At 39.8% G+C, this 144,179-nt stretch overlaps 1 protein-coding gene across 1 annotated transcript; it reads right to left on the bottom strand.

The window, feature by feature from the left end:
• Positions 1 to 54,698: 54,698 nt before the first annotated feature.
• On the bottom strand, positions 54,699 to 135,804 carry LOC124593995. The gene is made up of 6 exons (XM_047132346.1): positions 135,747 to 135,804; positions 121,269 to 121,496; positions 99,154 to 99,321; positions 93,295 to 93,424; positions 70,057 to 70,147; positions 54,699 to 55,046 (listed from the first exon to the last, which is right to left on the bottom strand). Exons 1-4 carry the CDS (start codon positions 135,802 to 135,804, stop codon positions 93,297 to 93,299), a joined length of 582 nt encoding a protein of 193 aa, XP_046988302.1. The 3' UTR covers positions 54,699 to 55,046; positions 70,057 to 70,147; positions 93,295 to 93,296.
• Between the last annotated feature and the right edge of the window lie 8,375 nt (positions 135,805 to 144,179).

Here is a 144,179-nt window from a genome sequence, read left to right as displayed (position 1 = left end):
AATTTTAGATGAGATAATAAATCTTCAAGACCGTTTATAAACAGGTCAAAATTTGCTGAAGGTGCTCTGTATATGGCTACTATTATAAAGGACCTGTTATGAAATTCTATCTCTGTTGCACATGCTTCTAAGTGGTGCTCTAAGAAAAATTTATTAATGTCAGTATTCTTAAATTTAAAACTGTTTTTAATAAATGTGGCAACTCCTCCTTTCTCCATCTTTTGTCTACAGAAGTAGGAGGCTAACTTAAATTCTGTAACGTTAACATATCTTTACCAGTGGTCACATGATGTTCAGAGAGGCAGATTATATCAACTGGGTTCGATGACTCTAATTCATCAATGCACAAAAGTAGTTCATTAATTTTAATTCTAAGCCCTCGAATATTTTGATGCACTAAAGATAGTTGACATTTCACATTTACTGAGATGGAATCGGGTGGAAATAAAAATTTCTGCTGATTGCTGTAAATTTTTAACCAACAGCTGTGTTCGCTGATCCAATGTGCCAGGATTATGCTGTTTGATTTCTTTATCAAACTGAAGGTTTGTTTCGATCTACTCTCAGAACTTGACTTCATTCTGTTGTACCTATCCTAAAAAAAGGTGCTGCTCCAACACCTATGACCACTGGTACATTACCACTCATGGCAGTGCCTCCCCCCTTACATTTCCTGCTATTAGCCCAGCCAGTTTACCCTTCCCTTTCCTGTTGAGGTGTAGGCCATGTCTAGTATAATCCCACCTAATGAGAGAATCAACAGGAACCGAACTTATATGTGACCCCACACCCAACCCAAGCAGCCATTCCAACTCCAAATTAACTCTCCCGATAGAAGAATTGAGGTCGGTCATGGCGTCTCAGAACAGACACATACTCAACACTGCTATGTCTCATTGCTGATGCAATCTTTGCCAGGTCACACTCTATATTGTACCCAGGATCTCTGTCAATACTATTGCCCAATATATTATCCAATAGCTAGAGAAATGCAGGGTGGTCCAAGTGAAATTAATTATCTGGCTCAGAGACCTCTCTTCTTTGGCTTCTCTGCGCACTTGGTTTTCAATTCAGAAAGGGTGATGGTCCATACAATTTTTTAATGGGATGTAGACACATTGCAGCTGCAAGAACTAAGTTTTGTTTTCAGTGCACTATTGCATGATGAGGACAATAGACTTATTGTATACTTCGAGAAAACTTTTCAGTGACAAAACCATACGTGCAATTGTATTTTGCTCGACTTCAATGGAAGTAGCGGCCTGAAAGTACCTACAGCTGCTGTTACATTTTTGTTATATATAATGGTGATTTGCATGATGGGTTCAGTGGCGAAGGATCAGTAATAAAAAGTTTTCAGGAGGTAGGAAATATTCTCGGTCATACTAACGCAATGTGTCAGAACAAAAATCCTGGTCGTGGCATGCAAGTAGTTGCGCACAGCTGCTCATGGAGTCTCTCTCGCAACTAAAATGCGTTCATAGGTGGCATGATACAATATAATGTCCAAGATCATACCAAAATTAATTTTATAGTTTTTGTAAGAACTTTCTTGCTGGATGTTTCTAGTTCTACCAAGTCCAACGGGACACATTTATCAGCGACGACATTTTTCATAACACAGGTGGAGCAGTTTCACACCTATTACAGTGTTTTATTTTTTATCTCGGAATACTTTAATGTTTTTATGATAAAATATGTTTCGCATACATCTATTAACTTTCAGAACGTTCATATATTTTTCTCAGTCCAAATGTCAGTGGTTCTGTTTTATCGACAGTTTTTATTTTTTTCATAGCAGCTACCAAAAATTTTCTTTTGGAAAGTACTGCATCATATCCTAGACTACAAATCAAAATATCAGTTTTTTTTCCTTTTTTAACTAACATTTGAAATAACCAATAGCTGGAAAGGCTGTAAGACTGAGAGGTGACGTCGAGGTGCCTATTTTCATGATGGCCACTGTAGCCATTGTTTGGAGTGTTCGAAAATTCCAATGCTGATTTTGGAATCAAACATAATTATTTACACCAATAATCACACATTTGTGTTCTTAATGGCCAGTTAATTACTACACAAGCATTCAATTAGGTGGGTGGGGACTTTACAAGAACTCAAAGTAGAAATTAATTGCATAAAAGTTTCTCAGAACCAAGTTCCCAATGTTCTGTCAAGATTACTTTTAGGTATGAGTGACTGGTACCTAGTGTCATTTTTGCAGTCAATTTCCTGACCATAAATTATTGCACTAATGACATTAGGAGCCTAGCCTTAAGAACAAAGCAGAAAATAAAAATAGATATATATTTTAGCATTAAATTTCAGTAATGTGAATAGGCGTTGTTACCAGCTGAGGCAGCATTATGGACATAATTGATACTCACATGTTCCGGTGATTAAATACTACAGCATATAGTTGGAAATTATGCAAGCCCAGAATGCTGAAGACCTAATATGGTTAATCCACAACGTGTATGGACATTTTGGTATACGAAAATGCATACAGCACATAAATTAATTTTATTAAGAGGAGCATTCAATCAGCAATGCAATACTTGTTAACCAGGTTGGTTTTATTTAGCATTCCGATAGACCATATTTTTCCCAGCTCTTTTGACTACGAAACCCTATTCTTCAATGTAATGTTCATCCAATACGTAAGCCTTAAGGCACCTTACTGAGAGAGCTTGTATACCTGAATCGTATCATTCTACTGGTCAATGTCAGAGGAAATCAGTAACCTCCCCATCATCTATGTACTGCTTCCACGGAGTGCATCCTTCATTGAGCTAAACAGATGTAAGCCAGAAGGTGCGAGAGCCAGGCTGTAAGGTGAGTGAAGAGGAACAGTCCAATGAAGTTTTGTGAATGTCTCTCGAGTGCACAGACTTGGGTGATGTCTTGCATTACCATGGAGAAGAAGGAATTTATTTGCATTTTTGTGGTGATGAACATGCTAAAGTCATTTCATTAATTTCCTGAGGGTAGCAAAATACATTTCTGAGTTGACCGTAGCAGTGTGGTGGAGGACATCAAATAGAATAACCCTTCCAGAGTCACAGAAGACGTTGTCATGGCTTTACTGGTTGAGGGTGAGGTTTTGAACTTTTTCTTCAGAGGAGGAGTGGTGTGGCACCAACTCCATGGATTCCATGGACTGCACTTTGATTTCCAGTTCAAAGTGATGAACCCATGATTCGTTGCCTGTACCAAAGTTCGACAATGAATTGGCATGATCCGCCTTGTATGTGCAAGCAGTTCCATACAGATGGCCCTTTTTCTGTTCTTTATGATCTTCTGTTAGGTGGCTAGGAACCCACCAGGCACACACCTTTGAGCACCCCCAACTGGTGGACGAGTGTGTCAGCACTACTAACAGAGATGTCCAGTTGAACAGAAGGTGTTTAATTGTGATCTATCAGTCACCTCAGATGAGTGTGTCCACAAATTCCAGCATTGTAGGAATCACAGGTGAGTGTGTGGGCAGCTGGCATGTTGGAGATCAGAAAGGTTTGGACAACTTTGTTGCAATGATTACAGATGCCTTGTCCAATGACTCACTGTGCTTTTGTTCACTGCCAGGTCTCTGTACATTTTTGGCAAGCACCTATGAATAACTGTGATGCTCTGGCATACTTCCAAAAGAAACTCAACAACAGCTCTCTGTTTAGAACGCACCTCCATTACAGATGCCATTTTGAAGGCTATGTAGAGTGCTGCCACCTATCAGAACTTCATGAAGCTATAGGACTGAAGTGGGAATATTCCATGATGCCCTACAATAAATTCCAAATTTTTTCAATAAAGACTGACCGAGGAAAAATTGTGTTACATATTGAGCGTCCCTCATACTTTAATAACTTAAGTCAGAAAATAGTAAAACTACTACGATCTTGTGAAGTATGTCAGCAGGTTAAAGACATTAACAGCCATCTACAGTATGCTATATCCAATAATACCAAAAGGATAGCACAATTTAACTACTGCTGATTTTTTTACAGTTACCAATAGGATGAGGAGAGGTTCAAATGATTCTAAGCACTATGGGACTGAACATCTGAGGTCATCAGTCCCCTAGACTTAGAACTACTTAAACCCAACTAACCTAAGGATATCACACACATCCATGCCTGAGGCAGGTTCGAACCTGCAACTGTAGCAGCAGCGCTATTCCGGATTGGTGCACCTAGAACCGCTCGGGCACAGTGGCCGGCTGAGGAGAGGTCAATTGCCTTTTTGTACAGATAGAATGTTAGTTGAAGTATATAAAACTTTATCCTATCAAACAAGTCAACTAATATATAGTAATAAAATACTTAAAAGAGTGTTTTAAGGATTTAGGAAGCCTGGCCGAGTCTCACATATAATGGATGGCAATTTAGAAGCAATAACTTCAAAGAATTTCTAGCATGGGAAGGAATAAAACATGTAGCTATTTCAAAATATCACTCACAGTTGAACCCTTGTGAACATGTACTGGGGAAGATTGGACAGCTGAGTAGAACGTATTGTTTTAACTAGCATAACACATTGGCTCAGCCAATCCCTGAGTTCCAGACTGTTTTGAATCAACTACCCCATATGTCTACAGGACTGTCAGTGGTGTAAACAATGACTAAAACTTCCATTGGTGAACCGCTATTAAAGTTGTTTAAATGACCATTTAATAGCAATGAAAGCAGAATAACTCCAGAATGCAGCAAAGGAAAATTAGCAAAAAAAGTGGAAAGTAGATTAAAAAATACAATAAAAAAGCAATTACAGCTCTATACCAGGTTCCAGGTTAATGACTATTAATTAATGTTTGCCATCCTAATTTGAAGAAGGAAACAAGCAAACTTTTTCCATGCTGCAGAGGACCCTTCAAAGTGTGAAGCATACCTCATCCAAATGCAGTATTCTTGGTAGACCTGGTGATATGTCAAGAAAGGGAATAAACAATATTGATACGTTAAAGAAATTCAGATCCACAGGTGAATCTGTGACCTTTGCAGATTCAGCAGGTTGACATCCACTAGGTGTCAGAATTAACTGTTTCATTATTCAACATTTTGTTTTTTCTGTAGCAGTTTCATCCACTCTTTCTATCCTGTTGTCTTTAACCTAACCCCATCTCCTGCTGTTATATCCAAGAAATAAATGTAGACCTAGAAGGTCTAAGGTAACAGGAAGTATGTTACTTAAGATCTAAGCATGAGGCAAGTGACAGCCAGAAGTTGCTAGGCTGTGTGGAAGGTCTGCCTGGTGTGGAATGAATATCAGCTGTCACAGTGGTGGTATTGTTCTTGTCGAAGTGGAAGTATTGCTAGTGGTTTGTTGGTCTGATGAGGGTGAAGGTACTCATGTAGCCAACCTTGAGGTGAAGGTCAACATCAAGGAAAGAGATTTGTCAGGTTTATGGGGACCAGGTAGGGTGAATGGGGGAGAAGGTGCTGAGTTTCTGGATTAATGTGGATGGGGCATCCTCATGCTTGGTTCATACCATGAAGATGTGATGGACGAATCTGATCTAGGCAAGGGATTTTGGATACCAGGTGGTTAACAACGATTCCTCTAGATGCCTCATGACAAGATTGGTATAAGATGAGACCACACAGGTGCCCATTGCAATACCATGGATCTGTGTCTAGGTGATGCCTTCAAAAGAGAAGTAATTGTAGGTGAGGGTATAGTTCGTCATGGTGACCAGGGAGGAAGTAGTAGGTTAGGAGTCAGTAATGCATTGAGAAAGATAGTGCTCATCAGAGGCAAGTCCATGGGCAATGGGTATGTCAGTGTAATGGATAGTGGCATCGTTATTGATGAGCAGGGTGCTAGATGGTGAAGGAAGTCTGGAGAATTGGTGGAGGAAATAGCTGGTGTTCTTTTATATAGGAGGGTGGGGTTGGTCCAGGACTGTAGAGATTCCCTCTGTGGGGGCATAATAACCAGTCACAATGGGGTGTCATGGGTGGATTGGATTTATTGACTGTAAGGAAGCATGTAGAATGTAGGAGTGTGGGGAGCTGTGGGGGTGAGGAGAGAAATAGACTCAGGGGAGAGGTTCTGTGATGAACCTAAGGATTCAAGGTTGGTCTGGAGATCATACTAAATTTCTGGAATGGGGTCACTCTAACGTGGTTTGTAGATGGACATATATGACAGCTGATGGAGTCCCTTCAACAGGTAATCCTGCAGTTTGTAACCACAATGGTGCAGATTTTGTTGGCAGGTAGGATTATGAGGACACGATCGTTTTTAGATGGTGAATTGTGGTTCATTCTGTGAATGTTAGGTTGGTTTCCATGTTGATGAATTTGAGAAATGTTTGTAAGGCAAGGTTCGAGGATAGGCAGTTCTGAAACTTTAACAGGGCAGGGGGTGATTTTGGGGCACTGGGGGTGAGTCACAGTTGGGTGGAGGAGTAAACAGTCAGGCATTGTTCAATATTGATTTTGGATTGAGTCTGATTGGCAGGATCAGTGGCAAAAAAGTGTTTCCTCTATAGGGACCAGGAGAAAGAAGGAAAATCTTTAACAAGCCCAACACAAGAGAATTTGGGAATGGGGCAAAAGGTAGGGCTTTTGGAGGAGAGTGATACTTCTATGGGACTGAGGCTTTTGTAGAACAGGTTCATGACTGTGCTGTGGGTCTGATTAGGTGCAGGTTGCAGTAAATATGGTAGGTTAGCAAGGCAGGGTTTGGCAGCTATGAGGGGAGGTTTGATGGAGACTGTTTTAGAGATTGTGGTAGTCGAAGGCGAGAGTATGAGTTGAATAGGTTGCAGAGTTTTTTGAGGTGGCATTGTTCATGCTTCTCTAGTTCCTGGAGGGCAAGGGTTTGAATATGGGAGACAGGGTGCAGGATTTAGGTGTCCATAGCAAGAGAAATTTATAGATGGAGAGGAGGTATTACAAGGTGGTATGCAACTGATTTAAATGGATTTGCAGCACTAGGTTAGCAAGGGCTGTCAACTGATAGAATTTGAATAGGTGGAAGGAGGGATTGCAGCCAGAGAGGTTTAATTTGATGATAAGGCCATTTGGGGGGGGGGGGGGGGCAATGGGTCCATGACCTAGGCAACGATGCAAGAAAAATATGTGGTGCTGAGTTCTGGCTAGGGATACGGAAACTTTTCTAAATTGGCACAGATGGAAGAAAAAAAGGGTCGTGGTGGTGAATAGAAAAAACGTATAAAAAGACAGGAACAACATAAAAGGGATGAAACAGATGAATATTTTTCCATTGTTAGCTGCAACAGGCAGAAGACATGCTTTGTTTGTGCTGCACATTTCAATGATTTTGATTGGGATAAACTTATACTGCAGTGTTCTTCTTAACATGCCAGAATAGAAGTATGCACAGAATCAGCTAAGTGAAAAATTGGTGCAATACACACGTTTATTTATATATAAAAGTTGACAGGAATTTTCTGTTGTGTGAGACCACTTGTACAAGATTGTGTGATTATTTAAAGTTCTGTATTTGCATATTTTACTGTTCACGTCATTTCTTGTGCATAATCTTTCATTGATTGTGTCAATACCAGTTTGTATTGTGATACATTGTGAAATTTTGAACTTTCGTGAGTTCCGCGATAAACTAGTATTCTTGTCGTCAACTGCAAGCTTAAACTAAATTGTCCTTTTTCAAAATTTTCAAGGACAGTATGCCTGTCTCAGTATTCAAAACAATCTTTCTCTAATTTCTTTGTACTGTTGAGTGGTACTTAAGTAAATAAATTAGTGAAATCAAAGTGAAGTAGAAATTAGAATATAAATGAAAAACTTAGTTTAGTTTAGAAGAATTACACACTGGCAAACAGCGGGCAGAACAGCAGAGCAGAAGAGACAATGACCATGAAGTCAGTAAGTTCCACATCAGAGGCTGAGACGGTTCTGCGACCGTGTGGGCTGCAGATTCCTCGACTTGCGCCATAGGGTGGTGGGGTTTCAGGTTCCGCTGGATAGGTCAGGAGTCCACTACACGCAACAAGCGGCTACACGGGTAGCAGGGGTTGTGTGGCGTGGGCTGGGCGGTTTTTTAGGTTAGATGGCCTTGGGCAAGTACAGAAAGGGCAACAGCCTCAACGGGTGCAGGGCAAAGTCAGGACATGCGGGGACCAAGCAGCAATCGGTATTGTAATTGTCAACTGTCGAAGCTGCGTTGGTAAAGTACCAGAACTTCAAGCGCTGATAGAAAGCACCGAAGCTGAAATCGTTATAGGCACAGAAAGCTGGCTTAAGCCAGAGATAAATTCTGCCGAAATTTTTACAAAGGTACAGACGGTGTTTAGAAAGGATAGATTGCATGCAACCGGTGGTGGAGTGTTCGTCGCTGTTAGTAGTAGTTTATCCTGTAGTGAAGTAGAAGTGGATAGTTCCTGTGAATTATTATGGGTGGAGGTTACACTCAACAACCGAACTAGGTTAATAATTGGCTCCTTTTACCGACCTCCCGACTCAGCAGCATTAGTGGCAGAACAACTGAGAGAAAATTTGGAATACATTTCACAAAAATTTTCTCAGCATGTTATAGTCTTAGGTGGAGATTTCAATTTACCAGATATAAACTGGGACACTCAGATGTTTAGGATGGGTGGTAGGGACAGAGCATTGAGTGACATTATACTGGGTGCACTATCCGAAAATTACCTCGAGCAATTAAACAGAGAACCGACTCGTGGAGATAACATCTTGGACCTACTGATAACAAACAGACCCGAACTTTTCGACTCTGTATGTACAGAACAGGGAATCAGTGATCATAAGGCCGTTGCAGCATCCCTGAATATGGAAGTTAATTGGAATATAAAAAAAGAGAGGAAGGTTTATCTGTTTAGCAAGAGTAATAGAAGGCAGATTTCAGACTACCTAACAGATCAAAACGAAAATTTCTGTTCCGACACTGACAATGTTGAGTGTTTATGGAAAAAGTTCAAGACAATCGTAAAATGCGTTTTAGACAGGTACGTGCCGAGTAAAACTGTGAGGGACGGGAAAAACCCACCGTGGTACAACAACAAAGCTAGGAAACTACTGCAAAAGCAAAGAGAGCTCCACTCCAAGTTTAAACGCAGCCAAAACCTCTCAGACAAACAGAAGCTAAACGATGTCAAAGTTAGCGTAAGGAGGGCTATGCGTGAAGCATTCATTGAATTCGAAAGTAAAATTCTATGTACCGACTTGACAGAAAATCCTAGGAAGTTCTGGTCTTACGTTAAATCAGTAAGTGGCTCGAAACAGCATATCCAGACACTACGGGATGATGATGGCATTGAAACAGAGGATGACACGCGTAAAGCTGAAATACTAAACACCTTTTTCCAAAGCTGTTTCACAGAGGAAGACCGCACTGCAGTTCCTTCTCTAAATCCTCGCACAAACGAAAAAATGGCTGACATCGAAATAAGTGTCCAAGGAATAGAAAAGCAACTGGAATCACTCAATAGAGGAAAGTCCACTGGACCTGACGGGATACCAATTCGATTCTACACAGAGTACGCGAAAGAACTTGCCCCCCTTCTAACAGCCGTGTACCGCAAGTCTCTAGAGGAACGGAGGGTTCCAAATGATTGGAAAAGAGCACAGATAGTCCCAGTCTTCAAGAAGGGTCGTCGAGCAGATGCGCAAAACTATAGACCTATATCTCTGACGTTGATCTGTTGTAGAATTTTAGAACATGTTTTTTGCTCGAGTATCATGTCGTTTTTGGAAACCCAGAATCTACTATGTAGGAATCAACATGGATTCCGGAAACAGCGATCGTGTGAGACCCAACTCGCTTTATTTGTTCATGAGACCCAGAAAATATTAGATACATGCTCCCAGGTAGATGCTATTTTTCTTGACTTCCGGAAGGCGTTCGATACAGTTCCGCACTGTCGCCTGATAAACAAAGTAAGAGCCTACGGAATATCAGACCAGCTGTGTGGCTGGATTGAAGAGTTTTTAGCAAACAGAACACAGCATGTTGTTATCAATGGAGAGACGTCTACAGACGTTAAAGTAACCTCTGGCGTGCCACAGGGAAGTGTTATGGGACCATTGCTTTTCACAATATATATAAATGACCTAGTAGATAGTGTCGGAAGTTCCATGCGGCTTTTCGCGGATGATGCTGTAGTATACAGAGAAGTTGCAGCATTAGAAAATTGTAGCGAAATGCAGGAAGATCTGCAGCGGATAGGCACTTGGTGCAGGGAGTGGCAACTGACCCTTAACATAGACAAATGTAATGTATTGCGAATACATACGAAGAAGGATCCTTGATTGTATGATTATATGATAGCGGAACAAACACTGGTAGCAGTTACTTCTGTAAAATATCTGGGAGTATGCTTGCGGAATGATTTGAAGTGGAATGATCATATAAAATTAATTGTTGGTAAGGCGGGTACCAGGTTGAGATTCATTGGGAGGGTGCTTAGAAAATGTAGTCCATCAACAAAGGAGGTGGCTTACAAAACACTCATTCGACCTATAATTGAGTATAGCTCATCAGTGTAGGATCCGTACCAGATCGGTCTGACGGAGGAGATAGAGAAGATCCAAAGAAGAGCGGCGCGTTTCGTCACAGGGTTATTTGGTAACCGTGATAGTGTTACGGAGATGTTTAATAAACTCAAGTGGCAGACTCTGCAAGAGAGGCGCTCTGCATCGCGGTGTAGCTTGCTCGCCAGGTTTCAAGAGGGTGCGTTTCTGGATGAGGTATCGAATATATTGCTTCCCCCTACTTATACCTCCCGAGGAGACCACGAATGTAAAATTAGAGAGATTAGAGCGCGCACGGAGGCTTTCAGACAGTCGTTCTTCCCGCGAACCATACGCGACTGGAACAGGAAAGGGAGGTAATGACAGTGGCACGTAAAGTGCCCTCCGCCACACACCGTTGGGTGGCTTGCGGAGTATAAATGTAGATGTAGATGTAGATGTAGAAGCGGACGCTGTCGATTCAGCCGTCAGGGCATCGCCCGACCGGCTCACGTGTTTCTCAGTTGTCACATGTGAGCAAAGGCCCTTGCCTACATTCCAAGAGCCAATGACTGACGTTAAGAAGACTCTTCGAGAAGCTTTTCAAAGTGACAGAAGAGGCAATGACCGGCTCATGTGTTTCTCAGTCATCACATGTGATCAAAGGCCCTCGCCTACATTCCAAGAGCCAGTGACCGACGTTAAGAAGATTGTTCGAGAAGCTTTCCAATGTGACAGAAGAGGCAATGACTGTGAAGTCGTTCACCTCCAGTGAATTGAAGTGAATAAATATGCAAGACGCAGTGGGCCCGACAGACGAAGGAAGAAGAGAAGAGTAGCAGTTGTTTTCAGCCAGTTTCGGTGCTAAAGACCGTCATGCAAGAAGAGACTACATCATACACAGACGCACCAAGTCTGCCGCTATAATGGAGTAGCAAGCAGCAGCCTCAGCGCCAGAAAACAGAAGTTAAAAGGTATTTGAAGACGGATTTTTACATACCCGAGAGACTCATGAGGACGGGAAGGAAAGGGCCTCACATCAGCAGTCACCTGTGAGCTGGGATGAAGATCTGACAGCCAAAGACCGGCAAGCGGGAGTCCATTGTTCAAGTCCGGGACACTGGCCTTCCCCCACCGCGCCACTCCGCTGGCCGATGCACAACACACGCGGCCGCTTAGAGAAGAGAAACACTGGGACACCACATCCAAGGTATCACCATCCGATGCACGACTTCGCTCGCAATAATTAAATGGGCCACCTCGTGCTGTGCGTCTCCAGTCAACTGGGCGAGACGGCGACATGAGATACACACTGCCACGCGTAATGAGACGCCGACGCTGCCACAGCAGAAGGCTTCGCAAGCGACACAGCTGCCGCTCTTCAAGCCAGGACATCGAGTAAGGAAACAGTTGTACAAATCTTCAATAAAAGTTATCTTATGTAAAATACTGTTTCATTCTGCCTCATACCCAAGTCAAGGAAGAACCCACCCTGCCCACATGTTGTTAAGAGAGAAAAATTAATTTATTTAGTATTTTCACCCTGACATAATGCTTTAGAATGCTCATCCTGACAATTCACTAGCATCAAAAGAGAAAACCCAGTTACATTTAGTGACAGAACTGTTACATTTGGTGTCAGAGAAAAAACTCTTGGCTCAATATGAGGTGTGAATGACATTCAGTAAAGGTCCACAGTTGTTGTTGTTGTTGTGGTCTTCAGTCCTGAGACTGGTTTGACGCAGCTCTCCATGCTACTCTATCCTGTGCAAGCTTCTTCATCTCCCAGTACCTACTGCAACCTACATCCTTCTGAATCTGCTTGGTGTATTCATCTCTTGGTCTCCCTCTACGATTTTTACCCTCCACGCTGCCCTCCAGTACTAAATTGGTGATCCCTTGATGCCTCAGAACATGTCCTACCAACAAATCCCTTCTTCTAGTCAAGTTGTGCCACAAGCTCCTCTTCTCCCCAATCCTATTCAACACCTCCTCATTAGTTATGTGATCTACCCATCTAATCTTCAGCACTCTTCTGTAGCACCACATTTCGAAAGCTTCTACTCTCTTCTTGGCTAAACTATTTATCGTCCATGTTTCACTTCCATACATGGCTACACTCCATACAAATGCTTTCGGAAATGACTTCCTGACACTTAAATCTATACTCGATGTTAACAAATTTCTCTTATTCAGGAACGCTTTCCTTCCCATTGCCAGTCTACATTTTAAATCCTCTCTACTTCGACCATCATCAGTTATTTTGCTCCCCGAATAGCAAAACTCCTTTACTACTTTAAGCGTCTCATTTCCTAATCTAATTCCCTCAGCATCACCCGACTTAATTCGACTACATTCCATTATCCTCGTTTTGTTTTTGTTGATGTTCATCTTATACCCTCCTTTCAAGACACTGTCCATTCTGTTCAACTGCTCTTCCACGTCCTTTGCTGTCTCTGACAGAATTACAATGTCATCGGCGAACCTCAAAGTTTTTATTTCTTCTCCATGGATTTTAATACCTACTCCGAATTTTTCTTTTGTTTCCTTCACTGCTTGCTCAATATACAGATTGAATAACATCGAGGAGAGGCTACAACCCTGCCTCACCCCCTCCCCAACCACTGCTTCCCTTTCATGCCCCTCAACTCTTATAACTGCCATTTGGTTTCTATACAAATTGTAAATAGCCTTTGGCTCCCTGTATTTTACCCCTGCCACCTTCAGAATTTGAAAGAGAGTATTCCAGTCAACATTGTCAAAAGCTTTCGCTAAGTCTACAAATGCTAGAAACGTAGGTTTGTTTTTCCTTAATCTAGCTTCTAAGATAAGCCGTAGGGTCATTATTGCCTCACGTGTTCCAATATTTCTACGGAATCCAAACTGATCTTCCCCGAGGTCGGCTTCTACTTGTTTTTCCATTCGTCTGTAAAGAATTTGCATTAATATTGTGCAGCCGTGAGTTATTAAACTGATGGTTCGGTAATTTTCACATCTGTCAACACCTGCTTTCTTTTGGATTGGGATTATTATATTCTTCTTGAAGTCTGAGGGTATTTCACCTGTCTCATACATCTTGCTCAGCAGATGGTAGAGATTTGTCAGGACTGGCTCTCCCAAGGCCGTCAGTAGTTCTAATGGAATGTCGTCTAGTCCTGGGGCCTTGTTTCAACTCAGGTCTTTCAGAGCTCTGTCGAACTCTTCACGCAGTATCGTATCTCCCATTTCATCTTCATCTACATCCTCTTCCATTTCCATAATATTGTCCTCAAGAACACCGCCCTTGTATGGACCCTCTATATACTCCTTTCACCTTTCTGCTTTCCCTTCTTTGCTTAGAACTGGGTTTCCATCTGAGCTCTTGATATTCATACAAGTGGTTCTCTGTTCTCCAAAGGTCTCTTTAATTTTCCTGTAGGCAGTATCTATCTTACCCTTAGTGAAATAAGTCTCTACATCCTTACATTTATCCTCTAGCCATCCCTGCTTAGCCATTTCGCACTTCCTGTTGATCTCATTTTTGAGACGTTTGTATTCCTTTTTGCCTGCTTCATTTACTTCATTTTTATATTTTCGCTTTTCATCAATTAAATTCAATATTTCTTCTGGTACCCAAGGATTTCTACTAACCCTCGTCTTTTTACCTACTTGATCGTCTGCTGCCTTCACTACTTCATCCCTCATAGCTACCCATTCTTCTTCTACTGTATTTCTTTCCCCCATTCCTGCCATTTGTTTTCTTATACTCTCCCTGAAACTCTGTACAACCTCTGGTTTAGTCAGTTTATCCAGGTCCCATCTCCTTAAATTCCCACCTTTTTGCAGTTTCTTCAGTTTTAATCTACAGATTGTGGTCAGAGTCCACATCTGCCCCTGGAAATGTCTTACAATTTAAAACCTGGTTCCTAAATCTCTTTCTTACCATTATATGATCTATCTGATACCTTCTAGTATCTCCAGGGTTCTTCCATGTATACAACCTTCTTTCATGATTCTTGAACCAAGTGTTAGCTACGATTAAGTTATGCTCTGCACAAAATTCTACCAGGCGGCTTCGTCTTTCATTTCTTACCCCCAATCCATATTCACCTACTACGTTTCCTTCTCTCCCTTTTCCTACTACCGAATTCCAGTCACCCATGACTATTAAATTTTTGTCTCCCTTCACTATCTGAATAATTTCTTTTATTTCATCATACATTTTTTCAATTTCTTCGTCATCTGCAGAGCTAGTTGGCACATAAACTTGTACTACTGTAGTAGGTGTGGGCTTTGAGTCTATCTTGGCCACAATAATGCGTTCACTACGCTGTTTGTAGTAGTTTACCCGCATTCCTATTTTTTTATTCATTATTAAACCTACTTCTGCATTACCCCTATTTGACTTTGTATTTATAACCCTGTATTCGCCTGACCAAAAGTCTTATTCTTCCTGCCACCGAGTTTCACTAATTCCCACTATATCTAACTTTAACCTATCCATTTCCCTTTTTAAATTTTCTAACCTACCTGCCCGATTAAGGGACCTGACATTCCATGCTCCAATCCGTAGAATGCCAGTTTTCTTTCTCCTGATAACGACGTCCTCTTGAGTAGTCCCCACCCGGAGATCCGAATGAGGGACGATTTTACCTCCGGAATATTTTACCCAAGAGGACACCATCATCATTAACCATACAGTAAAGCTGCATGCCCTCGGGAAAAATTACGGCTGTAGTTTCCCCTTGCTTTCAACTGTTCGCAGTACCAGCACAGCAAGGCCGTTTTGATTAGTGTTACAAGGCCAGATCAGTCAATCATCCAGACTGTTACCCCTGCAACTACTGAAAAGGCTGCTGCTCCTCTTGAGGAACCACACATTTTTCTGTCCTCTCAACGGATACCCCTCCATTGTGGTTGCACCTACGGTATGGTTATCTGTATCGCTGAGGCACGCAAGCCTCCCCACCAACGGCAAGGTCCATGGTTCATGGGGGGGGGGGTCCACAGTTAGTATTGTTTAATGTGTGAAAGGATAGAGGTTTGCATAGCAGTCGTACAGTCGTAATATTTTCTTTATTTAGAAGTGTATTTTCTCTCATGATTTTAAGAGTTTGTCGAAAATATTTAAACATATTTTTCATTCAGTGTAGTAAGATTGTGTAACTAATAGTTTGTAAAATGATGACACAAAATCGTACAAAGTCAGAGTCAGCACCACAAGCGGTTTCTACTGAGGAAGCTATTCAGAGCTTAGTTAATCAAATAGCACAGCTTAAAAATGATAATAATGCATTATTTAAACAGTTGAGTGAGGTTAGGCAAATCAGTTCAATCCCTACCACCCTAGATTCCTCAGCAGCAGCCTTGGTAACTCCTTTTTCAGGTAAACCTGGCGAAGACATAACAGCCTTTTTTGATGATTTTGTAGTAGCTGCAAAGTTAGGATCATGGTCAGATGAACAGCTCTTACAAATGACAAAGTTAAGATTGCTAGGAGAGGCTAAAGCACACATATTATACCATGAAGAATTACGGAATGCTCCAACATTATGCCAGAAGATGAGCATTTGAAAGGAAAGGATAGAGACATGATAGAAGCAGTTTTAGTTGAGTTCCAAGATTTATTTAATGCAGAAGAAAGGATTACTTAAACGTTTTCAAAAGCAGAACAGCTGTTGATTTTATAGGGTAAAATTAAACACTATCACTCAGAGGCAAAACGAGTCGTTAGAAAGCTTTGTAGATAGGATTAGTAAAGTTAATATTAACACCTATCAGTTGACAACTAGTGATGAAGCAAATAAAGTGATTTTACAAGAGGTAGAAGATAGAGCTCTGGATACATTTTTACGTGGGTTACCTCCTGAAACGTCCCGTCGTGCCAGGGTAGAGTTTCCTGTTCTACAAGATTATGGAATAGGAGGCAAACTTTTGCAAGCAATTAAAGGTCTTTACATGGATAGTCAGGCAGCAGTTAGAGTTGACGGTAAATTGAGTTCATGGTTCAGAGTAGTTTCAGGGGTAAGACAAGGCTGCAACCTGTCTCCACTGTTGTTCACATTATTTATGGATCATATGTTGAAAACAATAGACTGGCTGGGTGAGATTAAGATATGTGAACACAAAATAAGCAGTCTTGCATATGCGGATGACTTAGTTGTGATGGCAGATTCGATTGAAAGTTTGCAAAGTAATATTTCAGAGCTAGATCAGAAATGTAAGGACTATGGTATGAAGATTAGCATCTCCAAAACGAAAGTAATGTCAGTGGGAAAGAAATATAAACGGATTGAGTGCCAAATAGGAGGAACAAAGTTAGAACAGGTGGACAGTTTCAAGTACTTAGGATGCATATTCTCACAGGATGGCAACATAGTGAAAGAACTGGAAGCGAGGAGTAGCAAAGCTAATGCAGTGAGTGCTCAGCTACGATCTACTCTCTTCTGCAAGAAGGAAGTCAGTACCAAGACTAAGTTATCTGTGCACCGTTCAATCTTTCAACCAACTTTGTTGTATGGGAGCAAAGCTGGGTGGATTCAGGTTACCTTATCAACAAGGTTGAGATTACGGATATGAAAGTAGCTAGGATGATTGCAGGTACTAGTAGATGGGAACAATGGCAGGAGGGTGTCCACAATGAGGAAATCAAAGAAAAACTGGGAATGAACTGTATAGATGTAGCAGTCAGGGCGAACAGGCTTAGATGGTGGGGTCATGTTACACGCATGGGAGAAGCAAGGTTACCCAAGAGACTCATGGATTCAGCAGTAGAGGGTAGGAGAAGTCGGGGCAGACCGAGGAGAAGGTACCTGGATTCGGTTAAGAATGATTTTGAAGTAATAGGTTTAACATCAGAAGAGGCACCAATGTTAGCACTGAATAGGGGATCATGGAGGAACTGTATAAGGGGGGGCTATGCTCCAGACTGAACGCTGAAAGGCATAATCAGTCTTAAATGATGATGATGATGATGATGATGATAAGACGAAAAAATGAGCCAAATAATAATATACCACTTCATCAAATCCCTGTTAACTGGATACCACACTCTTAACTGGTGTACTTGAGTGGTTACTTTTGAGCATTAGTGTATTAATTTTGTTTATTGTACTTCAATCTTTATTAAACAGTCTCATGTTAAAATAAACAATACTGTTGAATAGATATTCTTGCATTAGTATAGGGTAGATTAAACAGATGTTGCTATGTAATTTTCTAAGTGAAAAATCTATTTTTTTATTCATTGTCATCAAGATTTGTTACACATATTACAATGATTTATGTGTGAACTATGTGATTTATGAGCGTACAGTGCATTAGTAAAGTGATAAAGTATTTTCAACATACTTAATGTGGAGCGTGTGTAATCTTCTAAGTCGAGAGTTTTCATTGCTTGTGTTAGTGCTTTTGCTGTCTGAAGAGTGGAGGAATGTTGAGTGGTAAATTCGAGGGCGAATTTCTCCGAAGGGTGGAGGAATATTGAGTGGTACTTAAGTAAATAAATTAGTGAAATCAAAGTGAAGTAGAAATTAGAATATAAATGAAAAACTTAGTTTAGTTTAGAAGAATTACACACTGGCAAACAGCGGGCAGAACAGCAGAGCAGAAGAGACAATGACCATGAACACAGTAAGTTCCACATAAGCGGACGCTGTCGATTCAGCCGTCAGGGCATCGCCCGACCGGCTCACGTGTTTCTCAGTTGTCACATGTGAGCAAAGGCCCTTGCCTACATTCCAAGAGCCAATGACCGACGTTAAGAAGACTCTTTGAGAAGCTTTTCAACGTGACAGAAGAGGCAATGACCGGCTCATGTGTTTCTCAGTCGTCACATGTGATCAAAGGCCCTCGCCTACATTCCAAGAGCCAATGACCGACGTTAAGAAGATTGTTCGAGAAGCTTTTCAATGTGACAGACGAGGCAATGACCATGAAGTCGTTCACCTCCAGTGAAGTGAAGTGAATAAATATGCAAGACGCAGTGGGCCCTACAGACGAAGAAAGAAGAGAAGAGTAGCAATTGTTTTCAATCAGTTTCGGTGCTGAAGACCGTCATGCAAGAAGAGACTACATCATACACAGACGCACCAAGTCCACCGCTGTAATGGAGTAGCAAGCAGCAGCCTCAGCGCCAGAAAACAGAAGTTAAAAGGTATTTGAAGACGGATTTTTACATACCCGGGTGACTCATGAGGACGAGAAGGAGATGGCCTCACATCAGCAGTCACCTGTGAGCTGGGATGAAGATCTGACAGCCGAAGACTGGCAAGCGGGAGTCCATTGTTCGAGTCCGGGACACTGGCCTTCCCCCACCATGCCACTCCGCTGGCCAATGCACAACACATGCGGCAGCTTAGAGAAGAGAAACACTGGGATGCCACATCCAAGGTATCACCATCCGATGCACGACTTCGCTCGCAATAATTAAATGGGCCACCTCGCTCTGCGCGTCTCCAGTCAACTGGGCGAGACGGCGACACGAGATACACACTGCCACGCGTAATCAGACGCCGCCGCTGCCGCAGCAGAAGGCTTCGCAAACGACACAGCTGCCGCTCTCCGAGCCAGAACATCGAGTAAGGAAACAGTTGTACAAATCTTCAATAAAAGTTATCTTACGTAAAATACTGTTTCATTCTACCTCATACCCGAGCCAAGGAAGAACCCACCCTGCCCACATGTTGTTAAGAGAGAAAAATTAATTTATTTAGTATTTTCACCCTGACATAATGCTTTAGAATGCTCATCCTGACAATTGACTAGCATCAAAAGAGAAAACCCAGTTACATTTGGTGACAGAACTGTTGCAGTACAATTACATAAGAAATAGGTTAGTTTCAGAATTTTCAGACAAGTATGAAACCAAAATTTCATAAGTTTGGGATATGAGTGTTTTGGATACGTAATTTGATTCAAAGCAAGTCAGGTTTTGTGGTCCACATTCAGCCAAAGTATTCATCACCCCTGAATTTCATTGTATATGGTATCAATGAAAATAAATGTGTGTTTTTTAGAATTTTTGGAAACTCCCAATGTCCTTTCCATAATCTATGAGCAATTTGTAACAAATCGGGGTTTGTGATTTAGTTACTGTAGCAGATTTTCTAACATATTGTGTACGTCTATTTTTCCCTTAAAGAGAAGTATCCCTGTATATTATCTGCATTTATTGTAAATTAACTTGGTTTTTGAGTTTGCTAACAACTATAATTAACATTAAAACATTTTAGGAAACTAACCATTTTTACCATAGGTCTTTGTGTTGCCTTCATAGAAATCTTGTTTTGTGTATCTGCTTCAATTCTTATAGGGAATTAGCAACATTTGAGTGCAACAGATTAAAAGTGATCAGCAGGTTTAATTTAAAGTCATTTGTTCACTTCCTTGTAATACATTGCACCAGCCAAATTGCTGCACCACTGTGAATGCTGTTCTCAAACATGGGATGAGTTCCAGAATGAGATTTTCACTCTGCAGCGGAGTGTGCGCTGATATGAAACTTCCTGGCAGATTAAAACTGTGTGGCCGACCGCGACTCGAACTCGGGACCTTTGCCTTTCGCGGGCAAGTGCTCTACCATCTGAGCTACCGAAGCACGACTCACGCCCGGTACTCACAGCTTTACTTCTGCCAGTACCTCGTCTCCTACCTTCCAAACTTTACAGAAGCTCTCCTGTGAACCAGGAAGTTTCATATCAGCGCACACTCCGCTGGAGAGTGAAAATCTCATTCTGGAAACATCCCCCAGGCTGTGGCTAAGCCATGTCTCTGCAATATCCTTTCTTTCAGGAGTGCTAGTTCTGCATGGTTCGCAGGAGAGCTTCTGTAAAGTTTGGAAGGTAGGAGACGAGGTACTGGCAGAAGTAAAGCTGTGAGTACCGGGCGTGAGTCGTGCTTCGGTAGCTCAGATGGTAGAGCACTTGCCCGCGAAAGGCAAAGGTCCCAAGTTCGAGTTGCGGTCGGGCACACAGTTTTAATCTGCCAGGAGGTTTCATGGGATGAGTTGTTTGATATTCCTGAGCAGCTGGAAATCGCCCTCACTACTGTCAAGCAATTGGCAGCTGCTGTGAATCAGTGTGTTGGGAGAGCTCCACAGATTCATGTACCTGTGATACATATACCAGAGGTATCTCAAGTACTATGTTCTCCTGTGGATCCTGTCCCCCCTACAGAAAGTACAAGATCTCTCATTACCCATCCAATTCACTGCAAGTGGTGTATCAATGGTAAATCTAGGCATCCTGTACAGTGTGGATGGGGACCAGGGAGACCTCAGGATGCTGTACCGATCCCCATAACCAACAAGTTTGAGGTGCTGTCTTTCATTGAAACTGAAACTGAGACAGTGGGACTCACTTCACCTGTTTTGGGGAAACCTGTTTTGTCTGGTGTCAGGAGAAGGCAAATGCAAAAGGGTAGGGGTCTATTAATCGTCAGCAGTTCAAACATACAGTGAATGGTGGTATCCCTTGGGGAAAATGGAAGCAAGAGACAGGAAAGGACACCAGGTGCACTCAATGTGTATGCCTGGGGGCTTCATTCAACATGTAGAAGAGGCTATTCCAGCAGCCATTGAAGGATCAGGGTACAACCAACTGCAGATGGTGGCACACATTGGAATAAATGATGCCTGTTATCTAGGCTCCGAGGTCATTCTTGTGTCATTCCAGTGATTGTTAGAGAACGTAGAGAAGACTAGTTTTGCGCGTGGAGTTTCAGTAACGCTCACAATTTTTCAACATTGTCCCCAGAATTGATTGTGGCCCTTTGGTTCTGATGGACATAAAATTATAACTGGATCCTTTTATTGCCCTCCACATTCATCTCCTGATGTAACAAAAACTTCAGAGAATATCTCAGTTCACTTACGTAAGTTCCCCAATCACACTGTAATCATGTGGAGACTTTAATCATCCAACAATTAATTGGGATAATTGTAGTTTTGTTAGTGGTGGGTGTGATAAGACATCCTGTGAAACTTACTAAATTCCTTTTCTGAAAACTACATAGAACAGAAGTTAGGAACCCCACTTGTGATAGAAATATATTGGATCTAATGACAATAAATAGCTGATCTTTTTGAGGATGTCCGCATAGAAACTGGTACCAATGATCATGACATGATTGTAGCAACAATGATTACCAAAGCACAAAGGATCAGTAAAACAAGCAGAAAGATATATATGTTCAGTAAACTAGATTAAAAAATCAGTAATGTCATATCTCAGTGAGGAACATGAAACTTTCAGCACAGGTCAGGAGCCTGTAGAGGAACTCTGGCTCAAATTTAAAAGAATAGTTGACCGCACGCTGGACAGATATGTACCCAGTGGAACAGTTCATAATGGGAGGGAACCTCCATGGTATACAGCCACTGTAAAGGAACTTCTAAAGAAACAGATTATTGCATAATAGGTGTAAAACAAAGTGTAGTGCTATAGATAGTTGCTGCATGAAATGCGTTTCGCTGTCAAGAGAGCAATGCATGATGCCTTCAATGACTACCATTGCAGAGTATTGTCAAATGACATTTCACAATGTCTGAAGAAATTCTCGTCATATGTAAATTCTTTTAGTGGCAACAAAGTTAGTGTCCAGTCTGTAGCGAATGAGACAGGAACTGAAATTGAAGGTAGTAGAGCAAAATCTGAAATGCTTAACTTCATTTTCAAATGTTCCTTTACAAAGGAAAACCCAGAAGAATTGCCCCAGTTTAATCATCATACCACTGATAAGATGAATGAAATAAGTATTTGTGTCAGTGCTGTTGAAAAACAGCTGAAATTGTTAAAATTGAAGAAAGCTCCAGGCTCTAATGGAATCTCTTTCAGATTCTATACTGAATTTACGACTGAGTTAGCCCCTCTTCTAACTATAATCTATCCCTTGAACAAAAAACATGCCCAGTTCTTGGAAAAAGGCACAGGTCACACCCGTCTACAAGAAGGGTAGCAGAAGTGATCCAGAAAACTACCACCCAGTATCCTTGAAATCAATTTGTTGTAGAATCTTAGAACATATTCTGAGCTCAAAGATAATGAGATATCTTGAACAGAGTGACCACCTCAGTGCCAAACTAGCATGGATTTCTAAAACATCGATCATGTGAAACTGAGCTCACACTTTTCTCACATGACATACTGAAAGCTTTGGATCAAGGCAACCATGTAGATGCAGTGTTTCTTTATTTCTGGAAAGCATTTGACTCATTACCGCACCTATGATTATTGTCAAAAATATTATCATCATGTGAAATTTGTGACTGGATTGATGACTTTTTGGTAGGGAATACACTCCACGTTATCTTGGATGGAGAGTCATCGTCAGATGTAGAAGTAAGTTCGGGTGTGCCCCCCGGGGAACTGTGTTGGGACCCTTGGTGTTCATGTTGTATATTAACGACATTGTGGACAATATTAATAGTAAAATCATGCTTTTTGTAGATGATGCAGTTATCTATGATGAAGTACTATCTGAGAGAAACTACGTAAATATTAAGTCAGACGCTACGGTCGCATGTTCGAATCCTGCCTCGGGCATGGATGTGTGTGATGTCCTTAGGCTAGTTAGGTTTAAGTAGTTCTAAGTTCTAGGGGACTGATGACCTCAGCAGTTAAGTCCCATAGTGCTCAGAGCCATTTGAACCATTTTATTAAGTCAGATCTTGACGAGATTTCAGCATGGTGCAGAGATTGGCATCTTGCTCTAAATGTTCAGAAATGTAAAATTTTGCACTTCACAAATAAAAAGAAAAACGACATTGTGTCCTATGACTATAATATCAGTGAGTCACAGTTGGAATCGGCCAACTCATACAAATACCTGGGTCCAACGCTTTGTAGAGATATGAAATAGTATGGTCACATAGGTTCAGTTGAGGGTAAAGCAGGTGGTAGACTTCAGTTTATTGGTAGAATGCTGGGAAAGTGCAGATGTCTACAAAAGAAACTACTCACAGATCGTTCATGCACCCCATCTGAGAATATTGCTCAAGTGTGCAGGACCCTTACTAGATAGGACTAACTGTGGATAATGAATGTATAGAGAAAAGAGCAACATGAATGGTCACAGGTTTGTTTAATCCATGGGAGACTGTCAAAGAGATACCAAAGGAACTGAACTGGCAACTGTGGAAGACAGACAGAAACATCCTGAGAAAGTCCGTTAACAAAGTTCAAGAACTGGCTTTAAATGTTTGCTTTGGGGATTACTCTAGGGATATACTCCAAGATTGGCAATCTTTTACAGAAGCTCGATATTTAGCATGGAATTCTATACAAGATGCTTATAATAGTTTCCACAACTAAATTTTCTCTCAAAACATGGCAGAAAATCCAAAGAGATTCTGATCGTACGTTAAGTATGCTAGTGGCAAGGCACAATCGACACCTTTTCTGTGCAATAGCAATGAAAATAATATTGATGCTAGTACTGCTAAAGCATAGTTTCTATACACAGCCTTCCAAAATTTTTTTAACAAAGAAGACAAAGTAAATATTCCAGAATCCAAATCAAGAACAGGTGCCACCATAAGTAACTTAAAAGTAGATGTCCTTGGAGTAGTGAAAAACTTAAATCGCTTAATGAAAGCACGTCTTCTGGTCCAGACTGTACACCAGTTAGGTTCCTTTCATAGTATGCTGATGTTATAGCTCCATACTTAACAATCATATGCAACCACTTGCTAGACAAAAGATCTGTACCCAGAGACTGCAAAGTTGCACAGATCACATCAATATTCAAGAAAGGTAGTAGCAGTAATCCACTAAATTACAGGGCCACATCAGTGTCGATATGCAGCAGGATTTTGGAACATATATTGTATTCGAACATTATGAATTACCTCAGAGGAGCGTCTATTGACATACAGTCAACATGGATTTAGAAAACATCATTCTTATGAAACACAACTAGTTCTTTATTTGCACGAAGTGTTGAGTGCTATTGACAAGGGATTTATAGTTGATTCTGTATGTCTACACACATCAAAAAAAGTTTTGCATCACCCCGGTTCCCAGAGCTTCTGAAGATAAGCATTGACTGTGGATATTGTATCACAGACACAGTCCCTTTTACTTTTTAGAGATGTCACTAAACCCGCCCAAAGATGTAAACAACCGTGTATGAGCAGTGCCTATTAGACAGAGGGGCTCCGACAGCTGGTCAGTTCCAGCCATTCCACCAGGAAGGAGGTAATTGTCTGCAGTTCAACGATGCCTAGATAGTCAATACCATGGTTCGATCATGTCTACATTGTTACTTTGTGCCAAGAAGGGCTCTCAACAAGGAAAGTGCCCAGGCATCTCGGAATGAACCAAAACAATGCTGTTCAGACATGGAGGAGATAGACAGGAACTGTCAATGAAATGCCTCACTCAGGCCATCCAAGGGCTACTACTGGAGTGGATGATCGCTAACTATGGTTTATGGCTCAGAGGAACCCTGACAGCAATGCCACCATGCTGAATAAGGCTTTTCATGCAGCCACAGGACTTCATGTGTGCAAGAGGCTACATGATGCGTACCTTCACTCCCGACGTACATGGCGAGGTCCATCTTTGCAATCATGACACCATGCAGTGCAGTACAGATGGGCCCAACAACATGCCATTTATACTGCTCAGGATTGGCATCATGTTCTCTTCACGGATGAGTGTCACATATGCCTTCAACCAGACATTTTTCGGAGACGTGTTTGGAGGCAACCCAGTCAGGCTGAGCACCTTAAACACACTGTCCAACGAGAGCAGCAAGGTGGAGGTTCCCTGCTGTTTTGAGGTGGCATTATGTGGGGCCAACATACGGCACTGGTGGTCATGGAAGACGCCGTAATGGCTGTACAATATATGAATGCCAGCCTCCAACCGATAGTGCAACCATATCGACAGCATATTGGCGAGGCATTCATCTTCATGGACGACAATTCGTGCCTACATCGTGCACATCTTGTGAATGACTTCCTTCAGGGTAACGACATCGCACAACTAGAGTGCCCAGCGTGTTCTCCAGACATGAACCCTACTGAACATGCCTGGTATAGATTGAAAAGGGCTGTTTATGGACAACGTGACCCACCAATCATTCTGAGGGATCTACACCGAATTGCCATTGAGGAGTGGGACAAACTGGACCAACAGTGCCTTGATGAACTCGTGGATAGAATGCCATGACAAATACAGGCATGTGTCAATGCAAGAGGATGTGCTACTGGGTATTAGAGGTACCGGTGTGTACAGAAATCTGTACCACCATCTCTGAAGGTCTCGCTGTATTGTGGTACAACATGCAGTGTGTGGTTTTTATGAGCAATAAAAAGGGCAGAAATGATGTTTCTGTTGATCTCTATTCCAGTTTTCTGTACAGGTTCCAGAACTCTTGGAGCCAAGGTGATGCAAAATTTTTTTGATGTGTGTAGATTTCCAGAAGGCTTTTGACACAGTACCACACAAATGGCTTATAGTGAAATTGCATTCTTATGGAATATTGTGTCAGTTATGTGACTGGATTCATGATTTCCAGTCAGACAGGTCACAGTTTGTAGTAATTGATGGAAAGTCATTAAGTATAACAGAATTGATTTCTGGCATTCCCCAAGGTAGTTTGAAATAGGCGCTCTGCTGTTCCTTATCTATATAAATGATTTAGGAGACAATCTGAACATCTGTCTTTGGTTGGTTGCAGATGATGCTGTCGTTCATCATCTAGTAAAGTCATCAGAAGATCAAAACAAACTGCAAAACAATTTATAAAAGATATCTGCATGGTGCGAAAATTGGCAATTGACCCTAAATAATGAAAAGTGTGATGTAATCCACATGAGTGCGACAAGGAATCCACCAAACTTTCGTTACACGATAAATCAGTCAAATCTAAAGGTTGCAAATTCAACTAAATACCTAGAAATTACAAACAACTTAAATCGGAAAGAACACATAAAAAAATGTTATGGGGAAGGCAAACCAAAGACTGCTTTTTATTGGCAGAACACTGAGAAAATGTAACAGATCTATTAAAGAGACTGCCTACACTATGCTTATCCGTCCTCTTTTGGAGTACTGCTATGCAGTCTGGGATGCTTACCATTTATTTATCTCTTGTTCTGGTGATCCATGTTGTGACACTATCACAGGATATGGAACGTGTGGTAGGGTTAGTGGATTGCATTGAGAAGGTACAGAGAAGAGCAGCACATTTTGTATTATAGAGAAATAGGGGTGGGAGTATCACAGAGATGATACAGTATTTGGGGTGGACATCATCAAAACAAAGGCACTTTTCATTGCGGCAGAACTTACTTACAAAATTTCAATCATTAACGCACTCACCCAAATGTGAAAATATTTTGTTGATGCTGACCTACATAGGGAGAAACGATCATCATAATGAAATACGTGATATCGGAACTGACATGGAAGGATGTAGGTGTTCTTTTTTCCGCATGCTATTTGATATTGGAATAATAGAGAATTATTGTGAAGGTGGTTCAATGAACACTCTGCCAGGCACTTAAGTGTTTTTTGCAGAGGATCCATGTAGATGAAGATGTACAACCATCTATGTATCACTCACATATGGATCATGATGATAAGATTAGAATCATTACTGCATTGACAGAGGCATTCAGGTAATCATTCTTCCCACACTCCGTATATGAATGGAACAAGAAGAAACCCTAATAACTGGTACAGTGGGACATACCCTGTCTCCTGAGTCTCACGATGGTTTGCAAAGTGTAGATGTAGACTTGTAGCTCCTATACATATTCCTTCCACCTTTCAGTTTTCCCTCTTTGCTAGAAAAGGAGTGGTGTGACAAACTAATGAGCAGTCAAATGAAAATGAGATGGCCTATGTAACTAGCAAGGTGTGAATGTCTCTAACACAGACTGGTGTGTTTGTAGATGTATCCTGTATTGGGTATCAGGAAGGAACAATCTGAGTATTCGGTGTTGTGCCATTTGTCTGTTAGACGTGCATGACAAGAGGTCAGTGAGCCGTATATCTCTCCAACTTCACTATGGAACCCAAGAAAGTGGAACAACAAGGTGTAGTGCAGGTTTTGATTGTGGATGGTGTGTCAGGAAGTGAAATTCATCCCTTAATGCCTGCTGTGTGTGATGAACACACCACGTTGCATGCACATGTGTCTATGTGAAATAAATGATTTTGAGAAGGTCAGGTGTCACTGAAAGACTGCAGTTGGTCCTGATAGACTCACAATGCCATTACCCATTCTGTCATTGCTGCAGTGGATACTGCCATCAGAAATGACTGATTGTGGACCGTGGAAGATATTCGACTTAATGTTGGGCATCAGTCATTGCAGCATCTGAAATGGTATCATGATGAACAATATTGTTTTCTGCCCTGTATTGTCACGGGAGACGAAACGTGGTATCATCATCTTGAGCCAGAGAGCAAGCATCAGTTAACAATGGAAGCAAATGGATTCACCCCTATCAAAGAAATCCAAAGCCATGCATTGCAACTCCAGGAAAGTCCATTTTCTTTGAACACAAGGAACAACTGCTCATTGGGTTTCTGGAACACAGCACCACAATTATTGCATCACAGTATGTGGACCCTTTGCAAAAATTGAAGTGCGCCATCAAGTACAAATGCTCAGAACTGTTGATGGACGGCATCATTCTTTTGCAGAATAACACCTACCTACATTTTACCAGGATTGTTCCAACTATGCTGCAGAAATATCGCTGGGAAGCCCTTACACATACTATCCCAATCTCTCCCCATACGATTGCCATGTTTTGGAGTGCTGAGGAGAGACACTGATGGCCATCAATTTCCTTCAGATGAAGAGGTACACAGCTGGGTACAATCATGGGTCCATAAGTAACTGCGAACTCTTTCCTGTGAAGGAATTGACCACCATGTCCAATAGCAGGATAAAATTATTGACAGTTATGACAAAATAATAAACCATTTACTTACTTTTTTCCCATCTGCCTCATTTTCATTTGATTGCCATAGTCAATCTCGCAAACATAATAATGGCAGATAAATGGACCTTCTGAATTAGGATCTAAATTTTAATATTACCATGAAATTGAACCCATGTATAATCAAAAATACTACTTCAGAAGTAACAGTTGCATGAGATATCTTCAAGCTCAATAAATTCAACCCGCAGTAAAGGCCAACAAACACATATCCAGAGCAAGCCATTATGAATGGAATAATGCAAAACATATAGTAGCACTTTAAAACTTAAGTTAGAAACAGAAAGGGCCCTAGTTATGAGGGCTGACAAAGGGAATGCTACTGTCACAATTTATGATTTTATCTAGATCACAAAAACTGTTTTTCTTATGTATTTTAGATGAAGATTTTATTTCAACATATTGTATGTTGATTTTTGTTTCATTGCCAGACACTCATTTTCCAAACTGAAAGAATTTTAATTAATTACTATGAATATTCCATTTTAACTATTGAATTGACTACACTAATTATACATGTACCCAGCATTAGTATCCTCTGCTCGCTACAGTTATTTGTATAAGTACAGGATGCCCTCAGGCTATCACCAGCACTTACCATGTACCTATGTGCATAGATATTGACATTGATACTTACATTATCTGATCGAAATTATCCAGACACCTGGCTGAAAATGACTTACAAGTTCGTGGCACCCCTCCATTGGTAATGCTGGAATTCAGTACAATGTTGGCCCACCGTTAGCCTCGATGACAGCTTCCACTCTCACAGGCATACGTTCAGTCAGGTACTGGAAGCTTATTTGGGGAATGTCAGCCCATTCTTCACGGAGTGCTGCACTGACGAGAGGTATCGATGTCGGTCGGTGAGGCCCGGCACGAAGTCGGCGTTCCAAAATATCCCAAAGGTGTTCTATAGGATTCAGATCAGGACTCTGTGCAGGCTAGGCCATTGCAGGGATGTCACTGTTGTGTAACCATCCCGCCACAGGCCACGCATTACAAACAGGCTCTCGATTGTGCTGAAAGATGCAGTCACCATCCCCGAATTGCTCTTCAACAGTGGGAAGCAAGAAGATGCTTAAAGCATCAGTGTAGGCCTGTGCTGTGATAGTGCCACACAAAACAACAAAGGGTCCAAGCTCCCTCCATGAAAAACACAACCACACCACAACACCACCACCTCCGAATTTTACTGTTGGCAATACATACGCTGGCAGATGATGTTCACCGGGCATTTGCCACACTCGCACCCTGCCGTCAGATTGCCACATTGTGTACCACTCCATGAAACACTTTTCCACTGTTCAATCATCCATTGTTTATGCTCCTTACATCAAACGAGGCGTCGTTTGGCATTTACTGGTGTGATTTGTGGCTTATGAGCAGCCACTCTACCATGAACTCCAAGTTTTTTCACCTCCCACCTAACTGTCATAGTACTTGCAGTGGATCCTGATGTTGTTTGGAACTCCTGTGTGATGGTCTGGATAGATGACTGCCTATTACATATTACAACCCTCTTCAACTGTTGGCGGTCTCTGTCAGTCAACAGACTAGGTCGGCCTGTACGCTTTTGTGCTGGATGTGCCCCTTCACATTTCCATTTCACTATTACATTGGAAACAGTGTACCTAGGGATGTTTAGGAGTGTGGAAGCCTCACATACAGACATATGACACGAGTGACTCCCAATCACCTGTCCACATTCGAAGTCCGTGAGTTCTGTGGAGCGCCCCATTTTACTCTCTCACAATGTCTAATGACTATCGAGGTCACTGATATGGAGTACCTGGCAGTAGGTGGCAGCACAATGCAACTGATAAGAAAAAGTATGTTTTTGGGGGCGTCTGGATACTTTTGATCAGATAATCTATATCAGAATATTTTAGGGTATATATTTCTGGTATGCATGGCTATTAGTTACGTTATTGTTTTTTAAATGTTATTTCTTACCTACTCCCAGATCTTTTAGATTTAGCCTCAGCTAACTAAACTCAGTTTGTTGCAGCACTGTATTTATATTTGTAACAGATCTGAAGATGGCAGTAGCTGAAACTTGTAATTGTGAGCTATATAACTTATGTGATGAAGTTAGACATTTATAAATAAAGTGCCATAGCATGAGCATCGATTCATCTTCAAACGAAAAGTAATGTTTGTAATAATGTGAAGGAAGGAAAATCATTATTGTGACTGCATTAAGTGATATGGCAGTAACCACATAAGGCTGGGTTCCAGTTTGTCTTTTATGACACTCTCTTTGTACCAGTTAATTGTAAAAATTATGTTTTGTGAATGCATTGGAAAGTTCAAACAGAAAATCTGATGGCTAAAGTATTTCATAAATTAGAATGTCACATTTGTGTAATATGCAAACCGAACTACAGGCAGTAATATTTGAGAATGTTGACTTCTGTGAAGCCACATTAACACCCATCATGGCAAGACCATTAGAAAAGATAAGTTGTCTAAACTTCCGGGCTGTTCAGAATATGAATGAAAACCCGAATATATACTGGAAAGGAGAGTGGAGTGATAGCAGGAAGTAGAGAGGTGTGGGGGTACAAAATGAAGGCATTTGCTGATCTCACTTCTGAGTTGTGAGGTCAACTTTTTTACTTGATACAGTTTTGGACAGCTACTACTGAAAAGGAATTGAACAATATTGAGAACTTTATGAAAGTCAGAACAAGGCCCCAGGAGGTAGATGATATTCCTTCATAACTACTGATAGCCTTGAAAAATCTCTTCCATCTGACATGCAAGATGTATGAGACAGGCGAAATACCCTCAGACTTCAAGAAGATTTTAGTAATTCCAATTCCAAAGAAAGCTATTACTGTCAGTTGTGAGAATTACCAAACTATCAGTTTAATAAGTTGTGGTTGCAAAATACTAACACGAATACTTTATGGAAGAAAAAAAAAAAAAAATCTGGTAGAAGCTGACCTCAGGGGAGATACCTTTGGATTCTGGAGAAATGTAGGAACAGGCGAAGCAATATTGACTCTATGACTTTTCCTAGAAGATAGGTTAAGGAAAGGCAAACCTCCATTTATAGCATTTGTAGACTTAGAGAAAGCTTTTGACATTGTTGACTGGAATACTCTCTTTGAAATTCTGAATGTAGCAGGGATGAAAGACTGGGAGTGAAAGGCTATTTACAACTTGTACAGAGATGGCAGTTATAAAAGTGGCGGGGATGAAAACGAGGCAGTGGTTGAAGAGTGAGTGCAACAGAGTTGTGGCCTATCCCCATTGTTATTCAGTATGTACATTGAACAAGCAGTAAAGGAAACCAATGAAAAATTTGGAATGGGAATTAAAGTTCAGGGAGAAGAAAGAAAAACTTTGAGTTTGCCAGTGACATTGTAATTCTGTCAGAGACAGAAAAGGACTTGGAAGAGCAGTTGAACGGAATGGACAGTGTCGTGAAAGGAGAATAAGATGAACATCAACAAAAGCAAGTCAGAGGCAATGGAACGTAGTAAAATTTAAACAGGTGATGCTGAATGAATTAGATTAGGAAACAAGACACTTAAAATAGTAGCTTGGTTTTGCTGTTTGGGCAGCAAAATAACTCATGAAGCCTGAAGTAGAGAGGCTGTAAAACATAGACTGGCAATGGCAGGAAAAACGTTTCTGAAGAAGAGAAATTTGAGAACATTGAATATAGACTCAAGTGTTAGGAAGTCTTTTTCTGAAGGCATTTGTCTGTAGTGTAGCCGTGTGTGGAAGTGAAAAATGGACGATAAACAGTTTAGACAAGAAGAGAACAGAAGTTTTTGAAATGTACTACAGAAAATGCTGAAGATTAGGTGAGTAGATCATGTATGTAATGAGGAGGTACTGTATAGAGCTGGGCAGACAAGAAATATGTGGCACAATTTGACTAAAAGGAGAGATTGGCTGAGAGGATACATTGTGAGACATCAAGGGATCACCAGTTTAGTATTGGAGGGAAGTGTGGAGGTAAATATTGTAGAGGAAGGCCAAGAGCAGTAAGCAGATTCAGAAAGATGTAGGTTGCAGTAGTTATTCAGAGATGAAGAGGGTCACACAGGATAGGGTAGCATAGAGAGGTTCGTAACTCTTCATTGTACTTCACAAATGATGCTACTGTGATCAATTATATTCCTAAGAGAAATAAGAATGTTTTGCTAATGAGCACAGCCCATTGTGATGACAAAATCAGTTATGGGGATGATAAGAAACCAAGGATTATAATTCAATGAAAGGGGCCGTAGGCCTTCTTCATCAGCTAACAGGTATATAGCCATGTAAACATGAAAAACAAAGGTGGCTCTAGGATAATTGTTCACAATGTTCTTGAATATTCTGCTTGTATTGCATATGTCTTGTGGACTTCAACTGACTCTAATTGGAACGCAAGGAAATTGACTTGAAGGAGAATATTCTTGGAGGAAGTTGAAAGTCACTGGTAGCAGAAAACATTGCATCAAGAATACATTTCCCAAGAACAGCAGACTCTCCAAGAATGGTCACAAATGTGCAGAATCCTAAGGATCTGACAAGTTTGTCAGAATCAGCAATAACAAGTAATTCTATCATGTGTACTGTAAGTTCTGCCAAGCAAATAGTGACAGTAAAACAAGTATATTGTGTGGGAAATGTAGAAAACATATTTGTGAAACATGTCACATGCTGTCTCCATTTTGCAGTGACTAAGAACAAAAGTTACAGAATAAATTTTAAAGCCTTAAATAATAATTGCCTGTACTGAAAACTGTTGTTTCGTATTTATGATTTTCTTTATATTTATGTAACTAATTGCATCGAAACTGCAATCAGTAAGAAAAGAAAAATAGTGTAATGCGTTGTAAGAAGAACACCATATTTAACAAATGTTGTTCAGATTTACCCATATTTAAATATTAAAAGAAAAAGTTTACTTAAGTAAAGTTCTGTGTATTATTGTTGTTGTTGATTTTGTTTATATTTTCAGTAACATATTGGAATGTAACAAATTCAACTACTGTATGAAAATGTTTGTTAATAGAAGTTTTTGCAGTATTTCAGTGTCAGATCATATTGGTCTGAACAATATATTATTTTGTACAGTAAAAGTAAGCAGAACAGCAGGGTTAATTCACTTTCTATATTCAGAAAGCCCCTATTAAGCACAATAAATATATCTCACTTATCAGTAACAAAACATTTTTACTAGTGTATGTTGACTTTATATCCTCAATCTTGTGTGGCTGGCCAGACACTACCTTTATTACTGATCTTAAAATTAGCTATTCTGTTTGTGTAGCATATGATTTTTGCCTTTCTACTGAAATTTTTAAGCATCTTACTGTATTGTTTGTAATGAGCCACTGCTTCTCGTCGTAACTGTTGAAATGTTTTGATATAATTCACACTTTGTTCTACATGATATCCTTGTCCTATTAGTCAGCCACACAGGTTGCCTATTTGAGCTAGTAGCCTGTTCTAAATGTTCAAATGGAAATCAAACTTCAGAAGGCATGAGAAATGTATTGAGGAAAGCATTATATTTATCGTCTTTGTTATCATCACTTTAAACATCCTGCCTCTCCTCCTCTTTAAAGAGGTTTAAAAATCTCTCTGTTACATCCGGATTAACATTTCTAAATAGTTTATAATTATTTTTAACATGAGGATGTGCACAAAATCCTTTTAGTGTCAGAATTTGTGCAACATGGTTGAAGGGTCATTAAGACATTTACTAACAGAATGTCCCTATAGTAATAAAGAAAGAAAAAAATGTGTTCTGTCTAGTTGCACTATTTTTCTCCTGCACTCTGGCTGCAAAGGTTACAGTCTGCATCAGATTATATGAAGTTAAGAGGTACTGCAACATTTTTTCCATGCATATTCATTTACAAAATTAATATTGAAAGCACCACAGACAACTAATTTTTACTATTTTCTGTAAGACCTCTGTCTAGCTTGAAAAGAGATTAAGTAATCAAGTAATTAGATTTTAGTGGTGCTAATAGGAAAATTTTGATACATTGCTTATTTAAGTTACCGAGTTCATTCTGTTGACACTGTACTTACATTTGGATATTTAATGATGTATGTATATAGTTTTGGTTGTGAACACATTTCCAATTACTAATATAAATATACATTTCTGATTGAATGTATTATTTTAGCTATCCACCTGATGGTTACTGTTTTTTCATGTATATTGTATTTTTCATGGATTAGGTACGATTTGATAGTAATTATCCTGTACAGTTTGTAGGGTTCTTTTATACTCATTTATTATGTTTGTTAATTGGGTTTGTATGCTGTCCATACATGCCTTCAGAACAGATGCAGGAACCTCATTTATGTTTGCTGAGTCTTTTTTTTTATTTCTGTGTTTTTGTTTCTGACCTTAAGGTGCAGTATGTCCCATTGCCACTGTCTGGTTTCTCACTTGCATTGTTTCCTTTTGTCTTTCTTTCCCACCGCCACTGTTTCCACTCTACCTTGCTCAAAAATTCTGTGGGGTCCAACTTCTTTGTCCCCTATACCAATGAATTTAAAATTTTGGTCAAAATGTGCCATTCCCTATCCTAAGTGCTAAAGTTTTCCAGTTTGCAAGGGTCCAAACAAACCCCAAGCCTATGCATGGTCTCCATTGTCTCCTTGCTTCTTTGCTCCCACTGCTTCTATTTGCATCCATTTCTCTTTCTTTTTTACTGCCACTGTTCTCACTGACCATCAACTCCCACTATCACTGACTCCTCTCTTTTTCTCTCCCCTGGCACTGTTCCTCCTCTTCCACCATTACTGTCTCTCTGCTACTCGCTTTTGGTAGAAAGAAGTGTGAATGTGTTTGCACGTCAAAATTTTTGGTGAGGAAGGTGGAATGAGGATCGAGTCATCTAATTCACCACTTTTCTTTCAGAATCTTATAAAGAGGGATATATTCACCTTTTTGTGCTCAAAGAGGAGCATTTTTCTGCTGGCTCTTTCTTTTCCCTGCTATAACAGGGTATGCTGCTTATATAGGACAAATTCTACTTCCACCCATATATGTACTTTGACACATATAAACAAAAAGTAAGTACACATAAAATGAGGTTAACACAAAGTTATTTGCCTTATATTTTTTCTGGATGCATTGCTCATCAATCACAATTCACTGATAATGCCTGGCTTTTGATTTGTTTCTTAAAAAATTAAAAACATTACTATAAATATTTTATTAAATTCTGAGCCTCTCCAGTTTTACATAACTTTTGGCCATCATTTTAAGTTCTTTTCAGGCATGTTAAGATCTTTTCTTAGACCATTTTTTGTCACTGCTGTACCACTTTGAGCATATTTGTGTAGGTATGAAGTGCTCATTATAAAGTAAAAGTTGTAAAATTTTATTTGTGAAAAAATGCTCACTAAAAATATAGTTTTATACTCTCAGAACCCTTTTTGTGACCCTTGAACCCTTTCCATGTGTTGACTACGCCAGTTAAAACTACATTTATGCCTCAGATCAGATATTACATGCATGTTTTACATGCATAAGCACAGTAAATTTAAACCTCTGGTTCTCTGTAACGAATAAATATCAAGAACAATTTCAAAGTTCCCCAAATATAGCTCTTAACAACATATGGCAGAAATTTTGATGATCTGCCATGAATAGAAATTATAGAAGTGGCCATCACCATGATTGGTACTTATGATACCCAAAAATAATGATTTTTGAGATTTTCTCAAGAACTGCCCATGAACTAATGCTCCATTTAAAGGCCATCCAAGGTACACTCTAGACCACACCTAATGCAAAAGAACCATCCAATTTGTTCAGTTTTCCTTGGCTGGAGGAAGTGTGTAATGCTCAAATTTTGATTCTGTACTGTAGGACAGCTATGCTATGCCCAGTCTTCTGACAGATTTACAAAGATCGCTAAGCTAAGGGCTATCCAAAACACTTTGACCCCTTATCTCTGTGATCAATAGAACCTGAGATATGACCTCCAGAATAATCACATTTTTATGTGCAGCTTTGAGGAACATATTGGTACCATGCACTGTCATGCACAGACCGATTTAGCAACCCTTGAGTGTTTTCTATTATGAATATTCTACACTTATCTTTAATTTTATGCTACAGTTGTGCCAAGCTTTTGTAGTTTCCCCATTTTATGACATTCCATACTACTTTGCTTTTATTTTCTGCATTGTATATTATTTTGTCATTGGAGGAGGAGGAGATTAATGTTTAACATCCTGTGGACAATGAGGTCATTAGAGATGGAACACAAGCTAGGTTTAGGGACAGAACAGGAAGGAAATCAGCCATGCCATTTCATAGAAACCATCCCTGCATTTGCCTGAAGTGATTTAGAGAAATAATGGAAAACCTGAATCAGGATGGCCGGACGTGGGTTTGAACTGTCGTCGTCCCTGATGCGAGTCCAGTGTGCTAACCACTGTGCCATCCCACTCAGTATGTCACTGAATGCCTTTTCTATAACAAGCAGTACCCACCTGTATATAGTAATCTAGGAACTGTGGATCAACATAGGGCTTTTGCAAAGAACTCAGGAATTTAAGTATCTAGGAGGAGTTTCAACTGCCACAGTTATCCACCTATTATCCTAAGCCTCTGCTGTGGAAGTATTCTCTTCTGGTAATGTTTCTTCAAAAGTTAATTTACACAATTTGCAGAATTTAGAGGCGTTGGAAATGCCTCTCCAGAAGTTAATTTACACAATGTTAATAATTTAGAGGATTTTGAAATGGAGCAATCTTCTCTTATTGTACCCCTACAAATATCTTTTTTTCATTTTGAAGTTACTTACACATATAATTTTGAAGTTAGTTACACACATAAAGTATGAGCAGTATTTTCCAAAGTGTGCCCAAATATAATTCACACTATATTCCTTGCTAATTCATTGTTCCTGTAATAACTGTTGATCCAATGACTGTGATAATACAATTAGTTTTACTGGAAACTGTATTAATTAAAAGTAATGACTAACTGAACTTATCATAACAATGTGTTAAGATAGATATTGTATCAGTCATATTAGACATGTTTACACCATTCATTGGAAAGACTAGCATCCAGACTTTATAGTAACATATTTAGGTTCTCTTGAAATTAATTAACTTATCAGATAATTAATGTTAAAGTTCAGAACATCTAGATTTTTCATTGCAAATTTGGACATTGTACTTGCTAAATTCCAGTTTTTACCATGGTCCTTTTGTTGCCCTAATTTTTAAGAACTGAATGACATCCTCTGTGAAATAAACTAACAGAATTTTTACATTTTATTAACCCACCACACATTTTGTAAATCAAATTACTGTCTAAACATACAACTGATTTATTCACATTTGAGCATTTTCCATTCAATTGGTGTGATCAGAGTTTACCTGCAAATATAATTACAAAATACTTTACATTTATACATTAGATTTTACATATTACGTTAATATATTTAGAGTAATTAGTTAGTACAGTTACAGTAATACACTATGTTTGTACACTAGGCTTAACACGTCACACACTGTTTTGCTTAACATTGTGTATTGTACAATACTACATTTTACTATTTTAAATAGTTTGTCCTCACAAAAATAGATCTTCTTTTATACTGTTACATTTAACCCATTTTCCAACCTTAATATTCAATTTATTCATACTCACTGTATGGGCAGCTTGTGGGAGTTTGTTAAAAAAACATGATGCCAAAATGTGTATAACTTTGATGGATCTTTGCTAGTCTGGTGTATGACATGTCAAATGCATGTGATTTGACTGTGTAAATCACAATATACTTTTAAGTAAATTAGAATATTGTAGTGTAACAGGAAATGCTGCAAAATGGTTCAAATCTTATATCTCTGGCAGGAAACAAAGGGTGTTATTAGGAAAGAGACATGTATCAATCTATCAGGCATCATCCAACTGGGAACTAATTACATGTGGGGTCCCACAAGGTTCCATTTTGGGGCCCTTACTTTTTCTTGTGTATATCAATGACCTTTCATCAGTAACATTACCAGATGCCAAGTTCGTTTTGTTTTCCGATGATACAAACATTACAATAAATAGCAAATCAAGTGTAGTCTTAGAAAGATCAGCTAATAAAATATTTGTGGACATTAATCACTGGTTCCTAGCCAATTATTTGTCACTAAACTTTGAAAAAACACACTACATGCAGTTCAGAACTTGTAAGGGGTGTCCTACGAGTATATGTTTAACAGATGATGATAAGAAGATAGAAGAAGTGGACAGTGTTAAATTCTTGCGATTACAGCTTGATAATAAATTCAACTGGGAGGAGCACACCACAGAACTGCTGAAGCATCTTAACAAATCTCTGTTTGCAATGCGAATTTTGTCAGACATAGGGAATATAAAAATGAAAAAGCTGGCATACTATGCTTACTTTCATTCCATAATGTCATATGGGATTATTTTTTGGGGTAATTCATCAAGCCAAGCTAAAGTTTTCCAGGCACAAAAACATGCAGTAAGAGTTATATGTGGTGTGAACTCAAGAACATCCTGCAGAAGCCTGTTTGGGGAACTAGGGATACTAACTACTGCTTCCCAATATATTTATTCCTTAATGAAATTTGTCATTAAAAATAATCACTTTTTCGAACCAACAACTCAATTCATGGAATCAGCACTAGAAATAAGAATAATCTTCAAAAGGATTTAAAGTCACTTAGTCTTGTACAAAAAGGTGTGCATTATTCAGGAACACACATTTTCAGTAACTATCTGGATACTTCCCACTAACACCAACCTGTCAGAACTCCAGAGATGGGAACTTGTCCTTCAGTATATCCCCTCTTCTTGTTATTCGCCAGGCCTCAACCTCCGCTAATTTGAAGTTGCCGCCGCTCATACCTCACCTGTCTTTCAACAACATTTTTGCCTCTGTACTTCCGTCTCGACTGACATCTCTGCCCAAACTCTTTGCCTTTACAAATGTCTGCTTGTATCTGTGTATGTGCGGATGGATACGTGTGTGTGTGCGAGTGTATACCTGTCCTTTTTTCCCCCTAAGGTAAGTCTTTCCGCTCCTGGGATTGGAATGACTCCTTACCCCCTCTCTTAAAACCCACATCGTTTCATCTTTCCCTCTCCTTCCCTCTTTCCTGATGAAGCAACCTTAGGTTACGAAAGCTCTAATTTTGTGTGTATGTTTGTGTGTCTATCGACCTGCCAGCACTTTTGTTTGGTAAGTCACATCGTTCTGCACAATTTCAGTGCAGTAATGTGTTCATTGTAAATATGTGTGTGTGTTTTCTCTATTGCCGTGAAGGCCTTGTTGGCTGAAAGCTCACTTTCTGACAGTCCTTTTGTTGTGCCTATCTGTGACCCAGCACCTCCACTATATGGTGAGTAGCAACTATACTTTTCATATTATTGTTACTTTCCATCCTGGATTTTCCATTGTTTGATTTTTCTCTTATGTGAGTTTGAACATACTTTCCAACTCTTTTCTTACATTGTTACCTAAGGAGTTGCCTGTCAGGTACATCTCTTGTCAGTTTGTGTGAAACATCTCTGTTCCAAACTATCCTTCATCTCAGCTTTCAGGTAAGTCTGTTCAATATTATAACTAATTTGGAGAAAACTTCCATATCATGACTATCAGTCATTATGCAACTTTATGGTTGTGTATTAACTGTACTTACACTCATTCTAAGGGCAGACACTGTGTCAAACCTCTATACCATCATAGATGCGGGTTTCCTCCTTGTTTCCTTCACACACAAAAAATATGGTGCACGTTATTCCCCCAATGAATTCTTCTGACCAAAATATACACCATCCCTTCCATGGGTCCGTCTGTCCGTACAACTCTCCTACCTACATAAGTAAGTACAGGTCATTCCTCCCCTGAGTTCATCTGACCAGGGGATGGTCTACAGGTCTGCCTATCCTTTTCTTCTCTGACAACTACTTTGTGATTTTGGGTACACTCCATCTTAACTTCATCAGTAGACACAACTACTTTCTCACTTTAAATGAGAAGTTTCTCCACACTCATTTTAGGCTGACTTTACCTGATTACTCTCTACCTCTGCATTTTAACTCCTCTTTTTTACGTGTTACTCTTGTTTAGAATGCATGTAACAACACCATGTACACATAGTTCCCACCCCTGTGTATTCTGCTCCTGCTTATTGATACATATTTTCTTACCTTTCACTCTTTTACATATACTAGATTTAGACAAAACGTGACTATTTGAGTATATTCAGTGTATTTCTGTTAATATACTAGAAGAACATTAGCATATCTTCTCCTGCATAACATACTTCTTGTTGAAGATAATTTAGCACACCATCTCATTAGCTTGTTGACTCTTTAGCATACTATATCTTGTCCTTTTACGCATGTTGGTATTTTAGCAATTTTCCTAGTCTTCTAGGTCCTCCATGGACTCTTTTGCCCCTGCACCATGTCATGTGTGACTAACACGTGTTATCAACACTCCATAAAATTCTGTTGTTGTCATCATATGTGAAATACTCTCCAGTGCAATCTTGCTGTTGTAGGTTGTAACTTCCATTATGTGGACTGTAAAGAGAAGGAATCCTGCAATGGAAACTTTGAATATGGTAAGAGGAAGGATATATTTGGTAATAGAGTCAGTACTACTGAGGGAGAAGTAAGAAAAGGAAACAAAGAGATAGATATGTTAGGATCGAAGAAGAAAAGAAGATAGTACCCCATAGATAGGTTAGTAGGTGCCTACATGTAGGTGCCTATATGACCATATTCACATTGAGCTCAGTTCCCTTTTCTTTTCCTATAGTTACTTTTATGGGTGAAAAGATAACAGGATAGCCAAAGAAAAAAGAAATTGTCTCTGGGAAAACTAACAAGAGAAACACAGAAACAATTTGACCTGGGCAACTGGTGGTTGTCAATCCAACGAATTCACAAAGAACGTGAACTCTCCCAGAACCTTGAATCTTTTTAAGCATATTTATATTGTACTATACTTTATTTTGCCCTGTTTCAGGTTCTACCAAGTATACTGCAGTGGATGTGGTATGTTTTGTACTTTGAATGATCCATTGTAACAACAGGAAAATTTATTTGTCTTCTTCTTTAAGTTTGAGCTATGACAAAAATTGTACACTGATACCAGATCAACTATCTGAAAGCTAAGTGTAACAGATTTATCATTAAAGGTCTTGATTCTTTTCTGTTCTTGTGTATGCAGCTTCTTCTGCACCCTCTCTTGCAATTTTTCTACATCGGTCTCTGATGATAATGCCCAGGTAAACATTTTCAACAATGGTTTACCTATAAATGTTTTATTTATAATCTCTATCAGAGCTAATCCTATTGGCATATGCAGTATTTCATTTAGGATTACCTGATATTCTGGGATGAGCTGCACCCATATGGTATGTTTCATAGAACAGTAAGTCCTACACAATTATTCTAATTCCTTTTCATGTTCTCTACCACTCATTCCTAAGAATGAGTGTTAGTGTTAGTTAATTCTACTTTCTCTTGTACTGTATGATTTACAAATTCCTGTAACCATTCCTCCAAATTAGATAAAGCCTTGATTGTTCTAATTCTTTCTCCTAATTCTTTGTATTTTTCTAATGCCATAACATGTTCTTTTATCTCTGAGACTTGATCCTTAACCTGTTTGAATTTTTTAATAGGAAACTGATCTACATTATTAATCTTGCTATCTAATTCTTGAACTGCTCTTTGACTTCCTCTCAAACTAAAGTGCATTGTTATCTACTTCGTCCTTCAAGTCCTTAGGTAACTATGTCAAAGCATTTTCTAAATTCATTAATTTAGTTTCTACTGTATTAGTTACCTCTTCCTTGGTGGACTCTAAACTTGGAACTTACATCCTTAATTTGCTGCACCAAAGCTCTTAGCAAGTTGGGAGTCTCTGCTGTCATGCTCCTTACGAGTGAGGGCATATAGCTCAAATATCCTTTTCTTTTGTTCACCTTCTACTTAGCTAGGTAAGTTATCATCTCACACAGTTTACATTAACTCATAACACAAAAACAATGTGCCAAACTATCTCCACAAAATGTTTTACAGATTTGAATGTTTAAAGCTCTGCTTTTCTGTCAAACTACACCCTCTGGTTGTGTAACTGATGCAAATCATGTACATTGTGATGCACTGTGATGTTTTAGCACCTGGTGCAGCTGATTTCTCAAAATAAGTGATTCAAAGACTGCAGTGTGGCATACAGCGACACTCCTGCAGCATTGCTCAACTACTACTTTGTCACCGCCATTGTCAGGATTTGAAATCTTCTTCTCTGATCATGCCAAATGTTTAGCTGGGTTGGTTTGGTGGGCGTAGACCAAATTGTGAAGTCATTGTTCTCATCGGATAGGGAAGGATGGGGAAGGAAGTCGGCCATGCCCTTTCAAAGGATCCATCCCAGCATTTGCCTGAGGTGATTTAGGGAAATCATGGAAAACCTAAATCAGGATGGCCGGACACAGGATTGAACTGTCTTCCTACCAAATGTGAGTCCAGTGTGCTAACTACTGCACCACCTCACTCGGTGTGCCAAATGTTATTTTCTGTTGCTCTTGGCAGAACCATAATCTGTCACTTATTAATCTTCAAAACCTTGAAAATTCACACTTCATGCCTCCTTTATCTGCTTTCGTGTCACCCATGCTCCATGTTCTGATCACTGTGAGCCAAACTGAAGAGTTTTTGATATTCTTCTTAAGTGTTTCAAGTTAAGTCAGAACACTCACATTTGATCTGTCATCCGACATACTTTGTGTTAATTTACCTTTAATGTAACTTAGTCACCATTAATTATCTTCTTTATGTGGAGGTCCTGTAAAGCAGTATCAACAAAGAAACATGCATAGCCCTGGAAAGACTAACTCTTCTCCATTGCAGTTGTTATTGGTGGAAGGAAAAACAATATCTATTCTAACTATGAAATGACATCAGCATTTCATTATTGATTGTCTTGTGTTTGTTTCAATGTGCGTACAGTCACAGTTACTTCATAACTTGGAGCGGATACGATTTAATTGAAACACAACATCTGCCTCGAAGGCTCTACAAGAACTAGTTTGTAAGTAAGTCACATTACATTTTAGACATTCATTTGTTGGTTGCTGTTTGCATTCTTGGAGATGGTATCTGCTCCATGACAGTCAAGACATTGCCAAACCACAACAATAAAACATAAGAGGCCACTTCCTCAGCAGCTGAAGATGTTTACTTGCCATCGCACCTTGTCAATTACTCGAAACACACACCTCCCCAGTCAACTCTGCACAAACGTGAAACAAAATTACTGTGCACAGAATGCATTTTGCAACGTATTCCCTTCTTAATACTAATTTACTATTTTGTCATGGTCATCTTTCCTTGTTGTTAATAGAGAGTGGGAAACATCGTCTACCTAAATGGAATGGAACACTACGTATATCAGCTCTGCTGCAATCATTGCACAGCTTTTTATATTGGTGTGACTATGAACCAACTGTCAACCATAATGAATAGCCATCACCAAACTGTGGCCAAGAGCAAAGTAGACCACCTTGTGGAACAATATACAGCTGAACATAATATGCTTAATTTCAATGGCATGGAATGTAAGAAGTATCTTTCAGGCGGGAGCCAGTAGGAAGCTCGAGGAGAAATTATTGAGGTACAGAATTGATGTTGCAGCATTGCAAGAGATAAGATGGAAACAAACAGAGGTGGTTGATCTCCAGCATTGTACCTTGATCAATAGCAGGGAAGAAGAAAATAGATTGGGGACAGGTTTTATCATAAAGAAGTATGTCAGTCATGCCATGGTGGAATATGTAACAATAAACCCCAGATTATGTCGATTGAGGCTGAAGGGAAAATTCTCCAACTTGTCGCTGATTAGTGTGCATGCTGTGATGGAAGATGCGGCTGAAGAAGAGAAAGAGGAATTTTATGAGAAATTGGAGCAAGTACATGATAAATTGCCAAAGTATGATGTCAAAATTATACTGGGGGTTGTAATGCTATAGAAAATTAAGAGAAAGAGAACCAACTGGTGGCAGCTCTTCATAGTAAATACCTGGAATCAAATAACAATGGTTGTAAACTGATTGAATTTGCTTTCAGCAAAGGACTAGTGATTAAAAGCATGTGTTTCCCACACAAAGACATTCATAACGAGACTTGGATATCACCACATGGGTTGGCAAGAAATCAAATAGGTCATGTACTGATAGAGGGACGGCATGCCTCAGATATTTTGGATGTGATTAGCCACCGAGGAGTGGATATTGACTCAGACCATATTTTGGTAAGAATCAGAACCTTAGAAAGGATTTCAGTTAAAGCCAGAAAGGCTGGGTTGGGGAAAAGTAAGGTCTACAATGTGGAGATGCTCAAAGATCAGAAGAAAAAGGAAGAGTATAGGAACAAAGTGCAAGAGAAGTTGCAAAGGATCAGTAGGATGGAGGGAAAGGACATCAGTGTGAGGGAATATGGTATAGTTGTAGGTAAACAACTAGAATTCTCTCATATACAGATTTATTCACACTTAGCATCTACACAGATACAAGTCCGGAGGCTAACTGCCGTTAGCGTCCAACATGCTCTCCCAAAGCCCTCTCCTCAAAGATAGCACACTTACGCACAGAACAAATATCGATTTTTATGGTGCTCTACGCCACAAGTGTACTATGGGAGGAAACTAAGATAGCTTTAAATATAACAGCTCAAGAGATACTTGGAGAAAGAGGAAAACAGAAAAGAAATGGATGGTTTGATGAGGAGATGTCAGAGGTGCTAGACAATAGAAATCAAGCTCGACAAAGAATGTTACAGAGATCTACACAAAATAATGTGGCTATGTTTAAAGAGAAGAGAAGGGTAACTAAGAATTTAGCATGGATTGAAAAGAGAGTAGAGGAAAGGGAAAGGATGGAGGAAATACAGAAGAACTTTGAAAATAAGCAGGGGAAGAAATTCTTTTATGGGGTGGGACAAATAAAGAGAGGATATCATCCAAGGATGGACATGCTGAAAGATGAGACAGGCAGTTTGATAGTTGGAAAGGAAAAAATAATCATCGACACTACATTTTGAAGTGTTACTGTCAAACAGACACATCGTAAGTGAAGAAAGAAACCAAGGGGTAGAGAAGAAACTGAAGAAGAACAAGAGGTGGATGGAGATGATGATGCAGTGGACACCATTGATAGAAGAGCTAAGAGTAATTATAAAGCAACTTGCGAATAACAAAGCTCCTGGACACGACCTGGTAATGGCGGAAATGATAAAACATGGAGGTGAAATATTAAAACAGCACTAGCACTCCGTCTTCAGGCCACAAGTGGCCGATTGGGACCATCCGACTGCCGTGTCATCCTCAGCTGAGGATGCGGATAGGAGGGGCGGGTGGTCATCACACCACTCTCCTGGTCATTATGATGGTTTTCTTTGACCAGAGCCGCTACTATTCAGTTGAGTAGCTCCTCAATTGGCACCATGAGGCTGAGTGCACCCCGAAAAATGGAAACAGCGCATGGCGGCCCGGATGATCACCCATCCAAGTGCCAGCCACGCCTGACAGCGCTTAACTTCAGTGATCTGACAGGAACCGGTGTATCCAAAATATTAGTACAGAGGATACATAAAATAATTACAATGGCCTGGGAAACAGAGAAAATGCCAGAGCACTGGATGTTAGAAACCATCTGCCCTATACGTAAGAAAGGATCATGCATGCAGTGCGAAGAACTACCGAGAATATCTCTGATTAGTATCATCTACAAAATCCTTTCTATGGATATAAAAAGGAGAGTAAGTAGAAGAGCAGGAAAGATTCTAGGCGAGTATCAGGCAGGTTTTAGAAATGGGAGGTCTACAGCTGACCATATCTTTACAATGCATATGATGCTGGAGAAGACTTACAAATATAATGTAAGATTAGAACATCTCTTTATAGGCTTGAAACAGACCTATGACAGAGTTACAAGATCAGCACTGTGGGAAACAATGCAGTCATTCAAGTTTCCCAAGAAGCTAATAAAGTTAACTAAGATGACCCAGGAAAACAGCAAAAGCCAGATTAAAGTTCAGGGATGTCTGTTGAGATCGTTCCCAACAGAAGAAGGACTAAGACAGGGAGATCCACTATCCCACTATCCCCAGTACTATTCAACCTGATATTAGAGAATGCAGTAAGATCAATAACCACAAACCCATGAGGCAATATTTACAATAGGCTTCTGCAAGTCTTAGCCTATGCAGATATGCACTAATAAGTGCCAGAAGTATAGAGGCACTCACATCAGCCATCAAAAATTTTGAAGCCGCTGCCAAAAACCTTGGTTTATAAATTAGTGAGACAAAAATCTTAGTGTATGGTAACTGAGAGAGATAGAAGAAACACAGATGATCTACAATTAGAAGGGTACAACTTTGAAGGAGTAGATAGCTTTATTTATTTTGGCTCAGTAACAACATCAGAAAACAAAGTGGAGGCAGATATAACAAATTGAAGTAAGGCTGCCAACAGATCATATAGAACACTATATACCATGCTCAAAAGTAAGAACCTAAGTAGAAAACTAAAGCTGACACTGTACAAAACAGTGATCAAACCAGTTCTTAGGTAAGGCAGTGAGGCATGGATACTGATGGAGGCTTTGGAGAAGAAACTAAATATATGGGAAAGGAAAGTGCTGAGGAAGATTTTTGGTCCTGTAAAAGGAGGTGAGATATGGAGAATTAGGGCTAATGAAGAAATGAGGGCTCTGTACAAAGACCCTGATTCAGTAACCTCAATCAAAATGGAAAGGCTAAGATGGTTAGGACATATCCAGCATATAGTAGAAGAAAGGCTCCTGAAGAAGATGATGATGGGACATCCTGGTTGTAGAAGAAGGAGAGGACAACCATGTGTGAGATGGCTGGAAGATGCAGAAGCCGACCTGAGAGCAGTGGGAGTGAGGAGGTGGTGCAGGCATGCTGAAGGCCGAGATGATAGGAAATCTGTGATTGAGGAGGCCAAGGTCCTCAGAGGACCGTAGTGTCATGGAGAAAAAAAAAGAAAAAATGAACCAACCGTCCACCATAATGAACAGCCATCACCAAACTGTAGTCAAGAGGAAAGTAGATCACCCTGTGGAACAACATACAGCTGAACACAATATGCTTGATTTCAATGGCTGCTTTACTACCCAAGTTATCTGGATCCTGCCTCCACTACTGGCTTTTCTGAGCTGTGCAGATGGTAGTTATCCTTACCACACATTCTCCACTCCCAAAACTATCCTAGCCTCAACCTGTGGTAACAAACTGTTCCCAAACCCTCCACTCAACAGTTTCCACCCCCTCTGTCATATCAACTCCTCCTTATTCTCATCTCCCACCTTCCTTGTTTGCCTCCCTCTGCCAACACACCTGCCTGTCTTTCCCCACTCCTTTTTCGCTCTCTTTTCTCCAACTCCCTGCACCTGTTGGCAGGTAGTCCCTGCACACTCCACCAGACAGTACTCCTTTCTCCCTCCATCTGAACACTGCAGTCCCTTTACTTTCACCATCCCCTCCAGACTGCTGATTCCATTCTGGTCCGACCTGTGAAGTTGGCAGTTATATGTGCGTGAAGCATGCTTACTTAGGTAAAATTGAGTGATGTGCGTTTCTCTTTTTTTTTCTTCTAATGAAGGCTGTGGCCAAAAGCTTATGTGATATGTAAATGTCTTTTAATTGTGCCTGCCTGCAGCTTAACTCGTCACATTTACAATAAGTGACAATCTATCTTTTTCTGCATATGTAAGTTACTTTATTTTTGTTGTTCTTAAATTTTAACACCATAATATGTCCAGTATCTTTGTAAAGAAGATCTGCAGATGAATAAAACTACTACTACTAGAACTGCTACTGCAACAACATCATCATCAACAACAACAACAACAGCAACAACAACAACTACTACTACTAAAACTACTACTATTCCATGGTGGGGTCATTTTTTTAATTAGCACCTTTTGGGGGACTATGCCAAAGGCTTTATGTGTATGAAGTTGTGTTGCAGAACTAACTGTCTTAGTCTCGTAGCAGTTATACACTTTATCCATAATGCTTTCAACCACTTTAACTATAGATAGGCTAGACCTGAAGCCATATTGTGCAAAACTGTAGGGTGGTTACCCTTAATGAGAAAGTTGTTAAATTGTCAAAGGAATTAAAAGATCATAAACTAGAGATAATTTCCATATGTCGAATAAGCTACTTGAAGGAGTAACACATTTTATTGTGCTGTAAATTTTTTATGAATTTATGGCTCATAGAAAGTGTCTTTCCTAATCTTTAAAAAGATCCAAGGTGCTTCCAGTTTTTAAGAATGGCAACAAATCTCAGCCTGATACTTATTTAACAAATCCTAGCATTGTGTATCATCAGATGATTATTATCTAGAATGGAATAAGATATTATGTACCTCACAGTTTGGTTGCTCTTGTTGAGAAACATTTTATCAACACTCAAAGAATTTGTTCTCACATAAGTCATTTTTACCACCTGAGTGAGGCCTGCAACTGTATTGACCATTCTGTATTGCTCTCTAAATTGGGGCATTATGAAATTTGTGGAAAAAATTTAAAGCTGGTCAAATCAGAACTTTATAAACGAAAGCAGGTTGACTTACAGAGATCAACTATGAAAACCATTTGAGGCCCAAGAGGGAGTCCTATAGGGATCAAAATTTCACCTCTCCTAAGAAAGTTCATAAGCTTGATTTAATGCAAATAGTTTACTATTAATTGGAACAAAATAGCGAGAAAAGAATATGTGGTCCAGTCTATCAAAAACTGTGAATGTAGAGAAATTAAATTTAACAATATTATGAAAAGGACAGTTGCAGTGACAAGCGGACCCTCTTGAAATACACCGAGGGTCTCACTTAGGCCTTCACTGACGATAATTACCCTCCCAACCTTGTACAAATGCAGATATCCCATGCCTTATCTCTCCAAAGTCCCCACATCTGGCCACAGAGGAGCACTCCCCTCGTTATTCAGTACTGCCAGGGCTGGAGCAATTGAATGATGTTGTCCATCAGGCTTCAGGCTTTTGACTACCTCTCATTGTGCTCTGAAATGAGGAATGTCCTCGTCCGGTCACAGGTATCACCTGTCCCATCAAAAGCAGTGCTACCTGTGAAACCAGTCATGTGATCTACAAGCTAAGCTGCAACCACTGTGCTGCATTCTATGTGGTCATGAAAACAACAAACTGTCTGTCCGCTTGAGTGTCCACCAATAAACTGCGGCCAAGAAACAACTGGATCATCCCATTACTGAGCACACTGCCCAACACTGCTTTACAACCTGTGCCTTCTGGATCCTTCCCACCAACACCAGCTTTTCTGAATTGCACAGGTGGGAAATCTCCCTTCAGTATATCCTACATTCCTGTAACCCTCTTGGCCTCAACCTTTGTTAGTCTCTGTCCTTACCCTCTAGCCCCTTCCCTGTTCCCATTCCAGCACTACACAGTCCTCTATTCCACCAACGCACCCAGTCATTTTAACTCTCTCCTTTTCCGCTTACTCTCCCCTGCCTTCTGTCTAACCTCCTGCCTGTACCTAGCTGCCCTACCCTCTCTCCATCTCATCCCTGTATGCTCCCACAAGCAGCACTCTGCTGTTCCCCACCTCTACTCTGCTATCCCTCCCCCTCCCAGCCCCAGCCTCCTCCTTACCCCCACCACCAAGTTGCGTCTCCCATCATGTACTGCTGCTTGCAGTGTGGCCGCAGCAGCCAGAGACTGCGGACATGTGTGTGTGTGAGTTGTGATTGCCCGAGTGTGTGTGTGTGTGTGCGTGTGTGTGTGTGTGTGTGTGTGTGTGTGTGTGTGTATGTTCTATCTCTAAAGAAGGCCTTTTTGGCCAAAAGCTCATTTACTGACAGTCTTTTTATTGTGCCAATCTGTGACTTAGCATCGCTGCTATATGGTGAGTAGCAACTATCCTTTCATAATATTGTTACATTCGATCCTGGATTTTCCATTTTAAAACTAAATGTAAAATTTTTATGACTAATACTTTACAACAAACTGCATGGATCTCTCTTTTGTTGAATGCACATGACTTAGGTTATCAACGGTGAAGTAACTGCTTGTGGGGACTTGTGGCCTGTGTAACTTCAGAATATGTGGGAAGAGAATATTTGAAATATGTGTTAAGGAATGGCTTTTGTAAAGGAGACATGCAGAGTAATGGCAATGGCAGAAAACAGGACACACTGTAAGTCTTTAGTAATCAAGTATAAGACCTTAACAGTAACTGATTTATGTATTTTTGATGGTGGTAGATACAGACTTGCTGAACTACCAAACATAACTGTAACAAATCAAAGCCTTGAGCAGATTGTTTACATCTCTTGGCTTACCACAAAATGAATGATCAAAACCATGTTTACAGTGTATAGCAACCAGACTGTATAATAAATTCTCTAAATACACCCAAAATATTCCAGTCAAATTGCTTACAAAATAGCTGCACAGTTCCTTATTATCAAATCCATTTTATTCATTAGAAAAATCCCTTCATATACCCAATATCAGTTTAACTTTGTCATAAATTATGAGACAGAATTGATGGTCAGTATTTACTTTCAGAAGGCAGAATCTTTAGTAGAATTAAAAGTGCTGATACTGTCCTAGCTTTTGGAATCATTACTTCCTTCATTGGAGAGACAAGTGGAATAGATTGTGGAAGGTTAGAAAGGAAGGGGAGGTTACTCAGACCCCAATATGAGATGGACACCTGTGCAGCAAGGACGAGGGTAGACAAAGATGAAGGGGAGGTCAGAAATGGTACTTCAGTAAGGAATGAGCTTGCTCCAGTCCAGGGATAGTAAGGACAGAGGGAGAGTTAAGCATACATAATAAAGTCAAATCACGTGATAACGACTTGATAATACATCAAAACCATTAATGATACCACTTGTGTTCCCTGAAGCTACAGTATGTAATAAACATTATTCTGACAAGGTGGTCAATGTTTATCCCTGTGGCAGTATTCCTAGTCTATGCAACAAAGATAGATTAGGGAGAAGGGAAACACATGAAATGGTCCAAAATGGACTTAAAAGTGAGTGAATGAGTTTCAAGCTATTTGAAAACACCTCAGCAATATGTTGCAAGAGCTGCTTGATACAATACTTTGATCATGCACTTTTATTTTTCAAATAAATAGGCTGTTTCATTTACTTAAGTAGATACTCTGAACCATAATAAGTCATTTTTTATATGATTTTGAAGTCAATTTGAATTGCATAATTAATTGTTATGTCATTAGGAGGACACATGTAAGTAATGTTGCCTTTTGAGCTCTGTAACATAATTTTCAACAACTTTATATCCAAGTAGTCACTAATATTACTTTCATCCATTGGTAGGAACAGGTATTGTCAATTTTTTCAATTGCAGTTAGGGTTATTGATTTATGAACAATCGAGTTACAAAAGAGATATCACATATATGGTAATTGTAATGTTTGAAATGTGTAACAACTCTATTTACCATAATGTCAGCTTGCTATGTTGTTGGCTAACATAATGTATCTAATTACCTTGTGATTACTGTAATTCACAAAACAAAATCAGGTTAATAACATAAACCAAATGTGTATTTGGGATACTGTATTATAAACTGAAATTCTCTTCACAGTAAAAAAATAATGCACTCATATTTGCAACAGGAAACATGTAGTTTCAGTGTAAGTAACAAAAAAATGTAATTAGTATTGCCGGCCGAAGTGGTCGAGCGGTTCTAGGCGCTACAGTCTGGAACTGTGCGACCGTAATTAGTATTGGTTATTGTATCATTCCACTTATTTTACTATGAAAACAAGATATACATAATCATCTTCGTATCACATTCCATGCATTTTAAATGTAACCATCAGAAGATTACATTTTTTGTAATTATCAACAATTTCTGTAATTGTAATTGGCAAATTTAGGATAAGCAACAATACATCAATTGTTAGCAATAGTATAGAAGACTAGTGAGAAATTGTGTTTGGGAGGCCCAGTATGATGTAAGATTTTGAGCAGAAGCCCTAATGACTTTTCACGTCTTTCAAGAGTCATAGTGTTCTCTGACCTATTTTCTCTTACAGGGTGTTTCAAAAATGACCGGTATATTTGAAATGGCAATAAAAACTAAACGAGCAGCGATAGAAATACACCGTTTGTTGCAATATGCTTGGGACAACAGTACATTTTCAGGCAGACAAACTTTCAAAATTACAGTAGTTACAATTTTCAACAACAGATGGCGCTGCGGTCTGGGAAACTCTATAGTACGATATTTTCCACATATCCACCATGCGTAGCAATAATATGGTGTAGTCTCTGAATGAAATTACCCGAAACCTTTGACAACGTGTCTGGCGGAATGGCTTCACATGCAGATGAGATGTACTGCTTCAGCTGTTCAATTGTTTCTGGATTCTGGCGGTACACCTGGTCTTTCAAGTGTCCCCACAGAAAGAAGCCACAGGGGTTCATGTCTGGTGAATAGGGAGGCCAATCCACGCCGCCTCCTGTATGTTTCGGATAGCCCAAAGCAATCACACGATCATCGAAATATTCATTCAGGAAATTAAAGACGTCGGCCGTGCGATGTGGCCGGGCACCATCTTGCATAAACCACGAGGTGTTCACAGTGTTGTCTAAGGCGGTTTGTACCGCCACAAATTCACGAAGAATGTCCAGATAGTGTGATGCAGTAATCGTTTCGAATCTGAAAAATGGGCCAATGATTCCTTTGGACGAAATGGCGGCCCAGACCAGTACTTTTTGAGGATGCAGGGATGATGGGACTGCAACATGGGGCTTTTCGGTTCCCCATATGTGCCAGTTCTGTTTATTGACGAAGCCGTCCAGGTAAAAATAAGCTTCCTCAGTAAACCAAATGCTGCCCACATGCATATCGCCGTCATCAATCCTGTGCACTATATCGTTAGCGAATGTCTCTCGTGCAGCAATGGTAGCGGTGCTGAGGGGTTGCCGCATTTGAATTTTGTATGGATAGAGGTGTAAACTCTGGCACATGAGACGATATGTGGACGTTGGCGTCATTTGGACCGCAGCTGCAACATGGCGAACGGAAACCCGAGGCCGCTGTTGGATCCCCTGCTGCACTAGCTGCGCGTTGCCCTCTGTGGTTGCCGTACGCGGTCGCCCTACCTTTCCAGCACGTTCATCCGTCACATTCCCAGTCCGTTGAAATTTTTCAAACAGATCCTTTATTGTATCGCTTTTCGGTCCTTTGGTTACATTAAACCTCCATTGAAAACTTCATCTTGTTGCAACAACACTGTGTTCTAGGCGGTGGAATTCCAACACCAGAAAAATCCTCTGTTCTAAGGAATAAACCATGTTGTCTACAGCACACTTGCACGTTGTGAACAGCACACGCTTACAGCAGAAAGACGGCGTACAGAATGGCGCACCCACAGACTGTGTTGTCTTCTATATCTTTCACATCACTTGCAGCGCCATCTGTTGTTGAAAATTGTAACTACTGTAATTTCGAAAGTTTGTCTGCCTGAAAATGTACTGTTGTCCCAAGCATATTGCAACAAACGGTGTATTTCTATCGCTGCTCGTTTAGTTTTTATTGCCGTTTCAAATATACCAGTCATTTTTGAAACACCCTGTATGACTCTTACAGGAAACATCATGTGCAGTGAAGCAACAAAATGATGATAAGTTGTGGTCAACATTTATTATTTTGAACAAACTGAATTGCACCCACCACATTTCAAGAACATATTACATTTCAGCAACAGTCTTCAAAATTAATATTTTGTAAAGATATTTACTTTGAATTATATTCTGTTGACAACATACATCCCCAGCAAAGTGGTTACATTGCAACACCAAAAGATATTTCTGCAAGAGACATATACAGTGAGAAAAGTGGGGCTGAATTTTTCTCTGCAGATAATTCAATGAGCAGTAGTTTTAATCATATAGAATACTGATATTTGGTAACTAGGATTTTCTTATACCTTGTCCTTATTGGGGCCCTGTTTAGAGATGCTTTTCTTTGTAGTTATTTTCACATTGTATCATATTTGTTTTCTCTTTCCATCAGTACGTAATGCCTGATGGTATGATATAAGAGAAAATACACTAACTGTTTGTCTTTTCTCAGATTTTCAGTATCATAGTTATTACATAAATCGGATAGTCACTATCTGTAAGTAGGTAAAAAGTAGTGCTAAAGTTGTGTCTCCTGCGTTAGATTTTCAGTAGAAACAGTTTATTTAGCGTTCACTTCAATGCAATAGTATCACAATATTGTTATTTTTTATTTTCTTTAACATAAATTATTTTACATTGTTACCTATAAATATAAGACATTGATTATATTTTCTTAAAAAATTATAACACATAAGTAAAATATCACATTCTTCCAATCTTTTCATTTGGAACTTCTATTATTACCTTAAAATATATTTCTTGGAAAATTACCCACACAACTACACCTATTCAACTACACACATAGTTAGTGGAAGACTAGTGATCCACATCATTACAGATGTGTTTCATGTTTAATAAAAATTAATTAATTTCCCTCAAAATTATACTGAAGTAATGCAAATTGTGGAGACAGGACCTCCTCTGGTGTCAGCTACCTGCCAATGTATGAAACAGAATAATAACATTTCATCAGTTATATTTCTCTCAATTCAAAGGATCATAGAAAATATTGAACAGGCACAGGCTTTTAAGGAATTTAGATAAGTACAGTTTAGGGAAATTGTAACACAGAGACCACACGGAAAAATATTTTCTTTAACTACTGCACATAGGCAGTCTGTTGCACCTTGCATACCACACTATTCTTTAAAAATCAGGAGAAATCCACTTTAAACAATGCTTACTCATTATATTGACTTACTATGTTACTGTCTTAAGTTTATAGAAATAGAATTAATTAATACTTCATGATGTATACTGAAACATTTCTTATACATTGATGTCCAAAATTAAAGCAACAAACAGGAATTTTGCAAGGTTGCATTTATTTTGTCACAAAAGAGTACAAACAGATGACAGTAAAGTAGAGACAATATAAAATACAGAACTTAAACAACTGCAACATGCACAATGGTAGACAAAAATGTTCTTAGTTATTTCCAACTTAACGGATTTGCATACATATTTCGACAATTGGTTAATGTGATTAGTTTGGGGTTTGACCACCTCTGGCTGCAATACAGGCCTGACTATGATGGGGCATGCTGTGAGTGATGTCATCAATCTCATGTTGAAGCAATAACACCCTAATCTACGATTTAAGTTCCAATGGCCTGGGGCCAAAATGCAAACATGATTGTCCAGCCTTCCAGCCATTCCACTGTTCAGCAAATTGATCCAACATTGTACCAATTGCACACCACTTATGGATCGGCCTGACATTGTACCAATCACACACCAATTGTGGAATGTGAGTATGTGTGTAAGATCCAACTGATTTAATTCTGTGAAATATTTGATACGTAATAACAACATCATATAATAACTGTGTTAGAAGTACCAAAAAAGATTTATTTCAATCAATACCATATAATATAAATCTGTACAATTTATTTCCAATTCCTGACTACATCCACAATTCACATAATTAGCACTCTTACAAAAAGCAACAACACAAATCAATAATCTTCAAAGATGTGATATTGTTTGAAACATGTGGGTACATTTAATGGAACTTAGCCTCTCTTGCATTCCCATGTTTTTTCACTAAGTTTTTTATTTTTCATACGAACTTGATTTCCTTGATTTTGATCCCATTGGATCAATATGCTTGGGAAAAGGGGCCCAATTTTTCATGTACAAGCTCTCTAATATATCTCCATATGATATTCGTTCTTGTCCTTTACAATCTGGTTTTGGTATCTTCTTCAGAAATAATTTGTTATTTCAATCCTATAATCAATGTAACTTTGTTTATTCCCTGTTATTTATTTTGTTGCACAAAATGTACAGATTGAAAAGACCAATATTTAACAGATAAAACCAAATTTTTTTTCATGACTGGGAAGCATGCTGTTATTTTGACTTGGTGATCAATTTCAGTTATTCTCTAGTTGTACTCAATAATACAACTCAGCTTAATAGTATGATTGGATTATTGTGTAATCATTCCTACTGTTTTGTGTTTTGTCATCATTATACAAATATCTCACTTACGTTTCCATTTTACAGTGAGTATTCAATTGCAGCTCCTCATTCTGTATTCTCCCAACTTTAATTTTAATTTACAGAAAGCTTTTGACATATTCTTTCTGTTCACATGTACAATGACATTTGTTTTGTAATTGTGCAATAGTGTCATAAATAATTTTGGTGTTGAGTATCAATTCTCTAGATATAAAGTGTGTTCTCAAGTTATTGCTATGGCTTTAAAATATATATAGGCCATGGTAAGGTAAACTGTGATGATAGTGCCACTGAAATCTGTTGACTGGGGTAGTAGCTCTTAGCCAACTCTTCAGTGGCACTATCATCACAATTCATCTTATCATGGCCTATATATATTTTAAAGCCATAGCAATAACCTGAATCTGGCTCACATAATTTGTAAAATTTAATACCAAATCATGCCTTTTTATGGACTGAATTGTTTGTAATGTATGCATCAATTATATTTCATGCATACACTTCGTTCAAGTTTTTGATTCAGATACTTGGTGACGGGTCTTATTTTTCTCGGTTTGTCTGTATTGGCACCCAGATCATTAATTGCAAAGTGTAGACATCTTGTAATTTACAGATACATATTTTAGTTGCATTGTTCTTCTAAATATGGGTGTTTCTATATCAGCCCCCTTTGACCAATTCAGTTGAATTCTTGGTTTTTCCTCTGCACAATTATTATGGACAATGCAAAATATCTTTTAATTTTATACAATCCACAGGAAATCATTTGTTGTCTATTCTTTGTATTCTGTTTGAATTTTTTCATATTTGTTCTGCATATGAGTGTGTCTCAGTTACAATATTCTCCCAGAAAATGTTACCAGGTAAGTTTATCTCTTTTATGCCACAAGTCATTACATAGCTCCATAGTTTCAGACTTTCATATTTATTTCCAAATCCAGAGCTTTGGTAGTTGACCATCAGTGGTATCATTCTCAATAACTAATCACCTGTATTTCCTCATACAAGACATATGATGACATTATTCCACAGTTGGTAGCAGAATTATGAAAATAACTCAATGTTGTCATTTTTTTTTTTTTTTTTTTTTTTTGCGTGTGAATGTGAACTACAGTGATACGTAGGTGAGTGTGATTCAAATAGATAATGAGAATCTGTCACAAGCCTGGCCTGTGTTGTGTGTAGTTGGGCATGTCTCAAGTCATGACTGCCAGGTCCGTGCAGTTTACATTTCATCCCGCTGATGTACCATGGGCAAGGGTCATGATAATCGCATTGGCCCCAAATACCCTATCTGAGTCACACAAGGGATTATAAGTGAAGGGGTTAGTAAATTTGTTGCAATTCAACAAAGAAAAGTTGAGGCTAATGTTACATTAGCAGGTTTTTGTGCAATTTTCATCTATTTTGAGCCCCAAATACCATTGAAATAACAACAATTTTGTGATTTGAATACTGTTAACTGTTAATTAATTGCCTTGAAATTGTTCACTGAAGAAGCTAGTTTCTGTTGGGACATCATCAGTATCGTTTGAAATTCTCAACAGAAGTCCCACAGAACAGGTAATTTATTTGAGGCTTATTGCAATATGATTTGTATTCTAGTTACAGGAGTCATTTGCACAATATACTGTAACAACATGGAACACATCAATTTGCAGTATGGGAGTCATTTGGAAAATAGTTAATTTATAGTAATTAATAGTTAATAGACCATTTGAATGACTCTTTTATTGAAATTATGTGGAACAAGTCAGTTTACAGGATATGTATACATGAATAGTATTAACATTAATGGATGCATTGCCATTTTATTCGTAATCATGCAACCACACTTAAAAACCAGTTTTTTAAAATGAAATTCATCAATAGAATAAAAGGAGTTGTCCAAGAGAAATGATTTTAATTAGATTTAAAACTTGCTTCACTACCTGTCAAGACATTTTATGAGGGTGAGTCAAATGAAAACCTTAAATATTTTTTTAAATATTATTTATTGTGCAGAAGTGGTACGAAGATGTATCATTTTTAAACATAATCTCAAATGGTTCAAATGGCTCTGAGCAATATGGGACATAACATCTGAGGTCATCAGTCCCCTAGAACTTAGAACTACGTAATCCTAACTAACCTACGGACATCACACACATCCATACCCAGGGCAGGATTCGAACCTGCGACCATAGCAGTCGCCCGGTTCTGGACTGAAGCGCCTAGAACCGCTCGGCCAAAGCGGCTGGCAACATAATCTTGCCCATGCTCAATGCAAATCCTCAACTGCTTACAAAGTGCATAAATTCCTTCAGAAAAAAAATTCTTTTGGTAGTCCGCGCAACCACTCGTGCACCACATGGTGTACCTCTTCATCAGAATGGAACTTCATTCTTGCCACTGCGTCTTTGAGTGGTCCAAACATATGGAAATCACTTGGGGCAAGGTCTGGTGAGTATGGTGGATGAGGAAGACACTCAAAATGCAGGTCTGTGATTGTTGCAACTGTTGTACGGGCAGTGTGGGGCCTTGCATATTCATGTTGCAAAAGGACGCCTGCTGACAGTAATCCACGTCGCTTTGATTTGATTGCAGGCCGCACATGATTTTTTATGAGATCTGTGTATGATGCACTGGTCACAGTGGTCCCTCTAGGCTTGTAATGCTCCAAAATGACACCTTTTTTGTCCCAAAAGAAAATCAGCATATCCTTCCCTGCTGATGGTTCTGTTCGAAACTTCTTTGGTTTTGGTGATGAGGAATGGCGCCATTCCGTGCTTGCTCTCTTCATTTCCGGCTGGTGGAAGTGAACCCAGGTTTCATCCCCAGTAATGATTCTTGCAAGGAAGCCATCACCTTCTTGTTCAAAGCGCCAAAGAAGTTCTTCACAAGCATCAACACATTGTTCTCTCATTTCAGGAGTCAGCTGCTGTGGCACCCATCTTGCAGACACTTTGTGAAACTGGAGCACATCATGCACAATGTGGTGTGCTGACTAATCTGTAAACATGCTGCAGTGTCATTCAGTGTCACTCGGCGGTTTTCCTTCACTATGGCTTCAACTGCTGCAATGTTCTGTGGAGTCAACTCATTGTGCCCCACCTGGACAAGGAGCATCTTCCACTGAAGTCACACAATTTGCGAACTTCCTACTCCATTCATAGACTTGCTGCTCTGACAAACAAGCATCACCGTACTGAACCTTCATTCGTTGATGAATTTCAATAGATTTCACACCTTCACTATTTAAAAACCGAATAACAGAATGCTGTTCTGCCCTGGTGCAAGTCGCAAGTTGAGCGGCCATCTTTATACTGATATTGCGACAGTATGTGTGCATCTGCACTATGCTGCCACCTACATGCCATTCTGCATGCTGTTTGTAGCATGCTTACCAGCTTACAGGATAACAGCGCGAAATTTTGATTTGTTATTACAAATTTAAGGTTTTCATTTGACTCACCCTCATACATAATTAAACAAATGATCAAAATTTTTTTTCCTGCATATTGAACTCATCTCTGAACCTCTGACAGCTATAAGAATGGATATTAGAAATCATTTTTCCCTCCAGTGTATGTACATCATTGTTCTTCTCAAACTGTGATGGATTATATATGACTAATTTCATTAGCAAAAATATGCATTGTGACAGTGCAATGCCTAGTTCTTTCAAGAGGTACCTACATGACTTCCATGGGTGCATAGCACATATTATTCTCACTGCTTGCTTTTTTCAGTCAGTACTTCCTTTTTAAGTGATGAGTTACCTCAGAAAATTATTCCATATGGCATTATTGAGTGGAAATATGTAAAATATATCAGGAGATTGATGTATTCATTTCCAAGATTAGGGCAATTGTATGAAGAGCAAAAGTAGATGAAAATTTTTTGAGAAGCTCAGTAATGTGCTTCTTCCAGTTCAAGTTTTCATCAATATGTACACCCAAAAAATTTGGAGCATTCTACCCCACACACTGCCTCCAGTTCATGTGCTACACCAGTTGTTGGTATGACTATTTGTTGTACAGAACTGAACATAGTGTTTTTCCATTTTCATAGAACCATTTAATAGCTCTGGAAAATATCATTTAACTCTTCTATTGCTTTCTCTCTAATGGGATTTATTATAATACTAGTATCATCTGTAGAAACTACCAATTTTTCTTGCTTGTTGAGCATTAAGTGGAAAATCATTCAAATGCATAAGAAATATGAGTGGACGAAAAACTGAACCCTGTGGGACATCCTTTATGACTTTTACCCCAACTACTCAAATTTTCTACCTTTCCAACATTGTCTGAATTATTCAGCACAACCTGCTGCTTTCCGCTACAGAAGCGATTCAAACCAGTTGTCTGAAAATCCATAAATTCCATAAAACTTTAGCACCAAGGCCTTGGAGAGATCACAAAGATACCAACTGGTGATATATTATTATGAGTGTATAAATTGCATTCTCATTCAAGCAACCTTTTGGAATCCAGACTGTGATATGCTAACTAAATTGTTTCCAGTTAAGTGTGCAGCTTCTCTTGAGTACATTTTTTTTTAATATTCTGGAAAAAGATGTCAGTAAGGAAACTGGATGATAATTGTTTAAGTCTGTCAGTCTTGTCACCTTTCTTATGAAGCTGTTTAATAATTGCATATTTTAACCTATCTGGAGAAATCACCTCTGTCAGCAGTGCATTGCATCTATCACCAAATTACTTACTAATTTGGAATTACTTTTCAGAATTCAGTTTCAAATTGCATCAAACCTGCGAGAGCTTTTTTTTTTTCAAATTTTTATAATTGCAGTAGCTTCAGTGAAGGATGCTGGTGCTACTACTAGTTGCTTAAAGTTTTGTGGAATGAAATTTATGATATATTCTCTTGCTTCTTCAATGGAACCATTTAGTCTTACATTTGCTGCTATATTTAGAAAGGGATTGTTAAAAGTATTTATGACAACATTGTCATTTAGTTTAATTGTTATGGAATCCTGTTCACTGACTGGCTGTCCTGTTCCCAGTTTGACAATGTCCCATATAGTTTTAATCTTGTTATCTATACAGTGTGTTACAAAAAGGTACAGCCAAACTTTCAGGAAACATTCCTCACACACAAATAAAGAAAAGATGTTATGTGGACATGTGTCCGAAAATGCTTAATTTCCATGTTAGAGCTCATTTTACTTTGGTCAGTATGTACTGTACTTCCTCGATTCACCGCCAGTTGGCCCAATTAAAGGAAGGTAATGTTGACTTCGGTGCTTGTGTTGACATGTGACTCATTGCTCTACAGTACTAGCATCAAGCACATCAGTACGTAGCATCAACAGGTTCGTGTTCATGACGAACGTGGTTTTGCAGTGCAATGTTTACAAATGCGGAGTTGTCAGATGCGCATTTGATGTATGGATTAGCACGGGGCAATAGCTGTGGTGCGGTACGTTTGTATCGAGACAGATTTCCAGAATGAAGGTGTCCTGACAGGAAGACGTTCGAAGCAATTGATTGGCGTCTTAGGGATCACGAAACATTCCAGCCTATGACTCGCAACTGGGGAAGATCTTGAATGACGAGGACACCTGCAATGGACGAGGCAATTCTTCATGCAGTTGACGATAACCCTAATGTCAGCGTGAGAGAAGTTGCTGCTGTACAAGGTAACGTTGACCACGTCACTGTATGGAGAGTGCTATGGGAGAACCAGTTGTTTCCATACCATGTACAGCGTGTGCTGGCACTATCAGCAGCTGATTGGCCTCCATGGGTACACTTCTGTGAATGGCTCATCCAACAATGTGTCAATCCTCATTTCAGTGCAAATGTTCTCTGTAGGGATGAGGCTTCATTCCAACGCGATCAAATTGTAAATTTTCACAATCAACATGTGTGGGCTGACGAGAATCCGCACGCAATTGTGCAATCACGTCATCAACATAGATTGTCTGTGAACATTTGGGCAGGCATTGTTGGTGATGTCTTGATTGAGCCCAATGTTCTTCCACCTACTCTCAATGGAGCACGTTATCATGATTTCATATGGGATACTCTATCTGTGCTGCTAGAACATGTGCCTTTACAAGTATGACACAACATGTGGTTCATGCACAATGGAGCTCCTGCACATTTCAGTCGAAGTGTTCGTACACTTCTCAACAACAGATTCAGTGACCAATGGATTGGTAGAGGCGGACCAATTCCATTGCCACCACGCTCTCCTGACCCGAACCCTCTTGACTTTCATTTATGGGGGCATTTGAAAGCTCTTGTCTGCGCAACCCCGGTACCAAATGTAGGGACTCTTCGTGCTCGTATTGTTGACGGCTGTGATACAATACCCCATTCTCCAGGGCTGCATCAGCGCATCAGGGATACCATGCGATGGAGGATGGATGCATGTATCCTCGCTAACGGAGGACATTTTGAACATTTCCTGTAACAAAGTGTTTGAAGTCACACTGGTACGTTCTGTTGCTGTGTGTTTCCATTCCATGATTAATGTGATTTGAAGAGAAGTAATAAAATGAGCTCTAACATGGAAGGTAAGCGTTTCCGGACACATGTCCACATGTGTGTGAGGAATGTTTCCTGAAAGTTTGGCTGTACTTTTTTGTAACACCCTGTATAATAGAGGGAAACATTCCACGTGGGAAAAATATATCTAAAAACAAAGATGATGTAACTTACCAAACGAGAGCGTTGGTATGTTGATAGACACACAGACAAACACAAACACACACACAAAATTCAAGCTTTTGCAACCCACGGTTGCTTCATCAGGAAAGAGGGAAGGAGAGGGAAAGACGAAAGGATGTGGGTTTTAAAGGAGAGGGTAAGGAGTCATTCCAGTCCCGGGAGCAGAAAGACTTACCTTGGGGGGGAAAAGGGCAGGTATACACTCGCACACACACACACACACACACACACACACACACACACACACACACACACACACACACACACACACACATATCCATCCGCAAATATACAGACACAAGTAGACATATGTAAAGGCAAAGAGTTTGGGCAGAGATGTTAGTCGAGGCTGAAGTACAGAGGCAAAGATGTTGTTGAATGACAGGTGAGGTATGTGCGGCAGCAACTTGAAATTAGCGGAGGTTGAGGCCCGGTGGGTAACGGGAAGAGAGGATATATTGAAGGGCAAGTTCCCATCTCCGGAGTTCTGATAGGTTGGTGTTAGTGGGAAGTATCCAGATAACCCGGACTGTGTAACACTGTGCCAAGATGTGCTGGCCATGCACAAAGGCATGTTTAGCCACAGGGTGATCCTCATTACCAAAAAACACTGTCTACCTGTGTCCATTCATACGAATGGACAGTTTGTTGCTGCTCATTCCCACATAGAAAGCTTCACAGTGTAGGCAGGTCAGTTGGTAAATCACGTGGGTGCTTTCACACGTGGCTCTGCTGTTGATCGTGTACACCTTCCGGGTCACAGGACCGGAGTGGTGGTGGTGGGAGGGTGCATGGGACAAGTTTTACACCGGGGGCGGTTTCAAGGGTAGGAGCCAGAGGGTAGGGAAGGTGGTTTGGGGATTTCATAGGGATAAACCAAGAGGTTACGAAGGTTAGGTGGACAGCGGAAAGACACTCTTGGTGGAGTGGGGAGGATTTCATGAAGGATGGATCTCATTTCAGGGCAGGATTTGAGGAAGTCGTATCCCTGCTGGAGAGCCACATTCAGAGTCTGATCCAGTCCCGGAAAGGATCCTGTCACAAGTGGGGCACTTTTGGGGTTCTTCTGTTGGAGGTTCTGGGTTTGAGGGGATGAGGAAGTGGCTCTGGTTATTTGCTTCTGTACCAGGTTGGGAGGGTAGTTGCGGGATCCAAAAGCTGTTTTCAGGTTGTTGGTGTAATGGTTCAGGGATTCAGGACTGGAGCAGATTCGTTTGCGACAAAGACCTAGGCTGTATGGAAGGGACCATTTGATATGGAATGGGTGGCAGCTGTCATAATGGAGGTACTGTTGCTTGTTGGTGGGTTTGATGTGGATGGATGTGTGAAGCTGGCCATTGGACAGATGGAGGTCAACGTCAAGGAAAGTGGCATGGGATTTGGAGTAGGACCAGGTGAATCTGATCGAACCAAAGGAGTTGAGGTTGGAGAGGAAATTCTGGAGTTCTTCTTCACTGTGAGTCCAGATCATGAAGATGTCATCAATAAATCTGTACCAAACTTTGGGTTGGCAGGCCTGGGTAACCAAGAAGCGACCCATAAATAGGCTTCCCTCTCTTTCCCTCTTTCCTGATGAAGCAACCGTGTGTTGCGAAAGCTTGAATTTTGTTTGTGTGTTTGTGTGTCTATCAACATACCAACGTTTTCATTTGGTAAGTTACATCATCTTTGTTTTTAGATATAATCTTGTTATCTGCATTATTTATCTCTATCAGGACTGGATGTTAACAACTTTCCTTTAAATACTACAATATTTTCTGTAGTCCACAAGTAATGTTGGATCTTGACTAACTCTGGCCTCTGCTTAAATTTTCCTCTTCTTCTTCTTTCATGAGATTTCAATTTCCTTAATTATCCATGGCTTACTTTTTTATGTATCTTTTGGATAACTTTTTAGGAAAGCAACTTTCAAATAGTGACACAAATTTACTATGGAATAAATTGAATTTGACATTAACATATATGTCATTCTTACCACCCCTTTTAGTTTCCTCTTATAACTTTGTATCCTGTTCTCATTAATAAACCTCACTGCTTTGTATGAACATGCTTCCAAGTTGCAAGATGCCATACTGTTTATTTCCATTAATTGGGTGTTGTTTCAGTGTGAGCACTGTCTTTGAAAATGCTATCAATCAGTGTTCTACAAATTTGCTGCACACAAGTTGGAAAATTGACTATTGAAATTAGACTAAACCATCCAAATAATAATTATAGTTCATTTTTCCTGTTCATATCTTTTAAGAAATCTGCATGCAGTCCCCACAAACTACTAACTGTTTCTTCCTTTCTGACAGATAATGCATCTAAATATCTCATAAATAGCTGAAAGTTTCCTAGAGGGGACCTGTAGACTGTTACAATTAGCAGAAAAGGGTTCTGCAGTAACAACTCACAAGCACATGTTTCTAGGTTCTTATTAATGCAAAATCTATTTCTTTCAATATTTTTCACTTTGTGTCCAACTTTTACATATGTTAAAACTCCTCATTTTTCCATGTTAATTCTACATGAAAATGATGCAAGTCTATAATCCCTGATATTTAACTTCTTCATCCCTGTGGTTACGTGGTGGTCAGGCAGGCACTGAACACCTATTCCTTCAGTATTTTCCTTGCCTTCTAAGCATACAATCTATTTTGTATTTCAATCCTTTAACATTATGACTAAGCAAGTTAATTTTATTTTTTTGGAAACTGTCACATTTGTTATGGTCTTTACTGCTCTAATTTCTTTCAATACTTTCTGTCTGTAACCTGGCTCTAACCTAGAAAAAAGTGTCCCTTTGATTCCAGTAATCACAAGAATTTTTTCTTGTGTGCTTGTGGCTACCCTTACACTTTTAGCAAGGTGCTCAGCTAATCTTTACATACCCATCCTATTTAGGTAAAGGCCATGATTAGTATATCCCCATTTCCCAGTTGCAGCAAGAAGCACAGCACATATATGAGACTTTGTTTCAGCCGAAAGCAATTCCCTCAACTCTTTGTTCACATGGCTAACAGCTGTGTTAACCCAGAATTGGTTATATCATTGAGGAACTTTGACAAACACAACAAGAGTGTGTGCTGTTGCTGCTCCTATTTTCTATTGTGTATTGCAACAACATGGAAAAAGTCAGTTTGCAGGCCATTTAAGTAATTTTTATTTAAATGTTGTTGAAGCTGGCCATTTGCAGCTGGGTTTACATAACTTGAGGAAAAAAACTAATAAGAGAACTAAGCGTGAAACTTCTAAAAAAGTAATCATCTTTGGAGAAGCAGGAGCTGTCCAGAAGAAAAGTATGGTTTATTTACAGATAAATGCCTTTATATACCTTTTGGAAAATACTGAGTTACATTGTGCTTCAGAGCCCACTTTACATTGTAAAGCACCCTTACAACAGGCTGGGTAAGTCAGTTAAAAGGCAATGCATACCACCTGTGATGCAACCATTACTAGTAAACCACTGTGGTATTCAATCTGTCCTCTAGTTTGATTACAGTTTTACCTTTTTCATAGATTTTGTGGAAAATGACAGCTCCAACAAACTTGGAACCTTTTTAGCTGACTTTCAATTCAAGCTTCACCGCCTGTCAGGAATTTTATACCATTACATAAATGATCAAGGATTTTAATTGTAGCATTATTCTGATGCAAAACATGACTTTAAAACCATGAAAATAATTTGTTTCTATTGTTGTCACTACAGCTGTAGAAGTATCTGTAGATGTAGACACTACTACTTCTTAAATGTAACTGATATTTTAGAACAAATTTTATGAGTGAAGAAAGGTTATCTCAAAAGAAAGTTTATATTTGATGTGTCAAAATAAAATAGAGGTTGAGGTCTATTGACAGAATATTTACTATTGAAATATACAGCTTGAAAATAATGCCATTTAACCACAAGGGAGCATGCCTATGGCACCCATTTAAATGATGAACAAATTTTGCATTTTGGCTCGGCATATAGAAACTAGGATGGCCGCCACTTCGCTGCAGAAATTTTCTTTCACTTTCTTCAGAGAAGTTGGATTATTGACATACAGTTTAGATCTGACATAATAAAAAATCCATGAGGCCCACATCTGAACTGTGTGGTGACCAATTTTGTCACCCGTCCTGGAGATCAGTTTAGCAGGGAAAATTTCACAAACTCGCAGTGTAGGTGCATTGGACATTTAGGTTGCGGCTCTGTCTTGGTGAAACCATGTTCTTTGGTTATAACTGGAAAGTTTTGCAATTCAGGCACCAAAACATCATTTAATGTTGTCACATAATGATCCGAATTCACTGCAACTGCATGATCACTCTCGTCCTCAAAAAAGTATGAGTCAGTCATTCCTCAAGTCAACATCACAACATCTACAGTAACTTTTGGCAAATGAGGGGGTTTCTTGTGTTTCTGTTTAGCATTTGTTGCACTCCAGAAGTGACAATTTTGCTTATTGATGTGACTGTTCAAGTGAAAATGAGCCTCATCAGAAAACAAGATGATGTTAAATTAATGGCACTCAATCACATCATTAGCGAACTGCAGCCAGTGTCCAGCATCCTGAGGCTTTAATTCTTGCACCAGTTGGATTTTGTGAGGGTGCAGTTTAAGGTCTTTTTTCAGAACTTGGTGCAGTGGTGATCTATGCACATTTAAAGAACTAGCACACTTATAAATAGAGAAGTTAGGATCATCACGAACAGACCAATTTACACTCTCAATGGATTTGCCCATTCTTGATGACCTGGGTTACCAGGATTTCAGGTTGGTAAGTGTTGAATTGGTCTCCTCAAACGTTTTCATCAATTTTCAGAAGAGGGGAACACTTGAAGCATCATTTACATCATGCAGTCACTGCAGTCAGTGAATCACTGTTTTTGTAAATTTCTCACTCACAGAATGCATGGTGCACTCCCATGAAGCACCTCTTATCGAGTGAATTCCTAAAGCCTAAGCAAGTGATGAATGTACCCACCACTCTTCTTGGATTTGTTACAGCATGTACAGAGAGCTCTTCAAATACCTTTAGACATATGAGATGCTGTTGTTACAAACCTGACTTCTTAAACTGTTATCTACCAAATGATCATGATGCAATCATTCCACATGTTATTCTTAGGGCATGGTTTTGTTTAATGAAGACTATCTTTCTTAATAATGAATTATTATGGAGCATAATTCCATTGGACATTTGAGATATGACTCAAGTCATTGTTCATATGATCACTTAATCATATGATTTTCTGAATGAGATTTTCACTCTGCAGCGGAGTGTGATATTCTAATGATATGTTAAAATCAGTTGATATTTCCTAGTATAACGTAAATATGCACTAGATTTTGGCTTCTCATCAACCATTTCCTTCCTTCCCTGGATGAATTCCCTATAGAGAATACACTCAGATTTTGTGTGTCAATTCTTACAAAAACTGTCTGTGGCCGACAGAAACCAATGTACAGGATGTTTCCATAAATGTGTGCAAAAATGTAGCAGGACATAGAGAGTGCTCCACTGAACAATTCGAGGAAGGGAACCTAGGGTCAGGGAAACCAGCGTAAGGAGATATGGAAGTAAACTTGTCTGTCACTTTGTCTAGCATTACTGTCTTTCAGCTTATTTAAACTAACATGCATACTAGTTTACACACACTGTGCTGTTTATTTATATGTATATTCTTTATTTCCTGCAAGGAAATGAGGCGAATGGGCCTAATTACTTGGAAGTATTTCCTGGTTGCCTCACTGGAAGGGGAGGCCCTATTCCATGGGCTGCATGGTCACCTGGCCTGAATCCCCTTGTTATGAGACTCCAGTGGATACGGAGTTGGAACCAGCTACCAGAACTGTAGCTGCCTGTGATCTGATTTGAAACACACCAGGAATAGTTGTCAGGGTGCATCAGGATCTTGTTTGCCACTGTCATGCTTGCATTGAGGTTGATGGCCATCAGTTTCAGAACATTTTGTAAAATACAGTACATATGGTACACTCATTGTGTCAATGATGATATTTGCAGTTGACTGTAATTAATGTAAATAAAAAAGTACACAGTACTGTGATTTTATCCCTATTATTCGCTTAAGCTGGCTTCTCCGATTCCAAGTTCCCTACCTCAAATTGTTCAGCAGAGCATCCTCTATGTCCTGTTAAAGTTTTTCATGCTCTTACAGAAACACACTGAATAGGTTCTGTTTGGCATATAGTTCAGTTGTCTTGTGGTAAAGTGTTCTTAGCACATAGTTGTGTTGTTACATAAAATTGTATTTAAAGGCCTGTAAATAAAGATCTGTATGTATTTGTTTGTAAATGCTATATTCAAGAGCTCTCCTTGGCTTGAGAATGTCTAGGAAAAGTTAACAGATCATTCATTTCTACCATAAAGCTAGAATTTAAAAAGCAAAGGAAGCAGTTATAACTCACCATAAATAAGGGGCGACACTAAAATGATATTACAATATTATTATTAAATGTTAATGTGCAAATAGGTTTCAGAACTTACAATTCAGAGTTCTCTTGAAACTCCAATAAAAATGTTGGTCACAATACATTGGAGGATCTAGCAGTGATGTGGACATCTATAGTATGGCTTATTATACAGGAAGAACATGAAAGAGAAGATTTTATCTATAAAATCTAAAATGTTCATGTACTAATCACCATTCATTACCAGTATCTACGTGTTTATATGAATAACATCAAGCTTGAAATTACTCATTTAATGACAATAGTGAACAGATTATTGTGCTGCACCTTCGTAGAACAATTACAATCTTTGATATTGCAAGTACATATTTTTCTTGATTAAATATACTATTTACTTACACGTTAGGTCCATTGTGTGAACCACATAGTGTCCCCATTACTAGAGAGCTGGGGGCTGCCTGCCCATTGCCCTCCAGAGCCAGCAGTCATTCTGTCAAGATATATCCAAGAAGTATCAATTTCTATTTTCTTTGAGACACACATACGGAGAAAAGAACTAGAGAATGTGTTATGTACAAACAGAACATTTCACATGTGTCACCATTTGTTGTTTTTTAAAAAGAAAAAGAAATAAAGAAAATTTTGGCCATTAGTTAGAATCTTGAAAGATTATGAGTGCTATGTGTATCATAATTTACATGGAATTCTGATGTAATTTGTGTATTCTACAGATGTTGACGGAAGTATCTTATCAGGTTATTGTTTCACCAAAATTACAATGCATATGTGACAAAAACTTCATTTCCATTTTAATACAATGACAGCTCTACAGTGTATTTGATTTTCATAACACTAGTTTGTAATATGAATGTCCTATACAACTGAAAATTATTTATTGATTGTAGGTAGCTGCAATAAACATTTCTCTTTATCAATGAATACTGTAATGGAATTGATCAAAGGCTCAACTTTAACTACATATAGTTATTGTCAATAGATTTAAGGAAAGGATTACCTGATAAACTGCATAAATTTGTTGCACAATACAAATTAATTCAAAAGTATTATTTCACATTTCTTATAATTTTAATTACAGGAATATTAGTTCTAATATCTTTCAAAGAACTTTTTTCCGTTTGAAGTCAATGACATTGAAATTGTTAATTATGAATTTCAGATCAGTTTCAAAGCAAAGGATGTAGATAAGTATGTCATTTTTTGTGTAAAAGAATCACTTTGATATGTGTATAATATTTGTTCTTGTTAGTGAATTATGTGGGGCTGCTGTTATATGTGACTGGTTTTATATTATGCACATGTTGCTTTGTGTCTCTGACTATTTTCTTTGAAGGATAATCATGTGGAAGGGTGAAGTAAATGTGATAATTGTGAGGATGAAGATCTGTGACTTTTATTGCTGGTATTAAGAAATTCTACAGTTAAAGAATCGAATATCTTTTTGTAGAGAAGTACTCAGGTATGGTGGTAGCTGCATATATGTTCGAGAATATAGAGACTTCACTCACATAACCAAATTTGACAGCTTATCTAAAGAAAGAGACATAGAACTCTCAATAGTAGAACTGCCAACTAGAAATGCTGTAATCATCTGTGTATATAGGTCACCAGATGGTGATAAAAAAAGTTTTTTATAATCATATGGAAGAGCTGTCAGAGGATTTCAGCACCCTCAAAAAAATATCGTATGTAGAGATTTCAATGTTGTTTTCTCTAAACCCAGTAAATTTAAAGATGAAATCAAAGATTTACTGAAGTCCTTTAACCTAAAACTAACTATAACTAACGCAACTTGTATAACTACTACATCTGCAACAACCATAGATCAGGTGTTTGTAAATACAGATAAATATACCTGCAACACACAGACTGCAAACACTGGTTTTAGTGATCACAGTGCCCAAATACTAACAACCGCTATCCCAGAAAACACAAAAGCCCAGAAAACTAGAGCTATCATCAGGATGTTTAACAATGAAAACATAGATTACTTTTTTCTCTCTTGAGAAGAGAAATCTGGACTGACATTTACAGTTCAAACAACACAGATGACAATTTTGATAAATGTATGGCCACAGACAAACATTTTTTTTGAAATAGCATTTCCTAAACAAACATCACTTATAAATTCTGTACACAAATCAAATAAATGGATCACAACAGGAATAAAAATATCATGCCAGAATAAAAGGAACCTACTTGAATACTCAAAGCAATCCATAAATCCTGTATTTATCAACTACTTTAAACAATACAAACAAATACTTAGACATGTTATAACAAAAGCAAAGAAAATGGAAATTGACAAACAAATAAAAAATTCCAGGAATAAGATTAAAGCAACCTGGAGTATCATCAAAAGAGAAACAGGTACTACATCATTAGGCCATGAAAATATAGAACTTCATGAAAACAACAATAAAATAATCATTCCCACAGTAATGGCTAATAAATTTAACAACTACTTTTCTAATGTAGCACACCATCTGATTACCAAACATTACAACTCACAACCAGACAGCAATACACTCCAGTCAGATACAAAAATTCTTACAAGAACCCTATTTACGTCTCCTAAACACCTGAGGAATTATCTTTCATTATAAAAAGGTTACTGAATAAATATTCAGCAGGTACTGATTTTATCATCAAAGCAAGTGTAACCTCTATCGTAGGACCATTAACAGATATTTTCTATTCATCATTCATGAGTGGGATATTCCCAAAAAAATCTGAAAATGGCAAAAGTGACACCACTGTACTAGAAAGGGGACAAACATGAAGCTGCAAACTGTAGACCTGTATCAGTATTGTCAGGCTTTGGCAAAATTCTTGAAAAACTGTTTCTTGGAAGGCTGACAGCATTTCTAAATAAAGAAAACATAATGAGTAATGCACAACATGTATTCAGAACTGGCAGAGCAACACAGTCAGCTATTTATACATTCTTAAATAAAATTCTAACTGTATTAGATAATAAGCAACATATGTCTGGCATATTTCTTGACCTTAGTAAAGAATTCGCTGTAATTGATCATAATATTGTGTTGTAGAAGCTAGGTAATTATAGAATACCAGGCCTGCCAAACAAGTGGATACATTCCTACATGCATGACCATCAACAGATCACTCAAATAAAATACAAAGACATAAAAACACAAAAATTTGTAATTTTTACAGTAATGCACAAAAACGTTACATATGGAGCTCCTCAAGGGTCAGTTCTTGGGCCAATTCTTCTCATTCTTTATGTTAATGATTTGTCAGATAAAATAACTAAAGGGACAACAGTATTTTTTTGCAGATGACACAAATATCCTAATCAAATCATGTGATCAGGAAAGCCTACAAAAAACAGCTGCATATTGCCAGATAAAAACTTATATTTTACCACAGTAGACCTTGTTCAAAAACAAAAGGGTGTTATAGCTATATTTTTGTAACTGTTTCTCTCAAAACTAATCAAACTATACCCACTCAAAAAAGCAACCAGTAAACAGCTGATTACAAAATTTACCAGTGATTATTTAAAGCAAGGTGGGGAACCTAAAACTTTCCTGTCAGATAATGAGCCACAGTTCACATCTCAGACACAGAAGGATTTCATGGACCATACCACAATTAGACACATCTTAATCTCTATCTTATCATCTGTCCAGCAATCGATCTGAAAGGTACATGAAGGAAAGGCCTTATAGAATTTCCTGTAATAAAAACCACATGTCAAGGATTTTGAAGATATCATGAAGCAGCCTGCAACATATATCACTGGATTCTCACCCTTCAAAGTCACACATTACAGAAGACCAGTAAGTTTCTATACAGAAAATATAGAATATCCAGCTTTTAGAATCATGTCTCCACAGGAAAGGGAAGTCAGTGTCAGGAATAGTGTGAAAAAAACAAGTATAAATAAGAAAGAGAAGGCAAGTTGCAAAAAGAAAGTTTTCAAAATTTAAAGTGGAGGACTTGGTATTAATGAAATCTTAGGATAAATCAAAAATAATGACTGCTAAAGTAAAAAAGGTTTTTGACATATAAATAGGTCCCTTTGAGGGAATAGAAAACTCACATTCCAATGTATTTCAGTTGGTGTATGCAAAGTCCAGAAAGTTATTTGTATTATGCAGTGTCACTGAACTAAAGCTGTATCTAATGGCAAAGCCCTGTCAAATTAACCATGAAACAGTATAATAACATAGATCTGCAAACTATGACAGCAAACTAATCTTCTTACCTGTGTGTATTAAATGCCTTATAGTCATTCACCACACTATTTATACATTTGTCTTTGTTATGAAACTCATCTAACACCTATTACTTGCATGAATATCTAGTTGTGAAAAATTAGAATAACTCTAAAACAGTAAACACAAATTCTCAAAGGAATAGTTGTGGTAGAGGAAGGTCAGACAGACATTGTTGGCTGTAATAAATGAAATTTTAAATATATTATGCAAGCTACAAAAATGTATGAAAGTTGTGTAAGGGGCATGTATCAAACCAGAGGGGGGGGGGGGGGGGGGGGTCAGACTGGGGTGTCTGCCCCAGGTGGCAATTTCAGAGGATGCAAAATTCGTATTCTTGATGAAGAAAAACTTGTTTCACAAAGCGCCTAGCATCCAGTGCACATTGGTCTGTCTACAGTTCGTATGATTTTGAAATGCATCCTTGTCATTTTTTGGACATTTTTGAACATATTCTAAGTTGATTATGAATCACAAGTTGATTTTTGGATGCATGCATAATGTACGTTGTATCTCTGCCAGGTGGACCCTGTCGCATCTAGTAATAAAAAACTGTCCCGCAGACAAAAAGGGGATGGGGCTATACTATGTGAGCTGAATAAACCCAAAAGGGTGAATGTCAATCACTGCTTTTTTATGTGGTTGGCTGGGTGTGCGAATGATAAGCATTGTTATAATTCTTAGCGAAATCCATAGATTCAGACTACCAGAGTGGAAAAAAATGATTAACAGGAATAACAGGTAAGAAAGATTACATATTATCTTCTCGGTGTATCTAAGAAAATGAAATTTTTGCCAGAACTCTATACTACTAAGGGTTAGTTGTGCAGTCTCCGGTTAGTGGCCACTTAAGTTCTGTGCTTGGAATATCACGGAAAATGCTTTGTACAAACACATAATAATGCCTAACCGGATAATAAATGCAGGGTAACTGAACTTCTGATTCTGACAGGGTTAGTGAAGTTAACCAGAGACTACATTTTGACAATGACAGGAATAGTTACAGAATTACTGATGACAAGATTGTTTGTTAGACTAAGGAAGGAGAAGAAATGGAATAATCACAGAAAGTGTGTGGAAGAATATGTTTCCAAATTTATACAAAAATGTCATACGACTACTACTTTTCAATCACATGCTTGAGAAACTGGAGCATATGAATGAAATGTGAAACTATTCCCTAACCTAAAACTTTTTCCTCGTAGTAGGCCTAATAGGCAGTTGAGATTGGTACTTTGTGAATTATATTCTGTTGTGTTATTTATGCAAATGAGGTAGATAAAAATGACCATTTGTGCCAAGACAGTCTCACTTATTTGTTATGAGTTACAATTACTACAATATTAAAAGGCCTGTTTCATTTTATGTAGCAGATAGTGACAAAATACACATAATCAAATCGAGAAACCACACCAGTCTTGGGTACAATCCATCAATTCATATTAACTGCTTTTTCTGTATTAGACAATGACATTTTTATTTTGTATGTAGAAAAATGTTTGACTAACTTTGATGAGGTAATAGATTCTTTTGCAGAAAGGAAAGTATGCTGTGTAAAGCTGTAGCAAAATCAGAGAAAGAAACAATTTTGGGACCTAAGAATTGAATAAATGTGACTGTCTTGCTTGTCTCTTGTCTTTACTGATTTTATGTTTCCTATATTTAATTTTATGTCATACAAATGAGGAAGTTATTAGCTAATATGCAATAAAGGGTGCGAATTTTCTGAAGAGTTCTTAGTCTCCTGGTCACAAACAATCCCACCCAGTATTAATTGTGAGTTTTTTTTTTTAAGGGAGGTAGAATGTCAAACTGGCCGATCAGGAGCAGTAGAGGCACCACAGCTCATTTTAATTTCCATTATTCTGAATATAGGTTTGATGGCTTCCATTACAAAATATACATGTTTGAATTCCACAGAGTGGAATACAGTGACGCGTGGTAGAAGAATGCTGCTTGAAGATGTGTGGCACTGCACTTTGGCACACTTAAGACCAAGTAGCATATCTTACATTTCCTTGAACATGTATGTTTTACATATCAAACTCTTCGGAAAGATGTGCCTACAAAATGAACATACTTTTGAAAAATTGACTTTTTTTAAAATTTTTGATGTCATATCTTGAAATAACATAGATCTGGATCTGATGATGACTATCAGTGCAAGGAGATATAATCCAAACTGTAATCAAACCAGTTTTATAACATAATAGAAAAATGCTAAATCTCTGTAAAATAAGTTCTCTACAATTTTCATATTACGTTCAGAGGAAAAGCAGGAAGGGTTATAACTATATTTAACTGTTTATTAGTGCATGCAAGCAAAAGTCAGCTTTGCACAACTGCATTTATATTTCTAAAACACATCTATTAGTTCTACATATTGATTCAAAGATCGACTAATGACCAAAACAATAGCATAATTGCAAGAATCAAAGTTACTAAAACAAAATTGTTGAATTGACTAGCAAATGTGGCATTACCCTATTTTTGTGTACAAAGAAAGGGAAAGTGCTTTGTCAGTCAGAGAGATGTTAGTGGTGGAAGTTAGTAGCTTGTTATCCTTTGATGCCTGGCAACGTTGTGTCTTTATAAATTGCGATTGATATACAGCAGTAATGAGGAAACGACATAGCTTTTGGAAATAAACAGGAAACATCTTGTGTCCAGTTTAATAATTAAATGACCCACTGCCCAGCTTTTGAAAACAGCTTGAGAAAGCTGAAGCAGACTGGTGCACCAACTACATAAGTACCAGAATTCAAATATTAAATTTCATGTATGCCCCTCCACATGTAACTACAAGCACTGACATATAAACAGTTGTACTGTCATCATTGGCAGAAGAGCTAGGCAGCAATCTAATGCTTTTTATATATGAAAAGGGTTTTCAGCATGAGATACTTAGACAAAACAATTAAGCAAGACAACGAAATGTTTGATTTAGTCAAACAGAGGGATGACAATGTAAAAAATATGTTAGCAGAAATAGTTCAGTTTATGAAACAGCATTGAATCTAAAAGCAGTAACACTTCCAGAATATAATAGAATCAATTATATGAGTTAATCACTCAACTATTAATCTTGAACAGCATGTGAACCAGAAAGTTGCAAGTCTTGAACAGTCATTCCCACAGGTGATTCATAACCTTGCACAGAAAATAATGATTTGGAAACCAGAGTTTTGGCTGCAGAAACCAAAGTGCAAAAGCACAATGAAAGCTGAGTAATAAAATCAAACAAGTCAAAGATACAGAAAAAATGTTTGTACTGAAATCAAAAACATGGACTAAATTTTAAAATCTTGTATCTCAAGTGTAGGAACACAATTAGCTATTGTTGAAAGTAATTTTGATGAGAATGTTAAAATAGTTAGTCAAATAAACTCTAATAAACTAGTGAACACCAACAATGTATCTAATTTGCAAAATTCTATTTCTGTGATTTTCCAAAAAACTTGAACATTTAAGTAATGATATAGTTAGCAGAAATCTTTTCAGTAGCTCATGTACCATGCTGGCTAATATTCCTGTGAAAAACTTTTCAGGTGAAGGCAGTTTACACCCAGTTAACTTTTTACAAAATTATGAAGAAAATTTTGTACCTAGTGTGAGCGACAGTATGAAAACCAAGTTGTTTAAAATTTTTTTGGAAGTGGAAGCTTGGTCAGGGGCAAATCAAAATTCATCTGTAGACATGTCACCTGCAGGTTATCAAAAAAGTTTAGTATGTTCTGGTCTGACACTGTACAAGCTAAGCTGAAAAGTGAATTTTTGAGTGTACCACATTTCAGGGAAAGACATGGTAGCATAATACAATTTTGCAAAAGTCAAATAAAGAAATTAACTCGTTTAGACAAACCATTTGATGAAATGACACAGATATATTCTTTAAAAAGACCACTGCCAGCTGAAATTCAATGGGATGTAGTGTATGGGCCAGATAACACTATGAATTAATTAGACAGAATTGTGGACAAAATGAGTGAACAATGTCACAATTACCAGCAGAGGGGAGGGAATCAATATTTAGGAGATGCTAATCATGAAAGAAGAAAACAAATGACGGTAATAACTTTCATTCAAGTAGACACCAGACAAACGACTGGGATAAAAGCAGGAGTATAGGATTTGACAACACAAACAGGAATTGCCATAGACACAATGACATGCAGAGGCAAAAATATTAAAACAAACCAGATGGTGAGAAATTAATAGTCACTCTATTTGTGGTCTGCAATTTAGGGGTGGATGAATAGTAATAAATAAACCAACAGGAATGTAGAACATAAAGATTCAAGTGAAGTAATCAGTAATTATTTTAAAAGTGTATACTACCTTATTAATGTAATGTCTGTTGAAAAAGAAAGTTTTAAATGAATCAAATGGGAAGCTGCAGATAAGGATAATAAACACACATCTAATTAAGAGAAGTATGAAGAAGATGACATATTTGACTTATCAGGGTTCATGAATGGTTAGCAGCTTGTCACTTGTCAGAAAATGAGATGCTAACTAATTTAAATTGTTACTTAGGAATTAAAGAGCTAATGAAAGAACCAGATAAGAAAGATGTGACAATTGTGTTAATTGAAAACTTAAGTACAAACAGTGCTGAAAGAGTGAGGGATGAAGATACTGATGATAATTGTGATAATAATGATATGAAGTCTACGGTGATTCAGAGATACCTGATAAAGAGGAGAAATACAGGGTGATTCAAAAAGAATACCACAACTTTAGGAATTTAAAACTCTGCAACGACAAAAGGCAGAGCTAAGCACTATCTGTCGGCGAATTAAGGGAGCTATAAAGTTTCATTTAGTTGTACATTTGTTCGCTTGAGGCGCTGTTGACTAGGTGACAGCGTCAGTTGATGCTAAGATGGCGACCGCTCAACAGAAAGCTTTTTGTGTTATTGAGTACGGCAGAAGTGAATCGACGACAGTTGTTCAGCGTGCATTTCGAACGAAGTATGGTGTTAAACCTCCTGATAGGTGGTGTATTAAACGTTGGTATAAACAGTTTACAGAGAATGGGTGTTTGTGCAAAGGGAAAAGTTCTGGACGGCCGAGAACGAGTGATGAAAATGTAGCACGCATCCAGCAAGCATTTGTTCGCAGCCCAGGAAAATCGACTCGCAGAGCTAGCAGAGAGCTGCAAATTCCACAATCAACTGTATGGAGAGTCCTACGAAAAAGGTTAGTTATGAAACCTTATCGTCTGAAATTGGTTCAAGCACTGTCTGCAGCTGATAAGATTAAAAGAATCGATTTCTGTGATTTTATCCTTGCTCAAATGGAAACAGATGAATCTTTCGTTTCAAAGATTGTGTTTAGTGATGAAGCAACTTTCCACACTAACGGGAAAGTCAACCGTCACAATGTCTGTATATGGGGCACTGAGAATCCGCGGGAAACAACTCAGTATGAACGTGACTCGCCTAAGGTGAACGTTTTCTGTGCCATTTCAGCCAATAAAGTTTTTGGTCCCTTTTTCTTCGAAGGTGCTACTGTAACTGGACTACAGTATCTGGAGATGTTAGAGAATTGGCTGTTCCCTCAGCTCAAACAAGAAGCACAACAATTCATATTTCAGCAGGATGGAGCGCCACCACATTGGCACTTATCTGTCTGTAACTACCTGAACGTCAACTACCCGAGGTGATGGATCGGCCGCCAGGCAGCCCGTGACAGAGCACTTCATCACTGGCCTCCAAGAAGCCCTGATCTTACCCCCTGCGATTTTTTCTTATGGGGGTATGTTAAGGATATGGTGTTTCGGCCACCTCTCCCAGCCACCATTGATGATTTGAAATGAGAAATAACAGCAGCTATCCAAACTGTTACGCCTGATATGCTACAGAGAGTGTGGAACGAGTTGGAGTATCGGGTTGATATTGCTCGAGTGTCTGGAGGGGGCCATATTGAACATCTCTGAACTTGTTTTTGAGTGAAAAAAAACCTTTTTAAATACTCTTTGTAATGATGTATAACAGAAGGATATATTATGTTTCTTTCATTAAATACACATTTTTAAAGTTGTGGTATTCTTTTTGAATCACCCTGTATATTGTATGTTTCAAAGAGGACATAGAAGCATTCAGAACAGATGAGGATATAGTAACTGTAAAAGAGTTGTAGAGATATCCAAATACCCTGCCAAAGGTTTAAGTATTAATGATAGTGTGGCAGCTAGTGAGCACTGTAATTTAATTTCTTGTAAAAGACCATGTGTAGATTATGATGATATTCTAGTTACCAAATACAAAAGTGAAGGTAAGTTATCTGATGAAATGGGTAAAGGTGGATTATTTCTTTGTGACCTGTGGCCACTGATGCTATTAATCAAATAAGAATTTCAGGCAAATGGTTATCAGTGTGTGTGATACTGTGTATTCTTGTTGATGGAATAAGATTAAGTGCACATCTGAAAATGTCATGGTGGTGAACAGTGTGAAACAGACAAAATTAGTTGTATTGATAAAATTGTTGGTAAGAACGGTAATAATGATGATGTTTATGTTAATATAATGAAAGAATATGATGTAATGATGATAGTAGATGTGACACTAGACCTGGAGGTCATTGTTTCAAAGAAATTTATGGTGATATATTACATGAAACTATTAGTTCTGAAAAAAGTGGTTAAGTATGCAGTCCATTTATCAAAGTATTGATTGATTTTTGGGAAGGCAGACACCTAATAGTCACAGATAGTGAGGTGAACTGAGACATGAAAAAGATTATATATTTAATTGGTTTAAAAATAAAAGATGCAACAGGAAGACACAATAGGTAGTAAAAAATCAAACTACACTCACTTTTACTATTGAAGAAGTTACCTTTGCACATGGATGTTTAATTATACCTGAACTGAGTGAAGACTTTATACTAAGAATATCTTGGATAAGAGCTGTGATTGCAGGGTTTGACTAGGGAGAACAGAAACTTCCCATAACAGCACCAAATGGGCAGTTTTATTAAACCAAATGTAACTTGTTATGTCAATAAGATTAAGAGCATTAAATTTCCAAAAGAAGGAGAACTTGTGGATAGAGGTATACTACGGTTAGACACAAATGCAGCAGAATATAAGAAACTTGTAGATGCAGAAATCTCTGAAACAGGACTTACAGACAAACAAAAACCTGAGTTGAAATCTTTATTGTGTGAACACAGTGACGTTTTAACAACAGTCCAGGAGAAGTCAAAGGATATTAGTGTACTCAACAATTAAAGTAGCATTAACCATTTTCCACAAAACCATATTGGGAACCTATAGCTAAATGAGCTGTTGTTGAGAATGAGTTACAAAAAATGGAAACATATGGTAGTATTGAAAGAAGTCTCAGTTCACATAATCTATTTGTGATTGCATCAAAGCAGGATTGGGGAGAGATGCTAGTTTTGGATTCTATATATCTGATTAAATTTTTGTACAGAGGAAGAGACCAGCCTTTGTACAATTACAAACATAAATTGAAAACACTTCTGATTATATCAAATTTAATTTAACATCAGGTTTGCATAAGCTTCCATTAGCACCATTGCCCAGAAAGCATACTGAATTTCTTTATGGTGGAGTATGTTAACAATATTTTGTTGTATCTCTCAGTGTGAAGTCATTAGTAGCAGAATTCATTAGAGCTATAGACAGCTGGACCACAGCGTCTACAGTCATCAGGATAATGTCATGCAGAATGTGATAGTGAGGATGTGTCAAAAGCCTGAAAGCATCAAGGCAACATTACTGTCAGTTTATACATTATATTAACAAAAAGTACAGCATTGTCTTCCCCATATTGCTGGCAGCCAGGTAAGCCAAAGAGCACTCGAGTAATGGCTGCTACATCAGGGATGGTTGCTGACTCTGTAGCACTGCAACACAGCCAGTGCTATTCAGTGGCCTGCAATCCTCTCACTGAATTACCAAGCACTCTCCTTTACAATGCAGACTGTTCCCCAGAAAGACTGCCTACAGCTCTGAATGAGATGGCCGTAGTCATGGAGAGCTATGTCGTGGTCTGTCTGCGAGTCAGGGAGCAACAATTACTCTGCTCCCCAGGAACGATGTAGCTTATCAGCTTGCCAAGATCCATCAGTGAGGCCTGTACAGGCCCTAGTGTTGTAAGGCACCACAGACTTCCCATCAGTGATGGCAAGAATGAGGCAGCAGCAGAGTTCATCAGGTCTAGTTGGCAATTGCATTGTAGATTGTAGTCTGCATCTATGTCTACATGATTATTCTGCTATTCACAATAACATGCCTGGCAGAGGGTTTGATGAACCACCTTCAAGCTGTCTCTCTACCATTCCACTCTCAAACAGTGTGTGGGAAAAGCGAACACTCAAATTTTTCCGTGTGAGCCCCGATTTCTCTTATTTTATTGTGACGATCATTTCTCCCTATGTAGGTGGGTGCCAAAAGAATGTTTTCACAATTGGAGGGGAAAATTGGTGATTGAAATTTCATGAGAAGATCCTGTCACAATGAAAAATGCCTTTGTTTTAATGATTGCCACTCCAATTCACGTGTCATGTCTCTGGTACTGTCTCCCCTTTTTTGTGATAATACAAAACAAGCTGCCCTTCTTTGAACTTTTTTGATGACATGTGTCAGTCCCACCTGATGTGGATCCCACACCACACAGCAATACTCCAGAATGGGGGGGGGGGGGGCAGCATGGTGTCAGCAGTCTCTGTAGTAGACCTGTTCCACCTCCACTTCTAAGTGTTCTGCCAGTGAATCGCAGTCATTGATTTGCTCTACCCACAACAGTATCCATGTAATCGTTCCACTTTAGGTTATTTGTAATTGTAATCCCTAAGTGTTCTGTTGAATTTACAGGATTCAGATTTGTGTGACTAATCACTTAATCGAAATTTAGCTGATTTCTTTTAGTACTCAAGTGAATAATTTCACACCTTTCTTGATTCAGGGTCAATTGCCACCTTTCACACCACACAGATATCTTATCTAAATCATTTTGCAATTCGGTTTGGTCATCTGATGACTTTACAAGATGGTAAATGACAGCATCATCTGCAAACAATCTAAGAGGTCTACCCAGATAGCCTCCTATGTCAATAACATAGATCAGGAACAATAGAGGGCCTACAACACTTCCTTGGGGAACGCCAGATATTACTTCTGTTTTACTCAATGACTTTCCATCTATTACTATGAACTGTGACCTTTCTGACAAGGAATCACAAATCCAGTAGCACAAATGAGGCAGTATTCCATAGGCATGCTGTTTGGACAGAAGATGCTTATGAGGAACAGTGTTGAAAGCCTTCTGGAAATCTAAAAATATGGAATCAGTTTGACATTCCCTGTCGATAGCACTCATTACTTCATGAGTATAAAGAGTTGGTTGTGTTTCACAAGAACAATATTTTCTGAATCCGTGCTGACTATGTGTAAATAATTTTTTTTCTTTGAGGTAATTCATAATGTTCCAAAACCCTACTGCAAATTGACGTTAGTGATATGGGTCTGTAATTCAGTGGATTACTCCTATTTCCCTTTTTGGGTATTAGTGTGACTTGAGCAATTTTCCAGTCTTTAGGTACGGATCTTTCTGTGAGTGAGTGGTTGCATATAATTGCTAAATATGGAGTTACTGTATCAGCATACTCTGAACAGAACCTGACTGGTATAAAATCGGGACCGGAAGCCTTGCCTTTATTAAGTGATTTAAGCTGCTTTGCTATACTGAGGATATCTACTTCTTTGTTTCTCATCTTGGTAGTTGTTCTTGATTGGAATTCAGGAATATTCTTTGGTGAAGGAGTTTCGGAAAACTGTATTTAATAACTCTGCTTTAGTGGCACTGTCATCAGTGACCTCACCATTGTTCTCACGCATTGAAGGTATTGACTGCGTCTTGCCACTGGTGTGCTTTATGTATGACCGGAATCTCTTTGGATTTTCTGCCAGATTCTGAGACAGAGTTTCATTGTGGAAATTGTTAATAGCATCTCACATTGAAATACGCACTATATTTTGAACTTCTGTAAAACTTTGCCAATCTTGGGGAGTTTGCATTCTTTTAAATTTGGCATGCTTTTTTCGATGCTTCTGCAACAGCGATCTGACCAATTTTGTGTACCATGAGGGATCAGTACCATCACTTATTAATTTATGTAGTATATATCTCTCAATTGCCGTCAATACTATCTCTTTGAAATCACTACACATCTTATCTATGCTTACATGATCAGATCAGGAGTGGAGACTGTCACTTAAAAAGGTGTTAGGTGCATTTTATGAGCTTTTTTTAAATAGGTGTACTTTGTGTTTCTTTTTGATGGTTATGAGTGTTACAGTATTCAGTCTAGCAGCAACTGCCTTGTGGTCACTATTCCCTGTATTTGTCATGATACTACCTATTTGTCCAGGATTATTTGTTGCTAAGAGGTCAAATATGCTTTCGCAACCATTTATGCTTTGAGTGGTCTCATGAACTAATTGTTCAAAATAATTTTCTGAGAAAGCGTTCAGTAGAATTTTCGATGATATTTTTATGCCTGCTGCTGGCATTAAACGTATAATTTTTTGAGCATATCGAGGGTAGATTGAAGTCACCACTGACTATAATTGTATGAGTGGGTTACTTACTTGAAATGAGACTTCAGTTTTCTTTGATCTGTTCAGCAACTATATCTTCGGAATCAGGGGTCAGTAAAATGATCCAGTAAATAGTTTAGCCTGATTGTCAAGTATAACCTCTACCCATACTATTTTGAGGAAGTATCTACTTTAATTTCACTCCAAGGTAATCTACTCCACCACCAACCGGCTTTAGCCAGCTTTCCATACCTATAACTATTTGAGCTTCAGTGCTTTCAATTAGAGCTTGGAGCTTTAGTTCTTCCCCAATGCAGCTATGACAATTTACAACTTGTTTCTACAACTATCTTGCTGTATTTTGCCTGCCCCCTTTCAGATGGATGCCCTTTCTGTGTTTTCCTGGGACCCTCTAACCTAAAAAAAACCGCTCACTCCCTTCCACACAGCCCCCAGTACCCAAGTAGCCTTTTCCTGTGTGTAGTGGACACCTTACCTATTAAGCGGAACCCAGAAACCCGCCACCCAATGACGCAAGTCAAGGAATCTGCAATGTACATGGTCACAGAACTGCCTGAACCTCTGATTTAGACCCTGCACTCGCCTCTGCACCAAAGGACCAGTGAGTTCTATCAATGATGCTGCAGATGGTAATCTCGCAAGCAAGACTGGCAGTCTTTACCATTTCTGCTACCTGCCCGAAACCAGAGAGAATCTCCTCCAATCCAAAGTTACACATGTCATTGTTACCAACATTAGCCACCAATTGCAGTTGGCTGCACCCTGTACTCTTCATGGCATTCGAAAGCACCCTTTCCACATCTGGGATGATTCCCCTGGTATGCACACTGAGTGCACACTGGCTTCCTTCCCCTCCTTGACAGCCATGTTCATAAGAGGCCGCATTATGCGCCTAATGTTGGAGCTCCCAACTACCAGCAAACCCACCCTCTGTGAATGCCCAGACCATGCAGGCCGAAAAGCTTCCTCTGGAAGAGGATGGACGGCTGCATCCAGTTTAGAGACTTTGTCAGCCACAGAGAATGCCCAAAACCAAACAAACAGGTGAGGCGCTATGATCGGCCTGTCAGGAAGTCTTTTGCTGCCTGTCAGACTTTGGAATTATCTCCCACTCGACCACAGGTGAGGGATCAATCTCAGTGTAGGCAGTTCCTGGGGTGGCCACAGCAGTGGATTGATCGGTGGACATGTCGGACGTGCTTGACGTCCCTCGCATCCCTGTGTCTGACCCCACCACAGTGATGCCCTGGGCAGCAGCCTCAAGCTGTGTGATGGAAGCTAACACCGCCTGGATCTGTGAGCAAAGGGTCACCAACTCAGCTCGCATCTGTACACAGCAATCACAGTTCATATCCATTACTGAAGTCACTCCTGTTTGAAGCTCGTCAAAATATATGACACATGAATGGTGTACTCGCCAGGGACTGGAGGTGCTCTGTCACTAACAGTCTAACAACTCTGAGCTGTTCTGCTACACTGTTATTAAAATAAAAGGTTGTGCCTAGTAAACACTCAAACATGCAATAAATTGCAAAAATAAAATAGTAACTACACAGATAAATGAAAATAAGTTGCTCCTGTTTGACACTCATAAAAATATGTAACAAACGAATGTGTACTCGTCTTATTAGCAGCAGGAACTCAAGGTGCTCTGTCACTGATGTTCTATCCAAAACTGTCATCTCAGTAGATCTCAGACAGAGCAGAGCAGAAACAGCTTGATAGTAGTAGTTGTAACACTGAATCACAACTGAGAACTAAACTGTGGAAGTGAGAGTATAAGTACTCATTGAGTTATGCTGATGACATTATTCTCAGGAAGGGATATCCAAATGTGCTCCAGTTCTCTGAGCTCATCACCGCTCTTGGTCACATCAGGATGTCACAACTTCATCTTTCAGATGCCCTTTTGTGCTGTGTGAGTAACTGAATAGTTACTCTTGCATTATATCTGAGCTTTCTTGTGACACTTTGAGCAAGCCACATTATGATGTTATCTCTATGTCGTCATGATGTCAGTTTTCCCCATCTGCTTGCTTGAGCACTCAGCTTGTCCTGAGGGTTGCAGTAGCTTCCACATTTGCAGCTGCTTCATCAGTGTTTCTCACTTGCTGGCATTCTGCCTGGCCTATGGAGTTGCCAGGGATAAACTTCAACAATTTATTTAATATCTGCCTGCAATACTATTCTGGGGTATGACAATTCCCCCTTCCTTTAGAAAATTAGCCTCAGATTTTCCTGCTTGGAATATCTCTTAAACAATCTGATCATATATATTTGACATCAATAACTATACACTCTGTGGTTTGGTTGTTGTTCTGCACTCAAGGAGCTGAACCACACATCTCATAGGTTGACCCTTAATCATATAACATTACACTCTACATTAAGCCCATTGAACATGTCATTTTAGCTGACAGTCTTTCATAAAGTTACAAATTTACCTACTAGTTTACATATAATCACTTATTAATGCTTAGCTCTATTAACAAACAAGCAGACAGGTATCTGGTGTACAGGTAACTCTGAGCAGTTTACAGATCCTCATCTAAAGTGAAAGTAGATTACACAAGTTGCAATCAGAACCACTGTAGCACTGGAAGATGTAACACTAATAGTTCTAATGTTATGACGTTACTTATCAAGATATTCCTGCATGTGATGAAGTATTTGCTCTGCTGTAATTTGTTCTTTTTGTGTCTCTACAGGTTCATCTAGTGAGTGAAGGATGTGTGAGTTCAGGGTATTATTCAGGAACATTAGGTTTTGAGTTGGCAGCACCTCCAGCAGTTTCTCCAGTTAATATTACATGGGTTGTTATCACTTAATTGTAGTCATACCGGTGGACATAGTTATGTCACATGTCATACTGCTTACTAATATTACACTGTCCTGCAATTCCATTCTGATCATCCCCTTCAGTTTCCCCTTTTTGTAACAATTTATGGTTACTATTTCTGGTTAAAAAATTGAGTAGACCCAGTGTGCCCATTTTCTGGAAATGACAGTGCAAGGCTAACAATTCCCTTTCACATTTAGTTGCTTCAGTTTTCCCCAAGAAAATTCAAATGCCTGTGCGTGAGTCTGTACCTCTCTACTTGGGCAGATCATAATATTTTTCTTCTGACAGCCCCTGTAAGTCTTCCAGTGACATCAGAAGGTAGGCTTCTCTTTGTTCTGAACTTACCAATACTTCCCACGCTTGGCCTGTACCCATTTTCTTGGAGTTTTTCACTTCTGCTCCCTCCTTCTAAAGGTGAGTCTACATGGAATGAACAACACAACCACAACCTACAATGAAAGCAACTTTGTTCTATCCCTTGGCATAGTTTACCAACAAAGAAAACAAGCCATCTAAAAGCAAACAATAAGCTCCAAATACCCCTTAATAAACTAGGCAAAGACAATCAGTGTACAAAACAACCATTTAATCTAAAAAAATTGATGATAGCCCTAGTCTTTGGAAAGTAGCTGATGAATTCTTAAGTCCAAACAGCATTCAAGATTCCTGGAAACAGCACCAGAGGACACTAAAAGTGATCTTCAGCTGCTCCTCTTGTGCTGCTTCTAGTTGATGATATCCACTCTTCAAATCCATTGTCGAAAAATATCTGCACTGATCCAAGCCATCCAGAGTCCCTGTTATGTATGGTATGGAATACACATTGCTAGCAATTCTTGCATTAGGTTATTGTAATCACAGCAAAGTTTGTGTTTCTTAAAGCCATCCAGTGACTTCTTTGGGATCATGATGATGGCTGCTTTCCACAGGCTGTCACTATGTTTAATAATTCCATCACACAGTTGTTGATTACTAAATTCTCCCATCAGTGATTGCACACTTCTCAAGTCTCTGTACGGTTTTCAATAGACTGGACCATTGTTCTCTGTTGGTATTCTGTGCTGCATGACTGGTGTCGCTGGTATAGGACCACTTGGTAAACTGCAGTAACAAGGCTTCCATTGCCTTCCTATCATTTCTATGTAAGTACTTTACTTCCAATGTAATGCAGATACATTGATAGTTTGTTTATGTCAAAGATCCTCACTTGACCTATCTATGTCATCCTTCTCTAGGACATCTAAATTAGCAGTCTGTAAACTCTTTGGCAAACTCACCCCATCCATGCCAAAATTATCAGAACTGACTGGAACCAAAAATCTACAACCATTTCACTGGCATGCGCTATACTTCTGCATATAAAACACCTCTTTGCTCTCCAGTGGCTTACAACACATAATATTACCTTTGGTAGGTCTGTACTTACAATAACCCAGACCAACTTCCCTGTTCCTTGTGATATACTATAATGTGAACAGATCTAGAGTACAAGGGTCTGCAGTTTATTTGTTGCCACCTTCACAATTGGTAGACATTGTTACATTTGCAGTTGTTCCACCTCGTGGAAACAGTGACCCTCTGAGCTCAACTGTGTACTCTCTAAGGTAAATTTTTGCATGATGTTTATCAAATAAGTCAGGTCCTAGGATCGCACAGTATCCTCATCAACATGTGGCAAACAGTGTTGTCCCCAATGATGTTGATCATTGTCACTCATCCTACGTAACATATATCATGGAGACCTGTCTGTCTCTACACAGGAGGTCCAGATGACACGTGGGCACCTGTGTCGACCAAAAATTTATGTTCCCTACTATTTAAAGTTCCTAACAAGCAGCACTCCATCTTTGCATATATTTTTTCAGTCCTTTGTTCTACTGGGAATTCCATATGATGAATGAGACACTCATATGTACACATCTATAACACTTTACCCCAGAGAAGAAAATACTATGGTCACACTGTCTCTGAGTGGCAATGTCGATTTCTTCCAGCTGTGTGGTGATTTTAGTAGGAGCAGAAATCATCTGCGTTCTCTATCCTGGATCTTCTTGACATCTCAGCAAAAATGCACTTCACAAATACCTCCAAAGCCCTATTCTCCACTTCTGACAGAATGACTCTTGTCAGTCTATGAATTCTGCATCAGTTCATATGTTTGTGCATTAATCTTCCTAATACTGTATGAGAAGGACTCCACCATTTAGATGTGTTTGTGTGAAAATCCACTGAGTTTCTCTCTAAAAAAATGTGGTGCTATTTGGTTTACGATATTGCTGTGTGAAAATCCACTGAGTTTCTCTCTAAAAAAATGTGGTGCTATTTGGTTTACGATATTGCTAGATAAGTCTGTTAGCCATTTCACCAAATGTTTGCATCTTATTCAGTGTCTCACGTTACATAATGTTTGTCTTTGGTCACTCACTAACCACAACCTACCCATACTCAAGGAAGTTTCATCATTCCTGTTTTCAGTTTAGTGGGAGCTTTCACATTGTTAATAGAAACATGCACAAACACACGGTCATTTTTCACAGTACAGGAGCTACCAGATTAGTTGCTGTGGTATCAATGGGTATATTTAACAAGGCATTTGTCTCTTCCAAATCAGATAGTGGTTACCTCCTAATGGTTCCAGCACTGCTAGTTTGTTAGAAATGCATCATTCACCTTTTACTGTTTACCTGTAGTTAACAACAACATGGCTATTTCCCATTTTAAGGCTGGTGACAGGTGACCTTTTTGGATGGATCACATTTTATGCTCCATTGGACAGAGGTTTTGTCATCATGTATGGCGTGAAATGTTTTACAGAAAACACCCTGCAAGCGTCATGGTCTGAGGAATGTTTTCATGCCATTTCCTGAGTGATCTCACTCTTTCTAATTGATGAGTTACCCCTGGAAATTATTACATAACACATTATTGAGTAGAAATGTGAAGTATATGTCAGGAGGTTGATTTGTTTGCTTCCAAGACTAGTAATTACATGAAGAGCAAAAGTAGCCAAATTTAATTGTTGAGAATCTCAGTAAAATGCTTCTTCCAGTTCAGGTTTACACAGATACGTTCATTCAAAAATGTGGAGCACTGTACATTATTCCCTGACTTGTTCATGTGCTACATCTGTTGCTGGTATGACTTTGTTTTACAGAATAGAATATAGTGTTTTCCTTAAAATTTATGGAGAGCCCATTTGCAGAGACCCTCTGAATAATGTTTTGAAAAACATCATTAATAATTTCTTCTGTTGCTTTATCTCCAGTGGGATTATTATTACACTAATATTGTCTGCAGTCCCAATTTTTCTTGTTGGATGTTAAGTGGAAGGTTATTCACATGTATAAGAAGTTGGAATGACTCAAAATTGTGCCTTGTGCACTCCTTTTGTGATTCATCTCATCATTAAAATTTTCCTACTCTTCTAACATCATTTGAATTATTCAGCACAATGTTTGGCATTCTCTTTGTTAAGTATGATTCAGGCCAGTTGTTTGTAAAGCCAGCAGTTCCATTCAAATTATGTCTTTCTGAGAGAGCGACATTTTTACACAATCAGGCACTAAGAAAGTTCACAAAAATACCAACTGATGATGTGTTATTATTTAATACTTGTAATATTTGGTGGGTGAACATATAAACTTGCCAACAGCCTTGCCACAGCAAAACACTGGTTCCTGTCTGCTCACCAGAGTTAAGCATTGTCAGGCTTGGCTAGCTAGCACTTGGATGGCTAACCATCCAGTTCTGCCAAGTGCGGTTGGCAAGTAGGTTGCACTCAGCCCTTGTGAGGCCAACTGAGGATCAAATATGACTGAGAAGTAACGGCTCTGGACACAAAAACTCATGATGGCCAGGAGAGTAGTGTGCTGACCACATGCCCTCCATATTCCCACTCAGTGGCACCTAGCCAAAGAGGATGACACAGGAGTTGGACACCATCAATGGGCCTTCTGAGGCGTCTTCAAACAGAGTTTAGAATGGATAAATAGCATTCTTATTATACATTCAAAAATTCTTCGTTCCATCACTGATGGGTTGTCAAAGAATTTTTTTGAGTGAATAAGTGACTACTTCTTGCACAACACTAATACTGTGTGCTTAAAAATGTAAACCATTTATCTGTCTTTTATTATATTTATGATTGGTATGCTTGTTTTCAAACTGTGATTGTTTGTCAACAATAAGCTTCATGTGAGACTAAATATTTGTACAGTGTACAGGTGTTGTCAGCATGACCAACTGTCTAACAGCTGTCTACAAGAAGTTGCAGAGTGGACAGCATTATTAGCCTCCTTACACATTTCTGTGCAATAAACACTTTTATGCTCAATATCACATTATCCCAGAATATTATGCCATAAGATATTAGTGAATGAAAACAGGGAAAAGTAAGTCAGTTTTTCGACACTTTTATTTCCAAAATATTATATTATCCATAATGTAACCAAAGATTGTTACTGATGGAACAGAAGATGCAACAAGTCTGCTAAAGAGACTGCCTACACTACACTTGTCCATCAGCTTCTGGAGTATTGCTGCATGGTATGCAATCCATATCAGATAGCACTGACAGGGGGTTGAAAATGTTCAAAGAAGGGAAGCTAATTCTGCATTATTGTGGAACAGGGGAGAGGGGTCATGAATATGATGTGTGTGTTGGTGTGGAAATCATTAAAATAAAGGCATTTTTCTTTGTGATGAAATCTTTTCATGAAATATCAATCACCAAATTTCACCTCCAGATGCAAAAATATTTTGGCGGCGCCCATCTACATAGGGAGAAATGGCCATTGTAAGAAAATAAAAGAAATCAGAGCTCCCATGGAAATATCTGTGTGTTTTCTTTGTCCTATGCACTGTTTCAAGTGGAATGGTAGTGAAGTAGTCTGAAAGCAGTCACATGGATGTGGATGGAGAGCTAAGACATTTAAGAAGATGAGTAACATGTGACTTCCAGTTCAGGTTGTTATCAGTATAAACATCTAAGAATTTAGAATTGTTTCATTTATTGTTTTAACCTCATGCATTATCTCTAATGATGTAATCAGGGTCAGAATTTGCAGAGAACCAGTTTTATCAAGAAAATACTATTTACATTCTCAAATATTGAAGTTACCCCATTGGGTTTGTTTATAATACTGGTATTTTCAGCAATGGGAACTTTTTCCCCTTCTTGGATATATGATGGAAGATAATTACCAATAATGAGTTTTGTGGCTCTGTGGTACATGTGTGGTGATTGTTCCCTATTATGTAGATGCTGAGTTTCTTAGTGCAGCAGTCTGCTTCCTCTTAGTTAGATAGGATGGAAACCTGTTACTAACAAGATCTTTGACCCCATAATATTTGAGCTTCTTTAACAGAATGCTGTAAACTACACAATCAAACGCTTTTGACAAGCTATAGACAACATCAGATGCCAATATTTTGTCACTTAAATTTTTTAATAGCTTGCTTTACACATGTTAAGATGGCAGTGCCTCAACTGGTTTTCTTGATATAGTTTGTCAAATAAATGAAAAGGTGGCTTGTGTGGATGAACTTCCACAACATATATTATATCTCATTACTCTATAAGTTAATGACTGTTGAAATGATGTAATAATTTCTATAAGGTTTTGTCGCATAAAAAAGAAAACAAGAGGTAATTAATTATGTGAAAACTGGTTCCAGCTATCATCTTAATAAGGTTAAAAGGTACATTCACAAAAGTTGCCACATTCAGTGGTATTCAGTTGATGCATTCTATTTGTTCCCAACAACTGTAAGTTGTTCAGAAATAGTGACTGACTATGTTGTACACAACACTCCATAGAATGGTGTGTATGAGCATCTAATAACTTAGTATCAACTACATATCAGCAATGAAACCAAAGTTTTCAGTCTATATTTGTAGTTTTATTTATGTTGTATACAATAAGGAATACTTACAACTACTGCTGGCTCTTGCTGACATTTCCATCCTCAATTGTCTTCAGGTTGTGAACAGAGTATCTGTTATAGAAACCCCAGATACTCTTCATCAACTTGTCATTATATTTAGTGGGCAACTCTTCCATAACTGAAAAATAAAACATTTTAAATGACACGACATCATCCCAAATTCAGACTGAAATGCCATGCAGCATTTTATAAAGCATGGTACAATTCATTTTAACTTGAGTCATTACAGTTATGAAGACAGTGAGCACATTTTACACAAATGAAGCACATGTGAATTTGATGAATTATCTTTGCAGTCATTTACATGCTGCTTAAAATGGATTGAAACAATAAAAACAATCAAATATTGATAAAATTATTTAAATGGATAGATAAAAAATCAACTCACCAAGTGGCAGCAGAAGACACACATAAAAGATTGTTGTGATTGGCAAACTTTCAGAGCCAGTAGCTCCTTCTTCAGGCATAAGGGTTGAAGGGGGAGGAAGAAGGGTGAAGGAAAAGGACAGGAGATGTCTAAGAAATGGGGTAGATTTTGCGAAAGCCACCCAGAACCACGGGTCAGAGGAGACATACCGTGTGAGATGAGAAGGAAAGACATTGTTGACCAGTATGGGATGAGAAGGAAAGACCTGCCAACAATCAGTCTTTCCTTCTCATCTCATATGGTAACCCTCCCCTGACCTGCAGTTTTGAGTGGCTTTTGCAAAATCTACCCCATTTCCTAGACATCTCCAGTCCTTTTCCTTGACCCTTCTTCCTTACCCTTCAACCCTTCTCCCTGAAGAAGGAGCCACTGGCTCTGAAAGCTTGCCAGTCACAACAGTCTTTTATGTGTGTGCTCTGCTGCCACTTGGTGAGTAGATTTTTTTTATCTATCCATTCAAAAAAAATTAAATGGATTGTGTTTGATCCCTAATGTTAGTAAAAATTCATATAGTAATATGGTCAGTGTAAGGTGACAATAAACGAGACAATGGGAGGGGTGTGGGGGGGGGGGGGGGGGGGGGGGAGCATTGGAGGGGTGTGTGTGCATCAGTAAGTTACCGCCATTCTCATTTGTTAAATGCCTGTCTGTTTGTTGCCTAATCTATTAAGTAATCTATGATAATTGTAATAAAATTAAAACTCATTCTAAAGTGTACTTTGAATCAAAAAAATTATATTAAACAGCAACTTTCTAACTGTACATTACTTGCAGGAAAATGCATGTGGCTAGGTAAGATCTTTATACACACGCAAATACACTGGTTAGCCAAACATTTCATGTATGTAACAGACATTTCAAACATTTTCAGAAGATGTAACATTTAGGTTCATAAATGCTGTTGTATTCACTTTTCTGTGTTCCATAAATCCCGTCATGGAGGAGATGATTCAGGGATGTGGAATGTGTACATTAACAGCAGAAGCCAATGCTGGTTAACTTCTGCAAAGCGTGTTAATAACACATTATGACTAGTGATAGTCTACTAACTTAGACTGTCATAGGAATTATAAACAAAATTGTTCAAAAAAGGTTTTTCTACACTGCACATCTGCAAAAATTTGTAAGCTTAGATTTAAAGAGAGAAGCAAATGAAAGAATAAATAAATGAAAAGCACCAGTTTGCTTTTGTTCTACAATATTACTTTTATTGTTAACCGGTTTTCGGCTTACAAAACCATCTTCCGACATTTACTGAGTATTATCACCAAAGAAGTTACAATGTTTGCAAAGAACATTGGAAGAGAAGTAAACTGGTGCTTTTCATTTATTATAATATTGTTCTACCAAGAATCAACGGAAGATTCTGTTAACATGAAAGAATAAACCTTATGGAGGGGGAAAAACTTTATTGTGAAATACAAAAACAATAAACAAGATAAAGGCAATCTCTTTGAAAGTGCACAAAATGTGAAATCAAAATATGCATTGCTCCAACAGATACATAGTAATATACATGGATATTCCTTGGCAATCTGTCAGTTGTGTGAGGTAAGTTACTGTCAGTCCTATACATGACTAATCCACCTCCCTGCTGAAACTGTGGGTCTGCAAGCCTGAGACATGCATTCATACCAGCTCATTCTGTGCTCTTGTATGACAATCATGAGGTGTCAGACAAATCCTGCATTTATTGGTGAAGAAAATCCAATGTCATTCTTCCATATTCCATTCCAGATGTCCCCTGGTCCACCTTCCTCACACACAACAGTGTGTGAAGGGATGGGAGGGTGTTGTGCTCTTGTTAGTAATTGATACCTAGAGGCCTTATTGATCATTTGGACATGATTAAGTACTATATACCATAGATCGACACAGTCCTCCAAGTTGTACCAATAAGGCGGCATGCAGTTCTGCAGCATTTTCCTCCGGAGTCATTCTCCAAACTGAAGTTCAGACGAAACATTTTACAAAACCGGGCAATAAACAACAATACCTCCCTTTTGAAGCTGTGACACTTCCATGTCAAACACTTCCTTCCCTCCACACTATGATTTTGTGGAAAATGTACCTGCTAGAACACTGTATATTTTTTTCACTTTTAAATGTGTCTATTAGAACTGGAATTTTGCCTTCTGAAATTAAGTACTGGCCATCTAGTCTGAACCTCTGATTTCTAAAATGGATGTAAGTCTCCCTACATATGAAAGAGGTGTCATGCATCTCAAAACATTTCAGTTTGTCAAAGAGAATTTTATGGCTCTCACAATCAGAGCCCTTGGCAATGTTCACAATATACTGATATGATGTTTTTATTTGTTTAATTCACCAGCACTCCATTTGCAAGAAAACATATGGCTTAGGCTGTGAAGAATATATCACATAAACAGATTGAAAGGCATTTAGCAGGTTATGCTATAGGACATGAATCTTGAATGATGATGGTGGACAATTTAAGTGAAATTTTTTAAAACACTGATAGAAGTTAAATGGGTCTTGATTAGAAATGATTTTCTTAGCTTCACTTTTATGGATTTGTATAACCATTTCATATCTGAGTCTGTCAGGGAAAATATCACGAGTCATAAACTCATTACAGAAATTACTTAAGGGCAGTCACATCAAATCAACATATGATCTAATAATATACTAGAACCACCATCATAGCCAGAAGAATTACCATTTGTAGTGATAAAATTTTTCTCTTCCTTCTTGGAGATTATATTTTTGAAACTATTGTTGATGGCTGGCAAAAACAGTGACTGCTTGTAAAACTAATGCATCTCTGTGTTATTGTAGAACAGTATGTGCAATACTTGCTGCCACAGTGAGGCAGTAATCCTTGAAACTGGTGTCCAATTATTTTAGTGTGTTTTCATTCCTGCCACAGCTATTATGTAGGAAGTTGGTTTCATTTGCCTCAATGTTTTTGTTTATTTATTGTTTAATAATTGTCCTGATTGTTTTTACTTATTCCTGAAGTTTTTCATTTGTTTCTGTCAAGTGTTTCTGTGTTGCTTTTTTGGTACTGGTAATAGGCTAAAGAGTTGTACAATACTTGTGGTAAGGGTATTACAGTTCTTTGTCACAACTTGTTCTCTGAATTAGACAGAGCTTCCTCCTCCCATCACAATAAACTTAACACCTCTATGTAGCCCATCCCTTGTCTGTGCTTCTGTTTTGTTTTACCCTACCCCTCTCCTGCTGCTGCCCCCTATTTTTACGGGAAGAACAACTGAAATACTGATGAAACATTATTATGCAAAAGCTAATTTTTAGTCTACAGTGTGGGTCGCAGAGATATCTCCCCTGTGTCCTTCCCATAATTTTTCACTGAACATAATGGCTGATTCATTGGTTATGTTGCTTCCATACTCTGCTTTTCTGTTATGATGCGTATTTAATACTTCACAATATTTTATTGTAATATTTGACCATTGTGACCAGATAAACCATTTACTACATTTAAATCACTGAATGTATTTGTGTCTTAGAACAAGCATTCAGTGTTACTGAATGTATTTGTGTCTTAGAACAAGCATTCAGTGTTACTGAATGTATTTGTGTCTTAGAACAAGCATTCAGTGTTTAATGAAACATGACCTTCGAATTTTTTTGAGGACTTTGCTGTGAGAAATACCACACAGCTATACATGAACAACTTTTGTTCTTGATCAGTGCTGTCAGATGGAATACAAGTGTCTACAGATAATCAGTGTCTAATGAAGTATGCATAACCTACTTAAACCTTTCTAGCTACTTGATGATACGTAAAATACAAGTATTTCCTGGTTTTGGCTTCTAAATTGTCTGGTTTTTCCAAAATAATTGAAAAATCTATTATAAAAGACTAATCAGTTTCATAGAAAAAAATAATTATTTCTCAAATAACATGGATTCCAAAAATCTAAATCTACTGAGACATCTATCTTTGCATTCCTAAATGAAGCCTTAAATGCAATAGACAATAAAGAACATATCTCAGCCATATTTCTAGATGCCTCTAAAGCACTCGATGTCATCAATTACAACACCTCGCTTTAGAAACTTGAATCTGTAGGTATTAGAGGCCTGGCCTATGAATGTATAAAATCACATCTCCAAAACAGAGAGTAAGGGAGAAGGGAACAAGATAAAGTCCAACTGCTCAGAAAGGCAGAGCATCAAGTATGGTGTACCACAAGGCTCCATTCTAGGACCAGTTCTGTTTCTACTCTTTGTAAATGACTTGGAACCAACTAGCCCATGCCATAATTACATAAAATTTGCAGATGACGCAAATGTGATAAAAAAAGGAAGGACCAAAGAAGAAAAATTGTACCATTCACATTACAGACTGGTTTTCTGGAAACAACTTAGTAATAAACACAGAAAAAACAGTTACAATGCATATACACACAGTGCAAAATAAATTTCCACTAGCACCAGACATAGAGTTGTTTACTACAACCCATGAAAATGTAAGCTCTACAAAATTTCTTGGGATATGGATCCAAGAAGATCTAAGATGGGTCCAACATACAAAATACATTACAAATAAATTAAATACCATTTGCTATACTATCAAAATTCTTTCTGACTGCACATCGAAAGAGACACTAAAAGATGTATACTTCACCCAGGCAGAATCCTTACTGCAATATGGCATAATCTTATGGGGAAACGCATCTGCTAGCAAAAGTTGATTTATATACCAAAAGAGAATTGTAAGAGCCATAGAAAATGCTGCATCAAGAAGCTCATGCAAGCTCTTATTCAAGAACCTACATATCCTTCCACTACCATGTCTGTACATTTTACAAGTAATCATATTTGTAAGGAAAGTCTTAGAAAACAGCAACAGTCTTGGGTCAACTAACCAGAGTATCCACCTGTATAACACGAGGAGAAAGCAGGACATACATATTCAACATGCACACAACACTAAAACAGAATGGACCACTGCAAACAGAAAACAGACTATACAATAAGCTACCTACGAACATTAAAACAATAAAAGACACTTCAAAATTTAAAACTGCTGTCCATAAATATTTATTGCAAAAATGTTATTATAGTATAGATGAATATCTTGAAACATAAAAATCTATTTCTTAAAAAAAGTAATGTATGGAAGCTGAACCTTCAGTCGTGATTATATTAACCCCTAATCAATGTAAATATTCTTGTATGATTTAAAAACATGTATTGTAAATCACAATGACTTGTCCGATATCATATTGTATACCTTGTACAACAAATGATCAAAAGGACCAATAAAAATGTAATGTAATGTAATGCTACTACCTTATATGTTACCAGAGTCACTGATATGATACAGTAGTTCAATATAACATTCAATAATCAATGGCACTATCAGTCCACTGCTTTCTATTTTACATAATTATTTTCTTATGTATTTTAAAGTTAAGAATATTTACATTTATTTCCCATGTGAGGATAGTTCCCACTGCCTGAGTTATCTGTACTAGAGCTGCTGAATGATGACTGTCGATCTGCCTTGGTCATTGACTCATACTTCTGCAAGTTGCTACGCACTTTGTATGCAGCATGCATGCCTTGTGGGAAGGCTGACATCTTGTGGCATGCTGGAACATGAAAATTAACAGTGCAGTTCTCATTAAAAATTCAAATAAAACAAAGACTACTCTTAAAAATTTTAATATTTGTAATTAATAGCTTGGATATTACATAAACATAAATGATGACCATATGTTTCTTGCACATGAAGAGAAACAAAAACATGGGTGCGAGTTTACTATGTCCACATTGCTGATTGCATACTATCTTCCTTTTTACACATACATGAAAATAATTTGAATTTATGCAACCCTAAAAGTGAGAATATTTTTTTCACTTCTGTCATCATGAAAGACTTCCAGGACACTTTACATACATTCACTTTGTATTAATTTTAGATATGAGAATAGCACTAAATCAATACAATATAATTTAAAATTAAGTTGAATAACTACTAACTACTGCTGCAGCTAAATTAACTGAAACTGTGGCACAGTAACACTCAATTTAGAGGTAGATTATTCAGTCTAAGTGACTAAGAATTTTCCACTTCAGAATTTGATCTCAAGAAATATGTAGACAATAATATAGTGTTTCTGAATGGTATATCATAAAATAAAACCCCAGTTAGAAATCAAATTTCTTGTTTTACTTATTGAAAGTATAAGAAAGTCCTGGTGACCTAGTTAACCTGCAGGACTGTGCTGTACTGAGGGTGCCTGAACATCAACATAATATGGAACCTGTGTCATGTTGCCAAAGAGAATATTTTGATTGAATTATAGTACTTCTATTTCCATCTTCTGCAAGCTGCCTTACTGTGAGTTGTGGAGGGTACTTCTGATAGCACTGCCATTTCCCCCTCTACTGTTCCATGTGCAGATGGTGTAGGAAAGGAACAATTTCTCTGATTTTTTTCTTTGTAGTCACTTCGCAAGAGAAATTTGGTCGGAAGTAATTTGTTGTTCAGATTGTCTTGGAACATATGCTCTCAGAACTTGTACAGTGAACCCCTCCATAATGCACAGTGCCTATTTCATGGCATCTGCCAGTGGAATCTGCAGAGCATCTCCATTATGCACCAAAAGATTCTGTGATGGAACGTGGACTTATGTTGGAACTTCTCTCTCTCTCTTCTAATCATTAAACTGTCCCAGATTGATGATTAACTATACTGAAGAACTGGATGACCAGATGTTTTGCTTAATGTCCTTCAGATTTTTCGAATAAATCCCAGCCTAGCATGTGCTTTCCTACAATTATAAGGTCATTTCAAAAATTCTGCACATTGTGCACATGCAACTGTTACAGTGGCGTGATCAAGATAAAATCCATGTCAGTTGTGAGCGAGAATTTTAGGCATGATGCATGTATGTGTGTTTGCTGATTCCCATGGCTCTGTCATGAGTAATGTAAGCTGAAACCAAGTCAGGTTATATTACACATAATGACCAGTGTTCCTACAGCAAAATCAAATCCCCATATGGAAAGAACCCAACGGAAATTTATAACACTTTGACAGAGGTATGTGGCTATATTATAGTGGATAGTAGCTCAGTATCACAGTGGTCTGCTCATTTCCATGAAGGTGAGGCAAGCACTGAGGACAATCCAAGAAGTGGAAGGCCACCAACTGCAACAGATTATACGTGTCATGTTATAGTTAATGACATTTTGAGAGAGGATCGACCAAAATAACATATGAGGAAACTGCAAATGGTGCCAGAATATCTGTCACTTCAGTTTACAGAACCATAAGAGAAAAGTTAAAGATCAGAAAAGTTGCTGCCAGATGGATTCCACATGACCTGAGTGAAGAGCAGAAAGTAGGTCACAGAAGAATTGTAGAAGAATGCTTCAATGTTATTGACCAGAAGGAGAACTGATACTCAAAAGAATTGTTGCACTTGATGAAACTTGGATATGAGCTTTTGAGCCAGAACTGAAGTCTCAATCATCACAATAGGAAAGTTCTGACTCTAAATGGCCAAAAAATTCTGCCACCAACGGTCAAAGGTGAAACTGATGATGATCTTTGTGTATGACATGAATGGAGTCATAGCTACAAATAGGTTGCTCCAGAGGATGTCTGTAACACACACACACTATAAGTTATTTCTGCAAAATGTTTTGTGCCTGACATTTCCTCAAAGAAGGCCTGACATGCTTGCAGCTGGTGTCCTCATTTCGCTCAATGATGCAAGACCGCATTTTGCCCTACTGGTGACATAAATACTCAACAAATATGGATAGGGAATACGTCCATACCCACCATACAGTCCAGATATGAGCCCATTAGACTTTGATTTGTTTCTCAAATTGAAGGAATAACTCTGCGGAAAACTTTTTGATACAATTGATGTAGCTTACTGTGTCACAATGAAGGTGCCCTATCTGGTATACAGAAGCTGTCAAAAAGTTGGGAAGCTGTCATAAGCAAGAATATTGAAGGCCTGTAACAGTATTTCATAAAATAAATTATTTTCTTCAATGCTATCTTACAGTACGCAGAACTTTTGAAATGATGCTCTTGGTTTTATGGGGCCATTCCACTTTAGGTCACACTGGATGGTTACTCCTAGTTATTTCAAGGTTGTTATTGTTTCCAATGATTTATTGCCAATAGTGTACAAGACCAGTAATTGATACATGGGCATAAACAGATTGGCAGCTATGGAGGTTCAGACCCCACCTGAAAAGTTGATGAAGCTAAAAAAAAAGAGAGAAGTGGTCTTAAAATTGATTGCAATGTAATCTTTATTTCAAGATTACAGTGTTTCCAAACTTTGGCTATTGCCAGGCTGGTATAGTACAAGAGGGGAAAATGGCAGTGATGGGTCAGTGTTGGCAACAGTATTAATACTAACGTGTGGACTGAGCATCATTGGAATGTGCTTAGTCTGGAGCCCAGGAACGTTCAGTTAGCACTGTCCGTATGTGAGGGCTACCCTAATTGTCACAGCTGCTGAGGCTGGGCACAGTGAGGAAACATTCATTCACACAGCAGCAGCTTAGAACTACCAATCAGAAACAGCAAAAGTGGCAGCATATTCAGCAACAAGTGTACCAACAGGTGATCCAGCTGTCCATTCTGCAGCAACATTTGAACTACCTACAGTGGGAACCCAGCCACTTAGATCATGCCATGAACAAGAAGACGCGAAGAGACCTTCAAGAGTAGAAGCAGTATCAAGTGTAGCGGGCAAACGGAAAACTGTACCTCCATTACGTCTAAATGATTTTTTAGTAGAAGGCAGCAAGGGGAAGAAGCCCATAAGATAAATAGTGCCAGAGATATAATAGCCTCTCAGCAAAATAGTGCATCTGTAAAGAAAGACAGGTTTGATTTTATAATCTGTTATCTTAACATTGAAGGAGTAAGGGATAAAGAATTTATTGTCAATGACTTTGGATTAGAAAATAGGTTTGATATCTTTTGTTTAAGTGAACACTGGGCTAGTGAGAGTGAACTTACATTTATTAAATTTGATGATTATATTCTAGCCAGTAGCTACTGCAGAAAATTGCATTTAAGAGGTGGTGTGGTAATATATGTTAACAAGTCATTTAGCGGTACATTCAATAGATTAGATCTAGATTTTCTGTGTGATGAACAGAACTTTGAAGCTGCTGGTATAGTAATAGACAGTTTTAAGTTAGTTGTAATTTCCCTGTACAGGTCACCTAAGGGTATAACCAATGTATTTTTAGAAAAACTGGACCTGCTGTTACATGTACTTACAGATACTAGATGTATACATTATGATATTGTGATAGGTGGAGATGTGAATGCTGAATTCGATGTCACAACACAAAAACGTACTGTCACTGAACTCCAAAACCTACTAAGACAGTGCAACTTACATTCAGTCAATAACAAACCTACAAGAGAACATGCATGTCTTGACAATATTTTTGTAAATTTTAAAACAACAGAAGAATCATGTTTTGTGACAGTATTTCCGTATTCTGATCATGATTCAGTATCTTTAAATTATACAAGTAGGTTCCCTCTTGATAAGAGTTATGTAAATAAGTTTGTCCCAGAAGTTGTGGTCACTAGACCAGTCACAGATGAGAAAATTGACAGGTTTCGTACGTCCCTTTCTAACAGAGATTGGTTTGGCCTGTGTTATGATGAGACACATTATACTCTAAGCAATTATCTGCCAGCAAAGGTACTATTTGATAGGTTTCTCAAAGCATTTTTTGGACACTTTAATGACTGCATACCAATAAAGAAATGCAAAGTAACTGACAGAGTCCTAAAAGCAAAAGTTCCAAATAGACAAAATACATGGTACACAAAACAGCTGTCTACTATGAAAAATCAAGTTATGTTGTTGTACAATATTTATAAAAATCTGAAAACCAACCATGCTAAACTAGCCTATGTTAGATCTAGGAATGAGTACAAAAAAGCAATTGTGGAAGCCAAACAAGCACACAATCTCAGAAGTATTGAGAAATCCACCAATAAGTGCAAAGCAGCATGGACTCTAATAAATAGTGTCGCCAAAGATAAAAGAAGTGACAAAATTAGTATCTCTCCCCAGGAATTTAATGACTTTTTTATTAAATCAGTTGAGGAAGTAGGAAGTGCTATAATTAAACCTGAAATCAGCTCATCACAGTTACTGTCAAAAAATATTGCTAGGTCATCAAAAAACACAAGTACCTTCAATTTTTCTGAGGTCTCACCTTGTTTTGTGTTAAGAATAGTGAAGCAGTTAAAATCATCAGACAGTGTAGACATATATGACCTGTCTTGTAACATGCTTAAGAAAGTAATAGACTGTATAGTGTACCCCCTAACATATTGTATAAACAAGTGTATACTGGAGGGTTTTTTCCCTGATGAGCTTAAACTGTCTAGGGTAGTTCCAGTACACAAAAAAGGAGATAAAAATTCTGTCTCTAGTTACAGACCAATATCCATAGTCCCAGTTTTCTCAAAAGTTCTAGAATGCATAATTTACCAACAATTATCTGTTTACTTTGATAACATAGGATTAATAAGTGGATCACAGTATGGCTTTAGGAAAAACCTGTCAACCATTGATGCCATAGACAATGTTGTTAAATACATCCATCAAGTATTTGAAGATAAATGCTTTGCCCAGGTGACTTTTTGTGACCTAAGCAAAGCCTTTGACTGTGTAGAACATACACTGCTACTCGAAAAAATGGACTTTTACGGTGTTAAAGGTAACAGCCTTAAGCTATTAAGATCATATTTACAAAACCGTAAGCAAGCCGTCTGTGTTGGGAAAGAAATGTCCAGTACAGAACAAGTTGAGGTAGGTGTTCTGCAGGGATCCGTGCTGGGCCCTTTCCTTTTCCTAATAATGATAAATGACCTGCCATCATTTATCAAATCCAGAACAGTACTCTATGCTGACGATACAACATTTCTGAACAGCAGTAATGATCTTAATAGCCTTAAAACATGTGTTACAGAGACAACTGAGCAAGCTTCACTCTGGTTTAAAGCAAATGGGTTCTTGCTTAATGAAAGCAAAACCCAGCAGATGGTATTTAGTTTAAAAGACAAGTTTCCATCAGATGATCCTAGTTGGGTCAAATTTTTGGGGGTATATTTGGATGATAAACTTTCTTGGAATCCACATATTAAGTATATTAGCTGTAAATTGTCTAGGGTAATCTATTTGTTAAGGCGATTAATGCACTGTGTACCTAAAAATTATGTTAGAGTATCTTACTACTCATTTTTCCAAAGCATCATATCCTATGGCATTATTTTATGGGGAAACTCCACTTGTGTGCATGATATACTACTGCTGCAAAAGAAAGCTATTAGGATAATTACAGGCTCACCATACAAGGCTCATTGTAAACCTTTGTTTACTCAACAAAAAATCATGACAGTAATAAACCTATATATTTATTATGTTTTAATCTACACAAAAAAGAACTTACCTAAAGTAAAACGCAGGGCAAATATACATTGTTACAGCACTAGGACAAACAGCTCTATCTATATGTCCTACCACAGACTGTCAAAATCAGTCAACAGTTATGAACTTATGGGCCACAAATTATTTAACAAACTTCCACAAGGTATACAAAATTTACCAGAGCAACAATACAAACAAACACTTTATGACTGGTTAGTTGTAAACCCATTCTACAATGTAAAGGATTTCATGACCTGTGATATTAAACTGTAAAGTTTTTAACAATTCTGTCCTTCTATAGCATGTACTGTACTGTATTGTATTATATGTATGACTTTGTCTATTGCTGTAATGGCTTAAAGACAATAAAATTATTATTATTATTATTATTATTAATACTGTCACACTTACTGGAAACTGCTGAAACTGTTGTTATTATCTTGCCGATTATTTATTTAATGTTTATTTTAAGTAACAGCTACTGTGTGCTATAAGATAATCTCTCACCATGCGCATGTCAGATGTTACAGCAATATACCATGTTCATGTAATGTGTTGTAATCTATAGTGACAACATTATTATGAAGTTCTTTCAGTAAGTAATACAACACATTTTTTTCTCGGCCAGTTTCAGTTGAAAAAATTCAGAATTTTTTATGGGACATCGCCGCTTCAACCCCTATAGTTTCATGAAGTTTAAATAGGTGGCAGTGCTATATGTAGCCTTCAAAATGGTGTCTGTGACAGAGGTGTTCCAAGCAGATATTCATAGTTGCTGGCAGAATGTCTAAGGAGACTTGGCACTGAGCAAAGGCACAGTGACCCATTGGGTGAGGCACCTGTCATCATCACATAAGGTCATGCAAACCTGTCCGATCTCCCACATCCTGAGTGGTTAGCACACTGGACTCGCATTCGGGAGGACGACGGTTCAATCCCGCATCTGTCCATCCTGATTTAGGTTTTCCATGATTTCGCTAAATTGCTCCAGGCAAATGCCGGGATGGTTCCTTTGAAAGGGCATGGCCGGCTTCCTTCCCCGTCCTTCCCTAATCCGACGAGACCGATGACCTCGCAGTTTGGTCTCTTCCCCCAAACAACCCAACCCCAACCCACATGCTGACAAGCTGCACACAGTTATGACTCCTGCAATGTTGGAATGTATGGCCACTCTCATTTGAGGTGATCAATGGGTCACAATCAAACACCTTGCTGATCAACTGGCTGTCTGTATTGGTAGTGCCAACACATTCGTCCAATAGAAGGGGTGCTCAACGGAGTGTGCCTACTGGGTTCACCCTCATCTAAAAGAAGATGATAAACAGGAACAAAGGCCCATCTGTGCAGAACTGCTTGCACATATGTGGCCACTCTTGACAATTTTTTTGTTGGACATCATCATAGGCATTGAAACATGGGTTCATCATTTTGAACCAGAAATAAAATGGCAATCCATGGAGTGGCACAACACCACCTCTCCTCCAAAGAAAACGTTCAAAGCCTAGCCCTCAGCCAGTAAAGTCATGGAAACCATCTCATGGGACTCTGAAGAGGTTATTTGATTTGATGTCCTCCCTCATGGTGCAACAATCAACTATGAAGTGCATTGTGCTACGCTCGGGAAATTGGAGAAATGACATCAGCGTGTTTGTCACCACAAAAACACAAACAGACTTCTCCTTGACAACAAAAAGCCTCATAGAAGTCTGTGCACCCAAGAGGAGCTCACAAAACTTCATTCGACTCTTATTCCTCATCAAATCTACAGCCTGGATGTTGCACCTTCTGACTTCCATCTGTTTAGCCTAATCGAGGAAGCTATCTATGGGTAGCAGTACCTGGATGATGGAGGTGATCAATGCAGTGAGATGTTGGCTCCAACGTCAACCATTTGCGTGGTACAATGTGGGCGTACAAGGCCTCCAAATAAGGTGGCATAAGTCCATTGCTCTGAACGAAGATTATTTTAAAAATAGGGTATTGTCACCAGAAGAGAGGGGAATAATATTTGTATTGGAATCCTGAATAAATGCTTTCAGAAAAAAATGTGTTCCATTAGTTATTGAATGCCCCTTTTAGTAATGTTTTAGGTTAACAGGAGTCTAAAGGATTTGTTGTTGGCCAACTCTTTCTACTCCATTGACGAATTCCTTAGTACAACCACTGATGTGTATATATTAATAATAATTTTATTAATACAATGTGTTTATATTGTTAATAGCATCAAATAATGTGAGAATAATGCAAAACATGACTTCTGAACATCTTCAGTGCATTAATGTGGTTGTCTCTGGTGAGGCATGGCTACAATAGCCAAAGAATTATCATATGCACATCAGTGTATAGTAAATTTACACATCTTGTGTCAAGTTTATTATTAAGTTTTAAATGAAAACATGTTTATGATTTTATTGACTTTTTCAACAAAATTATGACCCTTTCACTTGGGTGTGTAGGTGTATTAGCATATCTCATTTTCTTGTAAATATGTGTTGTGTAGCATGGTGTTATACCTTAAGAATTTCCTCACTGTGGATGTAATCTAATATGTTCAGTAAATACTCAAAAAACTTTATAGCTAAATGCTTCACAACTTTTTGTGTCACACTGAGTGCTGAGTAATGGACAGTGTAAGTATTTTTTATTAGAATATTGTATTTATGGCCGGCCGTTTTGGCTGAGCAGTTCTAGGCACCCTATCGCACCTTGACTGACCCACTAAATCAGCTGGTCGTAATCCCATAGAGAATGTTTGGGGATTTTTGGAACAGTGGGTGAAATGGAGCAATCAACACCCCTGAAATTTGGTAACACTATGGGATCTAATTATCAATACATGGCCTGAGATGGATGCGGCATAACTGGGGAAACTTGTGGGCTCTCTTCTTTGCAGAATTGACACCATTGTCAAGGTCAAAGTCTGTGTTAAATGGTGTTAACATGATGTCTGGTGGCATTGACTAACTTTTTGCCTGGTGTGCGCATGTGACACAGTAGGAAACACCCTCTAGCTGGGAACATGAACTTAGATGTAAAAAGTGATAGGAGATTACCTAGATCAGGGTGGCCATGATGTGCCAATCTGGATGTGTGCCATATGTGCAGGCCACATGTGGGTCAAGGTTTGGCCTGTCTCAGCTCTGTTTGGTCCTTCTCAGAAGTACCCAGTACAGCATAACATTTCATTTACTATCATGGCATGGCATTTTTCAGTTGGCACAGCTCTTTTCATTTTGGCAGAATCGTGTTGTCAGTGCTGTTTACACTTTGCTATTTGTTTGCATTATGAAGAATGTTCATGGATCCAGTGGCTGCTTGCACAAAAAGAGACAGGCTAGCACTCTATCATCGCAAGCCTTTAAACCTGAATGGGAATGTTCTCAATATCTATTATGCAGTTGCATAATCAATGGATAATGCAAGTTTGCTATGAAATGACATAACACATAGGTGACAGAAGTCATGTATATGTACAGATAGTGGTAGTATTGCATACATAAAGTATAAAAGGGCAGTGCTTTGGCAGGGGTTCCATTTGTACTTAGGTGATTCATGTGATAAGGTGTCTGATGTGATTATGGCCCCATGACAGGAATTAACAGACTTTGAACACAGTGTGGTAGTGGGAGCTAGACGCATGGGATATTCCATTTTGGGAATTGTAAGGGAATTCAATATTCTGGAATCCACAGTGGCAAGAGTGTGCCGAGAATACCTAATTTCAGGCATTACTTCTCACCACAGACAACGCAGTGCCGACGGGCTTCATTTAACAAGCGAGAGCAGTGGCTTTTGCACAGAGTTATCATTGCGAACACACAAGCAACACTGTGTGAATTAACCACAGTAATCAATGTGGGATGCATGACGAACATATCTGTTAGGACAGTGCAATAAAAAGTGGCTCAATGGACTGTGGCAGCAGACGACTGACCTGAGTGCCTTTGCTAATAGCACAACATTGCCTGTAGTGCTTCTTCTGGGTCAACCAACAGTGGACTGTGCAAGTTGGTGGTGGTGCCATAACTGTGTAGGCTGTGTTTACATGGAAAGGACTGGATCCTCCCATCCAGCTGAACCAATCATTGACTGCAAATGGTTATGTTCCACCACTTGGAGACCATTTGCAGCCATTCACGGACTTCAACCAAGTAATGATGGCATGACATCAGGCCAAAGTTGTTCATGATTGGTTTGAAGAACATTCTGAACAGTTCGAGCAAATGATTTGGCCACCCAAATCACCCAACATGAATTGCATCAAACATATATGGGACATCATCAAGAAGCTACTTCACACACAAAATTCTGCATTGGCAACACTTTCGCAATTATGGATGGTTATAGAGGCAGCATGGCCTGATATTTCTCCAGGGGACTACCAATATCTCGTTGAGTCCATGCCATATAGAGTTGCTGCACTACTCCAGGCAAAAGGAGGTCCGGCACAGTATTAAGAGGTATCCCATGACTTCTGTCAATATTTGAGTATGTCTAGTTTCAATCAGAGGTTGTATGCATAAATTGTGTACATTAAAATTTGCTTTCTGGCTGCCTGTTTTATCAATATGAATGTCATTTTCAACCTGTCTCTGAACATCCTTTGTTTCTACCCTCCCTCTGTCACTTGCAACCACTGGTACTTTACCACATGTGCTAGTGCCCCCATTTAAGTTATCTGCTATTAGCCCAGAGAGTTTTCCCTACCCTTTCCTGTTGAGGTGAAGGCCATGCCTAGTATAGTCCCACCTGCTAATAGAATCAACAGGAACCACACCAATGTGAGACCCCATACCTGATCCAATCAGCCATTGCACCTCTAAATTAACTCTCCTAACAGAAGAGTTTAAATGAGGCTGGTCAAAGCACCTCAGAACAGACACAAGCCCAACACCAGTATGTCTTGTTGTGTACATTGTTTCTTTCAGGTAGAGTTCACGTGTTTCCATTATGAGGTTGCAAAGGTATTACAATATTACGATCAAAACCTTTTTTTCCATTATGAAAACTGAGTAAGTCTTGCTTACATGCCAGCCTAATTGCAAAAACTTGTAAAATTTTCTGTGTCTGTCTGCACGCTGACTGTTTGTACCAGATAAAAATTAAATCTTCAGTGTGTCAAAAATAATTAAATAATACTGAAAATTTGTTTTCTGTTATCAAGTTGTTGAGAATTGTGAAATAAAAAACTAAATGGTATGCACTGTGACTGCATTGCCATTTAAATGCTGTGAATTTGCATTTTCCCCCTCTTCCTCCTACACAAAATTCAACAGCACGACATGGCGGTGAGGGAAATGTGCAGGCAGGCTGAGCACTCTGGCACTTGTGCCAGGTTACAGCTTGCAAGCTGAATTCTTGGCTTAGATTGCGGCTGCAGTATCTGTACATAGAGGTCTAAACTTACAAAGGAGCTGAACCCTCACTTTCCACCCTGAACCACATACTACCAAGTTTTTCAAGTGCCCACACCTGATGTTCTGAATCACAAAAGAGGATCATTACAGTGGTCAGTATGAAAACACACAGTGAGGCTGCAAGATGACGCAAGCTGCCATTGCGTGTCATCAGCACGACCTGCTGTTATCACATAACTTTGGGTCATCCCAGATTCGTGTCAAGTCAGAGCAAGAGCACAAGGGGCATGCTTCTAGTCAAAAGTGCTGATAGTCGTATCTGGACCGGTGTCATGTTCAGGTCACTGCAGAGAGTAGTGAAATTCGAGGATGACAGTTTTTCAAGATTGACCAGTTGACTCTTAGATGTCTACAAAAGTAAGCTGTTCATAAATTATGATTTCTGTTTCTTGTCTTCCTACAGTCAACTCAGGCTTGTTTGTCTTCCACTGACTGAACACAGCATGCAGCTAAAACGGTTTTTCTTAATCCGACCTTTGTTACACACCCGCAACACTAGACAATGTTTTTCATAAGAGTTTGATGTAATGTCTACAGTGCAGTCACTGGAGGATCAGGAGAAGAAATAACAGTTTCATGTCTCATCAGCCTTCTTCACCTCTACCTACTGTATATAACCTGTTTACTGTGCCCATCTCTTCCTTGGCCTTCCCAGACTTCTTTGGTCCACTGGACTGCATTTTTTTTTTTTTTTTAATTTTGTGACGTTATCTTTACAGCTCGTTCTGTTGAGATGTTTGCTCCATTTTCTCTTGTCGTTCTCGATTTTGTTTCCTCCCTTTAATACTTTCAGTTGCTTCCTAGTGCTGCTGTTCCTTACTCTGGCAGCTCTAGTACAAACTTTCGTAGTTGTAACAAAGCTCATCTCATCTGTCTAGATTTACTTTCTTGTTAGTTGTAAGTAACCCACTGCGGGGACAGCTATTATTCTGCAAAAATTCATTCGCGTTATTGTCTGTGTCGTGTTTCATTCTAATTGTTTATTGTCTTGCTTGTATTTTCAAGTTCTGCTACCTTCTTGTTTGTGTATCACATCTCAGAAAATTAAAATGATTGACATGTTCTCCATTCTTCCGTTTATTGGGTCTTTTTTTAAAGTTATCTTTGGGGATACTGTCATGTTCAACTCCTTGGCTACTTCGCTCAGAAGGTAAATTCCTTTTTATTTGTTATTCTCTTTTTCTGTCGTATTGTGACATCGTCCAAATACAGAAGACCTTTCATTATGGTAAATATATTAAATACGTAATAGCACATACATTAAATTCGGCTTTCCAAACAAGAAATAAATAAATAAATTAATTAAATTTTAGAAACATTTCTTGTCACTTTTATTAATAGAAGTGGGGTGCCCCTTCTTTAATTGTGCTCTATATTATTTCTCTATTAACGTAATCAAAAGGGGCTGACAGAATTGTGCGACCCTGCGAACTCTGACATCCTGGAAGGGTCACACCTCAAAAATCTTGAAAACCGACTGCAATCTCGTCAGAGCTCTGCAGCTCATTCCTCTGCCACGTCTACGAAGGCAAAAGTCACGTGGTTCTCGGACAGTTAACTTTGAATGTGAAGCGGCTAACTGGTGTCAGCGAAAAGCGAGTTCCTCACCCTTCGAAACTGGGGCAATGTGACTTAAGGGAGTCACCTCTGACAGAAAACAGATCAAAAACATGCACGGAAATCTAAATTAACCTTTTCCTTGGTTTGAGGCGAGTGTTGGAATAGATTAAAAAATAAAAGAGAGAGAGGAAAATCAGTGCCACTATACATTTCCTTCCCTATTCTTATTCGACTTGCTGAGTGCTCTGTCTTTAATGATGTCGACGTCGACGAGGATCTCTCTATGAGAGATTGTGGAGTTAAACGCAGGAAATTGCAGCTCAGCCTGGTAATCAGCAACAGAATGCTACCACCACTCATCCCGTCTCCGGACAAATCCTACTGCAGAAACGCTTTCGCGCTACTGGGATTCTTCACGGCCATTTCCTCGTGTAGGACTACTGCACTAGCACGAGTCAGAGACTTTGCTCACCAGGAGCAGATACCTACGCTCGAAAACTGTTGACCGTATCGAACAGTGGTCGTCTGCCAGTGCAGTAGTCAACCGTTCACAGCTCGTGCCCTAGCGGTATTACCGATGCCAAAAATGAAAACCAAAAGAATAATGTAACATTCCAGTAGGTATGTGAGGAAAGGCAATATCTTCAACTTAAACTGTGCCATCAAAAATGGTTCAAATGGCTCTGAGCACTATGGGACTCAACATCTGAGGTCATCAGTCCCCTAGAACTTAGAACTACACTCCTGGAAATGGAAAAAAGAACACATTGACACCGGTGTGTCAGACCCACCATACTTGCTCCGGACACTGCGAGAGGGCTGTACAAGCAATGATCACACGCACGGCACAGCGGACACACCAGGAACCGCGGTGTTGGCCGTCGAATGGCGCTAGCTGCGCAGCATTTGTGCACCGCCGCCGTCAGTGTCAGCTAGTTTGCCGTGGCATATGGAGCTCCATCGCAGTCTTTAACACTGGTAGCATGCCGCGACAGCGTGGACGTGAACTGTATGTGCAGTTGACGGACTTTGAGCGAGGGCGTATAGTGGGCATGCGGGAGGCCAGGTGGACGTACCGCCGAATTGCTCAACACGTGGGGCGTGAGGTCTCCACAGTGCATCGATGTTGTCGCCAGTGGTCGGCGGAAGGTGCACGTGCCCGTCGACCTGGGACCGGACCGCAGCGACGCACGGATGCACGCCAAGACCGTAGGATCCTACGCAGTGCCGTAGGGGACCGCACCGCCACTTCCCAGCAAATTAGGGACACTGTTGCTCCTGGGGTATCGGCGAGGACCATTCGCAACCGTCTCCATGAAGCTGGGCTACGGTCCCGCACACCGTTAGGCCGTCTTCCGCTCACGCCCCAACATCGTGCAGCCCGCCTCCAGTGGTGTTGCGACAGGTGTGAATGGAGGGACGAATGGAGACGTGTCGTCTTCAGCGATGAGAGTCGCTTCTGCCTTGGTGCCAATGATGGTCGTATGCGTGTTTGGCGCCGTGCAGGTGAGCGCCACAATCAGGACTGCATACGACCAAGGCACACAGGGCCAACACCCGGCATCATGGTGTGGGGAGCGATCTCCTACACTGGCCGTACACCACTGGTGATCGTCAAGGGGACCAAGGGAACTTGCTGTTCCAACAGGACAATGCACGTCCGCATGTATCCCGTGCCACCCATCGTGCTCTAGAAGGTGTAAGTCAACTACCCTGGCCAGCAAGATCTCCGGATCTGTTCCCCATTGAGCATGTTTGGGACTGGATGAAGCGTCGTCTCACGCGGTCTGCACGTCCAGCACGAATGCTGGTCCAACTGAGGCGCCAGGTGGAAATGGCATGGCAAGCCGTTCCACAGGACTACATCCAGCATCTCTACGATCGTCTCCACGGGAGAATAGCAGCCTGCATTGCTGCGAAAGGTGGATATACACTGTACTAGTGCCGACATTGTGCATGCTCTGTTGCCTGTGTCTATGTGCCCGTGGTTCTGTCAGTGTGATCATGTGATGTATCTGATCCCAGGAATGTGTCAATAAAGTTTCCCCTTCCTGGGACAATGAATTCACGGTGTTCTTATTTCAATTTCCAGGAGTGTACTTAAACCCAACTAACCCAAGGACATCACACACATCCATGCCCGAGGCAGGATTCGAACCTGCGACCGTAGCAGTCCCGCGGTTCCGAACTGCAGCGCCTAGAACCGCACGGCCACCACGTCCGGCCAAAAACTGTGCCATCTTCTCAAATTGAAGACAGATGGAAGGCGTGGAATTATCCATAAGAAGAACCATCATGATCATTAACAAGGAACCACACATCTTGTCACTTCGTAGCTATTCAACAGTGTACAGCAAGTGTGCAACTGCCAATAAATGTAGGCAAGTTAAACTTTAAACCGAACCACACCAGAGAGTCTAATTTTGAAGTGAGTTATTTAGGCGAAAATGTTCTACGAAATATCGTTTTAACGACAAAAAGCTTGGTTGATGTAAGGAAGAAGACATATGGCTAAAAGCTGAGGCACCCAAGCTTACCATTTCATCCAACGTGGTATAAAGTCGTGAACGGTACAGTTGTAGCAAATTAAAAACTCAGTAGGACTGTCTTATAGGTGGTCTGGTGGATACACTGTGACATGATTCACTTGCTGCGGACAGTTAATGAACCAGGAATGGGTCTGAAAGAACACAGCGTTCCTCGCAAGAAGCTCGGCAACAACTAAACCACATACTCCTCTGGTCCGATTTGGAGTTCTGCACACAGACGAAAACCAATAGTGTGGTGTGGATTCTCAGAAAATGTGTAATTATGTTATAAACAGAAATGGTGAAGACATCATCATCACATTTCAAGTTTACACGGAAGAAATCTTCTGGTGAATAAAACGGGTTCCGAACTTCAAAAAGAATTTTGCAAACATGCTCACGATTCTTTGTGGAAAACATGGAGTCGGATGAAATTTGTTGTAAAAGAGGATGCTCTTTTTTATTTTATTTTCTAGAAAGATTGGTCTCTGGTCATTCATTAAATGTTGGTTGACAAGGGGCAAGCTCAGTGCATGAAATGGACTTGAAGTGCCAACATAATAGTTCTGGAATTTGATTCAGGAGGAAACAGTCTAGTCTGCAGTTTTGTCGTGCACTACGGAATAGAAATTACTGGAAAGGCAGCCTGAATTTGTATCAAGGTGTTCGAAATGAAATTAAATTTTCCTTCACTATTTGTCATGTGGAAGAGCAGTTGAATGGAATGGATAGCGTCTTGAAAGGAGGATATAAGATGAACATCAACAAAAGCAAAACGAGGATAATGGAATGTAGTCGAATTAAGTCGGGTGATGCTGAGGGAATTAGGTTAGGAAATGAGACACTTAAAGTAGTAAAGGAGTTTTGCTATTTGGGGAGCAAAATAACTGATGATGGTCGAAGTAGAGAGGATATAAAATGTAGACTGGCAATGGCAAGGGGAGCGTTTCTGAAGAAGAGAAATTTGTTAACATCGAGTATAGATTTAAGTGTCAGGAAGTCATTTCTGAAAGTATTTGTATGGAGTGTAGCCATGTATGGTAGTGAAACATGGACGATAAATAGTTTGGACAAGAAGAGAATAGAAGCTTTCGAAATGTGGTGCTACAGAAGAATGCTGAAGATTAGATGAGTAGATCACATAACTAATGAGGAAGTATTGAATAGGATTGGGGAGAAGAGAAGTTTGTGGCACAACTTGACCAGAAGAAGGGATCGGTTGGTAGGACATGTTCTGAGGCATCAAGAGATCACCAATTTAGTATTGGAGGGCAGCGTGGAGGGTAAAAATCGTAGAGGGAGACCAAGAGATGAATACACTAAGCAGATTCAGAAGGATATAGGTTGCAGTAGGTACTGGGAGATGAAGAAGCTTGCACAGGATAGAGTAGCATGGAGAGCTGCATCAGACCAGTCTCAGGACTGAAGACCACAACAACAACAACATATTTGTCATGCGAGGAAGATATCTTCACCAGTGTTGTTATACTTATTTATGTGCTGTGTATTGTATGTGTAATGTATGTGAAACAAGAACTGTAAATCTTCATGGACTGCAATGTTATAGAGTTTTATCAATAAAGTTACTTAATTTTTTTTAAAAAAAAGTGACAAGCATCGCTGTGTCTAGATTTCGTCCCAGGCTCGATTCCGACCGGAACGGAGATTTTCTTTGATCAGAGGCTGGATTTTTTAATGTCATCTTAATCATTTCGTGTCACCTTCGTCGCAAAAACGTTCTAGTCAGCAGATTGGCGTCAAATACAAAGATTTGCACGAATCAGTCCCAGATAATGCCTCCTCGCTAACAATGTAATATTATCATTTCCGTAGTTGAGACACGTGGTATTGAGGCCAGTGAATTATGTGCTGCCATTCACACATCTCACTGAAGTCTTATAATTTCATAGACAAATGTAATGTCTGGATGGTTTTGTACCAAACTACAGTTCCATCATTATGCTATATGATATGGGTAATTGCACAGGCGTGTATGAAATTGCGGATGTCTCTGATGGACCCAGTTTCGCTGAATGCCGCACTTGCACGTTTCACTGTAGGCATTTCTCAGATACATTGTGTTTTCGTAGGGAGAGACATAATGTACCGTAAACCAGTTTGTGACATATACACCTAAGCGCCGAGGATACACGCGTTAGCTGCTTGAAATCCTCTAATTTACTGGACGCTAATGATACCTGAATAGCAGTCATTAAAGTTCCGTTGGAAGAAACGGTGTTGGCATTTATCTCTGTGACTGGACACCCTGTATTCTCTTACTGTTTTATGGACTCGTTGCTGTATTGTTTGCTGAAGAGAAATAAAAACAAATACATCATTTTTTTCTCTTAAGCAGTAACGCAATTTAAGAGTGTGCTACACCAGACGCGTTTCGATGTTATTGACTGGCGTTTATTACTCTTTTGTTTTACATGTTTGGAAGACGACAATTGTTTCCATCATTGCTTTTTTTCGGCTTTTAGTAACGTACTTTTTCTTTTGCTGCATTTGCGTTCCTCACTTATGTAAACCTTCACACTAATTGTCTTCATAGAAATTTTAACATGATTTCGCCAATTTTGTATTCAGCACACAGAAAGAGAGTGCTGAATGCAAAACAAGCGAAACCACACACAAAATCGGTTTACTAAAATTCTAAAAAAACGCGAAGGATGAAACTGCAAACACTTTTTTCGACTGAAACCACTGCTAGCAACTAGGGCAAAAGGCCTCGACTTCAAAATATGTAAAATATAGCAAACGCGAATCACCTTTAAAGATGCTATACCAACAAAAGCAAAATGCGCCTGGTGCAACATTCTCTTAAACAGCAGCACTTTTAAAAAGATAGGAAGAAGCATGCAGCTGTTATACGTCAGCTACTGTTGAAGATGGCCATCCAAATAAACATAAAAATATTCGTTCAAAAATAATAAGACCATAGGAAGAGCGTATACAAATATTCACAGAGCAATTGTAAAATGTTAGGAAGAGCTGCATCGGACCAAGTCAGCGTATAAGTAGTTTTTTCGCTTTTTATTGTACATTTCCACTAGTATAGTTTCGAAATCGAGCATAAAACAGTGGAGTATTTATGTTGCCTCTCAATGCTATAGACACATGCACTGCAAATGCGGTAATTTGTTTCTCCGATATGACATTAAATACCGATATTCATGAAGGTTACCTGCACTTGACAGTTGACCTTAAATAACGAAAAGTGTGAGGTCATCCTCATGAGTGATAAAAGGAACGCGTTAAACTTCGGTTACACGATAAATCAGTCTAATCTAAAAGCTGCAAATTCAACTAAATACCTAGGTATTACAATTACGAACAATTTAAATTGGAAGGAACACATAGAAAATGTTGTGGGGAAGGCTAACCAAAGACTGCGTTTTATTGGCAGAACACTTAGAAAATGTAATAGACCTACTAAGGAGACAGCCTACACTAAGCTTGTCCGTCCTCTTTTAGAATACTGTTGCGCGGTGTGCGATCCTTACCAGATAGGACTGACTGCGTGCATCGGAAAAGTTCAAAGAAAGGCAGCACGTTTTGTTTTATTGCGAAATATGGGAGAGAGTGTCACAGAAATGATACATGATTTGGGATCGACTTCATTAAAAGAAAGGCGTTTTTCGTTGCGACTAAATCTTCTCACGAAATTCCAATCACCAACTTTTTCCTCCGAATGCGAAAATATTTTGTTGACACCGACTTACATAGGGAGGAACGATCACCAAGATAAAATAACGGAAATCAGAGCTCGTTCGGAAACATATAGGTGTTCATTCTTCTCGCGCGCTATACGAGATTGGAATAATAGAGAATTGTGAAGGTGGTTCGATGAACCCTCTTCCAGGCACTTAAATGTGATTTGCAGAGTATCCATGTAGATGTAGATGTATTGATTTGACCTTAGCTATTTACTAGTTTCAAATTTTACGGCTGCTTCCTACAGTTCTTTAATCCACGTAATTTTCCGTCAGTAACTTCGGTTACACTCTCATTGAAAACTCGCTCCTTCTATTGTTGATACCTGGGAATACGTATGCATGATAGCAGATAACCGAGTTCGTGAACAGCATTGGAAATATCTGTGAGTATCCTGAAATATGTACACAGTAAAGATAAAGGGACATTCAGTAATTAAAGAGACAGATTTATGATAGAAATGAAACAGTTCGTAGAAAGGACTTTGTATTTTCATGATTTTAGGTTGGCATTGCTGGGATGAGTGGAGAACAGATGACGCTTAATAACTATTTGGTTTATAACGCCAATATTGCCTTTAAGGATGGCATGTCCGCTTGAAATTTCCACGTTAGTTGACCAATATTCAGTGATATCGTTCGAAAATTTTTAGAAGTGGGTAGAACAGTTGAGAAACAGCCGAACGTTAGTAACTGATGGATAGCAACCTCGATGGTCAATTGAAGTGTCAACTCCTCCGCTTGAAACTCCCATTGACGACATTATTCGTGAAGACCGACGTATTACAGTTGAAGATGCAGCAAAAACAGTTGCAGTAAGTATTAGTACGGTTGGTAACGTTATCAGTAACAAACCGAAGAACAGCAAAATGAGTGCAAGGTGGGTCCCGGAAGAAATAACGCAACAAATCAAGGTAACAAGACTCAAAATGTGTACACACTTTGAAAGAGTGGTATGAAAGGGAAGGTGACCTTTTTCTAGAGAAGATTTTCATTTGTTTGGTCCACTCACGGAGGCATTACGTACAGGGGATAAGCAAAATAATGTGAACAGTGATAGTAATGGGATGGTTGTATTTGACGGTCAGCTACGCAGATAAGGCACGCGTCGCGCTGGATTGTGCTTGTTCAGTACGGACAGTAATGACAGCCTAAATGTAATAGTGGGCGCCAATCAAAACTAAATGACAAGAGATCGTCGTGCGCTAACACGAATTGTGTCAAAACAACACAAAACTATGGCGCCTAAATCGACTGCAGAGCTCAATAGCCATCTTCGAGACCCCCTACCTATCAACACTGTGCACTCTTCATGGACGAGCTGCTATACCTAAATCATTAGTGACGACAACCAACGCAAAGAAGCGTAAATCATGGTGTCAGGAGCATAAATCTTGGACGGCTGACCAGTGGAAACATATCATATGGTCCGACGAGTCAACGTTTACGTTATTTACAACAAAATCAAATGGCTCTGAGCACTATGGGACTTAACATCTGAGGTCATCAGTCCCCTAGAACTTAGAACTGCTTAAACCTAACTAACCTAAGGACATCACACACATCCATGCCCGAGGCAAGATTCGAACCTGCGACCGTAGCGATCGCGCGGTTCCAGACTGAAGCGCCTAGAACCGCTCGGCCACACCGGCCGGCGTTATTTACAACATCGGGTCGGATTTACGTCTGGAGAACGCCAGAAAAGCCTACAGTGCTGATTGCTTGATTCCAACGCTTAGGCATGGAGGTGGAAGTGTGATGGTGTGGGCAGCCACCTCATGGTATCCTGCTGGTCCCATCATTACCCTAAAAGGCCGTGTTACAGCCAAAGATTGTGTGAACGTTTTAGGTGATCAGGTGCACCCCATGAATCAAATGTTGTTCCCCAACAATGATGCCATATATCAGGACGACAATGCACCCATTTTCACAGCCAGGACAGTATCATCGTGGTATGAGGAGCAAGCAATTGAACTGCAGCGTCTTCTTTGGCCAGCACAGTCCCCGGACTATAATATTATCGAACCCTTGTCGGTGGTACTGGAGTGCAGACTCCGGAGCAGATTCTACTTCTACATCCATACTCCGCAAGCCACCTGACGGCGTGTGGCGCCTCCCTCGTCATTACAAGAGTCAGAAGAGGTTCTGATCGAGGAGTGGCATAACATTCCACTGGAGACTATACCACCATTATGCCAGAATTCCAAGAAGAATCGTAGCTGTACTACGGGAAAATGGGGATCCAGCCCCCTTATTAATAAAGTATAGGTGTTCACATCATTTTGCCTGTCCCCTGTATAAAATAGTTCAGAAACAACGAAGAAATCGGAGAATTTGTTGGGGTTTATGTTAAGATGTGGTAAAAGCCTCATTTCGTAAAAATACCGTTTTTTCTACATCAAATTGTCACTTCAATTATTGAGTGTCCCTCGTACTAGCAAACAAAAGAATTTGGTACACTAATTTTCTGTTATCATTTGGGGGATCTAAACTTGAAGATAGAATTTGAAATTCGTAAGTTAAATAAAGGAATTAATTGTTCTTGTTTTGCGGGCATCTTCTGTTGAAGTACTGCAGTCTTGCGCTGATTTGGTAGTGTCGTGGTCCAGTCAAAGGCAGCAGAAATAAGCCAATAATACCACAGAACGATCAGTAAATTTTTGCCTAACTATAACAAGATGTATGATGCAGACAACACGAATCTACAGGCACGCTGAAGTTCTGTGCTACAGACGCGCGTTGAGAGAGCCGCAGTTCGCTATCCTGTCGATGGAGAGATCACTGCCCAAAACACGGCACGTCAAGAACGACGCAGCACTCGGTTGTTTGCCCGGTCGATCGCAGAGAAACATTTGCCAGCCGCCGTGGTCACTCACCGAGACACGAGTCGAAGAGCAACAGGTGGACAGTGTCAACGCGAGCGGCAGCGGTGCTCGAGATCATACAGGGGCGGCGGCCTTCCGTGACGGAGACGGCGGCGACAATGGCGGCGGGCGGAAGAGGACACGGCAGCGGCGGCGGACGGACCTGCGCAGCGACTGAGCCGGTGTCCAGCGCCGTCGGCCAGCTCTTATGGCTCGGGGGTGCGTGACGCACGGCACGGCCTCGCGGACGAGATAGCGGGCGAACAGATAGACCCCCTCGGCACTAGGCCGATGACGGCGCCCGGCGATCTGCAGCACGAGAGCGCCAACCGCTGCCTGTAATCTCGTGCGGCCAGGGTCGCCTCGAGAGCATCTTCCCCACACAAAGCGACGTATCATTTGGTCCCTCGTCTTCCCTCAGATATTAGCTGCCTTTCCTTGGGCTCTCGATAAGATCATTTTAAAAGCATTTCACTCCCTCAGACATGGGCTTCTGATAAAACCATTTTAAGATAAATGTTACGTTGTTTTAAACTTACACTGAGGTGACTAAAGTCATGGTATACCTCCTAATATCGTGCCAGACCTCCGTTTGCCTGGCGTAGGACACCAAATTGACGCGGCATGAACAAGTCGTGGATGTACCCTGCAGAAATATTGAGCCATGCTGCCTTCATAGGTGTCCATAACTGCGAAAGTTTTACCGGTGCAGGATTTTGTGCACGAATTAACCTCTCGATTATGTCCAATACATGTTCGATGCGTGGCCAAATCATTTGCTCCAACTGTCCAGAACGTTCTTCAAACCAATCGCTAACAATTGTGGCCCAGTGACGTGACGCATTGTCATCCATAAAAATTCCATTGTTGTTTGGGAACATGAAGTCCATGGCTCTGAGCACTATGGGACTTAACATCTGAGGTCATCAGTCCCCTAGAACTTAGAACTACTTAAACCTAACTAAACTAAGGACATCACACACATCCATGACCGAGGCAGGAGTCGAACCTGTGACCGTAGCAGCAGCGCGGTTCCAGACTGAAGTGCCTAGAACCGCACGGCCACAACGGCCGGCCATGAAGCCGATGAATGGTTGCAAATGGTCTCAAGGAACCGAACATCTACATCTACATCTACATCCATACCCCGCAAGCCACCTGACGGTGTGTGGCGGAGGGTACCTTGAGTACCTCTATCGGTTCTCCCTTCTATTCCAGTCTCGTATTGTTCGTGGAAGGAAGGACTGTCGGTATGCCTCTGTGTGGGCTCAAATCTCTCTGATTTTATCCTCATGGTCTCTTCCTGTGATATACGTAGGAGGGAGCAATATACTGCTTGACTCCTCGCTGAAGGTATGTTCTCGAAACTTCAACAAAAGCCCGTACCGAGCTACTGAGCGTCTCTCCTGCAGAGTCTTTCACTGGAGTTTATCTATCATCTCCGTAACGCTTTCGCGATTACTAAATGATCCTGCAACGAAGCGCGCTGCTCTCCGTTGGATCTTCTCTATCTCTTCTATCAACCCTATCTGGTGCGGATCCCACACTGCTGAGCAGTATTCAAGCCAGTGGGCGAACAAGCGTACTGTAACCTACTTCCTTTGTTTTCGGATTGCATTTTCTTAGGATTCTTCCAATGAATCTCAGTCTGGCATCTGCTTTACCGACGATCAACTTTATATGATCATTTCATTTTAAATCACTCCTAATGCGTACTCCCAGATAATTTATGGAATTAACTGCTTCCAGTTGCTGACCTGCTATATTGTAACTAAATGATAAGGAATCTTTCTTTCTATGTATTCGCAGCACATTACACTTGTCTACATTGAGATTCAATTGCCATTCCCTGCACCATGCGTCAATTCGCTGCAGATCCTCCTGCATTTCAGTACAATTTTCCATTGTTACAACCTCTCGATATACACAGCATCATCCGCAAAAAGCCTCAGTGAACTTCCAATGTCATCCACAAGGTCATTTATGTATATTCTGAATAGCAACGGTCCTACGACACTCCCCTCCGGCACACCTGAAACCACTCTTACTTCGGAAGACTTCTCTCCATTGAGAATGACATGCTGCGTTCTGTTATCTAGGAACTCTTCAATCCAATCACACAATTGGTCTGATAGTCCATATGCTCTTACTTTGTTCATTAAACGATTGTGGGGAACTGTATCGAACGCCTTGCGGAAGTCAAGAAACACGGCATCTACCTGTGAACCCATGTCTATGGTCCTCTGAGTCTCGTGGACGAATAGCGCGAGCTGGGTTTCACACGACCGTCTTTTTCGAAACCCATGCTGATTCCTACAGAGTAGATTTCTAGTTTCCAGAAAAGCCATTATACTCGAACATAATAGGTGTTCCCAAATTCTACAACTGATCGACGTTAGAGATATAGGTCTATAGTTCTGCGCATCTGTTCGACGTCCCTTCTTGAAAACGGGGATGACCTGTGCCCTTTTCCAATCCTTCGGAACGCTACACTCTTCTAGAGACCTACGGTACACAGCTCCTAATATCGTGCCAGACCTTCTTTTGCCTGGCGTAGGACACCAAACTGACGCGACATGAACAAGTCGTGGAAGTCCCCTGCAGAAATATTGAGCCATGCTGCCTTCATATCCGTCCATAACTGCGAAAGTTTTACCGGTGCAGGATTTTGTGCACGAATTAACCTCTCGATTATGTCCAATACACGTTCGATGCGTGGCCAAATCATTTGCTCCAACTGTCCAGAATGATCTTCAAACCAATCGCTAACAATTGTGGCCCAGTGACGTGACGCATTGTCATCCATAAAAATTCCATTGTTGTTTGGGAACATGAAGTCTATGAATGGTTGCAAATGGTCTCAAGGGATCGAACATGCAGAGGACCCAATCTATGCCATGTAAACACAGCCCACACCAATATAGAGTCACCACCAGCTTGCACAGTGTCTTGTTGACAACTTGAGTCCACGGCCTCGTGGGGTCAGCACCACATTCGAACCCCATCATCAGCTCTTAATAACTGAAATCGGGATTCATCTTACCAGGCCTCGCATTGCCAGTCGCCTAGGGCAGGGGTCTCCACACTACGGCCCGCGGGCCGAAACCGGCCCACGAGGGCCGGCAAACCGGCCCGCGTTAGCTGGCAGGACATCCCCGGTATCCGGCCCGCCCAATATTTGGTACCTATACTGTCAACAATTGAGTTTCGAGGTCTATCGCGACCAATAAGATAGATGGCGTATCAGAGACTCATACATTTCTAATCGTTCCCATCCTGTAAACTTGGAGTAATTCTGAGAGTGCTTAGTCTCATAATGACGTTTGATATTGTATTCTTTGAAGACTGATATTGCTTCATTGCAATTAATACACATTGGTTTGTTGCTTGACTCCACCACGACATATTGACATCCCCACTGCTCTTCAAAAATTCTACATTCACTGTCAACCTTTTGTTTCTTTTCCATATTTGTACAGAACTTCACAAAAGATTGTAACCTGAAAATAAAATTGTGCTATTTAATACTAATAAAACCAGGGAGTAGTCTGCCTAAACAAAATGCAATGAATTTATTTTAAGGTACTTTAATTACTAAATTAAATACTCACAAATACACTATAGTTCCACTAAAAATACAGTGAAAAAGTACTCAAGTCGTGCTATACGTATTTCGATTTTCAGATTTTCCTTGTCACTTCGAATTCAAACTTTGAATTGTCCCACACTTCGTCGTCTCACCTATCAATACAGCGCATAAAACACTAAAAAACTCGTAAGACACTCGCAACATACACAAAATCACGCAACACAACTATCAGATACGTATATGCTCTGGCTCTGCTACTCGCTACAAGACTACATAAGTAAACTTTTAGTTGCGCCGCTTGAAATGACAATGCGTTGACATACTCTACCTCTGTTACGTCTTGCAGTAATAGTGTTGCTAACAATGATTTTGGGATTTCGTTAACTTTGCAGGACGCTTTCGTGAAGAATGTGCAGTGACACACCTTTTGTCGGTGAAATTCGCCAGAATAAAATACGCAGAATTTCGGTCAGGCACGTCCACCAATCAAAATTATGTAATTAAATAAAAATCGTAGTTCGTTTCAGTGCTAGCTATTCCCACAACTTTAGATTTTTGCGATTTCATGTTTCGTTTAGCCTTACATTACAGTAATCATGGAGTGCTAGGGTGCTTTAATCCCACTAGGTAGATCTTGCCCCTTTTGACTTCGTGCAGGAGTCAATGTGGCCCGCAGACTAAACAGTTTGGAGACCCCTGGTCTAGGGCCTAACCGATAGGGTCACGAGCCCAGGAGAGACGCTGCAGGCGATGTCTTGCTGTTAGCAAAGGGACTCGTTTCGGTCGTCTGCTGCCATAGCCCATCAACGCCAAATTTCGCCGCACTGAACTAATGGATACATTCGTCGTACGTCCCACACTGATACCTGCGGTTATTTCACGCACTGTTGCTTGTCTGCTAGCACTGACAATTCTACGCAAACGCCGCTGCTCTCGGTCGTTAAGTGAAGGCCATTGCCATGCGTTGTCCGTGATGAGAGGTAGTGCCTGACATTTGGTGTTCCCGGCACACTCTTGACACTGTGCATCTCAGAATATTGAATTCCCTAATGATTTCCGAAATGGCGTATCCCATGTGTCTAGTTCCATCTACCATTCCGCATTCAAAGTCTGTTAATTCACGACATACGGCAATAATCACTTCAGAAGCCTTTCCACACGAATCCCCTGAGTACAAATGACAGCTCCATCGATGCACTGCTCTTTCATGCCTTACGTACGCGATACTACCGCCATTTGCTTATATGTGCATATTGCTATCCTATGACTTATGTCACCCCAGGGTAAGTAAAATAAACATAAGGTGACACACGTTGTACAGAAGGAAATCCGCACTTTTGCTGACGCAGCAGAGATCTGGTCCCCGATACTTTGAGGGATCAAGGCAGACGCCCGTTTGCAATGCATTCACAAAACAGTGTGTCTGTGAAGACTATACAGCATTGATCGTCAATCTGTGGTGTGTGGGCCGCATGCTGCCTGAATATAGTATTCGCGCTGACCGCGATTCTCAGAGGTATCTAACAACTAACAGCCGAATGCAGAAACGTTAACTAATGTACACCTTCTTAAACGTGCAGTTTACATGTCACTAAAAAAACAAAAATACTTAGTAAAAGAAAGTAACATGGATTCGTGACTGTGCTTTAAAAGATGTTCGCTTCATATTTGTAGCAACGAAGATGTAATTAAATTACGGGTTTTGTAATACATCGCAATTAGTAGAAGAAAAATGACATTCAAAACATTTGGCAAACAATGCTGATCCTGTCTCATATTACATAATCCATTTAAATACAAGTTCTATCACTGTTATTAATCAGTTGATCATTCGTTCACACGGACAACACCAAAACTCTTCGTCAGGCAATTACAGTGTCACAGCGTTGGGGTCGCTGAGGGTGGCAGCAGTGTGAAACAGATAACAGTCGACACGAGGTGTTGCGAGTTGCGCCGACTTTTAACTATCTGTACTTAGCGGCCTTTGGTCAACTTATCGCGCCCACACTCTTGCTACTCTGTTAGGGTCTCATAAGACACTAATTTATGTTGGTCGCCTATAATATCGGTAGATTTGCGGCCAGAGGTGCTGCCCCGCCATGTCAGTATTGATTCTTGAGTAAAAAGATTTGGCGACCAGTGCTGTATAGTTTGGAGGGCTGGGTAACTAGTCGTGAGCCAAATACCAATTTTACTCGATACCTACAATTTGTATGGACGGAACATTTCCTACACGTTGGTGCGAGGCCTCTGTAATCCCATACCTAAGTCTGGTAACGACAGACACCATCCTTCCAGCTACCGCCCCATTTCTGTCACCAGCAGTGTCTGCAAAGTGATGGAACGTGAGGCGTAGCGTCGTATAACGATCCTGCCTTGGAGGCGGTTAAGTGGGAGATGTGTCTCAAAGTTGGATAGTGACAGATGGTGACTCGAGACTGGATGCGCACGTAGTTTATGTATCAGCCGATAGAGAACAGTATTGGATAGGGGACTGATTTAGTTTCGATTGTGCCCACTAGAGTGCACTAAAGTAATAGAATGTTTGTCATAAACTGTTCTAGTATTTTCATAATGTGTTATTATGTCTTTTTGTGTATGTAAAATGTTATAAATGTGTTTTAGCAGTATGAATGATATGTGAGTGTGGATTAATGTTAATATGAAGATAATTGTTTAACGAGTTGTGTAGTAGGATTTAGTGTGGGAACATTTCAAAGATGTATGGATATGAACAAAGGGGATTTTTGTGGAATAGATTTGTAAAGTAAGCTTATGGTAAAGGGAAAGTTAATTCAGGTATAAATAACAATAGTAAATAACTTTATGCATAAGCAAAACTTCAGCATATTAGATAATTACGTCGGTAAAAAGTGCAGTCGTGAGGTTTACTATTTTGCGATTGGTTATGGATGAAAAGCGCGGACTGACGCGGGAGAATGTTGTTTTGCTATTGGCTGTTAAGTAAACTGACCAATGGTAAAGCAATATTCTTCGCGCGCTTTTCTCTGCTGGAAAAGAAGACTTGGAGTATTCTAGAGAGGAGTCGAAGCCTAGCCATGAAAGAGATCGGACGTGTGCAGTAGTAGTTCCGAAGGAAATGATAAGTTGCCGGATCTAGCTGTGTTTCGTACATCAAAAGTGTTGGAAATTGACGGCATAATTATTCCGATGTGTGTGTAGAAATTTCGGAATTTTTAAGTGAATTTTGGGACGAGATAAGACATATATTCCGCGTGGCGTATTGAGCAGGTCAGTGGCTAAAGACTGTCTGCAGTTGGTACCGACAGACTTAATATTTGGTGAGCATTCTCAACCAAAAACAATCAGTATTTTTGTAGCTATTACGTTTTCGGGAAATGCAACACCATAAACTTGCTAACTTGAGTGAAAGGGATTATGAGTGACTGTGTTAAGACTAGCACGGGCTTGGCAGTGATTCTTGTTCACCTAAGTTTCAGAGTATATTAATTGAGGACAAAATTACCAACCTTTCATTTCATATGAAAACTTTCTCCCGAAACTTAGATTAGTGACTTTAATTGCAGCCTGGTTCACGTCGAGGTAGAAGAGGTTTCACTCGGCTTCCCTACTGATGATCTGCTGAGACAATGTTCACGGGTAGGTAGGTGCAGGTCCGTCGTAAAGGGACGGAAAGAACCGCGCCGCCGCAAACGGATGGTGGATAGGCGGCTGTGTGGTTGCCTTAGTCACAGAAATTACTGGCAAACGTTCAATGTGGCTTTCGTAGGCAACGCTCTGCAGTCGAACATCTGCTCACCCTGTCGATCCAAATCGTTGACAACTTTCTGCCTTAGTGCCAGACTGTAGCCACAATTTTTTAATTTGGAAAAGGCGTGTGACACTTATTAGAGGACAGAAATCCTCTACACATCACACGGATTGGGCTACCGAGGCCGCCTGCCCCACTTTATCTGGGAATTTTTCAAAGACCGGGTTTTTAATGGACGCGTGGGCGATGCTTTGTCCGTTCTTTTCATTCAGGCTCAGGCTGTACCTCAGGGCTCCGTGTTGAGCGTAACCTTACTTGCTGCAACAATCAACCCTGTTATTGACTGTGTCCCACCGGGCGTCTCAGGCAGTCTCTTCGTCGACGATTTCGCAGTCGGTCGCAGCTATCGGCGGACCTGTCCACTCCAGCAGCGACTCCAGCGTTGTCTCAACCATCTCTACGCGTCAGGCATCCGTTAGCTGTATGGCAATATGAATTTCCGGCGACGAAACGAATTTCTCCGACCATCCTAACATCTCGGTTTCGCTGCTCTCACATTCATCGAAGCCCCGAAATTCTTGGCGTTAATACCTGACGGAAGACTATGTTGATCCTCTCGTACATTCTACATGGCAGCTCGCTGTGACCATTCTCTGAATGTCCTGTGCGTTCCAAGTGACATCTCATGTAGAGCAAACCTGGCGGTCCTTCTTCGTTTATATCGATTCTTAGTGCGATCAAAACTGAACTGTGGTCACATCGTATATTCATCTGCACAACCAGCCGTCTGACGTTGTCTTAATATAATTCAGTACCGCGCAATCTGTTTGGGCACTGGTGCGCTACCCACCAGCCCAGATACGAGCCTCTGTACAGAAGCTGCCGAGTTTCCACTGTCATTCCGGCGCTATGGCCTCCTCTGCAAATACGATAGCTGATTGTCCTCTATTTCCAGACATCCATTTTATTCTTCCTTTATTGATTATTACCTTGACGGCAAATATGAGGCAAACTCTGCTTCCTTGTTGCCTCCCAGAGTTTGCATACGGTTCCTACTTTTAAAGCTTGTCTTGCGTTAAAACATGTGTGGATAAAATTTCTACGTCAAGATCGAAAATTTTCTTTATTGAGTACCGTTTCCGACTCACTGACGAGCCATCATCAGATCTAAAATACATTCAAAATATAGTCAATAGTTAAATTTCCATTATACAGTACATGCCAGTCTAAAATGTTCAGTGTGTGACAATCATTACACATCGTTGTATTCTGAGGGCTAAGTCGCCCTAGTTAAATAAAAAAATCGTATAGGCATAACGATAAAAATATTAAGTCGTGACACAACAAAGACATGCAATAATATATGATGAGAGATATCAAATACCGTGCCTACAATGAAAAATCGCAGTTGGTTATGTAAATTGACAACGACAATCAATAATCAAATATTATTACATCGCCCATATTGCCATGCATGTGTATGAACGATCGGCAGCAATGATAGTTACATCGCCCATGAGTGGACGTAAACAAGATATCACGTCTTATGTTCATAACATAAACAAGGCAGTATTTGTGTGGCAGCTGTCAGCCAACTGGCTAAACGAGAACACTGACCACCAGATGCGCTATCATCCAACTAATTTAATACAGACGTGACACTAACAAGACAAACGATGCTAATGTAATGATTTTTTGTAAATTTACTTTATATAAGTGAGATAAATTATATTCATAACAGTACACTTGTAACAAACAAACAATCAGTATTTTCTCTTCGTTAAATAATAAAAAATAAAAAAAAAACAAGAAGCACTGGATGTCAGGGAATTACATCCAAAGTTACGACAGGAGAAAGGTACGATTGTATTTTAAATACAGAAAAATATAACAATATTACTGACCAAGAAACATAAATTCGTAATACTGAATATTAGGACGAAATAATGTCATAACTCGATGTCTGGGCGCCAGATGCAACCAGCTCGATCAATGGCTATGATAACCAACCAGTATATATGTGCCTAACCGACAGTAATGCCGGCCGCTGTGGCTGAGCGGTTCAAGGCGCTTCAGTCTGGAACCGCGCGACCGCTACGGTCGCAGGTTCGAATCCTGCCTCGGGCATGGATGTGAGTGATGTCCTTAGGTTGGTTGGGTTTAAGTAGTTCTAAGTTCTAGGGGACTGATGACCTCAGATGTTAAGTCCCATAGTGCTCAGAGCCATCTGAACCATTTGAACCGACAGTAATACAGTTGAGCCAACACGTAATACAGAAGATAGACTATAATATCGAAAGAGAAGAATTTTATCAAAGTGATCTTATACTTAGCTATATTTTATAGAATATAGCATGAATTGCTGACATGTACAATATATGTCAAAATACAATACACCGATGTCTAATAAGCAACATTCCAGTATATCTTTTAATATGTTTGTGAAATCAGTCACATCCCTGAAGCAATAAAATACATGTATAATACACATCTAGCTTAAGGTCTACGTGTTTCACACAGTCATACCGTGTAAGGTACTCCAAGAATTCATGCTTCATACAAAAGCCCATTATTTACGCGAATAACATGACCTGTGCGTAGACATCCAATGCCACATACCTGCACAAACCTATCAAGAAACTATCGGATCTCTGATATTCAGAATCAGAGGTGAACAGGGTGAGCACGAAATCTTGCCCTGATTATAAAAATTTATAACAGAATAACCGTTTGACATGATAAGTTACATTTGGTGCCGTTACATAGGTTAGTGTTACTAGTTGTTGTGACCAATAGATGGCGCTAGTGATCCACAACACCGACGCGGTCTGTTAGGTCAGGTTAGTTGCTGGCGAAATGGCGTCGAAGCAGGAGAAAGCGCAATGTGTGCTTTGGTTTCACGAAACGAAATCGCCCATCAGTGCTCAGCGTCAATTTCGGGCTTCTTATGGACGCAGCCCTCATGACGTTAAACCAATAAAGCGATGGTATGCAAAGTTTAACGAAACAGGCAACGTTGAAGATCGTCCTCAAAGTGGCAGGCCTCGCTCGTGTGAGTGATGCAACTGTTGATCGTATTCGGCAATCGTTTGAACGGAGTCCGTCTAAATCAACTCGTCAAACATCACGTGAACTTCAAATACCGCAAGTAGATTCTTCATGAATCGCATGCTTACAAAGTGCAAATCGTGCAGGCCTTGCAACCGAATGATTTGCTGACACGTGCTGAATTTGCAAGTGAGATTCTCAATAGGATTGATGGCGCTAACGATTACTTAAATCGCATATGCTTTACCGATGAATCCACCTTTCATGTCAGTGGAATGGTAAATAGGCATAATGTCCATATATGAGGTTCAGAGTCTCCACATACTGCTGTACAGTTACAGCGAGTCAGCGAAAAAGTGAATGATTGGTGCGGCCTCATGCATAACAAGGTTCATTGCCCCACAGTTAGAAGAATATCAACCATGAGTAATTTTCCAGCAAGAAATTGTTATAATCAGGGCAAGACGTTGTGCTACCCTGTATTTCGTTCCAAAGACAGACAAACAAGCTATTAAAGAGGCGGTCATGATGTTTTGGCTCATCAACGTATACAGAATGTAAAGAAAGTAGAATGCTTGATTAGATCTAAGAGAGGGAGTGATGGCCCTAATCTTGCCCGTGTAAAAAGAATAAATAAAAATATGTTTGTGCGTTTTTTGTTCCTAATTAATGAGTATCCAGTCGGTTATTCTATCGTCTATTTTAATTGAAATGAATAACGTTCAAGCTGTATTTTAATCAAACAGGTAGAGAGTGCTACTCACGCGGTCACAGTTCTTAACCTTTCCGTGTGTGTCTGGTGGTGTGGAGTGCCATTTCTTTATATAACAGGGCCCCTTTGGTTGCCGCCGAGACATCAACGTGAATTCACTACAACCCTTTTCAAACCACTGTTGCTCGGTACTGGCTCTGAGACACGGACAATTATACTGCTGAAAGATATCGCCGTCGGGGAAGACATCAAGCATGAAGGTTGCAGGTGGCTCGCAGATGTCAGCGTGTCTTCGATTACTACCACAGGTCCCACGCAAGCGCAGGAGAATGTCTGCCTTTGCGTAATACTGCTACCACTAGCCTGCGTTCGTGGCGCGCTGCATGTTTAGAAGCACCGGTCACCTCGATGACGGTGTTTGTGGAGACGACGGGTCGAATCCCGATAGTTTCGCGCCCACTGCAGTCGTAATGGATGATGTCGTTGGGTCAACATGTGAGCACGTAGGGGTGGTATACTGTGGTGCTCCATGAACAACAATGTGCGATGAACGGTGTGTTCCGAAACAGCATTGTGCTCTTTCGGCAGAGATGCCACAGATCACCATCTACCCTACTTTACAAAGCAGACAAGCCTACGAGCCCCACGTTCTGTAAAGAGTCGTGGATGTCCAACCATTTTGCGCCTAATGGTACTTTCACTGTCCTACCTCTTTCCGTAGACGCCCACGACAGCAGCACGTGAACATTCGACCAGCTTCGCCGTTTTCCAGATACTTGTTCGCAGGTTCTGCGTAATAACAATTTGCCCCTTTCAAAGTCGCTTATTTCAATGGATTTCCCCATTTACAGTCCATATCTTCGTTAGGGTGATCCCCCGTCCGTGTGTGCTCCGCCTACATGCTTTTGTTATTGCGTCATATGTCCGCAACGCCGCCGGCCAGACTGGCCGAGCGGTTCTAGGCGTTAGAGTCTGGAACCGCGCGACCGCTACGGTCGCAGGTTCGAATCCTGCCTCGGGCATGGATGTGTGTGATGTCCTTAGGTTTAAGTAGTTCTAAGTTCTAGGGGACTGATGACCACAGATGTTAAGTCCCATAGTGCTCAGAGCCATTTGTCCGCAACGCCACCAGGCGGCAACCAGCGTCGCGGTGGACAGTGTTGCAGTGTGCAGAATGTTTTGGCTTAACAGTGTGTTATGACAAGTATAAGTTGAAATACAGAACATACATCTAGAACTTACAGTAGTGCAAATAAAAAAAAACAGTTTGCAATATTTCATGATAAGTGCAACCATAAATACAAATTACAGGAAAGTAGGCTTGACCAATGAGTGCGAGCAGCGTTGGACAGGGATGAAACAGGAACGTGATAACACGTAGCTGATGAAGATAAGAGAAAAAAGTGGCGTGGCCGTTAGAGAAACGAAAAGAGAAACAAGCGGAACTGGGAAAATATAAGAGCATTAGGTTTACTGTTTGACAGAGGAAAAACTGGCCATATGCGTTAATTTTTGGAGAAACGCTAAGAGGGTGACAGAAGGAAGTGCTTCTGCTTCATCTTAAAAGGACCAGGGCACTGAATTGTAGGATGTAGGACAGGTATTCCAGAGTTGGACGGCTACAGCAGAGATAAGCTTTGGGAATGTTTTTGTTTGATGCATGAGGACTGCTGCGATATAGAGACCTTGTATTTATGGTAAGAGATTCTTCTTTTTCTTGTGCCTTTGTCCCGCATTGGCATGATTACCAAATGATTTGGCATGGTTAATCTAAAGGGTGGACGGATGCCGCGTCCCCTTGCCCTCTTGGACTGAATATGCGTATCCCAATTGTCTGCGTGTGGCGTCATTCACGTGAAAGCGGGCGAAAGTTTTTTTAAAATATTTTCGAGTCGCATAACTGAGGCGTACTGGCCAAGTATTCATCTAGTAACGTGGGAAACCGCCTAAAAACTAGATGCAGGCTGGTCAGCGCACCGATCCTCGTCGTTCATCCGATTGTTGTTAATACGATCAGGGGCCGGCGCACAAGCGGCGCTTTAACACTCACGGCTATCCCGGCAGGTCTTTCGATCACAGTGAGGTTGCAGGTGTTTATCTCTGATGCGAGGTGCTCGCACTGAGGACCCAATGCAGCAGACATAGCATGTGGTGGCCAGTCCAACTTCACTACCTCCTCTGATTTCGGCTATTGGGGAATAATGGACTGCCATTCCTCAACAGACATCCAAGTGTCACCGCAAGTGTTCAAGCTTTCATAAAGGCGCAAGGTATACATAGTCTGTATTAAATTCCACTAATAGTGTCCGTATACTTTTGATCACATAGTGTGTTTCTGACTTGCGATACATATGTCACCATCACGATTAAAACTTACTGGAAAATATTAGTATGTCGTAGAAATTCATAGCGTATATTCTGACTGTTGTAGCTCAGCTGGTTATGAGTGTAGTTATCAATGTCAGTTTTTTATTTCAAGGTCTAGTTTGTTGTTGAGGCTACTTACTGAGTATTGCACATTTTTAAAATTCTGTTACAGACATCAGAAAATAGAGTGTCAAGTAGTGTGCGACATATTGTCCCCTTTGTGTTTCATAGAGGTCTGAAGGGAGCGGAAAGTTCGAAACAGATGAGCCGTTGAAGAAATAACGCCAAAAATTGGTCTCTTGTTTTGGGGGGGGGGGGGGGGGGGGGAGATCGTTATGATGTGAACGATTTTCCACATTCAAGAAGAGCCCTGGGCCTTTATGAAGACCGTCTAAATGGTTAAATCCAAGATGGTCTACACAGTGTACCCAATAAATAACGAATTTGATGAACAGTAATCATGTCATTTTGATTTGACGTTTGTATTTAGTGGGCAAGATTTAAAAGTTGGGTGTATGGGCACTACATGCTCTAAGACAAATCAAAAAGATCAGTGGCCATATCTGAATTTTGCTTCACCATTAATAGTTGACTCGTGTACAGCATCGAGAATTTTTATCCACAATCGGTACTGGTGATAAAAATGATGCCTTTGTATTAACCTCAGGAAAAGAAAGTAATAACTGATCTTTTAACGAAAGACACCATTCTACGGCCTGTGTGCATCCGCAAGAGATAATGTTATGCAGGGAGTGGGGGTGGGGCGAGGAAATCCCCCATCAAGTGCATAGCCACACAGACAGCGCAAAAACTCACCGAAAAACAAAAAGATGACGGTTTATGAATTAACATGGAGAGGTACGTCAGTTCTATGCTTCACGTACCAATCTTCCGCCTTCGAGAAAGCGCTTTCCTACAAATGCATGCTGTTATTTGTGACGCGATGTTTCACATCTGAATGTTGGTGTTGAGTTCTGGTGTGTGGTTTGCGGCGCTGTGGCGCTTGGACCAGGGAAACCCGCCTCTGATGGGTGACTGTACGTGCGGCGGCAAGCAAAGAACTGCGGCTGGACCCGCACATGCTGAACGCTCCGGGCATGACGTCAAATCCGCCTGGTAGCAAGCACAAAGTGTAGGTTTATATTGTTCACATTCGCGCATATGCAACGCAAAGTATTATAGATTCAGAAAAGCCCGGTTTGTTACGATGAAGAGGAGATAAAGACGATTCTGTTTATGTGCAGATGTGCGCTGAAGGTAATGTGTGTGGGAAGATACATGCCGAACAGCTTTGTTTAACTGAATACTGAATAATTCTTACAATTTTTATTACACAAAAGAGACCAAGCTATCAATTTGTAGCGCTCATCAATGCACATGGACTGAGCTATTCCCATTTCTTAGCGTAACTGGTTAAGTTATGAGAAACTTTTTGACTGAACTCTTGCTTAAATCATCTTATCATTTTATCCAAGACAGCTAAACTATTAGAAGCAACACAGTGTAAATTGGCAGACGTGATTACATACCACCTACGAGGAGCGTTCAAATAATGCAACACTTTTTTTCTCGTCCATTTTTGGTTGAAAAATGCGGAATTTGTTGTGGAACATCGTGGAATATTCCCACTTCAACCGCTATAATTTTATGAAGTTCCGTTGGGTAGCGGCGCTGTAAGTATCCTTCAAAATGACCTGTAACGGAAGGGTGTTCCAAGCAAAGAGCTGTCATTGAGTTTCTTTTGGCGGGAAACCAGAGCATCTCAGCTATTCATAGGCGTCTTCAGACTGTCTAAGAGACGTGGCAGTGAACAAAAGCACGGCGACTCGTTGGGTGAGGCGTCTGTCATCACCGTAACAGCGTCGCGCAAATCCATCCGATCTCCACCGTGCCTGACGGTTGCAACAGCTGTGATTCCTGCAGTGTTGGAAAGTGCAAACACTCTCATTCGAGGTGTTCGACTTATCACAATCAAACACCTCGCTGCACAACTCGACGTTTCTGTTGGCAGCGCTGTCACACTCGTCCAAAAGTTGAGCTACTCAAATATGCGTGCCCTCGAGGTTCTTCATCAGACCATAAAAAAGACCATAAAGAGCTTCCATCTGTTTGACCCAATGAAGTATGAATTCTGCAGAAAGCGGTACATAGATGATGCGGAGGTTATTATGGATGAAGCAAGGCGTTGGCTCCGACGTCGATCAGTAGAGTGGTACGGACGAGCATACACGACCTCCCAATAAGGTGGCATAAGGCTGTCGAACTGAATGGAGATTATGATGGAAAGAAAAGTTTTGTAGCCAAGCGTGGGGAATAATATGGCTTACTGGAACCCTGAATAAAACCAACCTGCTTTTCTTTTTTTTTTTTTTTTTTTAAAAGTGTTGCATTACTCAATGAACACCCCTCGTACAACATTTAGTTTGTAAGATTTATGCTTGTAATTGCAATATTTTATTAGCTGTTCATAAATTTAAATAGTTTTACTCTTCACTCGAAACTGATTACAGCAATCTTAATTCTGATTGTGGCAGTGGAAAGAGCAGATAGATTCCTGTAAGATAGATGTGCCTCAAATATCTGTACTGTAATTAGTAAAGGTACAAAGATCATAAACTATTTTGATTACCGCTGCTAAAATTTTCTGTTGTTTAAAATTAATTTGTGGGCTAACAGCTGCATGTAGATTGGAGGATGAGGTATCAATTTTGTTTAGATTTTTAGAACACAACTCATGGCGCATACATATTTTTAGTTACGTAAAACGTTATAAGAGAGGCTGCTGCTAGTATGAAGTAATTTACATCGAAAGTATGAAGTAATTTACATTGAGGATTGGATTTTCGGTGGAGGGGTGCTCGAAGGGCTTAGAGGGGCGGCGTCATCTTTCTCTTGTAACACTGTTCGCGATGATTTGGTAGGGGTAAGACTTATGCTAGTCTGAGTGCTGATCCTTCCAAACGCTTTTCGATGATAGAAATTTTCGCGTCATCGGCCACGACATGTTAAAATACTTCCTGTCATTTCAGTTGGTATTCAGAGATATTCTGCAGTGGTCAGGACTCTGTTGACGGTTTGTGCCGTTACCTCCTGTCTCTCAATGAGATATGCACCCAGAACGTTTCTTAAAGGGGCTGAATTAATTAGTAGTCAACAAGGTACGTTATTTTGCGCAACTTAACAGTCGCGACATGAGGGTAACCCACACTGATGATGGACAATCTCTGTAGATAGACCACGCAACACAGCTCATTAAGGCTGTTGTGACTTGGCAAGACAGCCAAGCCACTATGAGGAAGTCGAAAGGCACGCGTTAAGCTCACGCAGGCTGGCGCGAGGTCTGGAACAGTTAAGGGAATTTATAGTAGCAAAGAACGTAAGTAACTACTGGAATACTTAACTTTAATTCATAATTGGTGAACATCGGTCTGACGGTACATGCATCACAAGATAAATAGCAAATGATAATGGCGCCTTGCTAGGTCGTAGCAAATGACGTAGCTGAAGGCTATGCTAACTATCGTCTCGGCAAATGAGAGCGTAATTTGTCAGTGAATCATCGCTAGCAAAGTCGGCTGTACAACTGGGGCGAGTGCTAGGAAGTCTCTCTAGACCTGCCGTGTAGCGGCACTCGGTCTGCAATCACTGATAGTGGCGACACGTGGGTCCGACGTATACTAACGGACCGCGGCCGATTTAAAGGCTATCACCTAGCAAGTGTGGTGTCTGGCGGTGACACCACAAAGGCTTCTCTTGCTTTAACTGAAACAATACCTTACTAAGGTACATCATCGGAAAATTTTCTTTCAATTGGGTTGCCCGGTGATATTGTTCGGCTGTGTTAACTGATCAGAACCGCGGGATTCTCACAATAAAATGTTACATACAGCAAGGAAAATGATCGATAAAATGTCTAAGTGTTCTGACTTTCTATTGTAAAGCAGTTAACGAAAGAACACGGAAAGTGTTTGGTCGTCCATCTGTGAACAGTCCGCCGCCAGGCTCTCCTAATTTTTCTCTGAAACACGTTTAACAATACAATATACACTGAGTAAATGGTATGGAAAACAGGATGGGTGTACTTGTGAAATAATGAACTGTCGCGTCTGTAGTTTCCTGCGAGCGGATCAGGATTGGAGCTGGACGCTAAATCCATTAATGAGGTGCCTCGTCCAACTCAAAGTCCCGGTGCTGGAAAACAAGCTGGAAATTCTTTGCAGATAAGGGAACCCAGTGGGATAGAGGACGTATACTTCTGATAAAATAACTGAGATGAGACACGAGGTAGGATAAGACCACAGTCGAACCCTAAGGGGCACAAACACATTGAATGTAAGTTGGGCAGTCCTGCCTGTACCCTGTGGAGCTAAGTGCCACGAGAAACTAAGTCCCGTCCCGAGGGCAGAGCAACTCAGGTCCAGCGTCTGAGGCAACTGTCGAAGGAATCTCCCTAGCAGCACCAGCGGCCCTGCTTATATAGGCTCGTCTGATGCAATCCCCCGCGATCACGCACGTCTCCCGTGTCTTGTCGTCCTTCTAGAACATTCTGTCGTAGCTGGTCACGTAGCTCCAGCGTCCCTTGTCACAAAAACGCTACCTCTCCTGCTTCCCAACGCCCTGGCTGAGGTTAGGTTGCTTTCCTACATGTTCATCTTATGCAATCTTACGCATTCCTACTCACATCCGCGACCCGTTCGCGACAGTACTCGACTAATTATGGTGAAATAGATAATTATCAATCCAGAAAAATTAAACTCATTTCAACTTACATCTGTTCCATAAAAGTTAAATTCAGGGAAAGACAAAATTAAAGGCCAAGATAAGTGAAATCGTGTGTATTTTTTTCTCATCAACGTTGTCTTGACATATGTTAGAGTTCTGAAAGATTCTCCCAGCTTACATGCCTACTGGAATTACTGGTTTATAGATAATGACACATCTTATCAGATATATTTAGTGGTACTTTACCCACCCTTAAAAGATAGCTCACTGCGGACATCAGTAAGATAATAAGAATAAAAGGAAACGCTCCATTGCCCCTCTGAATGTTTAGAGTTATCACGCTTACAACACTTCAAGCATTCAACCAGCAGGGGTTATCATCTCTCAACACAACATATTTGTATCGGCCTTTATTAAGTAGTCACAGTTTGTGGAATATGGAATAAAAATGTTTGATCATTAGAGTCCTTATAATCGTGGTAGTATATCAGTGAAAGATAACTTAGATGTCAAATAAGCTAATGATGACAAAAATGATATAACTTTTTAGCACGTGCTGAGAACTTAATAGCTGAAGTGGTCTGTTTGGTTCATTTAATGTGCTTTAAATTCTCTCCCTCCCAAATTGGGCACAGCTCATCGCAAAAAAGGGCCAATCAAAAACCGGAGCGTGGGACATTACAATACATTTGAACCTGTTGTGTTGTCTAACACTTTACGCGATTTAGTAACAAATGCTAGGTTACATGTTTGCAGATTAGTAGCTTAGCTCCCGCTGCTTCACCCACGTATACAGTATGGTTTGCACGGATTTTTTTTCTTTAATAGAATTTTTATGATGTTCACAAATTGCAACAGCTAAACTTTTCACGCTAATTAATATCAGAGAAGAACATCTGTTCCGAATTTACTTCTGACCAGATTTTCATGGATTTAGCTTCGAGAATGCTTTCATAATGAAATAATTTTATAAAACTTTTTATCCCCTGTTGCACTTCCTGACGTGGGCGAATTTCCGAAAACACGGAAACACGTTTCTTTTTATTTCTAACCAAGAAGTCAAATACCAATTTTCATATATGTGGCTTTAAAAATGCTTTAGTAGTTCTTTAAAATGGTATATTTTTTAAAAAATCAAAAAATTTTGAAACCATAATTTTTTTATTTATACTGAGAAACCGAATACTAATTTTCGTAGTTCTAGCTTAAAAAATGCCTTAATATCGCATATTTCCAAAAATTCCTTTCATCGCATATTTCAGCCCCTTAGGGGTAGAATTTCGAAAAGTCCCTTCTTAAACGACGCCTACAGTATAAGATCAACACCGTCGCAAAATTTAAAGTTTCTATCCTCAGCGGTCTGGGTTGGACGATGATGAGTCAGTCAGTCAGGACATAGCCTTTTATATACGTAGATAAGCGTGCTTGAAGTCTTTATGTGGGCTTACAGATTTTCTAGATGTTCAAACGTTTACCAAGATAATTCACCTGTATTGGAATCGTTCAAATTGTTCATGTCTTCTAACTATAAATTGATCTATGAAGTCACTGTACGTCCTTGTGTATCAAACACATAGTTTTCTTTGAAGACCCTGTTATGCACAATCTTGTACATAGTAATAATAAAAAAAATTCTGTTTGGTTCGACTGCTGATGGACCAATGCGTGTCTGCGAGCGACCGAAGTGGGGTCCCCGCGTTGCCAGGCTACGCCAGGTCAATGAAACCCTTGACAGTTGCTGTGCGGACGCATAACCTGGAACCGCTGTTGTGGGGTCATAGGGCGCAGTTCAAAGCGCGGCTCATCACTGAAGACAGTTCTACGATAGTCAGTGAGATCCCAGGCCGAAGACGTGCCTGGAGATGCCCCGGACAGAGATGGGATACCAACCTCACTGTAGCCTGCCATATGGCGTATCAAGCAGGAGAGGTAGTCTGGAGTGCCTTTTCTTTTCGTAACAGGACCTCTTTGGTTGTCACAGCGGTACGTCGACGATATTCAGTGCTCTACTGTTTTGGCGTTCGTGCTAAGTCATCCAGGGCTTACATTTCAGCAAGATACCGTTCACCTGCACATGGCGAGAGTCTTTTTTTGCGGTTGTTCATGTTTGGCAAACTCTACCTTGGCCAGCAAGATCACTGGATCTCTCTCCCCAACTGAGAAGATTTGGACCATTATGGGCAGGGCCGTCCAACCAGTTCAGTACTTTGACGATCTAATGCGCCAATTGGACAGACATCCAACAACTCTATCAATCAATGCTAAACAGAATAACTGCTTGCATAAAGGCCCGAGGTGGACGAACGCTTTATTGACTTGCTCAAATTGTGAAAATTCTTCTCTTTATAAATCATGCAATTATTCTGATGTTGTAATCAATTATTTGCCTGTACTTGTACATCACTGCTGCCCATTTTCGTCCCATTCGGACTATTCCTTCGTCGTATGTCTGTTTTTTTTTTTGTCTTGCGGTGTACATTGATGTTTTTTTCTTTTTCTTTGCATTATCTTCGCAGTCATTCTGTATGTTGTATGACTTTATCCCCGCCGACAAGATGAAAATAGTGTTGTGGAGTTACATGTTTTAAGTAACTTGATCAGAATTTCCTGATCGCCTCTCGTATTATAAAAGTAGAAATAATTGTTTCTTGATGTAATATTCGAGGTGGAATTTTAGGCAAATGAGTAAGGCAATTTCGTTCTCATGTTGAGACAAATTTAGCGTGAGATTAAAGACAGCTGTTATAACTGAGTGCAGCTAATCGGTTAAACGTTTCACCAGCTTCAGTGTCATCCATCCTGATGCTGTTAGTATATGGCAAAGGAATTGCTCGTTTATCTAGAGTTCAGAAACTTTTAACAAAGGTGACAATGCGTCTGACTTTTACGTGATTGGAACGCATAGTACGAGGGTGGTTTGAAAAGTTCTCTGAATAGCCACGAGAGATCAGACCTAGCGCAACTAGTTGTGGACGTGATATTCATTGGACTGTTGCCTGTATACACGTGCCATGTCAGTGCTCTTGGAAGAGAGCTGTGGCGGTGATGTGGTTCTGTTGTTGTTCCCGCGTAGTGATTTGCGAAGATGGAAAAAAAAATCGTGAATCGAGCAGTGATTAAGTACTTCGTAAAGGAAGATATGAAAGCGAAGGACATTCATGCTGATTTCCAGAATGCCCTGGGGAACTCTGCTCCTTCATATTCAACTGTTGTCAAGTGGACAAATGAATTTAAATTTGGCATCCACGCAGTGGTCGGCCAAGATGTGTCACTACTCCAGAAATCATTGCAAAAGTGCACAAAATGGTCATGGAAGATTGCCGATTGAAAGTGCTTGTTCTTGGATTGCGTCGGTAAGACGTGTCAGTTGTTGACAATAAATGTCAGCAGTGATTATTACATATCGAGGAAGCAATTCGTAGATCACCACAGCGTCGCTGATCCTCCAGATGCATCCATTATCTTCTGTGGATGGACGCAGATCTTTGTGCGGGGAGTTTCTGCTTTATTTGGGGTAAACCACTCCTTTCTCTTCCTTATATTAGCACAAAGACAACATTTCTCGTTATCAGTACCGTTACAGGATATGAATGGTCGGTGTTGTTCACGAGCCAATGGATGACTTAAGCAGTGATACACATATGGTCACATGTTCATTTTTGTGATTTTAGCTTAGAGTAACCACACACCCGATTTGTGAAACTTCCACGTTGCATACAAATGTAGGGCGATGATGGAATGATCACAGTTCATCACATTTGTCAGTTCTCGAGTATAGTGTCGTGGATCATTTTGGATTGATGCATTTAAACGATCTTCATCAAACCCCGGAGGTCTTCCTGAACGTGGAGGGTCAATGTCACAACAATCCTCCTTAAGACGAGAAAACCATTTTCTTGTCGTGCTCTGTCTAATAGCATTATCCTCATACACGGCTCAGACGTTTCTGGCTGCCTCCGCTGCTGTCACCCTCCATTGAACTCAAACACAAGAATATATAGGAAGAGTTCCGATTTCTCTAGTTGCACTCCATTTTCTAGCGTCCACATATCCCCCCCCCCCCCCCCCCCTCCGCCCACTGTCTCCTAATGACAAAATGACAATACGTAAACTCAGATAGCAACAGTGAACTACAAATAAAAAATGACAATCGATAACTAAACCCATAGCAACCGGTATACCAACATGCAAAACAAAAACGCTACGAAATTATGCATCAGTCTAATATTAGCGAGGTGCAATTGCTCATGAATGGTAATAGCCCGAAGCTGTTTTGGTAAACATACACTACTGGCCATTAAAATTGCTACAGACGCGAAATTTAACCGACAGGAAGATGATGCTGTGATATGCAAATGATTAGCTTTTCAGAGCGTTCACACAAGGTTGCCGCGGTGGCGACACCTATAACGTGCTGACGTGAGGAAAGTTTCCAACCGATTTCTCATACACAAACAGCAGCTGACCGGCGTTACCTGGTGAAACGTTGTTGTGATGCCTCGTGTAAGGAGGAGAAATGCGTATCATCACGTTTCCGACTGTGATAAAGGTCGGATTGTAGCCTATCGCGATTGCGGTTTATCGTATCGCGACATTGCTGCTCGCGTTGGTCGAGATCCAATGACTGTTAGCAGAATATGGAATCGGTGGGTTCAGGAGGGCAATACGGAACGCCATGCTGGATGCCAACGGCCTCGTATCACTAGCAGTCGAGATCACAGGCATCTTATCCGCATGGCTGTAACGGATCGT

The sequence above is a fragment of the Schistocerca americana genome, chromosome 2 (genome assembly GCF_021461395.2).
Source record: "Schistocerca americana isolate TAMUIC-IGC-003095 chromosome 2, iqSchAmer2.1, whole genome shotgun sequence".
Classification (NCBI taxonomy): domain Eukaryota; kingdom Metazoa; phylum Arthropoda; class Insecta; order Orthoptera; family Acrididae; genus Schistocerca; species Schistocerca americana.
This window is presented reverse-complemented; position numbering and strand designations above follow the sequence as displayed.

What these genes read in the sequence shown, in the direction of transcription:
- LOC124593995 (XM_047132346.1), bottom strand. Translation starts at nt 135,804, where the DNA reads ATGCCCGGAGCGTTCAGCATGTGCGGGTCCAGCCGCAGTTCTTTGCTT. An exon ending in GCTCTTCGACTCGTGTCTCG is followed by an intron (nt 99,322 to 121,268) that starts GTGAGTGACCAC and finishes TTCATGTTCCAG; the next exon opens with CATGCCACAAGATGTCAGCC. An exon ending in TCCTCACATGGGAAATAAAT is followed by an intron (nt 93,425 to 99,153) that starts GTAAATATTCTT and finishes TTTATTTTTCAG; the next exon opens with TTATGGAAGAGTTGCCCACT.